Consider the following 144179-nt stretch of genomic DNA (forward strand, 5'->3'; position numbering starts at 1 on the left):
CAATCAATGTGTAGGAATAGCCACCATTCCTATAACTACAGGATGGATGCTGACTGATCACAACCACCAGCATGACTGGGGTACAGAAGTCATGTTAAGTCAGCCAATGTCCACTAGGGGTCACCAGTGCTCTACAATAGGGAAAAAAGGGATAAATATAGATGGGGATGGATGGCGTTGAAGTTTTACATTAGACTGACAGTGGACCTAGTACACGTGTTGGATTTCACCTGCAAGGGCCTATAGGGCCCACACGCAACTTAACACGCAAGAGATGTGTAGAAGCCCTATCAGTAGCCCACATACATGCATACATACTGGTACAGTACATGTACAGTATGTACAGCGCACGCACGCACGCACGCACGCACGCACGCACGCACGCACGCACGCACGCACGCACACACACACACACACACACACACACACACACACACACACACACACACACACACAACAAAAACATGACAACAAAAGCGCAGTGTGACGTATGTGATGTAAATACATGAAGGGAATCAACTATATGATTTAATCTAAATTAATGTTGACCTGTCACCTTAGTTGAATTTAGTTGACCTTCCATGAGGTCCTCTGAGTCTCTAACTAAGGGTGGTGACTGGTGAGTGTGTCCATGGTGAGTGAGGGTTCAGTTGAGCCATTGCGTGCGAGCAAAACAAGAAGATGACACTGGGCAGTATCACACGAATTGTAAAGTATATTACAATACACACATAGAGAATATTGCTGCATTGTCGGGCAGACATCTCCATCTCCATATTCTAACCTTTTGTGTTTTTTCGTAAATGAATGAATGCCTATAGGCTTACTTGATCACACTACAACATCACACAAAAGTATGAAAAGTAGCAAATGCACAAGTTCGAAATGTGGCACGAAGCGACACATTTTGAGCTAGTATATAGATCTGCTACTTTTATGCTTTTTAATTTGAATCCTGAGTAACAGTTTTGGACATATGAGGTTTCCACCCCGACAGGCTACTGGGCACATGGCATGACCAGAAGATTATGAGGACTGCAGAGCAGAATGACTAGTAGTAACAAAACAAATTAATCTGGTATGATTGTGCACACACAGTCTTCTTGATAAAGCAGTTTATGCACATGTCAAGTGTATCAGTACTGTTTTTCTTTAGACTACTGTTTCTTTTCCTCTTGCTCTCCCTGCCTGCCACCCCCTCCCACCTCTTTTATCTTTCTGAAAATGAAAAATGAAAAATATGGAACTTGCAAAAAAACACCCCTTTGTTACATTTGCAAAGCTGTTGTGACTATAAATAAATATGATTAAGATGACCATTCGACAAAAGCAAGCACAATTATGTATTAAATAAAAAGATAAGTGGTATCAAAGGTTTGTCACAGAGACTGGCTGGCTTATGGTTCCAAGTCAATTGTAGCGTGATATTGCCTGATGTGACCCCGGTAGGTCACAGTCGGTGCGTTCAGACTGCTGAACCCAGCAGAGTGGCAGGCAGCAGCCACATTACAGCCTAGTCTTCTCTCCACTGAGAGCACACAGTCCTGCCACGGTCAGCAAATACACAGCCACCACCTCTAATCCCACTGCCATGGAGCCCCTCTCCATTGTCACACTGTCTGTCACGGCTCCTGCTTCAGGCTCTCACTCAGTCACAAAGGAAAAAGACCCTAATGAGCACTTCCCAACAAAAAGTTTACTATAGAGGCTTAGGGAATATGCCATGTTTCAATTTCGTTTGACTACCTCCATGCTGCATGAGGTAAAAAGTAAACTTTTATAACTTATGTTAGGTTATAGGCCTACGCCTACCCTTTTCAGAGACTTTATTTGAAAACCACTTCATGGAACTTGGCCAATTATTGTTGCACCCATACCCATTTTGACACTTAATTTGTTATACATTATAATACATAAATCAATAAACATAGACACATACATAAACCAATAAATACCCATTCGTATGTTTGTCCTAATAAAACATGAATCAGTTAATTGACAAAAAGCTCAGGGGCGACCACGGGGGCGAGCCCCCTATATGGACGAGCCAATCCAAAGCAGACGCACCACAAAACGATGACAAAAACAACTTCCAACCAGCCAGTCAACTCTCCCTTTCCCCACACGTCCATCTGATCAGTTGTATGTACACACACGTGGGGCAGCCCTGTACAGCTCCAACCTGGCAACCTCCATTCAGACATTCATTAGTAAAAAAAAACCCAACCCCAAACAAGCACAGTTTATCCAGGAGTTACAACAGGAATTTGACGACTCGTTTGGCGGAAAGTAAACAAACAACGCCAGCTGCGCTTGTCGGGCAGCCAACCGCTGGCAAAAAATACATTATTTATCAAAGTTCAACTCCAGGACTACTATGACCAAGATTATTTCAGCTTGCAGCGTTGTCAGATCTGCGAGGCATGCATATCTCGTTGGCAGAAGACTGGGGAATGCTGCTGCCTGTTTCAGACCGTCAGCAAAACTTTTCAGCATAAAGGTAACAGTGACAGTGCAATGCACTTTGAAATGCTTTAATCTGTACTAGAGACCCAAACAAACCACACCAATGATTCCCTAATCGCTATGCAATAGTTGCAGCATGTAGTTGCATATGACATGTCCTTAAAACAGCTTTGTTGCACGGAGTTGCAAATTGTGCATTGTTGTGGTTTGGGCCTATAGCTCAATGGTTTATTAATTAAAAATAAAACTTGTCTCCTGTTGGGTACTCCAGTATACTCCAGTACTCCACACAACCGCCGCGTGTTGTTTAACACGTCAGTCGGTGGGGGGACCCGGGAGTTGTTCAAGTTAAAAGGCAGCAGCTGAGCCAACAGCGTGGTGCTTCAGAATGTGAAGTTCAGTGCAGCAGCATCATCAATTGTGCCAATGCCATATAGGCATAGACAATAAGACAAAGGAGGTTGAAGTGTACATTTTGATCTGATAATGATGCACCACCCATGTTCAAAATTATATATATATATATATATATATATATATATATATATATATATATATATATATATATATATATATATATATATATTTATTTCTTTTTCTTTTAAAAATAATATTACATTTAGGTAAAAAATTGCACTTTGAAGTGCTGCCCACTCATGTTCCTCCAAATATGGGGTGGGTTTACCAGAGACTGATAACAGCTGGTATTGAGGGAAATTATGGGTAAAAACATTCTGTATAGTCATGTATACATTGTTTTGTTATCTAAACACAGGACGAAGTTACATACTAAATCTTTAACTAATTTGGCTGGGGACCCACTGGAACTCCCTCAAGGACCCTGGACTGGACCCCACATTGAGAACCACTGCCCTAAAATGTCATTCACCCAGGGGTCTCTCAATCCATCCCTGAAAGCTATAATAATGTCATAATTCTTTTGAAATGACATCTGTTTCTGGCTGTCTCCCACCCTTTTCCCCAATCGTCCTCCCAGGCACATCGTGCCAGGTACAGAATTTGTCTCAGCAGCATTCACAAACAATAGCTTTCCCTCTGAGCATGACATCTGAGGTAGGGCTGGGCGATATGACTTAATAATTCAATTCAAAACACTTATTTGTAATTTTGTATATCACCTTTCAAATGCTTCACAGGCAAGAAAGTGTAGCTTCACAATTAAAAGTCTCGCTACTATAGTGGCTAGTCAGGGTAGTCAGTCAATCCTGGTCAATCCGATCAGATGATCTCAGGAAAGCTCTCTGAACCTTCCCTGAAACATCTGGGATCCACACGTCCCAGACTCTTCACTCTCATGGCTCCCAAACTGTGGTACAACAAACTCACCTTGTAGTTAGAACTTCAGACTCACTCTCAGTTTTCAGATCAAAGCATTTTGATCAAAGATCCTGGGAGGAGATAGGTTTTTTTTTTAATATATATATATATATATATTTTTTTGTTATCAAATGTTTTTTATTTTAGACAAAAAATCACAATAGAACATGTTAACATCATGAATGAAATAAAGAAAACAAAACGCATAAAAAAAACAAAAACACATAACAGCAAAAGAAAGGAACACGGAAACAAACAACAAACAAACAATCCCACCCACCCCTCCCCCCGGGACCAAAGATGTCACAAATTGTCAGGACTCCTACCACTGTGCAATAGGGAAAAATAAATAAATAATGACTAAATCATGTTCTTAACCATATCTGCAATATCAGACCAAATATCAATGTTTTCTTCTTTCGCTCCGTGCAATCTTGCTGTAGACAATTCCATATAGATGATATCTAGAAAGGTCAAAGCCCATTGGCGAAACGTCAATGTATGAGGTGGTTTCCAGTGCGACGCAACCATCTTCTTTGCGGCCGTTACGCCAGCAAAGAAGACACGAATACGGGTATTATTTAATGGCAATTGGGATACATAGTTTAATAAGAATAGAGATGGGAGGGTGTAATGTTAATTTGTAGAATAATTGAAAGATTAGCAGCAACCAAATTCCAAAATGTGAGGACACTCGGACACTCCCACACCATATGAAAGAATGTACCTATGGTGTTCGGAGTGCAGAAAGTGCAGTTGTGATTATTTAAAATCCGCATAGCACACAATCTACGGGGGGTCAAGTACGTCCGATGAACAAAATTTAGATGAATTTGTTGATGATCAGGATTCCTAGAAGACAGCACAACATTAGACCACACTGTATCCCAGCTCCAATCTGGATCTAGATTTGGTATGTCATTCCTCCATACAGTATCGACAAGCAAGGTCCCATAACTAGATTCTAATAAATAATCATACAATATGGAAACAAAACCTCTTGATCTAACATCACAGATAAGTCTATGCAAAGGGTGCATTGCAAGGGGGGTCTGCCATGGAACTCCATAAGTCCTCATGGCAGTTCTCAGTTGTAAATAGAAAAAGAAAGAGTTACCAGGCAAGTTAAAAATATCGCCATTGACATCAAATAAATCACCCAAAGTATGAATCCCCTTGGAACTCCATCTGGGAAAACGAATAGAACGATTATCTAAAAGCAAACCATCATTGTTGAACATTGGGGAAAGCAAATTCCATTTCAAATCAATCTTGCACACTTTTTCAGCCGCTCTCCACACTGTTACTAACTGTGAAATGATTAGCCCAAAGCGAACTTTGCATTGACTATTCGATATGTTTGAATAGATCAGATCCCTCAATTTCACAGGATGAACAAAACTCTCCTCAAGCTCTCGCCAACAGACCTTTATAGTTGAGTCGAAATACCTTAAAAGGGGGTGAAGGGTTTAAATATAATTTTTATCCCACGATTTTGTAACCCATTTTTCACCCCTGTGTCAATTATCTAATGTGATCCTGGGCTCTACACACCCTCTGCCAACCTGGGGAGAGCAACGGACTTGAACTCATGCTTCCTTCATGCCAAGTGAAGTGTCCAAGTTGCTCCTTTACACCTGACGGGGGAGTTTCCCTGGTTGGACGTAGCGTAGAGTGTGTGTTATACACTTGCTCCTCCTGACGAAGGCCAACTGTGGCTGAAACATCGTTTAAATAAACACTGAGAAGCAAAGCTGTGTGGACTTTCATCCTTTTAAATTACTTTTGGTTTAACCCAGGACTCAGGAGGCTATGCCTCGATTGAGTCGATTACGATTACAATTGTTCTAATAATGAAACTAAATCAGCTAGGTGAGTAAAATACAAGGCTCAACTACTGTAGTCAGACTAATCAATTTAGTTAATTATAGAAAAATCTATTGGAACTTCTTCATGATAATTTGTTTCTGTATAATGTCTGTTTCAATATTTCCAATAAATTGTCCAGCACTAGCCTCAGGTATTTGGCTAGTCTGACTGGGATGGTATTTGACTGTCCTGATTGGGAGGGTATTTGGCTATCCTGACTGACTTTCTCCACTCCCAGGCACAGACGGCCCACCTTGTCTTGGAGGATGGTACCCGGATGAAGGGCTTCTCCTTCGGGCATGAAGGCTCCGCAGCCGGGGAGCTTGTCTTCAACACTGGCCTGGTGGGGTAAGAAGGACAGGTGCCTACCTACGTGTAACTACTAACTCATGGCTCTCTTCACTTATATAATAAGAACTAACTAAGTGACCCGTGCTGTGAAACATTATTTCACAGGTTCTGGATTTGTTCGCATTTACGCTAGTACAGCCGGGTTCCAGATACGGTTCTTCTCAGTGCTCAGAGCTAACTTGAGAACCCAGAACTCATAACTAGTGAAAATAGCAGATTTTCTTTAGTACAATAATTGTGAGAGCGTAGATTGGCTTTTAAAATAATTAAGTTGTTTCAATCAGGTGTCCAAAACTTACTTTCAGGATTCAAATACAAAAATAGCAAAAGTAGCCGCGTTTTGAGCGTTGCAGATCTGCTACTTTTTTTTTTTTTATAAGATATTTTTTTTTGCGGCTTACGCCTTTTATTGATTTTTTTTTTAAGGGATAGAAAGTAGGCTGACAGGAAACGGGAGAGAGATGGGGGGATGACATGCGGTAAAGGCCGTGTCGGGTCCGGGAGTCGAACCCGCGGCACACCGCGACTGGATCACCAGTCCGGTGCCCAGACCGTTACGCTACGGCCTGGGCCAGATCTGCTACTTTTGATACTTTTGTGTGACCCTGTAGTATGATGAAGTAGTATGGATTAAAGAGGTTGCTGCCTGACTACAACAACCATATATATGTTCCAGGTATCCCGAGGCTGTAACTGACCCCAGCTACAGGGGTCAGATCCTGACCCTGACCTACCCCATCGTGGGGAACTACGGCGTGCCCAACACCCAGGAGGTGGATGAGCTGGGCCTGAGGAAGCATGTGGAGTCAGACCGCATCCAGGTGAGGCACGCTAGGCTGTCTGGCAGCCATACAGTAGCTAATGATTAATTGTCACAAATAATTGTTTTTTTTGCATTTATTTATTCCTGTTGGCCTTTTAGGCATCGTAAACACAAATTGCACAGGGCAGATATGACAAATAACTTAAACAACATCACTAACATATTTTATTTATTTCTTCCAAAAATGTACAAAATAGCAGAAATAGTTGATTCCCCAGCTATTTTAGCTATTTTTGAAAATATATGGTCATATTTTAACATGGAAACGATGTACAATAATGCAAAGATAATTGCGATTAGGCGGCCACGAGTGTTAGGCCCTGTGTCCACCAAGATGTTTTTTTCAGAGTGCAGCACATGTTTTGGAGTGGTGCTAAGCGCTCCAACGTGTGGCTTTGTGTGTTTATGCATTATTATTCCGCCCCCAATTCCCATACAAGTCAAATTACTATGACGTTATGTGGGCCACTACATCATCATCAGACATCATGAAATAGTTGATAGTGGGTGCAGCAGATCAACTCATCAAAGGCACTGTTCACACTTGGGTGTGACTTTAATTGCTTATTTATAATAATGGGAACGGCGCGATTTTGTAAACCACAGCATCTAGGCACCACACTGGGCATTTTGAAGCGCTTTTAGGTGAACATATTGTGAATGTGATTTATTTTCTTTTTTTTAGGTGTCTGGTCTTCTTGTGCAAGACTACAGCAAGGAGTACAGCCACTGGAACTCGGTGAAGTCCCTGGGTCAATGGCTCCAAGAGGAGAAGGTAGGGATCCAACATGGGAGAAGATGTCTGCAAAAGCATTAGATTAGATGAAAGTCTTTTGGTGCAGGGCTCAATAATGCAATAGTGAAGAAATAGCCAACATGAACATAGTACTACATACTTACTCTGATGTAGGGCAGAGCGATTAAATAATTATTCTAAAACGGTTAGTCCCAATAGTTGATTATGATTGGCTGGTTTCTGATTAGGAGAAAGAAATAGAGTCTGCAACGCTGGTAAGGGAAAACTCAGCTCCACTGGTTTATTGATTCAACGTTTCGATCACTGGGATCATTGGGATCTTCTTCAGTCTGAGAGGGTCGGAGACAGTTACAGTATGTAACTTCCCTCATCTACCCCGGATTTGAACACAATTTCCTTCGCAAGTGCTGACATTATTGCCATTGAGCTAATAGAGCCTTCCTGCTTGCACAGGGGAGGAATTTAATCTTGACCTTCATGTCGATTTGTGTCGGATCCTGTGATTATGGTGAGACATGATCTTTGGCACGATCTGAACGTCTCAATAGAAGAGCTGGGAGACCAAATACAACTACAAATTGTATAAGTTGTATTGTATACATACTCTACCACACAGATTGGACAAAATTACATTTTAAACCGATATTTAGAACCAATAATCGACTTGCTCACGCTCATGTAGGTTAATTGATTAATTGAGAATCTGGTTTTAAAAAAATAGATTATTTAAATTTCTTATATCGAATAGATATTTTTATAATCGACTCGGACTAAACCGATTAGCCTGATTAACCACTTAACCCTGTTGTTTAATTTGTTGTACAATGGTGGCGTACAAACGTAGTGAAAATAGCAGATCTACAAGCTCATGCAACGTGTCGTGTCGTGTCGTGTTCGTGATGAAATAATTCATTAAGTGGTGTGTCTGACAAAAGTTTGAAAATAATTGTGGTATTGATTTGAAGTCATATAGCCCAGACCTACTATGATGCTTGATTTCATATCAGAAATGATGCATATGACAGAGTTCATTTTTTATTGTGTAATCTTCCTTCCATTTCAAGGTTCCTGCACTTTTTGGGGTCGACACTAGAATGCTGACCAAGCTGATCAGAGACAGGGTAAATGTACATTATAATCAGTCTTTGTAATTAGTGATATCTGCTCAAATATTATGTATACAATATAAATATTAAAGTAAATCACAGATTTCGTCTCCATCGGGTGGAAGCCAAAACTGTTTGAAGGATTCAAATGAATTATTATAATTTCTTTGCAAAAGTAGCAGATCTACAACCTCATACTTTTCGAGCTTGTGGATCTGCTAAATTTGATGCTTTTGTGTGACGCTCTAGTGTGATCAAGTAGGGTGTTAATTCACCAAAGATTAACAAAGGAAAAACCACACAAAATGTTTAAATATGGAGATGAGAGGTTTCTGCTAGAGAGCAACAATATAATGCCTGAGCACTCGCTGACCAAAAGACTGATCATTGTGTTGCCTCTGCTGACTTGAACGGCTGCTTCCTGTTCTACCACCAGGGTACAATGTTGGGGAAGATAGAGTTCGACGGACAGCCTGTGGAGATGTGTGACCCCAACGATAAAAACCTAGTGGCCGAGGTGTCCACCAAGGTAAGGGCTGCTCACTATTATTAACATATGATACGGGTGAAACAGTTAATTTAATTCATAATTTAATAATCAATAATTGATCCCTATACTGGGCATTGTAGATAAAGATTTTCTCCAATGTGTGTGACACATTTTTGCAAAGGAGTATTAACTAGGGAAAAACAGCGTTTCTTGATTATTATATTAATCGAAAAGGTAATCAAGAGAATAATCGCTAAGAAAATTATCGATAGTTGCAGGCCTGATGTACAACACTAAACACTTTTTTAACTACTTAGTTCTGCCATGATTTATTTATTTTACTTTTATTTAACCAGGTGACTATGACCATGCAACATAACAACTAAAAGCCTTACTTTCTGTGGACGGATGAGGGACGATGATGAAACCCAAACAAACCACATCTTTCCCCAACACAGCTAGTTACTGAATGCTGAATTCTCTCATGGACTTAACTTTACTGTCCGTGTGGAGCTACAGTACGCAGCCTGCTGTATTTTAAGTTACCGCCATATGTGGGCCAACATTCTGTGTTGATACTCTCTATGTAACTTCTACCCCGGATTTGAACCCATTGACACATTTACCATTTATCCAATATAGCCTGCTTGCTTGCTCAGGTCAAAATTTGTGTCAGATCCTGTCTAGGTGAGACATGACCTTTGAGTTGACACAATCTAAATGTCTCAATTAGACACAAAATTCAACCACCCGAATTATATAATATATAATAATATATAATAATATTGTATACTACCACACACATTGGAAAATAAAAAAGTGTGAAGGGAGAGGTGCAACTATACATTTTTGTTAGTTACTGTGCTCTGTACTGTATTGTAGTATACTGTGCTCTAGTCTGTACTGTACTTTGATTATTTTTGAAAACATCTTTGAGAAATGACAGAGTTACCTTATCTCCATCGTCCCCATGTAGGAAACCAAAGTGTTTGGAAAAGGCAACCCTATCAAAGTTGTGGCTGTGGACTGCGGCATCAAACACAACATCATCCGGCTGCTGGTGAAGGTAAAAGAAGAGAAGTTTACAAAACAACAGTTGTGGTGGAAAGTACAATTTTGAGCTATTTGTATTTTTGAATTTTCCAATATCCAGTACTACTACTACTCTACATCGCAGAGGCAAATATTGTACTTTTACTCCACTACAATTATAAGAAAACTTTAGTTACTTATAGATTTAGATTATTATCATTACAAAACATACATTAGCCCTGTATACAGCCAGGCAGTAACAAACACGTTTTTTCCACCAGAATCACCTTTCTACCTGTCACCTGACCTCACACGGCCCACTGGGCCCACCCACCTTGAACAACAGCCAATCTCGCACATTGTTGCTGCTTTACACACAATTGCACTTTCCAGCTGCATTCTCACCAAGACACCAACAATAATCTATTCATCGCGCATTGCCAAGGTTTTATCCAGCACAACCCTTATTTTGAAGAGCCAAATATCCGTAACCGGATGTTACAATGACAAAATGCTGTGTGTGGGGTCTTGACCGGTTGTTGTTCTCTCGGTCGGTGGTGAAGAAACCTGACCACGAGTATCACAGCGCCTGCTGTCGGCCGTTGAAAAACCTTGTATTCACCAGAAACGACCATTGAAAGCAGCACATAGAGTGGATGCCACTGTCCCACTTTGATTGTTCTGGGAATGAGAGGCAGTTAACGATTCGATCTGATCAAAACATGGATTAAAGAATATAAACCCCGGAAAACGTAGGCTACGGTTCTGGCAGGCTTCTTAATAGATAATAACAAATTATTTTTATTATTATTATCTTTTTGGAGGTGCCCCAGGTCCCATATGGTAGATATGCGGACAAAAAGAAAGAAGAAAAAATAAAAACAATTGCCCTCGGCAGATTAATCTGACTCTGACCCCGCTTGGTTGTGATTTGATTTTGCTGCCCCAGAAGTCGTGGGCCACCAATCAACAGTATGCAAACAGGTTTTTGTGTCAGGGACCCCCAGCTCGATGGCCTTGTGGTTAGAGTGTCCTCCCTGAGACTGGGAGGTTGGGGTTCAATCCCCAGCCTGGTCATACCAAAGACGATTAAAAATGGGACCCAATGCCTCGCTTATTGGCACTCAGCATCAATGGTCTGATTCCTATACCGTAAATACGAAAGGACAGCGTCAGAGCGTAAATGCAGCCTATTTTGCAGCAATTTCAAATCCGCCATCTTTCTATTCTTTCTCTGTGTGTGTGTGTGTGTGTGTGTAGCGGGGTGCAGAGGTACACCTGGTGCCGTGGGATCAGGATCTGATCAATCTGGAATACGATGGACTGTTCATCTCCAACGGACCTGGAAACCCTGCTCTGGCTCAAACTCTGATCGACAACGTCCGCAAGGTACTGGAACACACCCGAACAATATAATTATAAACCCTGTACTGTATGTATACAAGGTACTGGAACTGACCTCTTTTAAATAAGAGGTCAATTTACAACGCATCTTTTGTAAGTTGAGGTCCCGGGGCTGACACCAAATGTATCTTTTGCATCTTGACCTGAAAAGTTGGAGAACCCCTGCCCCAGGGGTCTGTACTTGGTCCCCTTCTTCTTTCCCTCTAGTCTACACCAAATCCCCTCTGATCTGATCTACTAGCTTGTGTTGAAAGCTTGTAGAGCTTGTAGACCAGGGGTCCTCAACTAGTAATGCTGAAGGTCCACAATTCTTTTTTTAATAAGACCATGGTCCAGTCTAAATATAATTGCGGGTCGCGGGCCACGTGGGCCCCATGGGGTGGGGCTGCCCCCCTCGCCCCCCACCCCTAGAAACAACTATGCCTGTTTAGTACAGTCAAACCAAGCTTATACAAACCGGGTCCCATCCCAACCAATCAATACTGGGGTGGCAGAGTTGACAAATATTCATTATTAAAAAAAAAATCAAATTTTGTTCATTCAACTGAATGTGTTCTAGTGAGCCAGTCAGCGCAACATTGGCATCATGACATTACTCGGCATTGAGCGAATACAACGGATAATTCAACTCGCGGTTGCAGTGAACGTTTTTCTTCTTTATTCTTTTTTTCTTTCATATTCTTTTGTGGCTTTCGCCTTTTTATTTTATATTTTTTATGGAGGGACAGACAGTAGGCTGACAGAAAATGGGGAGAGAGATGGGGGAGTGACATGCAGTAAAAGCCATCAGGATCAGGAGTCGAACCCGCGGCACACGGCCAGACTGGATTACCAGCCAAGGTGCCTGGACCGCTGATCCACGGCCCAGGCCTCTTCTCTTTATTCTATAATTTCTCCAGGGTCCACAGAGAGGTGTGCCGCGGTCCACGGTCCGCCTGTTGAGGACCACTGTTGTAGACCTTACCCCTGTGGTTCTCAACCTTTCCAGGTGGTGACCCCCCGTAAAATGTAATATTTGAACTGGGGACCCCCCCACCCTGACTGGGGACCCCCCACCCTGACAAACACTCGCAATTGAATTGAGACATTACATTTGGTTTGACTCTTGAAAAATATTGTGAAAATAGGTGAAAAAAGAAGAAAAAAATATTTTTTCTTATATTATTTGGCCAATGTTAGACCAGTTTTTATAGTATAGTTTAGTTTGTTGTTGGACATTAAATAGGTCTTAAAAGTCCTTAAATTGTCACCTTACTGTCATTTGGAGACCCCTCAAAATCACGTGGGGACCCGCATGGGGGTCCAGACCCACGGTTGAAAACCCCTACCCTACCCAACGTGTGTGTGCGTGTGCGTGCTGGTGTGTAGGTGCTTGAGAGTGACCGTCCCCAGCCTGTGTTCGGCATCTGTATGGGAAACCAGATCACTGCTCTGGCTGCAGGAGCCAAGTCCTACAAACTGCCCATGGGCAACAGGTACGTTTTATTGCTTTAAATTCTTATCTTTTATCGTTTTTTCCTAATAAAGTTGTCCTTTTAGATGTTCTCTTCCCTGGCCCCTACACATGTAAAGCGTCTTTGAGTACTCGCACTATATAAATCATAGATATCAATGAGCATCGTGACCTGTCACAGACCTGTGCAGAAAAAGTTCAGTCAGGAAACCTCAGTGCAGTTGCTGCTATTCTTGAGTTGTCCTGACTAAATTATTATTATTCAGCCCTCCCTCCCTCCCTCAAACCAGCCTGGTAATATAAAGACTGCTTAGACACCCAAGTGTTAACAGACATCATATTGTGTCTGTTGGGTGGAAACCTCATTTGTCCAAAACTGTTACTCCGATACACACACACACACACACACACACACACACACACACACACACACACACACACACACACACACACACACACACACACTCTCCAACAGTTATTTTTACACTACATTTAATTTATAAACAAGGACAGTATATCATGACTCAAGTCATATTTCCCAAAACAATGCAGCCATAGCATTGGAGACATGTCAGTCTTTGTGAGATCAGCAATATATGCAGTGCCAGTGGTACATGGACATGCTACATATGTCCGTCGCCATCTGCTGGCTGAAAGCGGTAACTTGTTTCACATCAGAGAACACACACACACACACACACACACACACACACACACACACACACACACACACACACACACGCACTAGGGCTGCAACTAACGATTAATTTAATAATCGATTTATCGGCCGATTATTTAAACGATGAATCGATTAATCGGATTATGGCACCTTTTTGCAATTACTTAAAAAAAAAAAAATTAGCTTCAAGTTATTTTAGGCATGTTGTAACTAACAATAAAGACAATAAAAATGAATACTGAATGAATACTTAATATTTTACCCCCTTTTTTATCCAATTTGATTTCATTGCCATTCCTACTTGTAATGATACTGTAATCTGTAATGTTGACCGTGTATAGCTGACTGACTTTCTTTCCATTTCTATCTCTGGGACCCCAATTTATATTTTTTTATTTCTATTGTAAAATCAATTTTGAGAGTCCATTTGGTTCCATTTTTGCACTCTCTGTTACAGACCCTTTAGGGTCCACTTGGTTTACTTCCTAACTATCTATAATGTAGCTGGAACTCCCACTATGAGAACCACTGTCCTACACAGTCTGTGTGGACACGCACGCACGCACGCACGCTCACAGCCACACACACACACACACACACACACACACACACACACACACACACACACACACACACACACACACACACACAGTATGCACACAAGTTACAAGTAGCATGCTAGCTGATAGGGGAAACCGTTCTTATTTAGCAGCCATATTGGCATGTTCTCTAGGGTCTAGGCTCTAGTATCACATATTGCCAAAGTTAAACAGCACTGAATAAATCATTGTTAAGCAAAAACGTTCACGGAGATTCTGCTTTTGCCTTGTGCTCACTTCAATGCGCTGCTGAGATTACACACAGGTGGAACAAATTTGAGGAGCTAACGATCGTTAGCAAGCTACACTGCTAGTGCTCGTCGTAGCCAGCCTGCAAACTCACAGATTCAGACATTGGGGAGCATTTTTTGTCATAAGACAAACAAATATGGACAGTGGCCGTGCTCACAAATGCCGTGTTTTGGGACCTGTTTGGGGCATTTTGAAACCGGTTGATGAGTTTGCAGATCAGCTGTTTTGAGCGCATCGCAGCCATAGAGCCACTTGCTTGGCTGACGCTCTCCTTCTCTGTGTGTGTGTGTGTGTGTGTGTGTGTGTGTGACTGTGTGTGGGAGACTGAAGTTGGGAGAGAGAGGGGTAGATGCGGAGCGCTCTGGTCACGTTCAAGACAATCTTGTGTTGTGTTTATACCGACCCGTTGCATATTGTTCGTTCAGCCTAGTGCCGTTACTGAACGGTAAAAAGAAAGCAGCTTTACGTTACATTTTAATGTTGGAAAACACCCGCGATAAAAATCGATAAGATAATTTGTTGGCAACGAATTTAATTATCGATTTTTATCGATTTAATCGATTCGTTGTTGCAGCCTTAACACGCACACGCACACACACACACACACACACACACAGTTTTGTTCATTCTTGTCATTAAAAACAATAATTAAAGGGAAACTTAACCCTTTTTGCAAAATAATTGATGTTTGGGTGAAATGTCCCTTTTAATTGAATCGATTAAATCACATAATAAAGTGTGTGTGTAATTGTGTATTGCCCCCCAGAGGGCAGAACCAGCCGGTGCTGAACGTGATGACGGGCCAGGCTTTCATCACGGCGCAGAACCACGGCTATGGCATCGACAGCACGTCTCTGCCGCCGGGCTGGAGCCCGCTGTTCGTCAACGCCAACGACGGCACCAATGAGGTTAGTTCTCAAAGGGGGGTCCGGGGACCTTCCCTGGGGTACTTGAGGGGGTTCCATGGGGTCTCCCAGACCAAAAGTAGTTACTATGGTGTCACAATTGTTTTTTTTACCACTTTAACCCTATCTGGTATGTTCAAAACATCTTGAAAATGTTTAAATCTTTTGTAAACATTTTAACATTACTCTTGTATCGGGGTCCAAGCCACAAAATGTTTTCAGATGGTTGTCCGTGGCCAAACACATAAACACACCGTGGCCAAACGCCGTGACCCCACCAGACCCCCCCCCCCCCCCCCCCCCCCCCCCCCCCCGCGCGCGCGGTGTGGTGGGCGCTATGAGACTCATCAAGTGCCATAGCTGGGCGCTATGATTTAATGGATTAAATAACCCTGGGTGTTCAGGGTGTTAACCACTGAAGCCGTTATTTTTTATTATCATTTTTGTTTAGCTTTAAAGTTTTTATTAAGCATAGAAGAGGGGTATAGGCCCAGGCCGTGGCGTAACGGTCTGGGCACCGGACTGGTGATCCAGTCGCGGTGTGCCGCGGGTTCGACTCCCGGACCCGACACGGCCTTTACCGCATGTCATCCCCCCATCTCTCTCCCGTTTCCTGTCAGCCTACTGTCTGTCCCTTAAAAAAAAAATCAATAAAAAAGGCGTAAGCCGCAAAAAAAAAAAAAAAAAAAAGAAGAGGGGTATGGACAGGAAAAAATGCAGTACATTATGTTGCTTCTTTTTCTATTTTTTACATACAAAACAGAGAACAGACAGGAAACAGGACAGTTCTGCTACTACATGGACAGAATTGTTTTTGAGTTTATTTGGGTGGTCACAAAACTGAAACTGAAACAAAACAAAAACTAGACTAAACAGAACAAAACGAAAGACAAGACGAAAACAACCCCCCACCCTCCCACTTGGAACTTTGACACCTTCTTCTTTCACCGTATAGGTTTATTTTTAAATAGAGTAAATAGTAGTAATAGCCAGCAAGGATTTCATGAGCATAAGAGAAGAGAAGAGAGGATAGATATGAGAAGTAGAAAAGAGAGAAAGATAGACGGAAGTGAATGGTGAGATAAGGATAAGGAATGAGGTTGGTGTGCGGAGTAGGAGGGGAACATCATGGTTTATAACCATTGGTCTATGGGGTGTTCAGAAGACTCAGGAATAACATGGTATCTTTCAGCCAATGGTCTGATTTAGGGGGGAGTGAAGATTTCCAATCTAGGAGGATTCTCCTTCGAGCGAGTAATGATAGAAAGGCTATACAGTTATGAACCTTTTTGTTACACTTAATATTTTTTGGAAGTACACATATACTAAACATTTCTGATAAGGATCGAAATATAGCAGTCCCGTATTGTATTAATTGAGAGCATGACCAAAACATGTGTTAAGTTAGCTGGGGATATGTGGCATCTATCATACTTGTCGTCAACACTGGTATACATTCTAGCTAGTTTAGCTTTGCAGTAATGAGAGCGGTGCAGAACTTTAAGTTGAATTAAGTTTAGCCTGGAACATGAGGTACTACTATTTACCTGAGTGAGGGCGTTACTCCACGTCTCATCCGTTATGATTTCACCTTTTACTTGCAACGGAGCATCTAAGATGGATTCAGTTCCAGATTTGGGAGAGATGTTAGGAAAAGAAGGATTGTGTGATTGGGCTAAGTGACGGATCTGGAAATGTCTGAACAAATGGGTTAGGTAGATTGAATTTGGATGACAGTTCCCTGAAGTTAGCAAAAATACCGTTGACATAAAGATCCTCCAGTCCTGATCTAGACCACAGAGAGTAAGTTGGGTCTGAACAGGTGCGGGGGTGAACAGGTGGTTATTACGTATCGGGCTATAGGGAGAAAGTTCTCTGAGGTTGAATGAGGATCTGAATTGGGACCATATTTTCAAGGTGTTCCTAACAATAGGGTTGGAGGTATAGCGGTTCTGGCCTGGGAAATGGGAAGGTTGGATGTAATAAGAGCCAATAGAGATGTGCTCAAGCATGAACTGGCTTCATTTTGGCACCAGTCCAAATCAGGATTGTGAACCCAACTGACCAACTCAGATATATTAGCAGCCCAGTAATAGTACTTAAAGTTGAAGCCGTTATTTTTGTTGTACAACAATATTGTTGCACAAAAACAGCCGATCTACAAGGTCACAGTGCTGAGCTTTGTAGATTTACATTTTTGTTTGTATTCGATTAAATCAATTAGTCTAAATTAAATCAATTTAGATCTTGTGTAACTTGTACGTCTTTATACCATTCAATCTGGGAGCAACCTCTGTGTTTCATTAGTTGTTGCAATATATATATATATATATGTATGTATTTTATTTAAATTTTTAATAAGAATTGGAAGGTTTTCAGAAATCTTAGGTTAGGTTTTAGAAGGCTTTTCTGTTGCAAGTGCAACCCTAATGGAAATTACCGTTTATTTTCTTATTGGTTTCCTTTGTGTTGTTGCAGGGCATAATGCACAGCAGTAAGCCAATCTTCACTGCCCAGTTCCACCCCGAGGCTAAAGGAGGTCCAACAGACACAGAGGTGAAGTAGTGAACTTCTTCAGACCGCTCACACACACATCCGACTATCTGTCAGCATCAAGCCCTTCTAAGCTACGTGTTGATCTTTAAGGGCTTGATAATAGAAATTATTATCAAGCGTTTGCGTTTTTTCGTAAATGAATGCCTTACTTGATCATAAAAGTAGCAAGCTCAAAACGCTGCACGGGGTGTCGTGTTTTGAGCTTGTCAATCTGCTACTTTTGAATTTGAATCCTGAAAAGTAACAATTTTAGACGTATGCGGTTTCCACCCACCATAGACATATACTTTGTTGTGCACCGAGAGCAGAACTCAAGCACACAACGTTTTGTGAGCTTGAAGATCTTTCTAATTTAGCTTGTAGAATTCTTCCCAATGCACAAGAGAATAGTTGTACAGAATATAACCTGTTATCACGGATAACTTTCTTAAAGGCTCTCTAGGCAGTGTGAACTTTCTTTCATTGGAATACCGGTACATTTCATTGAAATAAAAAATGCTGGTAACCTTTGTAATCCCATGTCTAATGCATTAGAAACATAGCGGGAAGCGAACGCAGCTCGTAAATGGCAATAACAACAATTAGAATAAATTACATACTTTTTTAAGGTTTTCTTTTTAAAGTTCTCTTTTTTGTGTTTTTTTAAGATTTAATTTTTAAGTTAAGTTTTTTGAAGTTAAGTGTTTTTAAAGTTTTTTTAAGTTAAGTTTTTTTGTGTTTTTTTAAGATTTTATTTTTAAGTTAAGTTTTTTGAAGTTAAGTGTTTTTAAAGTTTTTTTTTTGAAGTTAAGTTTTTTTGAAGTTAAGTTTTTTTAAGTTAAGTTGTGTGTGTGTGTGTGTGTGTGTGTGTGTGAGTGAGTGCGTGCGTGTGTGTGTTTTGTGTGATACAGCTGCGCCCTCTGGTGGCGGGCGGGTGGTGTAACAGCGGGACAGACAGACAGACACACACACACACACAGACACACACACAGACATGATCTGCAGGGTCTCATAGTTAGTGCTCATTGCATTCGCAATAAGACTTGCACCCTACTCGGTGCAACTCAGGAATGCGTCATCTTCTTTTTCTTTTATATTGTCTCTGTCGGCCAGAAACCTTATCTCCATATATACGTAACTTTTAGTTTTTTACTCTTTACATAAATTAATGCCTTAGTTGATCATACTACAGTGTCGCACAAAAGCATCGAGCTAGAGCTTGTAGCTTGTAGATCCACATGCTCATACATACAAGCTTGTACATCTGCTATTTTTGAAACCTTTTTTTTGTCTCCTGCAGTTTCTCTTTGATGTCTTCCTGTCCCTGATCCGAAACAAGGATGCCAACATAGAATCAGTGATGCCCAAGAAGCCATACGTTCCTCCCAGAGCTAAGGTGGGTCACGTCGCAGCATCACAGCTCAGTAGTGTGCTCCGTTCACCCACCCATACTAGGGATGTCCCGATACATTTTATTTGGCTCCCAATCCGATTCTGATCATTTGATTTTGAGTATCTGCCGATACCGATTTTTCCAGATTTTTAATATTAATTTAAAACTTATTCCATATCACAATATAATATTTAATATTTATACTAGGGATGTCCCGGTGACGTTTGTTTTGCTCCCAATCCGATTCTGAAAATGAAAATGACGTGATCAGCCCCGATTTAACGTGATCGGATCGGGACCACCCTACTGTGTACAGCATGACCACACTCCAATGCAGGCTTAATTGTCTCCACCAGGCCGAAGGCATGGGCAGAGAGTATGTTCTAAAACGGTTAGTCTCAATACTTGATTCTGATTGGCTGTGTACCGTCACGTGACCGTTTTCATTTCATTGATAACCCACACCTTCAATCACTTTATATAATTCCTAGCCGATTCCGCATCTCTGTAGCTGTACTGGGGAAGGGGAGCGCTTGATTGCCTTACAAACCCATGCCGTGCGGGCGTCTAAGCACATATGACTGTGAATGTGTGGCTCCAGGCGGCCCCGTAAAGACATCAAGCGCTATTCTCCCGTCACATAGCCTACTTGCCGAGCAAAACAAGGAAGTGATGTGGCTCGCCCATTGTAAAATACCCGATAACCTGAGACCTCTCGTGGCTTATTGCTTCATTTTGCACTCCGTCTGTGTGTGTGTCCGTCCGCCCGTCTGTGTACAGCTGATCTCCGGCACCGTTAACCCGGTCGATGCCAAATTTTGCACACACTCCCTGGATTCCAACGATTCCAGAACGGCCTGTTATAGCGCCACCAGGAGGCCGACTTTTGAAAAACACTTTTTTTATATTACTCCTCCAGATTCTGTCCAAAAATCCTGCAAATCGTTACACACTATCTCTATAGTCAAGTGTTCAAGACGGATCTGTCCGATATTTCATATCCCATCCTAATTGGCTAATATTGGCTTTCAAAGTTTGCAGGATTGGCCCGTTTTGAACAAAAAGCCTCAAATCATGAACACAGCGTGCAATTTACGTGAACTATTTCACAGACTTTCCTACTAGGCTGAGGAATATATCCCACCCATTTCACATTGGCCTGTTATAGCGCCACCAACAGGTGGATTTTTGCAAAACACATTTTTGGAACAAAATGCCCGAAATCATCCAATTGCCATCCAAGGCGTAAGAAGAAATGATCACATTGGCCTATTATAGGGGGCACTTTATCTAGTTTCCTCTACTATTATGACAACAAATGTTGGCCGAAAACTAAATAAAACTTAAGCTATGATGATGACTTAAACTAAGGCTAAATTTCATCAACAAAGAAAAACTAGACTAAAATGTTAAAGGGATCCAGTAGAACTAAAAGACAAGTCATTTTATTTTTGGTTCTGCTCGGTTGTTGCACTCTGAAAGTGTGCGTGTGTGTGTGTGTGTGTGTGTGTGTGTGTGTGCCTGCCTGGCGTGTAGGTGTCTAAGGTGCTGGTGCTGGGGTCCGGAGGGCTGTCCATTGGCCAGGCTGGGGAGTTTGACTACTCTGGATCTCAGGCTGTCAAAGCCATGAAGGTGAGCGGGAAAAGAAGGTCTCTCTGCAATACTTTAACAGATAGGTCATTATATCCTCTAGTTTCAACGTGCAGATTATTATTTTTTTCTTTTTGGCTTTCACCTTTATTTTATATTTTCTTATGGAGGGACAGACAGTAGGCTGACAGGAAATGGGGGGGAAGACATGCAGTAAAGGCCGTCGGGATCGGGAGTCGAACCCGCGGCACACTGCCAGACTGGATTACCAGCCAAGGTGCCTGGACCATTGAGCCATGGCCCAGGCCGCAGATTATTGTTTTGATATCATATTGCATGGGTCTCCAACAGGGAGTCCAGGATCTACTACAGGGGAGCCTCCTTTCTTTTTCTTTTCATTTTTTCATTTTTTTTACGTTAACCACTTGTGCCCTAGTATACCGACTTTATTACTCGCTGCGACTCTTGTGAACTGAGCGGTGCAGGCTGCTCAGCAACACCGTTGGCTGGCTGCAGTTAGTTATAGTGCTCAGGGTGGACAGACAGACAGACAAGCAAGCAGACAGACAGACAGACATACAGACAGACACGGCAAGTCATTGGAGCGGTTAGGCACTGCTCAAAATAGTCTAAAAAGTTAGACTATGGAAATAAGATATTTCTGCCCAAACGTGTTGCAGGAGGAGAACGTGCAGACGGTCCTGATGAACCCCAACATCGCCTCGGTGCAGACCAACGAGGTGGGCACCAAGCAGGCCGACTCCGTCTACTTCCTGCCCGTCACGCCACAGTTCGTCACCGAGGTCATCAAGACGGAGCGTCCGGACGGTATCCTGCTTTCCATGGGGGGGCAGACGGCACTCAACTGTGGTGAGGAGGACGGGGTTTCACCCGTTTCTGTGTCCAGAGAATGTGGGGTTTGTCTTTTCAACTGTGGTGAGGACGACGGGGTTTCACCCTTTTCTGTGTCCAGAGAATGTGGGGTTTGTCTTTTCAACTCTGTGACCATGAGTTTGTTTTTACCAACATGCTCACCCCCCAACTCGTCACATGGGGCAGTGGATCTTTTTTCATGGCAATTAATGTATGTGGCCACGGACCTCCATCAGAAAGGATTTTAGGACCGCAACGCTGGCCTAGTGGTCCGGGCACATGGATTCAAGTTCTCATTCCACAGAAGCCAGCATGTCCTTTATGGAAGTATGTTGTACAATGTACAGCGATAATAGCCACTCTACAAGCATTGAGAGTTTGTAGTTTGGCTATTTTGGTTATTATTTTAAGATTAGAGCATTTAAAGTGGTCAAACTAGCAATATATTCAGATGCATCTTCCATAAAACCCTAATGGTTGGCAGTATGTAGAAAAGTTGGTTACAAAGTTACAAACACAGTAGCCCCAATTGAAATCTGATGTTTTGCCATGCAAACTTTTAATTAATAATACATCCAATTCGGCCCAGGCCGTAGCGTAACGGTCTGGGCACCGGACTGGTGATCCAGTCGCGGTGTGCCGCGGGTTCGACTCCCGGACCCGACACGGCCTTTACCGCATGTCATCCCCCCATCTCTCTCCCGTTTCCTGTCAGCCTACTTTCTATCCCTTAAAAAATCAATAAAGGCGTAAGCCGCAAAAAAATATCTTAAAAAAAATAAAATAATAATACATCCAATTCATATAGCGCTTCTCTTGGTACTCAAAGTCGCTTTACACAACTGAACAAATAAAATAAACTACTTTATTGAGACAATATCTAGTTAAATGGCAAAAAACTACACAAAGAAAAACATTAAAATTAAAAGACAGAAAGGGCGATTTGAATTAAGCTGGGAAAGCAGGTCTTTTGTAATGTATTCTGTGTTTGACTGGCAGCCAGCAGCTTTTCGCTGCATGTTGAAATTTCAGCAGCGGGAGGGCTACAAGAAGTTTTTGCAGCCCTATCTTCCAGTATTGTACTTTTTCAATTATTTACCCAGGGTAGTAGCTGAGCACAAGTGCTCATTTTTAGCATTTTTAGGTACTGTATGTTGGTGTCTTGTTCCTGTACCTGTCTGTCCGGCGGTTGAGCTGTTCCTCACGTGTGTGTGTGTGTGTGTGTGTGTGTGCGTGTGTGCGTGCGTGTGCGTGTGCTGTGTCCAGGGGTTGAGCTGTTTCAGAGCGGCGTCCTGCAGAAGTACGGGGTCAAGGTGCTGGGCACCCCCGTGGAATCCATCATGGCCACCGAGGACAGACAGCTGTTTGCTGACAAACTAAATGAGATTAATGAGAAGATTGCACCCAGCTTTGCTGTCAAATCGGTATGATCCAAAATCTGATATACTGGCCTCTTTTCTTTTTTTTCTTTGCTTTATTTTAGGGCTGATGATCAGTGATCAGTATCAAGATTATATAAACGTTTTGACTTTTAGATTTGACTTTTCTAGACACTGCACACACAACACTCATAAATGTTCATAAGCCTTACTTTATTTACTCACTATGTATTTATCTCTTAGCTATGAATGGTCTCTTTTAAAAGGAGACCTGTTGTCAGTTGAGACTGTTTTCCAACAACAAAACAAAATATGAATGTCTGTAATGAATGTGTTCCTTCCCTCCAGGTGTCAGATGCCCTGAAGGCAGCGGAGACCATCGGCTACCCTGTGATGCTGCGCTCAGCCTATGCCCTGGGTGGCCTGGGCTCTGGCCTGTGTGACAACAAGGACAAACTAGAGGACACCGCTCGCAAGGTTTGGGAACATGTACACCTTTAAAAATGATCACATAATCGCTTGGGTTGAGTACTGAATTTGATACGTTTAATGGTAAGGACCGAATGAGGTCAGTAGACTCCGTACTACAGAGCACTGTTTCCAAAACAGTGGGTTGGGATTCTGGACCCATTTGTAGACTATATTCGACAGAGGAGGAAGTCGGCTTTTGGTTGCACTTGTTTGAACATTATATGAGTTGTTAACTGAGTTGTTTTCTGTTGTAATGGAAATTTTGAAATGACTCAATAATTTGAGCAGGACAACATCTACAGCATCTACAGTATCTGCCTGTAATGCTGTCTAACCTACTTGTGCTTCTTTGATAATTAATTTGTATCTGCAAATTTGTATTCTGCAATAGCTGTACGATGTGCGAAACGCTTACAAGATTTTTAAGTGGGCCTTGATCCAGAAAAGGTTGAGCTTCACTACTGTTTTGGAAATATTTGTATTGAAGCTCCAATTATAGCTTGCCCAATGGGGGGAAAAAGATTTAGAATTCTGTGTTGAATTATAAAATAGAGAGAGAGGTTTGGTTTTGTCTTGCAATGTGGTTGCCCCACTTTCTGAAGCTGTCACATTGATCATGTGTGTGTGTGTGTGTGTGTGTGTGTGTGTGCGTGCATGCGTGTGTGTGTGTGTGCGCGCGTGCGTGCAGGCCCTGGCCATGAGCAGTCAGATCCTGGTAGAGAAGTCTCTCATGGGATGGAAGGAAGTGGAGTATGAGGTGGTCAGGGACATCGCTGACAACTGTGTCACTGTCTGTAACATGGAGAACTTTGACCCGCTGGGCATCCACACTGGTACCAACAACACACATTTTGTTCTGTTCTGTTCATTTTAATTTAATACATTCTCTACAGATTATCTATTCTGTTCTGTTCATTTGTTTTTAATTAATGAAATGACTCACTCAGTTTCTCTTCTGTATGAAAAGAACATCTCACAAAACCCCAGATCAGACTCTATATGGTTGCTGTCGGGCAGAAACATCTTTGGCTATATCTTGCCCCTTATCCCTAAACTAATTTATCATTTTTTACTATAAAAAAAACCTTTTGAAATAGTTCAAATAGCCGATCTACAAGCTCACAATGTCTAGAACTATTTTAAAATGTTTTTCAAAATAGTAAAAAATGGGAAATTAGTTTAGCGATAAGGGTGGTGCAATATGCAGCCTCTTATCTCCATATTATAACTTTCAGTTTTTTTGTAAATGAATGCCCTACTTGATCATGCTACAGTGTCACATAAATGTATAAATGCAGATATACAAGCTCGAAGCGCTGCGCGAAGTGATGTAATTAATTTTGGACATTATGAGGTGTCCACACGACAGAGGCGATATACTATTAAGTCCAAGCTCTTACCCGCTGATGGCTCTCGCTCCCCGCCTCCAGGCGACTCCATCGTGGTGGCGCCCAGCCAGACGCTGTCCAACGAGGAGTACCACATGTTGCGCGAGACAGCCATCAAGGTGGTACGCCACCTGGGCATAGTGGGCGAGTGCAACATCCAGTACGCCCTGCACCCGGCCTCTCTGGAGTACTGCATCATAGAGGTCAACGCACGCCTGTCCCGGAGCTCCGCCTTGGCCTCTAAAGCCACTGGGTAAACAGACCTCCACAGGTGTTTCTCTGCTCTGCTACACCAATGTGTCTCAAAGTGTCCTTGAGTGGGTTCCAAATGGCCATGTACGGGTGTGTAACTCTGAGAGTTATGGGGGTCCTTGAAATTTAAATATTTGAGAACCAAGGCACACTAAATGGAACAGAGCCTTAATTAGTATCATCTGTAACACCTGTGAAGGAAGTAGGGAAGTGGCACGGAAGTAGGAATAGTTATTATGTTTGCATATAGCCCATTCCACTGGCTGGTTAAGACTCGGGAGACCCGGGTTCGAATCCCGGGTCTGACCAGGCACTTGATGACCGTAACAATATGGAAATAGTTCTGCTGAGCTGAGGTGCAGTAGTACAGTAAGGCATTTTCTGAACAAGGACAAAGTGTGAACACTGAATGTGAATAAAAAAGTTAAAACTTAAATGAAGATATTGAGAGTAAGTGCAAGTAACTCTACAGTCTCTGGAGGTTTTGTATTTCTGCATCATTAACACATGATTATGTACTTCTAGTGCTCTGTGACCACAAAAACAGTAATAAGTTGTGTCTGTGGAGATGGAAAGTAGCATAGTGAATCTGTGTCTATATTCCACTGCACTGTATCTGACTGCCTGGTGCATTGTCCTGCTGTAGTAAACTGTTAAGAAAGGGCTGCACTCAGTAAAAGCCTGTTTACATCATTTAATAGTCTATGTAATGTCATATAAACCATTTTAGGCTGTCCAGCCATCATCTGTGTGTCACACATAGGATGAAGGCTGGACGGCCGAAAACATTTTAGTAAATAGAGATGGAAAGTATAAACCTCATCATACTCCTCCCCTCTCCTACAGATATCCACTAGCGTTCGTGGCGGCCAAGGTGGCGCTGGGCATCCCACTGCCGGAGATCAGGAACGCGGTGTCTGATAAGACCACGGCCTGCTTCGAGCCCAGTCTGGACTACATCGTAACCAAGATCCCCCGCTGGGACCTAGACCGCTTCCAGGGCATGTCCCTGGAGATAGGGAGCTCCATGAAGAGTGTTGGAGAGGTGTGTGTGTGTGTGTGTGTTTGTGTGTGTGGCTAGTCAAACTTGAGTGAAGCTTAACCAGTTGAACCCCATCATCCTTATTTTGGGGGGAACATTTAACCCTGTAACACCCAGCGTTGCAATTATACAACATATTTTAATGAATGAATGCATTTTTTTCACCTAAACGTCATCATTGATGTTCATTGCGATGCCATTGGTCATGATATTTGCATATAAATACCCCCCACAGAGGCTGAAATTCACACAAATTAAAAATGTCTGGACTCGTTTGAACAATTTTGAACCTATGACCTTTGACCCTGATAAAAGTATGTAAAATAACTTTTTTTGTGGTCATTAGAATGTCTAGAACATGATTTATTTATTATTGTGAAAGATATCCCCCAAATGTAAATGTATTAATTTATTATTAATTTATTAATAGCCACTAATAAATGTACATACTCACCGTCACAACACGTCGGCGAGTTGTGAGCTTGTACATCAGCTATTTTCGGCAAAGAGATTTGGTGTAGATCGGGGGGAAAAAGAGTGCAACTCATGTCCGTCTTTTGTCTAGTCAAGTATAGACGAATTCAGAAACGGGTCTCATGGTCGCAGCTTATGTATTTCCTGTAGGCGGAGCCGACATAATACTACTTTAAATGCTTAGTATGAGGTATAAAATACAGCAGCCTTGTGTTCATAAAACAGAAAGATTTGGTATTGGGTATGGACGTTTTTTTAATGTTGCCACTACTGTTGGAGCAGCCATAAACTACACAGGTTCATCCCGATGTTCTGGGCATCTTTGTAATGTTAGTAAAATGCAGTTAAAAGAGTAACGTTTGAGGCAGACTAACATCAGTCACTCTACAGTTCACTGTAGTAGAAGAGGTGCAGGTTTACCCCGCAGCTATGTTTGCTCCGCCTACAGGAAATGCGTAAGCTGCGACCATGAGACCTGTTTCTGAATTCGTCTATAGGGTCTTGGCTCCAAGTTGTTGATTATGTCAATATATTCTTGTCCTCTGTGTACGTGCAGGTGATGGCAGTGGGTCGTACCTTTGAGGAGAGCATGCAGAAGGCCCTGAGGATGTGTCACCCGTCCGTGGATGGCTTCATGCCCCGGCTGCCCATGAGCAAGGCCTGGTCCCCCAACCAGGACCTGCAGCAGGAGCTGGCCGTGCCGTCCAGCACACGTATCTTCTCCCTGGCCAAGGTACACACACGCGCCATGCGCAGTTGCGCACCTCAGCTACACTAATCCGAGAGGTTGGCCATGGAGTTCAAGTCAGCTTTTCTCTGGGTCTCACAGCACACACGCACACGCACACGCACACACACACACACACACACACTTTTCAAATTAATATGTATTTGACCCGTGTATTGAGACCATTGAACCACAACTGTGAGCTTGATAGTTTGAAAAGGTAAACTCAAGGACATGTGAATGCAAGGTGCTCACAAAGTCAAACTGGTAGAATAGCAAAGGCCTTGGGATTAATGAAGTTCCAAGTTAGTTCAGATGTTGTGACATTTCACCCTCTTGCCCAGGGTTGTTATTTAGTTCCACATGGAGCAGCTCAACTTCGCTCAGCATCCTCTTCTGCCTTTTTAAATTCCAACCCAACTTGTGTGATGGAAGAGAGGTGAAATAAGGAGGCCATTAGCATTATCTGCAAACAGGATGCTGAAGTTCCAGTTCGCAAGCACAAAGAGGAGCTGCACCGAGTTTATGGCGAGAGAACGACAGGGTCGTTGCTTTACCCCCCCCCCCCCCTTTGCCGGCGCCCTGAGGAGGCAATCACAGTAAGGTGAAGTCAGTGTCAGGCCTCCGTAGCGAGGCACTCTGCGTCGCGGCAAAACCCCGCGTGACAGATCTGTCTCCCCCCACCAAACGCGGGATGAGATGGTTGATGCTGGTGGCAGCATTAAGGACTAATGGTCCATGTCTTATTGCCAGGCCATCAAACTTCAGTGATGACCCCCCCTCAAGGGTGTTGGCTCAGACAGACACTCCTACAGTCACCGCAGCTAAGCTAAGCTCATCTCAGCTCGGCTCACGTGCCTTCTGCTTCCAGGAATAGGTTGACTGTAAACCATTGAACTCCGCTCAATCGCGTTGTTGAGCGGAGTCCCTCAGGGCTCCATACCAGTTACTTTTACAACATTAAAAACTTCCCAAGTTATAGTCAACATGTTGTTTTATTGGTTGCTTTGTGTGTGTGTGTGTGTGTCACGTGTCAGGCCCTCCACAGCGGTGTTGGCGTGGATGAGATTCACCAGCTGACAGCCATTGACAAATGGTTCCTCCACAAACTGCGTCGTATCACGCAACTGGGTCAGCACCTGACCCAACACGACAGGTGATGCAACACACTCACACTCGCTATAAGCTCACAACAGAGTAAAATCCTAGCAGTGTAACGATACATTTTAACAGCGATACGATACGTATCACGATACATGGTTGACGATACGATAGTGATACGATACGACTCAATGATTTGAAATCGATACAGTAACTATTTAATATACATTGACATTTTTTTTTATTAAGTAATTAAACCCCTCTTTTTAATTTTTCTTCTAAAAATACCACACAAAAATGTAGTATTGATACCATCAATTTATTGCATAGCAAAACGATTCGATAGTGATTATTTTCATTGCAAAACGATACAATACAGCAATACTTCGATTCTTGAAATTAAAATCGATTTTGATGCAGTTACTAATACTATATCGTTACACCCCTATAAAATCCACATCCAAAATAAAGTGCTGCTGCTGCATCAATAGGTGCAACCTTACAGAAAGGTCTGCAATAGTGCAAAGCACTGCTGCAATGTTTCATTAGGCCACAGGCTGTACCTCACACTGCTCAATGGTCAGTAGAACTAACGGAACTAACTAGAGACGATGTACGAGCGCTGGTGTCACGATAGTGGTTCCTTCTTCCAGTTCAATAGCTGTCAGACGACGATGTCAGGAAATGGATGTAATCTATACAGGCTACTTTCAACCTGGCATTGCTATTTTTGGGCATGTCATTATTAAAAGCAAACCAATTCCAACTGTTTAAAATCTGAATGCATCAAATTGTTAATAGTCAAAAATCCTGTGTGAAGTGAGCGGTGCAACTGTACTGTGTGGGGGTCACGGCAAGCTTTCCCGCATCGGAAACGGTCGAGACATGACAGAGTTACCGTGTGGGCGTCCCCGAGGGGGTCCCGGAACATCCAGACCCCCAGATACACGGCCAGGGGGCCGGCGAGCCTTCCTGTGTCCGAAACGGTCGAGAAATGACAGAGTTATCGTGTTCTAGCTTTTCCTGCTCATCCGTGTTGGGACGCGTAGACATACATACACAGTACATGCGTACATGTGGACACACATATAGTTGCGTAGTGGAGCGGAGGCACCACTCAAAAAGTGTTTCTCTCCTGGATAACTGTGATATTGGGATATCCATGTCTCGCCTATTCAGTTCTGTTTTACCGTTTTCATTTGAGGGTTCTGTGTGTGTGTGAGAGACATATGACTCTCTGCTGACCTCTCCTGGTTGTATTCATGACTGGTTGGAGTTTAGGAGGAGTGGAATATTGAAGATGAAAAAAGGTTGAGAATGTCAATAATATAATAACTTATACAATTGGGTTTGGGTTGGTTGTATTTGGTCTCCCTGCTCTTCTATTGAGACAATTTGATTCTGTGAGTTTGATTGGACATGATTGGTATCAGAGACTAAATGTTTTTTTTCAGTACTTACTTGCACAGGAGACCTGGGTTCAAATCCGGGGTAGGAAATTATATTTACAGAGTGTAACTTTTAACATACTGTATCCACAGATGAGATGAGGGGCTTAGATTGGCTTCTATACTGTCTGTATGCGAGTTCCTGAAACAAATGTCGCTCCAACTGGCTCTCTGTATTCGGCTGGCTCCAACCAATCTTATCTAGACACACAGTAGCAGATAGTGAGTCCAGCAGGAACCATTATGACTAAAATAGCAGCTTGCAGCCTAAAAGGCAAACAGAAATATGTTTTTTTATGCATACAATCTGCATATGATCTGACAATTGTACAATTTGTTATTGAACATTGGAACATTTTATGTTTAATGTCAAAAACACAGTTAAATTGTTAATCGCAATTATTTGTATGAATTAATCGCCAGCTTAAATGTTGTAATCGTGACAGCCCTAACCAGCCCTAACGATCAATGCCGCCACTCACAGGACGCGCGCTTCCTACCTCCTGCCTCCAGCAACCCCTACCCTGACTCAGCTGTTCAATAATTAATGAGAATTGGTCCCCGCCGCCGCGATACGGGCCCAACACATTGTAGTTATTGGGCCGGAGGACTAGTCTAGAGGACAGGTGGCTGGTGGGAGGGGGAATCGGTGGGCCGCGGGCTCCACCAGGTATACAATCCTGGATTGTTGGACCCCTAAGCTGAGCGAGAGAGATGAAGTGGGGACCCCCTCCCCACTATATTTAATATACAATTGTGTTGCATATTGAGTTGTGTTGCACTTTTTCATAGATAGCTTCATAGTCCTGTTTGACAGCACTAGCAGATATTTAAAAAAAAATATATATATATATGAAGCTTTATGCACATCATACTATAAACGAGCGAATGTCTGTCTGTCTGTCTGTCTGTCTGTCTGTCTGTCTGTCAGAAACAAACACTTATCTCCTCATTGCCTGCACCAATCGCTCCCACTTTTCACACAGGCATTGACCATAATAATATGGAGGTCTTAACGAAGCCATTTTTCCAATAAGATTAATAATGAATTTATTAGTGAATAAAAACCCGTTTATTTGTCCGTGGTCTATCTCCGACCGAGCCACACTATTAGCACACATCTCTCCATGCCAAAATAAATCTGCACGCTCCCACAATCCAGCTAGGCTACTTTTTACCGACGCAACTGTCGTATTTACTGTACAGATATTGTTTTTACATCACCCATTTATATGAAATTATAATCCAACCCAGGGCGCAGTACCCCCCGCGGCCACCAGGGGGGTACTGAACAACTCATCTCCCCATAAATGCAATTACTACACTACTAACATGACAATGACTGTTTGAGACTTTCAGTTCTATGTATGACTATGATGTACTGTTTTTCCATTTCCAGTGAAGAAGTCTATATTAAAGCAATTCTTCCTCAAAATACATATATCAATAATATGATATATTACATCACATTACCCACACTGTACATTTGGGAATACCTGTGCGACAGCCCATACTTTCTGTGCTGCATGTCAAACTGGGGTCTTTCATACTTTTCAAATGGGGGTCTGTGGGCTAATAAGTGTACATTTTACAGTCCTTGCCATGAAAACATTTCCCTACCATGCATTTATACAAATATTTTCATGTTATAGTGCTGTTTCTATTCACACAAAAAAGACACAAATATATTATACAAGTTAAAATGAAGAGCAATTAAATATATTTATGGGGGGCAATAGTCCATACAACGGGTAAGGACTATGTATATTAATACAATAAACAAGCAAAAGGGCATTGCCTGACCATGGATCACACCAAAGGACCTGCAACATGACTGAGGAACACGTTCCACTTCAAATCATATTTATCCAACTGATTATTCATCTTAAAGGATAACCTCTCCAAAGCAGCCACAATACCAAGCTATCAATGGTATACTTATGATTGTACTGCAGCATTTTCTTGCAAAAGAAACTACAGTAGCCTACTAATTAGCCTACTTTTGTGCCCAACCTAACTTCCCAAGACCATCTGTAAACAATTCCCCGTTCCCCCCTATCAGTAATGTGATCTATTACAACACATTACCCACACTGAACATCATTTGCTGTTCATATATTCAGAACGGGTAAGGACTAGTTTATAATAATTATTAAAATAATAAATTAATAATTCGGTGGATATCTTTCACAATAATACATAATACATGTTCTAGACCAGTGGTTCCCAAACTCTTTCATGTCAAGGACCCCCAAATTGACACTACTTAGCCTGTGGACCCCCATTTGAAAAGATATGCCAGGGACCCCCATAAGAGAAGATTTTTACGGCTCTAGCAGTAATTCTCAACCAGTATAATTTCAAGGACCCCCAGTTTGACATGCATTAGTCTACGGGCCACCATTTAATGGCATTCCTATCTCTGAGACCCCCAATTTATATAATTGATAATGATAATCAATGATAATTTAACTCAGAGTGTACAAATGGAACCAAATGGAACCAAATGGACCCGTCAAATAAGGGTCCATTTGGTTCCATTTGTACACTCTCAGAGTTCCAGACCCATAAGGGTCCATTTGGTTCCATTTGTACACTCTCAGAGTTCCAGACCCATAAGGGTCCATTTGGTTCCAAACTATCATTTAGCTGTGTCCCCCCTGGAACTCCCTCAGGTACCCCTGGGGGTCCCCGGACGCCACTTTGGGAACCACTGTTCTAGACATTCTAATGATCACACAAATGCATGCATTTTAGTTACTTTTATCAGGGTTAAAGCATAAAGGTCATAGGTCAATTTTGATTAAAAATGTCCAGAGATTTTGAAGTTGTGTAGATTTGTGCCTCTGTTCGGGGTATTTATATTCAAATAGCATGACCAATGCCATTGCAAGACTAAACAATGAATGATGTTTAGGTGAAAAAAGAACTGAAAAAAAAAAAGATTTAAGTAATTAATTAAAATAAAAAATTTACCGAGAAGCATCTGGGTCTTAATCATTAACTGCCAGGTGACACAGAATATTTAGTTAACAATAATAAGTAGGTAATAATTTTCAGATGCACACGTCTGCGTGCATGTGTGACCACACCAAGACAGACCGTTCACGCTGACTCTAAGGCCTGGGGGGTCCCTGAACCCCACTTTGAGAACCTATGAACTACAGTACTCGAGTACAGTTACTTACTTCCTTTCCACCACTGTGAGCCCGATGAGACCATCAAATGCCTGCAATTTGAAGCTCGCGCTGTGATTCTCCCGACTATGAAATCTTAGTCCTTATTGTTTTCGTCGTCTCGCGGAAGATTGTTATTTCTCTCAACCCCGGCCGACTGCGGCAGGATAGTTAAAACACACTTGACATTTCCAATGTGGTTACGGTACTACCGGGCCATAAATAATTCAAATGGGGGGAAAGAGGAGAGAAGAGTCAGAAGAGGGAGACTGGCGTTTCAGAAGGAAGGAAGCCAGTTAAACGGATCTCTGATTCTATTTTTCACACTCCTCTCTCTCTCTCTCTCTCTCTCTCTCTCTCTCTCTCTCTCTCTCTCTCATATAAAACTTTTATCCATTTAAAATGAGGTTTAAGTGGCTGCACTTGCCAAAGTGAGGGGGCTATGGAAAGTACCGTAAGTATATACATTTAGGTACTATTATTATTCTTTCTTCTGTGTGTCCATTTATCGATACTTTACTTTATCGATACTTTATAGTTATACTTACATCTCAGAGGCAAATATCGTCCTCTGTACTCTGTGCTCTCTACCCGCCTGGCATGCCTGGCCCTCCTTGAGGCAGTGAATTAGCTGGTCTTCGCTCCCATCAACTGCCACAGTCAGTCCACACACTTTGGGAGGATACCAAAAATCAGCAATTAGCCATGGCTACACCACTCTCTGTCTTGCACTCACGCACACGAGAAGGGGCTCTCACGTTCCCTGACTTGGTGTATGACTTGTCTATATCACCTACCATCCAGTTGTCGTAGGTGTCACAGAGGTGTGCTTTGAAGGGGCCGTTCCACACCACATCAGGGGGCTGAAGGTACTTTGTACAACCTCCAGGTATTACAGCCATTGTACATTTTGCTAACACCTCTTCAGCTCTGCCTTGGTGGCCACGCTGATATGGCAATGGTACGAGTCCTTTACATCACCCCCTTAAACACGATGAAAAGTTTCAGCTTGGTCCCATCCGCTTTGGCTGCCAGAGCCACAGTGATGCGTGCCTTCTCGTGACCGGTGGTTTTGAGAAAATATCAGACCTACAAGCTCACATGGTGCTGAGGCTTGCCGCGTTGTGAGCTTGTAGATCTGTTATTTCTTTGCTCACAGGCTTTTTGCACCTGGCCATCATATGGTAACAGACAGTTCCTGTCGAGCATCTTTCTTTAGTACTAAATTACAGGGTATGGCATATGGTAAACAATATACAATTAGGGAGCGTATCAACACACAGGTGTAACCACTACATGTTCTGATTGAGCAAGGGGAAGCACTGAGCAGTGCACAAATCCAGATTTCATTATAAACTGTAGATTGCATTTGAATAAAACCATAATTTATATGCCTACACATGGCTTACTCTAGTACTGTACCAGTCTACCGGTAAGTCCAAGTGGCTGTTACAGGCGATAGAAAATGTAATGAAAGTATTGTCGACAGATTTAGCCTGAAGACTCCTTTTCCAAGTCCTGTTTATATTTGTTGCAACAGTGTAGCACCTGGTCTGACAAGCATTCAATTGTTTGATATTTTAAACAAACAATGTTGATATCAATGTGGTCACAGCTTTTACATGTCAACTCCGTCAGGACATTATGATCTTTGTTAAGAATTCCAAAATAATGTTTAGTATTTTAGTTTAGGGTTAGGTTTAGCAAATGCCATTTCGTCAACTCCGTCAGATACTGTACATGTCAACTCCGTCAGACACAAAACCTGACGGAGTTGACGTCTGACGGAGTTGACAAAATGGCATTTGTTTTCATCTTAACCCTCTGTAATACAATGTAGCCATTTTGTTTTTTCTTCAGTTGTTAACTAAACCTAACATTGACCACATTGATATCAACATTGTTTGTTTAAAATATCAAACAATTGAATGCTTGTCAGACCAGGTGCTCCACTGTTGCAACAAATATAAACATGACTTGGAAAAGGAGTCTTCAGGCTAAATCTGTCGACAATATATTCTGATTAATTTAAGACTTTTAAAAAACTTGACGGAGATGTGGGACACACATTTGATATGAGATATTTATTGGAAAATATAAATTAAAATTAACTGTGTATATTGTTTGCTATGTTGTTGACAATCTATTTTCATTTAGTATGTATATTTATGTGATTGTGACTTTATTAGACACTTTTTTGGCAGTTTGAAATTGTGACCACTTGCTGGGGACAGGCTTAATACAGGCTTTTTTGGGTACAGAGCCTGCTTTTAACTAATTCAGATGGAATATGAAAAAATATATAATGAAATTAATGTCATAAGAATCCACAACTGTATTACATTTAACTTTACAAGTGCTTTTATTTTTATGAATTTATTTATTTTTTAACATAAATAAGGCTATGTGTGGGACAATGTGTGGGACATGTTTTTTCCACTTTTGTCCCTCATCTCAAAAATGAGTGCTATATATAGACGTCTACATTTAGCCAGGCTAATCAAGGTCTAAATGTAGACGTCTAATTGTATACAGATGTCTAAATGTAGACATTGAAACAATGTTGTTTCAACGTCTATATATAGTCTACATTTAGACCTTGATTAGCCAGGCTAATCAAGGTCTAAATGTAGACGTCTAAATGTATACAGACGTCTAAATGTAGACGTTGTCTATATATAGACATCTACATTTAGACCTTGATTAGCCAGGCTAATCAAGGTCTAAATGTAGACGTCTAAATGTATACAGACGTCTATATATAGACGTTGAAACAACTTCTATATATAGACATCTACATTTAGACCTTGATTAGCCAGGCTAATCAAAGTCACACACACACACACACACACACACACACACACACACACACACACACACACACACACACACACTGTTAAAGTAACAACCAATGTTTGTAACACACTGAGATTCATTGTCTCGTTATAGTCCTGTTGTCTCTAGGCTTTTTCCTCTGACACAATTTTATAGTACGTTTTCACTGTCTTTATTTACCGCAGTCGGACTGAATTGCACAGGCTTTAGGGAAAAGAACTGAACAAAAGAAGTGATTTAAATTTAAATAAAATGTAGACGTGCAAACTCACTATCTTCACCTCTAGTCAAGATTATTATAAACATAAAACAAAAAGTTTTGAAATTAGTTTTCAGTACTGTACTGTAGATACATTTCTGTTGTAACAATCCTTCTTGTCAATAACCTTTGTTTTAAAGCCTGTTTATTTCCCTTTTAAATGGTACCCCAGGAACATGCCATGATCTGGAACAGTTCATTTCATAGATTAAAACTATGACGAAAAAAATCCTTGTTGACTACATTTTTTCACTGACTAATACTAAATTAAAACTAAGCTAAGATGAGACTAGAATAATATTGACAATTCCATAGACTAAAAGGATGTAAAAAAACTAAAAGTAGAACTAAAAGACAAGCCATTATATGTTCGGTTGTGCTTGGGTGTTCTGTGCTCTGAAAATCTGATTTTCAGCATGCAACAAAGTGTAAAATCTGCCATTATGATGACATGAAGGCCTGCCAAAATACATTTGTGACCGAATGCAGGTGTCTCTGTCTGCCTAATAAGCACAATCCCACTAATTAATGACACTTTGGGATGACAATGGTCACTCTATTGTCCTAAAATGCTGAAATGTTCCCCCCACAACTTATCTTCGACACTTCTTCCTCCACTGTCCCTTCCATGCAGCGCCTCGGTTCCCAGGGAGCTCCTCCTCAAGGCAAAGCAGGACGGCTTCTCAGACCGCCAGGTGGGCCAGGCCCTGGGCTCCAGTGAGGGGCAGGCCAGAGAGCTGCGGCTGGCGCAGGGCATCAGACCCTGGGTCAAACAGGTCAGTGCTGTGCAGGGCATCAGACCCTGGGTCAAACAGGTTAGTACTGTGCAGGGCATCAGACCCTGGGTCAAACGGGTTAGTACTGTGCAGGGCATCAGACCCTGGGTCAAACAGGTTAGTACTGTGCAGGGCATCAGACCCTGGGTCAAACAGGTTAGTACTGTGCAGGGCATCAGACCCTGGGTCAAACAGGTTAGTACTGTGCAGGGCAGGGCATCAGACCCTGGGTCAAACAGGTTAGTACTGTGCAGGGCAGGGCATCACACCCTGGGTCAAACAGGTCAGTGCTGTGCAGGGCATCACACCCTGGGTCAAACAGGTTAGTACTGTGCAGGGCAGGGCATCACACCCTGGGTCAAACAGGTCAGTGCTGTGCAGGGCATCAGACCCTGGGTCAAACAGGTTAGTACTGTGCAGGGCAGGGCATCAGACCCTGGGTCAAACAGGTCAGTGCTGCGCAGGGCATCACACCCTGGGTCAAACAGGTTAGTACTGTGCAGGGCAGGGCATCAGACCCTGGGTCAAACAGGTCAGTGCTGGGCAGGGCATCAGACCCTGGGTCAAACAGGTTAGTACTGTGCAGGGCATCAGACCCTGGGTCAAACAGGTTAGTACTGTGCAGGGCATCAGACCCTGGGTCAAACAGGTTAGTACTGTGCAGGGCAGGGCATCAGACCCTGGGTCAAACAGGTTAGTACTGTGCAGGGCAGGGCATCACACCCTGGGTCAAACAGGTCAGTGCTGTGCAGGGCATCAGACCCTGGGTCAAACAGGTCAGTGCTGTGCAGGGCATCACACCCTGGGTCAAACAGGTTAGTACTGTGCAGGGCAGGGCATCACACCCTGGGTCAAACAGGTCAGTGCTGTGCAGGGCATCAGACCCTGGGTCAAACAGGTTAGTACTGTGCAGGGCAGGGCATCCGACCCTGGGTCAAACAGGTCAGTGCTGTGCAGGGCATCAGACCCTGGGTCAAACGGGTCAGTGCTGTGCAGGGCATCACACCCTGGGTCAAACAGGTTAGTACTGTGCAGGGCAGGGCATCAGACCCTGGGTCAAACAGGTTAGTACTGTGCAGGCCTGCAGGGCATCAGACCCTGGGTCAAACAGGTTAGTACTGTGCAGGGCACGGCATCAGACCCTGGGTCAAACAGGTTAGTACTGTGCAGGGCATCACACCCTGGGTCAAACAGGTCAGTGCTGCCTGCCTGCTCCTGGTGCTTCTCAGGGCATCAGATCAGGCCCCCAGAAAGGCTTGGAAACGGTGAAGCCGTCCCACCCTACTGGCCAGAGCTGGAACTTCAGGCGGCGAAATATACAAATGTGCAACATTAGTACACATTCATACTGTAGATCTCATAGAATGAAATTAGTCTCTGAAACAGTGTTCAAAAGGAGTTGTATGTGTTATTTAAAGATGGGGTGTATTTCTTTCCATTTTTTCCATGAGATCGTTATTGGACCCAGTGTTGTTTTTGAGGGGTGCTAGCCCCTCCTATGCCCAGCTTTTCGCGTTTGTGTGAACACAAACATTGGCTTGTAGTAGCAATGATTTGATTGGCTGAGCAAAGTACATAATGTAGATGAAAGTGAGGGCAGAAAAGTGAAGACGCCAAAAGTGTTTGGCCGAAATGACATTTGTGATGATTTGATGATTTGATTTGATTTGATTGGTTGATGTATGATAATGCATGATGATAAGAGCGCCCCTCACTTCACACAGGTGTGATTTTTTTAATTGTATTACCGGTACTATAACTTTTTGTTCTCTTTTGTATTTTCCTCATTGTGTGTGAACAGATAGACACCTTGGCCGCAGAATATCCTACCAAGACCAACTACCTGTACTGCACCTACCATGGCCAGGTGTGTACTATAGCTCTGGCTTTAGTTTTCTCAGAACACAGTGAACAGAGCGCTCAGGTGGCGCAGTGCTAAAGAGCCTGGCCACCACTTCAAAGGTTGTGGGTTTTTAATCCATCCGGCTTCACTGTGACTACAGTCTACACAAACACAATTGGCACGTGGTTGGGGAAGCCGGGCGGGTAGGGTGATAATTGTCACTGCGTGTAAGCCTTCGGGCTGGGGCGGCGACTGTCAGCAGGGAGTGTTGGGCGGGAGGAGTAGGACGAATGGTAGGTGAGCCAGTAGCATACAATAGCAGTACCAACACAGAAATGTGTGTGGGGAGGACTCAATTGGCATAGCGACTAAATTGGGGAGAAGAAGCAAAATAATAGAACGGAATGTCGTCTCTGTTGGGTGGAAACCTTGTAAAGCACTTTGCGATGCATTTCTGTCATGAAAGGTGCTATATAAATGTATTATTATTGTACGTCCAAAACCTATTTTTCAGATAAATGGGGAAAAGAAAATGAGTTTGACTTTGTAGTTATTATTTTGTCACAATCTTGTGTTAATACTTTTCATTGGTTCAACATTTATAGAATCCACAGGCACACTTTCAGTTTCAAGACGTTTACAAATATAGCCGAAATAGACGATCTATAACACATGTAGTGTGATGAAGTACGGCATCTTTACACAAAAAATAATACATTGAGATACAAGGTTTCTGCCTGACAGCAACGATACGCTATGTAAACTAAAGAAAATATTTGCATGTTGCAAAAAAATACATATAAATCACAGTTTGATCAGTAGTTTGGCCAAAATGTATGTGACGTTTGTATTTGTCAACAGGAGCATGATCTGGACTTCAAAGACCATGGAGTAATGGTTCTGGGCTGTGGACCGTACCACATAGGTAAGAGAGACTAGAAAACCCTATAGCAATGGTTCACACCCTGTGTGGATCAGGGCTCGCTTGAAAATGTGTTCTGGTCCACTCATCTTTCGGCTGCCATCAAACTTGAAATGAGATAAAGTTCGATAAACAGCTGCTGTGGAATATAGTGATGCTGAAATTGATGAACACGGCTCCATTTTGGGAGGGACGTGGTGCAAATCCAAACCGACAGAAATCGGATTGAGGGCGACTGTTGCTCATAACATTAAAGCTTTTCGGAGTCACTAAACAAACTACTGTAAAGAGATGACAGGACAAGCATGTGGTGCATTAGAAATGACTTGTGTATTTTCCGTTTCTGGAAATGTGAGTGCCGTGATGTTTGTATTTTGTGTGTGTGTCAGTTGTGTCTATGGAGTTAACATTACATAATTCTAAAGACGTCTTTAAAAAAAAGTATAATCATAGATAGTACTTGATGATCATGTTCTGGGGGTGGGGGCGATCACGGCACTCACTCTTTAAAGAAAACTAACGTGTTGGATATTATTTGTCATATCCGCCCTGTCCAACTTCAAAGTCTAAAAGCCAAACAGAAATGTAAGTTTCCATGACATTGACAAAATTCATCGCAAATTTGTATGATAAATAATTGTTGTGTAAAATGCCATAATCGGCCTGGGCCGTGGCTGAGCGGTCCAGGCACCTAGGCCGGTAATCCAGCCTGACAGCGGGTTCGAGTCCCGAGCCCGTCGGCCTTTGCTGCGTGTCTTCCCCCCCCCGTCTCTCTCCCCCTTTCCTGTCAAGCTACTGTAACCTATCAATAAAGGCAAAAAAGAATGCCATAATCGTGACAGCCCTAGTGACCGCGCCTCCCTTCCTCTCCTCCACCACCAGGGAGCAGTGTGGAGTTTGACTGGTGCGCTGTGTCCAGCATCCGGGCCCTGAGGCAGCTGGGGAAGAAGACGGTGGTGGTCAATCACAACCCCGAGACAGTCAGCACCGACTTTGACGAGTGCGACCGCCTCTACTTCGAGGAGCTAACCCTGGAACGCATTCTGGATATCACTCAGCAGGAGGTCAGACACAGTGCTGTGCATGTCGTTGCTGTCGGGGCAGAAACCTCTTATCTCCATATTGTAACCGTTTGTGGTTTTTCGTGAATTAACGTCGTACTTGATCATACTACAGCATCGCACAAGAAGCATCAGACGTTTCGAGCGTTTCTTGTAGACATACTTTCACTATTAAAAAAAAAAAAATTAAACCTGAAAAGTAACAGGTTTGGACATATGAGGTTTCCACCCGATAGACAGATTTACAATGTTATATTCTGCAGTGTGGCGCAAGTGTGAGGGTTGTGTATTGGCCCGAACTGCAATGTGTTGTGAGCATGTAGATTGGAAAGAATGTAGGCCAACTATATAACCGTCTTACACAAACATTAACTTCCCATTGACAATGAATGGAGAATTTACATCATACGGTGTGTGGACGAGCAAATCGGCTATTTTTGTCCTACACAAATTAAATTCTTATTGACAATGAATGGAGAATTTATATCATATGTGTCTGTGCCAGGAATGATTGGGTATTGTCATGGCAACATGTCAGTGTGGGAACAGCATATAGGCACCTGAGCCCCAGGTACCGTCATTTCCCCCTGTTGATTCCCAGTAAATGTTTGTGTTACCATTCACCTCTCGTGTCTGTGGCTCCTTTGGATATATATCCCTGTGCCTAAACTGGCGTGTTGGCAGCGGCGATCAGACTTACATCTCACACCGAAAAAGGATTGTATACCAAGTCTTGTGAAGAGACAGCCTCACTGTGGATATTCTACCATCGGAACGCGAGAGGATTATTATGGCGGCGTCACACAGAACGCCTAAACAATGGTGCTTAACAAAAATAGAGAACGTGAACTGGCAACAGAATCTCCTGTATACGCTGAGTGAGTTCGCCCCGTTCCTTGTTGACGGCACAGTGTGGGAGAAGAAGACTAGAGCGTCACCACACAGAGGCTTCACTGACGACGAGGATGACGTACCCCGCGCGCAGCGCCGCACAAAGGAACAAAAAGTAAGCATGTTGGAATTGATGCTGGGGCAAATAGCCAATTACTGCCCTGTAATTTCACGTCAAAGCATCGTGAAAAAATTCTACATGTATTGTATTGACAATATGTGGCGGGCTATCCACCAGCACTATGGATTTCAGTGCACAGGAGCACACTTCATTGACTTTGCTGCTATTAAATTGGAACCTAATGAGAGACCAGAACACTTATTCCAGCGCTTAATGGCATTTATGGACAATTTGTTGCACAAAGACTCTGGTATCATATGGTATCATATGGGAGAGGCTGTGAGAGAGGCTGTGAGAGAAGATGAGGAACTGTCACCATCAATTGAGAACTTTATTGTGCTCACGTGGCTCCGCCTACTGCATGAGGAGTTACCCAGACTGGTGAAGCAGCGATATGGCAAAGAGCTACGATCACACACGCTCGCATCCAGTAAGCCAGAGATTTCACAGGCCCTTGATTCCCTGTTAGATGAGCTACAGGCATCAGAGGATGCAACGGTTATGCGCACAGCTGTTAGCTGTCTAGTTCTAGATTTTCTAGCTCTAGATTTCCCAAGCCAAAACAGACATGTTGTCTGTGTATGTGCCGAGGAGGAGGGTGTGCCCTCTTTGCAAGGAGGCGTGTGTCCACTCGATGGGCCCTTTGCAGTGATTAGAACTGACCCAGCACCAGGGTTCGCTGCGTTGGAAGGAGCTATTCAAGAACTGCAAGGGGAGATCTTGCGCATGGAGCCAAATTGCAAAGTCGTTACCCCTCTGCTGCTCTCGCTGTCTCCACAGCCCGCTTGAACAGCCGTGTCAGGTCACGTGGGTTGGCTGCCCTTGAGATGTTATATCAGCGGGATCAGTTTTCCCATCAGCAGTTACCTGTCGATGACCAGGCTCTCATTAGAGAGCAGCAGTCACGACGTGTTGCCAACCACCCGTACAGCATGAGACACCGTCTGGTCGAGTATCTGCGCCAGTATCTCTCCAGCCGGGAGACCTTTTGTACCTGTATGGAGATCGGAACAAGTCTAGAGCCTGTGACAGATACCTGGTTGTCAGCATTGATGGCGCATGGTGCAACATCCAGAAGTTCACGGGAAACCAACTGTGTCGGACCTCGTACAGAGTTAGAGTGAGTGATTGCTACAATCCTGCAGTCACAGGCCCAATGGACACGGCCCTGTCATCTGATGAGGATCCAGAAGAGTCTTTTCTACAAGGCCCTGATATACCACCAGCGATATCGGAGCCTCCTTTGTCATCCCTGTATCCCCGTAATGACAGATGTCAGACGTTTCAGAGCCTTCGTCGACTGGGGGCATGGACCAGACAGATGAGACAGTGTCTCCTCCTGAGGCACCCGGGCCCAGGGTGAGGCCTGAGGAAGCAGTCAGACCGTCATGTGACCCGGCTACAGGGTCTCGCCGGTCGGGGCGTGAGTGCCGGGCACCAGAGAGGCTACAGCTGTTTTTTTTATGTGAAATGTGAACTAACTAGCATGTGAAGGAATTGGACTATGGTCAGAAGTTCTTGGGGTGTATATGCACAGTGTGTGGGATGTGGTGCCAGGAATGATTGGGTATTGTCATGGCAACATGTCAGTGTGGGAACAGCATATAGGCACCTGAGCCCCAGGTGATCTTTCTGTACCGTTGTTTCCCAGTAAATGTTTGTGTTACCGTTCACCTCTCGTGTCTGTGGCTCCTTTGGATATATATCCCTGTGCCTAAACTGGCGCTGAGCAAATAGTTTTTGTCCTACACAAAAAGACGGAGAGTGGATAATTAAGTCATATGTGTCTGATCAAATAGACATGTTGCGTCATAATGATGTACGATGATAAGAGCACCCCTCACTTCACACAGGGGTAATTTTTATATTGTGGTATTGTTATTTTTAATCACACTCAAGACGGGCATATATACATAACATATACACACATTGGTAATTAAACAATAATTAGAATTCATCTGCAGCCCGGAATGACACAATATTTCAAAGGGCGATTAGTTTTAGACGATAACATTTGAATGAACTTAATTTCTCCGTAAGAGTCTTTTTCGGTAAATAATAAATTAATTCCAGTGTTAGTTTGAAAAGGTCCTGGCTCTCTCAAATGTATCACTTACTACAAAGTTTCCCCTTCTGTTTACATTTTTGGATTTGCAGTGATGTGTGAAAATGCCACTGCTGCTGCTTGAAGAATAGCTTTATAAAAATGACTTATCCTGGAAATGAGAATGTTTTTGCCAAATGTTCTGCAACTTAAAGCAGTTTCCACAGAAACGCACCGGGCCGCGAGCCATTCGTCTCCCGAGAGTCGAGCAAAAGAATCCTCTGCTCACAACAGCATGGATGAAACATGGCCGGCAATAATATCCATATCCTCCCTGTAGACTCCGATATTTACTAAGCTGAGAAAGTAGTGGCTGGAGACGCACGCACGCACGCACGCACGCACGCACGCACGCACGCAGGGGCGGCGGTGGCTCAGGGGTAGAGTGCCTGGATGGTAACCGTAAGGTTGCCAGTTCGAACCCGGGCTCCCCCAGAGTTACTGTCGAAGTGTCCTTTAGCAAGACACTGAACCCCTAATTGCTTCCGATGTGCTAGTTGGTGCCTTGCATGGTTTCCGCTGCCATCGTTGTATGAATGTGTGTGTGAATGGGTGAATGTAATGCACAATCTCTGTAAAGCGCCTTGGATAAAGGCGCTATATAAATGCACCATTTACCACGCACGCACGCACGCCACACACACACACACACACAAAGTCATGCACACACAGCATTGGCTCAGGAGGTAAAGCGGCCACTTGGGAATCGGGAGGTTCCCAGTTCGATTCCCGGCTCCCCATGTGTTAGTGTCAAAGTGTCCTTGAGCAAGACACTGAACGTGTGTGGATGAGTGAATATAATGCACTTTGGATAGGTGCTATATATTGTAAATGTGTCACACACGCATGCACCTACAGTATATCGTTGCTGTTGGGCAGAAACCTATTATCTCCATATTTTAAGTTATTGTTTATATATTGTCTATACTAGGGCTCCTCTTTTTTCTGGGGCGAATGCTCACTCTAGAAGGGATGCTAGGGTTCATGTGGTTACTCAACCATCCTTTGAAAATACCTGATATATCTACAAGCTCACAATGTGTCTCATTGAGACACGTAAGCTTTGATGTGCTATTTTCTGCAGTGCTTTTAGACATGGCTATAGAAGCAGAGTTGGGGTCCGTTACTCATAAAAGTAACGCACTACATATTACATATTACTTTTGAAAAAAGTAATGCCTTACATTACTTTATTACTCCCTGGAGAAAGTAACTAGTTACATTACTCGTTACATTACTTTTGCGTTACTCCATAAAATCGCATGTCGCATTGTCACATAATTTACCACTTAACAAATCTTTATAATCCTAATAAGGAGGACATACACAACATCTTTCTTTATGCTCTTTACCAGGTTGTGGAGGAATAAAACAAAATGGGCCTTTCCAAAACGGTCTAGTGCAGTGGTTCTCTTGACCTTGTAAAACTTTTTCTATGCAAACTTCTAATCAATTCTTCAATCAAATCAAATATATTCAAATAAAAATAATGAGACTGAGATAAATCAGTAGCCTATATGTTCACAGTGCTTTAGGATCCCTTTCTTTATGATGTGGAGTTCCCTGCTCCATGCTCATTAAATGTAGTTTTTCATGTCGGCATATTTGGTTTATTCATCTCTGCATTAACTAACTAGTGATTGTGACTCTGAGAGCACATACATTCTACAACAAACAAGACCCTCCCAGCTGGCAGTGTTGCCAGGTTTTGGAAGAGAAACAAGCAGCCATGTCTATGAAAACAAGCCCAAAAGAAGCCGGACTAGGCTATTATAAAACAAGCCCAAAGTCGCTTATAATAAGCGGACATGGCAACACCCCAACTGCTCCGTCTCTGTGACAGTGGGAGACTGGCTCGCTGTGAGCAGTGCTGTTGCGGAGATTTTAATACCGAAACGACGTAAATTTGACATGTTCTAGTCCGCGACTCCAGCGCACCATTACTGTTCATGTTCAACTCATCTCCGTTGTGTGCATTAGTCCAAAGCAACACTGCTGAAAGCAGCCACATGACGCAATTAAGTAACGAGTAACTGCAGCACTAAAGCGACCAGTAACTGTAGTGTGATTATCAATTTTGGAGGAGTAGTGTCGTTATATTACTCGCTACCGACCAAAGTAGTGTCGTTACAGTAACGAGATTTTCCGTTACTCGTTACACCCAACTCTGTATAGAAGTGACAACAGAAGAGTGGTGTTGTACAGAGCCTTTGGAATCTGGTCAAATAGAGGCAGCCGTTCATAGCTACTTTTGCTGTATGGGGCTGAGACATGGACCCTCACAGCACAACAGGAAAGACTCTACACAAATGTGGACATCTATGGGGACCTACTACGGGTCACAGACAAAGTCAGAGAGAGAAGGATGAGGCTGGCAGGGCACTGCATCAGGCACCCAGAACTAGAGGCAAGTAAATTGACTCTATTGGAGCCAACCCAGGGCAGAGCCAGGAAGGGCAAGAAGCACACCACCTACGTAGAGTCGTAGACGCACGTGGCGCGACAGCTTAGCTAACAACACTGTAAGAACCTGATTGCAGTTTACTATGAAATCCTGCGAAACCTAGTGTCCGTCTCATAACACACTCAATATATGGTCAATACAGAATTCATTTCATATGTTGATCTGACCTCGTATGATCTCATCAAACAGTCCTCAAGCTGACCTGTTCTGGCATTCCATTATGTTTATTTGGGGGGGGTGTAAGAAGCCATCACATAACATTTCAAGTAAGATGATAATACTCGGCTGTGCAGGCACGTTTCGTTTCTGGGTGGGGGTGGCGGGGGCTTGGGCCAGGCATAAAAAAGCTCTCTTCCTACGCAAGCCATCGAAGGGATGAGCTGCGCGGGGGGAGGAAAAAAAGATACCTAGCTGCAGGGGGGGGGGGGGTAGAAGGCAGAAGGCAGAGATCGTGTCCATCGTCTGATGCATCTCCCCAAGTGCCCTGCTCAGCTCGGCTATGGCAGGCAGCATAGGGGCTCCGTTCAGCGTTGCAATTTTTCCAATTCTTCGGTACACAAGACCAATGCACAGCCCAATCAGCAGAAATCCTGTAACCATAAACCATAATGACTGTTGTGAGGCGGTTAGTGTTGCTGCCGAGCCTGCCCAAATCTCGTAACCACACAGCGCATTTGCAATGTTTCATCTGACCGGCGTTGATCATCATAATAACCGCTCGCCCAGGGACCATACAATCCGTGAGTTTGTGCGTGCATGCGTGCATGCGTGCGTCTCCAGCCACTACTTTCTCAGCTTAGTAAATATAGGAGTCTACAGGGAGGATATGGATATTTTTGCCAGCCATGTTTCATCCATGCTGTTGTGAGCAGAGGATTTCTTTGCTCGACTCTCGAGAGACAGAAATCTGACGGACAGACACTCAGTCACACTCGGGTCATATTACACACACAACCCCTCCTCAGAAACACACAGGAGAGAGCCCTCCCCTCCCTGAAACAAAGAGAGAAACAAGATGAGGTGCACCTCACTGCACCGACACGATCGGCTTGGTACTGTATGCAGCGATTCTGTTGACCTGAGTTGCATGGGAGTCTCCGAGCAGCCATTACGTGACAATACACCAACCCCCTCCTATCCTGTTTTCAGGAAGTGAGGGGGAGAGGCATTTTATTCTTTTTTTGGGGATCACGTGATCGGAGTGTTGTGCTATCATCCAGTGCTAGTTGGTAAAGTGCCCGGGTGTGTAGAAAGGTGATTGAAAGTAATCAATAAAAACATGCGGTAAATGCAGAAATCCCTTTTCCGCACCGGACTGTTGGGATTTGAACCATGTAGAAATCCCTTTCCCACACGCTGTGTGTTAAGGATTTCAGAACGTGCTCAAAGCCTTGAATATAAGCTAATATCCATAGAGGCTGGTGTTCCAGAGGAATTGTAATCCAGTTAATGTAGCGATGGGATCTGGAGTGTGATTAAGTGTTTGTTTGTTCATGCAGATATCATTACCATCATTCCTCTCTCATGGCTGCGTTTCCCCCTTGCACACACAGGGGTGTGTGTGTGTGTGTGTGTGTGTTGTTACTATACAGTACTTATGAGGGCCAAATATCCCCATAAGTATAGTAGAATGTATTTTGTAATGGATATTGTTAGGATCGTTTTCCTATATTATAAGATATATCCTATATAAGAGAGAATTGTTGTTTTTATGATTAGAAAATAAGATTAGAAGATTCTTAATATTAAGAAAAGGTTGGGGTTGGGATTAGACAATAGTTAGAATGTGTGTGTGTGTGTGTGTGTGTGTGTGTGTGTGTGTGTGTGTGTGTGTGTGTGTGTGTGTGTGTGTGTGTGTGTGTGTGTGTGTGTGTGTGTGTGTGTGTGTGTGTGTGTGTGTGTGTGTGTGTGTGTGTGAGATAATCGTTGCATTAGAGCAGGCAGATAAAGCCTGGACAGGGGCGACGGAACAGAGCCATGAATAATGAAGAGGTACGACCTGGCGTTGCTATGGAAACCGCATCCCCCTTGGATCAAGCAGACAGGGAAGGGGGCGGGGTCGTAGCAGTGTTATTAAAGACGAACGACACACACACAGTGGTGGAGATTTTGTTACTCAAGTAAAAGTATCAATACTGCAATATGGACATACTCCATTACAAATAAAGGTCAAATTTGACTTGAGTAAAAGTATAAGCATCAAAAGTAAAAGTACTCATTATGCTGAATGACCCATTTCTAGGCCATTCTTATAGAGCAGGGCTACTCAACTTAGGATGGCTCAGGGGTCACTCAGCGAAATACCAAAAGTCCAAGGGGCCGCAAGCCAAATAATCCTATATTCAATTTTTTTGTCTGTGATTTTCTAACACACTATGAGTAGTCTAAAAATTGAGGAAACACACAGAAAACGGACTACATTTCCATCTACAAAAGGCCAAACCGCATTGAACAAAATTATTGTCATGACATGGAATGATTAATAATGAAATTAAGTTACAATTACAACATGAGATGAGAACATGAACAGACTACTGTTGCAAATAAATCAAATATCATAGATAACCAAGAGGCCAATACTACTGAAATTAATAAGCCATATCACAGTCTCATAGACTGGTACAAATAATAACATACACTTTTGGAAACAAACATATATTTCCTACTTAATTGGTTCAGGCTCTCTGGATATAATGATATGGCTCTCTGGACATACTTGATTCCAAATCAAGAATCAGGCTTCATTCACCAAATGTGAATAGTAACAGTGCAACAATGTAATAAGTGCAAAAAAAAGGCAAAATACTCGGGCTATACTTGAAAACATCTGCCCACAGCTGGCTTCAGTCAGTGGCTGACAAACACAACAGTGATATTCAGTCACATGTACGGTAATAACTAATTACTGCCTACAAATTAAAACGAATAGTTTCATAAATCAGGTTTGATTTGGGAGACAAATGTTAAAGAGGAGGCAGGAGAGAGTCTCTCCCCATGACGATTAATAAAAACATGTCGTCTCTGAGAGAGACGACATGTACATCGGGGACGGTAAACAGTAAACCCCACAACTACGTGACGAGAGAGAGAGGGAGAGAGAGAAATAGAGAGAGCGAGAGAGCGCGAGATGGGGAGGGAGAGAGCGAGAGAGGGAAGGAGGAGACAAAACTATGTGACGAGAGAGAGAGAGAGAGAGATTTCTTACTATGACACTTGAGTCTGCATTTTCGCCACTCCTCCGACAGTCCGACATTGTTAAGGCAATTTCACATACATAGGTTGATCCTTTCCGAAACAAGCCAGGAGGATCTTCTTTGCACAAGCACAAAACATGCTGTTTTCTGTCCGCGCTCGTAACTTAATTGTTTGCACTTCCTCATGACAGTGTTGTTTATCGAACGCGAGCCGATATACAACTGCTCAGCACGTCGTGGATGCATACTGCAGCTGTGCGTGTGGACTTGTATATCCACAACAACACACCCACTTTTTGTCAGCAGGAAGAACAAACAGCTCATTAGCGCATGATCGCATCGTGTGGTTAGAAACGCTAGAAAAGACTTTTCCTCACTGAAAGCAGAACAAAAATATTTGTATTGGTATGACCATGAAGGGAGGACCGGCCGCACAGACATGTTGAACGGGCCACATGCGGCCCGAGGGCCGCGGGTTGAGTAGCGCTGTTATAGAGGGCCTCCATGTCATCAGTCCCGTTCAGAGGGGGGTGGGGAGGCGGGCACATAGGTTGGTGAACCAATAGGAAGTCCAGTTGGGAGATGGTTCCACCCTCTATATGTGCAGAAATGCATAGGTCTCCTTAACACTAGCACCTCGAAGCGGTCTTTCTGACCGATTTTGACATTTTGTGGTGGATTTTCTTTGCCCATGAAGTCCTGAGAAAGTTCCCCTTGCATGACTTTTTCCAAATGTTTCCAAATCATCTCTGTTTTTTTTTCATCTGAAACGTTTTGTAAATATGATTTTAGGCATACTTATACCTAGTAGGTCTGGTCTTTTTCACCAAATTGACCGCCGTCACCCTTTCTCCCCCACAAGCAGTCAAGTTCACACCTCCCTCCCGGCTGGAGACGGCCTTTGTTCAAGCTAATGGGTCATTTGCATTCCAAATACTATATGGTGTGTTGGTGTGACTGACTGTAGGCTTTAATGTAGGCTACTCACATCATGTAGACTAAATGTTGTTTTAGGTTATATTTGTCGGTTTATTTCTCCCAAAACGGAAAGAATATATGGTGAAATATGGTGTGTTGACTGACTGGCGTATTGTTTCCACCAAGCGCATAGCTCAATAGATATAAATAAATGTTGACTATACACGCCATCTTTATAGCATAAATATGTAAGGTGGCGATCATAAAAATAAATAAATTCAGAGGGCACAGCCAGAATCTACAGTATGTATCGAGGAGGGACATTATTGAATGGTCGGTTTGACCCGAATGACTGATTTCCTTTCTTTGGAGCGAGAATGTGTGCCGATGCGATTCCAAAAATAAAATGACAGTTTGAAATCATTCCAACCAGATAGACCAACCGAATCTCTAAATGTTTTGTCACTCAAAAGATAGTCCTCCTTTGTCTGTAAACTTTTCTGCAAGCACCCACTTGATGTATCTACGGCTCCTCTCCTTTTCTCTCATGCGCACCTCTCCGCTGCCACAATCAATCTATATATTAATTTGAAACCCGTTACATCGATGCGCCCTTACCTATACACGTGTAGCCAATAATGTTTCCCCCTCTAGGCCTATATAAAAATTACAACATGACAAAATGTCAATATATAACTCTAATGTCGTATTTCGTCGGACTGATCAATGCGCCTGGCTCTGGCGTGGTATTTTATTGGCTCAAAACAAAGTCGGACAGTGTTGTAAATTAGGCTACTTCAACCCAGACCCAGTGCCCACCTCTAAATGTTGTCTGTTGTTGTGTCAGTGAATGGGATCTCAGGAAAAAGACGCTTTGGTAAACTGAAAAGAAAAAGTTGAGTTGTCCTGTTGAGTTGAAATGGTGCCCGCTGCCTTGAATTAGTTGGTAATTGTAACATTTAGAAGACAATGGCAAGTCGTCGGCGGGTGGGAGAGGTGTGAAAATCATTAGAATAGATGGGGGAGAGAGTGGCCAATGAAATGGCACGAAAAACACGGTCATCCTGACCGTTCAGCCGTCAGAGTAGTACAGGTAGGTGAATTGAGTTAGTGTTAAGGCTATATGGTGATGTTAGTTGTTGTCACTCCACTGACCTGCTGCTACGGCTGACAACGACGGCGATAGCCTGAAGCAGAACGTACGAGATGTTCAATTGAATGAGTAGTATTTATCCAATTGAACTCTAGCTAGCATTCATATTCTGTGGGCGAACAGCTGGCAGAATGAAGACATCTGGTGTAAAGGGGAAAGATGGAGGGATTAAGTAAGTAACCAAATTCAAATCTCAAATTGACAAATCGAACAAATCTCACTGCGGTAATGTGTGACAAATCTCACAAATCTCAAATCGAACAAAATCTCAAATCGAACAAATCTTAAATCGAATCGAACAAATCTCAAATCGAACAAATCTCAAATCGAACGTCGAACGTGTGTGACAATTCGAACAAATCTCACAAATTCAAATCGAACAAATCTCAAATCGAACAAAATCTCAAATCGAACAAAATCTCAAATCGAACAAATCTCAAATCGAACAAAATCTGAAATCGAACAAAATCTCAAATCGAACAAATCTCAAATCGAACAAATCCAATCGAACAAATCTCAAATCTAACAACTCTCAAATCTAACAAATCTCAAATCGACAAATCGAACAAATCTCACTGTGGTAACGTGTGTGACAAATCGAACAAATCTCACAAATTAAAATCTAACAAATCTCAAATCGAACAAAATCTCAAATCGAACAAATCTCAAATCGAACAAATCTCAAATCGAACAAATCTCCCTGCGGTAACGTGTGTGACAAATCGAACAAATCGAACAAATTCAAATCGAACAAATCTCAAATCGAACAAAATCTCAAATCGAACAAATCTCAAATCGAACAAATCGAATCGAACAAATCTCAAATCAAACAAATCTCAAATCTCCTCGAAAGTACAGAGCTGACATGATCGCTAAATTAGTTCACTATGTAGACAGGGTTTAAGCTGTTAATAAAGATTCTCCTCTCCTCCCAGGGTAAGGTGGACTCTCGCAGATCAGACAGAGAATATGCTAAAAGTACTGAGTATCAAGGCTGTTTGACGCTAACTCCACTTCCATCTCATCCCCTCTCTCCCACCCTCTCTTCCTCCAGGGTGTGTCTGGCAGCATAGTGTCCGTGGGGGGCCAGATTCCTAACAACCTGGCAATGCCTCTGCACCAGAACGGCGTGAAGATCCTGGGTACCAGTCCGCTCCAGATCCACCGGGCCGAGGAGCGCTCAGTCTTCTCCAGCATCCTGGATGATCTCGGTGTGGCGCAGGCCCCCTGGAGGGCGCTCAGCTCTCTGGTAACACTATGCAGAGTCCATGATGGAAAGCATTGTATGTTGAGACAAATGTGGGGGGAAAGTAAGAATCATGAAATGCAGGAATAATATAAAAGTATACTGTACTCTATGCTACAAAACACAACAACCGTAGCAGTATACTGTATAATCATCTAGGGCTGGAACTGTCGATTATCTGTTCATTACTGGTTCTATTGATCGAATGATCTTCTAATATTTGTAATTGTTTTATTATTATATTATAATTAATGCTGTCAAAGTTAACGCGTTATTAATGCATTAACGCAACACCTTATTAACGGCACTAATTTTTTTATCGCATTAACGCAACAAAAAAAAGCACAGCGATTGGCAGGCGGGATGTTGAGGAATACTGGTTCCTGCAATGCACTGCGCACTCCCTTCCCAGACCCCTTGTTAGGATGTTTAAAGTGGAGTAACAGCCTTCCATTTACATTTCACAAAGGTTTTGCTCGTGTACGTTCCAGTCCAAAAAAGCTTGAGAAACCTGTGCAATTGAATTCATCCATCCAGACCCAAAGCAAAACCCCCGCTGTTAATTTAGCATCGCATTGTAAACAGCTGTGCCTCGTTATAGCCACACACGTTTCTAACTTGCGATCACAGCAGAGGCGCAAGACGGACCGAACGCTAGGGGGGGACAAAATCCGTCCCCCCCGTCCCCCCCACCACCCTAGGGGAGGGGGGGATGGGGGGGTCTAACCACAAAAACGTGGGGTTATGGTTAGGGTTTGGGGTCGGACTACATAGAGGTTGTTCCAGTGACTCAATGTACATACAAAACTGCGTTTTGGCACAGTTATTATTATTATTATGAAATACCTGGCTGTGATTCCTCCTCCTCCCCATTTGTCTCAAAACGTAAAAGTTTAACCACATTATCAGCAGCGCCTCGAACAGGTCAAAACTCACTGACCATCTGATCTGTAAGTTAGCCTATCCTATATAAAATGTACAACACCTGGGAAGTTTTCAGGAGAGGATGTTTTAACATCAACATATATAGTTAGTGTTAAACCCATGCAACTCGAGAGGAAAGAAAAACCTGCAGCGCCTTACCTGCATGTTGACAGTTGTGCTTATTTGCTTAATAGCTGCGTGACCGGCGTCGATTTCCCCAAATCCCCCAAAATAATAATATAATTCCCAAAGTGGGGTCCGGGGACCCCCAGAGGTACAACTACATGATAGTTTGTGGCATGTCATGTGGACGCTCTCAGTTTTTTAAATTAACATTGATTATCAATTATCACCGCTAGACATGGCATTACAATAGGGTCCGTCCGAGCTGTATAAATCTTCTCTTATGGGGGTCCTTCTCTTCTCTTCAAATGGGGGGGGTCCGCAGGCTAATACGTGTCCATTTGGGGGTCCTTGACATGAAAAGGATAAAGTAAATAAATCCATTCATCTACTGATCGTCTGACGGTGCCAAAGTGGTGCGTGACACCAAAAGTGGTGTCCTATTGAATTCTGTTCCTGTATTATTAGAATCATTACAGAGTGCAAAGCACATTGGGTCACTGATTGCGGTGTAACAACTCCCAACTTCCGAAAGTTGAGAGAACGGGCCAAACCATTTTGGGATTTAAACAGGGGTGGATCAAATATATGCTTCAAAATATATCGCGTTTATGAACGCAGGATTTCAAAAGTATTACTCCTAAGATAACTTTGGAGCCAGGGGGGATACAGGGGGGGACCCCCCCAGCCAGGGGGGACCCCCTAACTCATCTGGGGGGGACCAATGTGACGCTGGCAGGGGACGAAACCCCTCCGTCCCCTACCTTATTGCGCCCCTGGATCACAGTCTCGATACTTTTCAGTTGTAACTTGTGTGGTACTTTTTTATGGATTTAATTGTAACAGAAAGTTCTATTCCAGACTGTCCACAGTCCCAACTCCCAGTCACGGAGCAGGGACTGACAGTACACACAGAGAGACGAGTGGTCTTGCCGCTACCGCACCACCAGCTAACTAGAAGCCAGCCCAGAGGTGTTGCCAGTATAACTCTATGGCAGAAACAAGCCACCTAGGTCTATACAAAATAAGACAAAAAGAAGCAACACTGGTCGTTTCTGGCCAGTATTGCCAAATAAGCGATTAGTAAGTAATTTAATTTAATTTATAAGCGATTTTGGGATTATCTTTGTAGATTGAAAAAATATTGGGTGTCCTTTGCTCTTGGCATGAAAATGTTTGAGAACCACTGCTCTAAAACAATATTAGACAAAGTTTGAGCCACAAACACATTGCTCTCTCTCTCTTCTCCTTTTGTATAAATTAAATAGGCCTATTCATGATTCTGCTTATAGAGAAGTAGCCTATGTTAGTTTGTTTTATGGAAACAGTTGTTTGTGTTGAATGTGCTAATTGCACAGAATTATTCAAAAGAGAGAAAATGGGCAAGCCATAAAATAATGCACATTGCACTTGTCTTTTCATACGTGGAAAAAAGGTAAATAAAAAAAGTAACATTCAATGTTGTCAAACCTGATCGGAGCATCTCTACAATACAGCGTTTTCTTTCAGTTCATCATTGAATTTAGAGCAAAAAAGGTTGTGCGATTAATTGCGATTAATCGCGCGATTAACTACACAAATCATGCGATTAATCGCGATTAAAAAATTTAATCGCCTGACAGCACTAATTATAATTATAGTATAATTATTATTTGAAAATTGTTGTCACAATATCCATATCGAGGTAATTGGTCAGATATATGGTGATATTTGATTGTGCCCATATCGCCCAGCCCTACTCCACTATTTCTCCGTTTACTATTTCTCGCTCTCCCATAACCAACTGCCCTAGTCACAACCTGCCATCCTGGCACGCACAATCGCACACAAACGTGCACACACACCCCCGGGCGAGGGAGCCTCATCTCGGAGTGCTGAAACATGTTGATGGCGTCCCCGACGCCAAAGCGTGTCTCTTCCATTAGCGTTTCCCTGTTAGGCTTCCAGGGAACAGGCAGAGCAGTGGAGGGAATTAAACTGCCGTTGGAAAAGCCACAATGCGGACGGAAGAGGAGAGCGAAGGAAAAGACACTCCGGAGCCTGTCTTTTAATGTGTGCTGAGGCCCGACCCCCGCTCCCCTCCGTGATCAGAAAAGGCACAGTTTGCTTTTTAATGGGCTGGGGTCCCGCCAGCCCAGCCCGCCGCGCCTGCGGGACACTGCGTTCTGTTAATGGCCATCCGCCTCACCAGTGAACACCCGGTAATGATGGAGTGAACAGAAAGCTGAAAGGGGGAGCAGAAAGGGGGAGAGAGGAAGGGAAAAGGAGGGGACGAAGTAGAGACCCCTGGGGGATCCAAGTCAGTGGACCCGTACATGTCTGTAATTCCAAGAGTGTCGAAATGGAACCAAATGGACCTGTAAGGAGTTGAATTAACACTGAGGAGTTGGTCCCCCAGAGATTACAATATATGTTTGTGGCCTGAAGCCCGATTCATACTTTGTCACACGTTGAAAATGAGGCTTAATGCATATCGTTGCTGTCTGTCGGAAACCTTGTATGTCCAAAATTGTAGTTTTGTGTTATATCAAATTGGGTTTCCTTGACGTGGTTAATCATCACCACCAGGGACATTATCTGCTAAGTTGAAGCTTTACACCAAATGGAACGGTTTAGCAGAAAATCACCTTTAAGTGGTTATCCACCTCATGTTTTATGCATGCGTAGAGTAACCCATTATTAGCCTGTCCTCGATCAGGGGTTCTCAACCCGTGGGCCGTGGGCGACCAAATTATTTTGGGGGGGGTTCCCCAATTATTATTATTTTTTTTAATTAAGAGTTTACATAGTACAACTTTCACTCTCATGGCCGAAGCAGAGAAAATCGTGAAGCTGAGAAAATCGTGATTGAATACAAAACAAATACCCAAGAAACCTTCCCAACTCCTGTTCGTCTTGTTTTCCCATTCCAGGAAGACGCCTTCTCCTTTGCCAACCAGGTGGGCTACCCCTGTCTGCTGAGACCCTCCTACGTTCTGAGGTAAACCCTCTCCTCTCCTCTCCTCTCCTCTCCTCTCCTCTCCTAGTAATCTAACTCAGACCTTTGCATTCCTCTCACACACCCATAGCTTTTCGCTTTTCACCCTGACATATAGTTAGTAGGTAATCGCTTTGAAGTGTACTGCACACACACACACACACACACACACACACACACACACACACACACACACACACACACCCTCCCTTTACCCGTGGTGGAAAGTAACTTTGATGAAACTATGCTTTAACTGCAGTTGCCTATAACATAATATTCTAAGCTTTCTAACTAAGCACATGCATCAAAGGAAAACAAAGCTATTCTATTGATATTTACAATTGCAGGTAACTATCTAATCAAATGCTTAATATCAATGTTATAGGAATTTTGAAGTTGATCATGTATTTAATCAGGTTGGATAAATGTAAAAAAAAAGGAAAGGAAGAATCATAGCTTCTGTCTGTCTGTCTGTCTGTCTGTCTAGAAGATCAACTGACAGCACGTCACATGAGGTTGCAGATTGACTATTTCCCACCGTTTCTTTTCCTTCTCGTTTTGTTTTTTAATGGCATTTCACTGTGTGGGTGTATAGCCCCAGCTTGAAGTATGCCTTTGGGGGTCCTTGGAATGTATGAAAATTCGCTGTCTTTAATGACTAAGCTTTGAACTGATTCTGAAGACCTGTTCTATAACCTAAACCCTAGAGGTGGGACGATATGGGTACCTCACGATACGATATATGTGGCGATATTAGGCCCTCGAAAATGATAATATCACGATATTCGATATATTGCGATATTTGCGATATATCGATATATTGCAAGAGATTTCATCAACGATATATCACGATATCTGCAACTGAAAAGGAACCCCCCCCCCAAAAAAAATATAATATCAGGAATTACTACCGTAAATCCTCAATTATTAATCCGGGCTTTTATTTATCTCAACCGATTCTGATACCAGTCTTTTATTGGAAGGAGGCCGCTATAAGAAGGAGGCCTATATTTCAACTTTTCAAACTGATCATAATGAATAAATCATATTTTGTTTCAGTTAGAAACCAGTCAAATGTGCTGGGCTCATGTATTGAAACCAAGTCCTCATGAAATATTAAACAGTGCAGTTTCAGGTGCTCACTGGTCATTTTAACTTTTTATTTTACAACAATATTGCTTAAATGGTAATAACATCAACACATCAATTTAACTTGGAACAACCAATGTCAATTTGAAGCTATGATTCCCTGCTTTTATATGACATGAAAATAAATCCAATGGCAGTTCCTCAGTAAAATCTGGTCACAAATATATATAGGCTAACTTCAACTGAGATATACTACAACAGTACTGTGGTCCAGCCTATTGATTGCACATTCAAATATCTGTATCTATATCTAGGCCTACAGTTTGGCTAATTAAGATGCAATTAAGATGCAAATAATACAAATTTAATAAATTATATGGTCGGCTATTTCCTATACTATCAAAGCAGCTTATATGAACAGTGCAACACTGCAGTGATCTAACTCTTGAAAACTTTAATGGGGTACATTCACAATGAGAGAGAGAGAAGAGACGTTCGTTGCATAAAAGGTAGTTCTGCTAGCAACATGGGGCTGCTGCAGACAGCAGCCCCATGTTGCTAGCAGATTGCATTTTATGCATAAAAGGCTACTAGTCTGCTAGTAATAAGTAAATAAGTAACTTTGTCATGTTACGGATGATACGCGACCAGTTTTTTTCCTCTCGGAAATGTTTCCTGTTATAGACGCTCCACGACCCGTTTTTCTTTTTTCCATTATCCATTTTATGGATATTTCAGCACACACCTACTAACCCCCCCCCCCCTCTCGCTGTTGGATGTGATGCAACAGGTAGATAATAGGTGGTTTGTGCAAGTAACTAAATAACAGATTGTTTCTCATATCCTTCCTTCCTTCCTTCCCTTTCTCCATGCGTCTGCAGTGGATCAGCGATGAACGTGGCGTACGGAGAGGAGGAGATGAAGCGCTTTCTGGAGGAGGCCACTCAAGTTTCCCAGGTGAGATTCAACCTTTCTCCAACAGAAGCTACGTGTGTGGGTGGAGGCGCTCGGGTTACCAACCTTTTTTTTTTTTTTTTCTTTATCAGGGAGGGCCCACTTGAACATCTCAGCTTATCTGATAACTTTAGTGGTCAGATGGGTGGGCCTCATGGATTTTCAGATCAATGGAACTAACTTACAGTAGTATACTTTAATACAATGGAGTGAACACAGTACTGTGTAAGTAGTACCTACCCTCGTGGTCACGTGAATAAGCCGCTTGAAGGTGGGAGAAGTGCATCATTGCATCATTGCAGCTTCAGATCAAAACAGAAGGACCGAGGTTTGTAGAAAGGAGGATTAACATACTCTACTATACAGAATAGACACACACAATTATATTTAAATCACTAAAAAGAACGTTGTATACTGTAGTTACCCACAGGTTGGGAATGGCTGAATGCAGGTAAATAAAGAGGAAGGGAGGGGAATGTGTTGCTGCTCTGATAAGCCATCACCTTCTCACATTAAACTCCCAACTGTAACTGTTACTTTATTTCAGGCCAAGTGTCTTTTACATACACACACAAACGCACGCGCACGCACGCGCGCACGGCAGTCAGATAATACTCTCCCTCTCCCTTTCCCTTCTCTCGTGTTCTCCCTCTGCTCTCAATTAGCCATCACTAGCAGCTGGCATGGCTGCTGGCTATAGTGTTGTATGTCTCTGCTTCACTGCCCCTCTGGGTGGCACTAGAGCACCTGGCATACACTGACACGCATGCACGCACGCACGCTCGCTCGCACGTACACACGCAGCCCAAGAAATGTATCCAAAAGCTCAATAAAAGACAGTGGCAAACAGAAAAGTCTTCAGCTTTGATTTAGAAGAGAAGAGTTCATTGAGACACTTCCGCTCAGATTGACCATAAACCATTTATTGCAAAGCTATGCATTTTAGTATGGCGGCGTGGCTCTGCTCATGTGATATCAGATAATCTGTGTACCGAGACACAGCTCTGATATCAACGACCCCCCCAGAACAGAGCCAAGGATACAATAATTCCATGAGCAAAATACACCGTAATAACACAACACAACAACACAACAATTGCAAATAATCCGATAATATCCCATAACCCCTGGACTAAGAACTACAGGGAGGAGGCCAGGGAGGTGGGGGAAATTTTCACACAGATGCTGAACGAGCTGCTTTGATAGCTCAGCATGAAGAATGAGTATAGTGAGCTGAAGCTGCTTAAGAAGGCCGCCTGAATTGCACTGTGGGAATGAGGACGTGGATGAGATAGCTCGTAGCGAATGAGTGAGAAGAGAGATGACCTGGAGAGGCAGCTGATTTAAAGAAGCAGAATTAATTACTAAGGGGAATGAATGAGGGGAATCTATAGAATAACGTTCTGCCTTCCGTGCCTCAATGAACTATCGCTTACGCTGGATTTAACAGACCTACAGTACCGTTTTCTGGGAGTTCTCTTACAGATACGTGCATAACGCTGCTGATGAGAAATGTATTTTGGCCCTGAACCATTCAATCCTTTATAAACCAACAGTAGTGTGTTGGTCTCTCCTGGGCTTTTTATTACATTTTTTGATTTTTGTGGCTTTCGCCTTTATTTTATTTTATATAGGGATAGGTATACAATAGGCTGACAGGAAATGGGGGGGTGACACGCAGTAAAGGCTGTCGGGATCGGGAGTCGAACCCACTTCACTCTGCCAGACTGGACCACCAGCCAAGGTGCCCAGACGGCTACGCCAACCGCCCGGGCCTCCTGGGCTTTTGTTGACTATCCGTGTCTTGCTGCCTCTCTGTCCTATAGGAGCATCCAGTGGTAATTACCAAGTTCATCCGTGGTGCCAGAGAGGTGGAGGTGGATGCTGTCGCCAAAGCTGGCAAGGTGAGACATTACGTTATACTGATTCTTCTTTTTATGCCCATTCATTGACATTGTATAGCCCACTGGTTCCCAAACAGTGTTTCGGGACCCAATTATGCGTCACAAATCAATTTCTATGGTTCATGAGTAGAGTAAAAATCGAAACCAAATGTCCAAAACCGTTTTCAGGATTCAAATTCAAAAGCATCAAATGTAGCTGATCTGCAAGCTCAAAAGAAAACGTGTTGCTTCGCTCTGTGTTTAGAGCTTGCAAATCTTCTACTTTTGATGCTTTTCTGCTCACCACGATCATATGTAAACCGTATCCGAATCTGCTGTTCAGCACTTGTTTGGCCTGCCCAGCGGTTTGTATGAATCTTGTTCTATAATGGCGCCACATTTTCCACAATAATTCAGAATCCCAGTAACGGGGGTTATCTCTGCCTTGTTTTATTCAAATCTCCACGTTTCACATTTAACTCTGTGTCCCTATCAATCATACTGTGATGTAACCACGGCATTATTCACTCTTTCCACCATTCCATTGTGAAAACGGAGAGGGGTAGGACAGATAATACAGCAAACCGCAGACAGAGTGGAAAAAAGAAAGTACAAGTAATCTCCTTCATCTTTTAGTGAAAAGACATTACAGGCCTGATAGATTTGATGGGGAGAAAGGAATGCATTAAACCACAGAGCTGAGTGGAGAATCGGAGGAGGTGCTGCTCTGACAAAATTGGTATTTCTTTCTGATAACATACAATTCACATGTTCTTTAAACCTTTTCTCTAGGACAGCCATAGTCCTGTAGTCAATTATTGGCTGGGGCCCAACATTTTGGCCCACAATTTGGCCCACTGGCAGTGGTGGCCCCATGTTGGCCCACTGGGACCCACATTTTGGGGAAAATAATATTTTAACCACTTAAACCCTATACTTGGCTGTCCCTCAGGGCTCTATACTGGCGACTTTTCTGTTTTCGCTCTTCGCTGAAAATAGCCAATCTACAAGCTGTTAATCTGCTATTTTCTGTCACTTAATGTTTTTGATTAACCTACAGCAAGATTAAGTGGGTTATTGGTTATTTGCCCCCAACCCTATCATCTGTACCAGGCTGTGGCTTGATTCCCACTTTCTAGTAATGAGTGCTCAGTGTGTAGTTATGCATACATACAAGTGTTCTTCACTTCACCTCTGCAGCGAGTGCGTTTTCATGTTTTTAGCACACAGGCACTTTTGTTATGCAGCACGTGTAGTAGTACATATGTCCATGCACACAGGCACTTTGCGGCAGCGGTGTTCATGCATGTCTTCATATGACTTTTTCATGTTTAACCCATAAAGACGAGAGCAACCAAACACAGGGGTTTGGTGTTATCAATGTATGTTCAACAACTTGAGATCAGTTTCATGCTGCTACCATCGTTCTGGTTACCAAATGGGTTCCAGTTATAGACCCGTAAAGCAGTTATTCTCAATGTGGGGTGTCCAGGGGTCCAGGGTCTAAATTCCTAAATTCCAAATTTGGTGCTACGGTAGTGGTTAAATTAGTTTGAGAACCACTACCGTAAAGCACCATTTCGGCAGTGGTCCCTGGACCCGACATTGAGAACCAGTAGGCGTCCTCTAACTTTTCCCCCGGACCACCTTCCTTCCCTTCCTTTCTCACATTTACAAAACCACAGTGTGAATGCCAAATAGCTCTCATTATTCCTGACCACAGTCTGTGTGAATGCGCATTTGTACGAGAGCCCAAGAGAGTGAGAGTATTAATTACTATCTCCATCCAAAGTGCACTAATGAATGCTGCGATTAGCAGAAGTTTAAATGAGGTAATGACACGGCAGCGCCGTGAAACGCAAATGCTTTCCCACGGGTGAATAGGAGGGTGTTTTATCTGTTGACGCTGACATTATCCATAGTCTGGGCAGAGGGATTCTGCTGCAAAACAGCTTTCAATATTCTTTTAAACGATTCTGTCTGGGGTTATTGCTACAGTCCTTGTGTGCTCCTAAAGCAAACCCGTTTGTCTGGGTATAAAATACGTAGAAGAAAAGTTTCATATATCCTTCTTTTATTATAAAGATGGTTGACAGTCGGGTTGCGAGTCCCTCGTTGCAGTGTCACGGTTCTCATTCACCACGGCTGATTCCAGTGATTTTCAATTCCATAGAGATGAGGTCTTTGCCTTTCTCTAAAGGATGATTTATACTTGGTTGCGCCAAAAATAGCAGATCTTTAAGTACGTCATAAGAGAAGAGGAGGCAGAGGACCGTGTAAGATGATTCACGGGAGACATATGATTCACTGTGGTGACCCCTGAAGGGAACAGCCGAAGGGAAAAGAAGGAAGAAGTGGTTCTCTATATTCATCAGCTATTTGAAAATAGCTGGCTATTTTAACAAAATCTTGAAAATTGTATATATATTTTTTTAATATTGTAACTACACACCGTACACAATATTTTCAGATGGGGCAGTCCATGGCCAAATTCACATTCATTTGGGGGTCCTTGATTTGAAAAGTTTTCTGAAGCCCTGTCATAATGGAGTGGTTTTGTCACAGGTGCTTTGCCACGCCATAACGGAGCACGTGGAGGACGCTGGAGTGCACTCGGGAGACGCCACCCTCATGCTGCCTACTCAGAGCATCAGCCAGGGGGCGCTAGAGAAGGTCTGCACTGCACTGTGCTGCACCGCACACAACCACACTTCATCCAACAATCTTCACACTTTTTATGACCCCGGAATTTTTCAAAATAAAGGCAGCAGGCGCTAGGGTACCCAGCAGATGGTTTACTCTGAAAAGCCCCGCCTTCCATTATCATCCAAAACCGGGAGGTATAATGTTGCATTACTACCTCACGCTAATAAGTCTGATCACTCTTTGGAAGCGTTAATATTCCAAACGAGATGCTTGGTTAAGTCAGAAATTAGGACAGAACAGTCGTTCTGTTCAAAACCATGGAGAGCGCCGTAGATTCAGAGATAATGGCAAGTTTTGTCGGCCTGTAAACAAGGAAGTGAATGGCTGCGCACATGCGCAAAACACATCGGTGCTGAGCAAGGCATTGCCTGGCAACGGCAGCTGTCAAAAAAATAATTTTAGTGATCCGGTTTTATTCCATTAAAAAGGACCAGACATCTCCAGACGCCTTGGGCCTTCTACGGTACTGTAAATATAAAGACGTGTGTGTGTGTGGGGGGGATGTCTTGGGCAAAATAAGTATTAACTGGACTCTCTCTTTATTCTGTGCCACCTGGGTGAAACAGAGGGACTCCTAGTCTCACACGACACAAAGCCCTAATTTATAGTTCGACTTCCACCAAACTGTTTTAGTGGCACTGTGCAGTGGTGGGGAAAAAGTACTCACATGCTTTATTTAAAGGTAGTGTAAGTGATTTTCTAAGTATTCAAATTCTCTAAATTGTGATAGTACTCATTACTATAGATAGTGTTTGTTCAGTAACAGGAGTCTCCATGTCTCTCCAGCTTTATATTTAACAGAAAAAGCATTTTCAGAAACTGGAATACCAATTTAATTCAATCAGGATAGGGAACGCAGTCAGGATACAGATTAAACAAGTGGAATTGTAAGTGACGACACAAAGAAGCAGCAAATAAGCAGACAAAATTGGTACTGGAACATTATAAAAATGAAGCTCATAAATGGCTACTCTCTCCTGATTGGCGGAAATGTTGTCACCTACCTGAAAATGTTTATTTCTCTTTATTAAAGAGCTGGAGAGACGGGGAGATCTCTGTTGCTGAACAAACAACCTTTAAGGTTAAAACTTTTTGTTTTAACCAAAAGAATAGCACTTACTCTACCTTAAGTAGACTAAAAGTAGCAATACTGCAATAAAATAGAAATAAAAAATCTTTTATAAATAGAATTACAAATGTACTTAAAGGTACAAAAGTATTGCTATCTAAATGTACTTAAAGTACCAAAAGTAGAAAGTAATCTTTATCACAAGTTTTCAAATGTATAAAATGTTAAATATATAGAAAATAGTAGTGGAGTAAAATATTCATATTTTACACTGTAGTGTAGTAGTTAGTAAAAGTACAGAAGATATACCAAAAATATTCCAGTAAAGTCAAAATACCTCAAAATTGTACTTAAGTGCAGTACTTGAGTAAATGTGCTTTAATACTTACTTTACACCACTGGCACTGTGTGCAAGATTTAAAACCTGTCTTTGCCTCAGTTGATATTCTGTGGGACGGGAGCACGCCTGTGATGGACTGTGTGTGTTCCAACCATGACGTGCTCTATCAATTTTGCCCTTCATTCTACGCATAATATGGAGAATAGTCACTGTCGTACTGAAACCGTAAAATGTAAAATGGTAAAAAAATGACTTATGTTACAACTGATCCGATGTACTGTTGTTATCCATTTAATCACAAACTCTTGTTAATACTTTAAGTTGTTTAAATATTCATACAACCCACAGACATACTTACTTGGGTTATACACTAATTTTAACTTTCAATAATACTGGACACAAGGTCTGAAATTGTTACCATTGAGCTATTAGAGCCTGCCTGCTTGCTCAGGGGATAAATATCGACCTTTTACAGTAAGTCAAAATTCGTGTCAGATGCTGTGTCTACTGGAGGGGAGACGTTTCACACAATCTAATTGTCTCAATAGAAGATCAGGGAGACAAAATACAGCCACCCCAATTGTATGAGTTCTATCGTATTACTCTACCTAACTATACATAATGGACAAAATTATATATATATATAGGGGAGAGACAAGCAGAAAAGGTTGTCATGAACGGGACTCGAACACGCAACGCGCTGTCAGGCCAGAGCCTATATGTGGCATGCGCCTGGACCACTAGGCCACCAGGTGCCCCAATTATATTTTATTTATATATAAAAATACATAATTCTCTTAACAAAACAAAGACGCACGTATTGTCTGTCTGTCTGTCTGTCTGTCTGTCTGTCTGTCTGTCTGTCTGTCTGTCTGTCTGTCTGTCTGTCTGTCTGTCTGTCTGTCTGTCTGTCTGTCTGTCTGTCTGTCTGTCTGTCTGTCTGTCTGTCTGTCTGTCTGTCTGTCTGTCTGTCTGTCTGTCTGTCTGTCTGTGTGTGTGTGTGTGTGTGTGTGTGTGTGTGTGTCTATCTCTCCCTCTCCTCTCGTCATTTCACACTCAGGTGAAGACTGCCACTCGGAGAATTGCGGAGGCATTTGAGATTTCCGGGCCCTTTAACACTCAATTTCTGGTTAAAGGCAACGATGTCATGGTAAGTAATGTGCTCCCGGTCCTGTGACTAAATGACGGATGGACATTTTCACAGCGAAAGTCAAGGCAAAGGCAATCCACTGTTGAGCAGAAATTACCGTGTGCCCTGCAATGAATTACATAAAGCTGGGATGGATTTCATGATCAATATTGCCTTCAATGGTGATTTCCCAAATACATCAGCCAGTGGCGTGCGTGCACTACTGCATATCGTCTCTGTTGGGTGGAAACCTCATATATCCAAAACTGTTACTTTTCAGGATTCAAAACGCGCCACCTCGTGCCATGTTTCGAGCTTGTCGTTCTGCTACTTTTGATGCTTTTGTGAGTCATTAATAGTAGGGCATCAATTTACGTTAAAGTCAGAATATGGACATAAGAGGTTTCTGCCCGACCGCAACTAAATGTAAGCGAGAACATGTGTGTCTTGTTTACAGATATAAACTGGCAAGTCCTGCAATTATCTAACGTTTAAACTACTTCTCCCTGTGATTAATGAGAACTGATTTAATTTGTTTTGCGAAAGCACAGCGTTGTTTTGAAGTCCGACCGGTGCCAGGTGTTTGTTCCGTTACGGATTCTGGAGCACTGATTACTGATAGTTTGAGTTAAATTTAGAAAATTGCTAAACGTTCGAATCAATTTGAAAATCTTTGATTTGATGACATTTTATATTACAGAAAAAAAAGAAAAAAAAATCACCCAAAGTGATTTTTTAATGTATTTTACCACTTAAAGCTCTATTCAAAATCACACCTGTGTGAACTGAGTGGTGCAACTCCGTGCGGGGGTCCCCAGTGGGTTCCCGGAACTTCCAGACCCACAGGGTGCCAGCCCGGTTCCGGGGAGCCACCCGCATCTGAAACGGTCGAGAAATGACAGAGTTACTTTTTGGGGGAATTAGCAGACACCTCTCCCTCTCTCTCCCCCTCCCCCTCTCCCTCTCTGTAATTAGCAGGCAACAGTGCAACACTATCTCTCTCTCTCTGTTTCTAGCAGCGCCACTTTTTCCCCTACTGGTACTCTAAACATAGGGACATGTACTGTACGTGGACATAGGTACATTGCTGTTCCTTGGAGTGGTTGCACCACTCATGCCATAGCCAAGCTTGTAGATCGGCTATTTTCGAAAGTGGTAAAACAAAATCAGGACAGAATTGCCGATACCGTAAAAAAACAAATCAAGTAATGGCAGATATAGCGGCCACACCGTTATCCTGTTTCTGTCTGAAATTTTCCCTTGCCTCTCTCAGGTGATAGAATGTAACCTGCGGGCGTCGCGCTCCTTCCCCTTCGTATCCAAGACCATCGGGGTGGACTTCATCAACGTGGCCACCAAGGTGATGGTGGGAGAGCCTCTGGACGAGGCCAGCCTGCCCTCCCTAGAGAACCCCATCATCCCTGTGGACTATGTGGGCATCAAGGTGAGAACCCCGTCATCCCTGTGGACTATGTGGGCATCAAATAACAGCTCAGTGGCCTGGCTTGTGGTTAGAGTGTTCGCCCTGTGACTGGGACCCAGTGCCTCCCTGCTTGGCACTCGGCAACAAGGGTTGGATTGGGGGTAAGTCCCTGTGACATACTAGACATACTTCCCGTCCTTCCTCTTCGACGTCTCCCTTTTGACTGACACCTGTCTATTCAAAGTTATTAGCGCAGCCGTGCCCGACAGCCGGCGAAAACTAGAGTTCTTAACAGATCCGAAAATTAAGGCGCGGCCCTAACTGGGCTGGCCTGAGGCCCTGCCTGGTAATCAAAACCTGTCTTCTCCACTAGTCCATCCCTAACATTTTAGTCTTTTTTTTTATATAAAATTGTCAATATATTTAGTCTTAGTTTTAGTTATCATTAGTTTTTTCTTTTGTTTTCGTCAGTGGAAAAAGGTAGTAGCCCACCGGGGGTCACATGCACACCTTTGCTCTGATCTGTCCACACGCAAACGTGGCAGAAACACTGGTCAGGGTCGGCACTGACACTAGCCACTCTAGGGTCTACAGGCTCCGAACCACACCAAACCATTTTTGTAACCATGAAAATGCCTACATGGCCACTTTAACAGGTTGAATGCCGACATTTTACGGCTAGACTGCCTATGTTTAAAGTTACCTTTGAACAGCCAGTGCACCGACCGCTGAGTTGCTTGTCATGAAAATCCACTTTAAAACGGTGTAATCGCTTGTTGCAGGGCTCCAGACTAATTTTTTCACAGGTAGCACTGGTGCCACCTACCTTTTCATTAGGTAGCACCACCAGAAATTAGGTAGCACCATATTTTTCTTTGTATAGCGTGGTATTATTAATACATGACCTTATCATGATGATAGTTGTTAATTTCCATACCATAGTTTTTGAAGCATAAACGCCTTAAATTAAGCACATAACATGGAATATTAATATTTTCTCTCCCTCACTCACACACACACACACACACACACACACACACACACACACACACACACACACACACACACACACACACACACACACTCACACACTCACACACTCACACACACACACACACACACACACAACATATAGAGCTCAACTCAGTGAATGAAACCTGCATGATGCCCTGCTCGCACATTGATCTCATGCATAATGCACCTACTTCAAGTGTTTTTATAAGATACCTGGGCTGGGCATGTTGGCATTAAATAAACATTAGATTCTATATGAAATTATAATTAATAACCTATAGTGCTATTTTACATACCATTATTATCATTTGGCTATATCTATGAAACAGAGACACACAACTTACCTTCTGCATGGGCATGTTCAACCTCAACATGGCCAACAAGGATATTACATGGTTTTCCATCATCAATGACAATGATACGGGCATAGATTATCTGATTTATCTCACACTCTTTGGTGGTGTTATCAGTGGAACCGTCTAACATGAACGAGAGGTAGGGGGTGATTTTGTCAGCGGGTTTCCCCCTTAGTGTGTCTGCTATCACGCCCAAACTGTGCACATCATGCAGTGTCGTTGGAATATGTAGGGTTCACGTTCAGTCCGTTCTTCTTCATCAGGACCATCTGTGTTTTGTATTTGGTGAACGGGAGTTCCTCTTTCGCGATGTTGTACGCAGTGTTAAACTTGATCATCATTTCAGCATTCTCAGATGAGCGATTGCTCTCCTCTACACGACTAAATGAGGAGGGTAGAGGCTGGGCGCTTCTGGTGATACAGCGATCCCTGCACGTCTTGTGCTTTAGGCTATCGTTGTGCAATTTTAATGACTGAACCTTAAACTGTTTCGAACCATTAACAAGTTGTGTTCTGCTGCCTGCAACGGATGGGCCACATTGCTTGCAATAAACACACACCTCGTATCGCAACCACGGGAACTGTGCCAGCCATTGTTGCTGAAAGGAGTACTTTTTTTCTTGCCCCCCCCCCCCCCCACCAGTCTCTTTGGCCAACCTGTCGCTGTCCTCTTCACTCTCAGAATATGAGTTTATCGCCGGTTCCACAACAACTTCCTCTCCACCTCTCCAATTATTGAGCGTTTCATGTCTGCATCTGTGTATGTTTTCTTTTTCGGCCGCTTGTGGTTGTAACTGACGCACATGCGCAGGCACGTGACGTCACTCACATGCATGCATGCGAGCTACTATATCTAGGCACTCAGCAGGCAGGCAGAGAGAGAGAGAGAGAGAGGGAGGGAGGGAGAGAGAGAGAGAGAGAGAGAGAGAGAGAGAGAAAGAGAGGGGATTCGATTGAGCCAAAATAAAGTAATACTTTATTATCGCACTACTAACATAGCCGCCCGGCGCCCGTGCCTCAGTGTTGAGACGGAGTAACAAATAAAAAATAAACGGATCGTTTTTTTTTTTTTTTTTCGCACATTTCCAAGTATCACCGGTGCGACCTAATTAAATTTGAAGTATCACCATAATAAAATTAGGTCGCATATGCGACCTAATAGGTCGCACGCTGGTCCGGTGGATTGCCTGTATGACTTAAAACTAATAAAAAACGTGGATTAAACAATGAAAACATAACTCGGACAACTCGCGAATCGCAGAGAAAGTGTTCTACAATTAATTAACTCGAGCAACTCGTGAAAAGTGTTAAGTGGTCAGACGGTTGATCTGAGAACGTTTTCGAGATTTTCCTTTGGGCCGATTCATACGACTTTAGGACGGTACCCGCCCCCCCGAACCTCAAATTACGTCACATGCTCTACAGCACCGAACCGACTTTTATTCGGCTCTAAAATAGGAGTATGAATCGGCCCTTTCTTTCTTTCTTTCTTTCTTTTTTTCTTTCTTTCTTTCTTTGTCTGCCCAGCAACAAGGTAAAGTAAAAGCACGGGGAACAGCCAGTTTAAGCTAGCTCTTTATCTACCACCTCTCCTGGTAACAGCGCTAAAATGGGAAACATCAAAAATACAATGTAATAGCCACCTGTTGTGGCTTATCACCCAAGTCCTAATAACTACTTAATCACCGTAACTCCTTTCAGCTATTCCTGTTTGGTATGACAGGTAAATTAAGAGTTTCTTTGAAGAGATCTGTGCAACATTATTACATCCATTGCTGCTACTCCAAATCAACGTTGTTCTGTTAGATGGAAACCTTGTATGTCCAAAACATGTTTTTTCAATTGGTACATTGGATACAAATGTGCTAAAATTTTAGGTGAAAATGATCAACATAATTTCAACATAAAAAAGCATAACTACAAACTCGCAATGTGTCACCATGCGACACATTGTTGTATGAAAAAAGGAGATACAAGTTTTCTGCCCCCACAGCGACAAAGTGAGAGTTCCATTTGGTTTGAGTACGGTAACAAAGGCAGTAATTATGTCTCCATCCCTCCCATGTGAGAGAGGGTGGTGTGGGTTTGCTGTTGCGATGACATCCTCTGTCTCGCAGTCTTACCTCAGATTGGCTTAGTGGGAGAGAGAGTGTACGTGTGGCCAGCTGTTCCTCAAAGCTGTTTTCAACCCAAAGTCATTTCTCCCTCCTTAATTATCATGGCCGAGCTGCCTTTAACAGTGGATTCAATAGCGCAGGATTAATCCCCCCTACTCCTGCCCAGCTACCCGAAGTTTTCAATTTCCCAGTCTGCATGCTGGTGAGGAATATTAAACAGAGAACCATGGATATCCCTAATGGAATGGAATGGACGCCTAATGGAAAAGCCCAGAGTTCGATTTGTAAACAAAAACAACTTGCCCAACGTCTAAATCAGTAGTTCAACTCAAGAGACTTTACCACTCGGATGAATGTAATGATGTTTATTACAATAATGAGTACAAGTAATTAATAATGTAGCAATATGAAAACATAAAATGATGTCTCTTTGGTGCGGGCCCCATCAGAGGATTCTGACCTTCTGGAACCTCAGAGCAGATCCTGCCTGATGGAAGGTGGGGGGCTCCGGAGCCAGCCCTCGTAAGGCCTCTCCTGGTGGTGCCTGCTTCTGGCCGGTGTCGGGGAGGTGGAGGGTGACCTGAACGGATAGCACAAGTGAGACAAGGAAGGAGGAACAGTCCTTTTAGGGAAGGCTGACAATAGCTTGACCAATCCCATTGGAACAGGCCAAATTGGAGGAGACTGATTTGGAATGACAGTTTGTTCCGTCCCTCAGTTGAACTCTTGTGTTATAACTTAAATTTCTTTGTGCCAAGGACCCCCAAATGGATTAACAACAAATCTACTCTGCTGGGAGGGCACAAAACATTTTCAGATGGGGCTCCGCGCCTAAACATTTTGGGGGTCCTTGGCACAAAAAAGGTTTGAGAACTACTAATTTAGAAGGCATTTGTAGAAAGGGCCTCAGATTTTAAGCTTGCATGCTGTGTACTTTCACTTCATGCACGAGATTAGGTCTCTGCCACTCTGCAGCCTAGTTCTAAAAGTGATGGCACGCAAGACTCACACTCATTCATTAATGTAACACATAAAACACACCCATGACTAATTCACTGCCCTGACACATTTTACACGTCCTCTAGGTCCCTGGAACCATTTTGGGGTTCCTTGACATTAAAACGTTTGAGCACCTGACTGATATAGCAATGTAGGTTTTTCAGAAAACACTCAGGATTTAGGAGACTAAAAAAGAAAAGAGTGCTCAGTCAAAAAAGTTAAAAGGGAAAAAAGAGAAAAAAAAGGTCTACAACGTCTGGATTTGATCTGTTTAAAGACATCAGAGATATTATGGTCTCCAGTTTCCGGGTGAGAGTTCCTCAACCAACCATTGATTGAAGTGTCTCAGGCCATTGAAACAGCAGCACATAGATGCTGTTTCAGCATTGTCAGACAATCTAAATCCACGTGTGCCACGGGACCCTGCCTCTCGTTCTTCTGCATTAAGCTTCCAATGACATTCTCTTTCTCTCACCCAATCTCTCTCTCTCGCTCTCTCTCAGCTTCTTCCAATAAGCAGTCAAAGCTAAACGATGTGCATGCTTAGCATTATGTCCACACCTCGGTGGCGGGGCCACAGCTGTAAACACATTGAGATGTATGAATCCATTAGGCCAGTCCCAGTTGTAGCCCCCTTCCAAATACATGGATGGACGCCTCCTCACTCACAGCCAGCTGTGTTTTCTGGAGCGCCACACCATACAGCCCGGGAACCCCCTGCCCCCACCCCTTCATCAAGGCGGACATGCTTTCGTCTTCACAGTGATGCCTGACGGAAGTGTGACAGACATACAGAAACAATGTCATTGTCAGCGGGCAGACACCTTGTATGTTCCAGAAACTGTTCCTTTTTTTCAGGCAAGGGAAATAAAATAACCTGTGTTCCAATGGATCCGGTGTAGGTATTATTTAGTGACACGCTCTTGTTAATGCTTTTCTTTGGTTCAATTCATATTCATAAGACCCACAGATTGAACCACTTTTTGTTTCAAAATGGTGAAAAATGCAGGTGAGCTTGTAGATCTGCTATTTTTGCATTCCACTGTTATTATAGTTGTCATACGTACCTGACGAAGGACACAGAGGCCGAAAAGCGTGTTTTTCCCACTTCGGTAATTCAAGTTTAACGTAGGACATTCATTTCGGGAAAACAAGGTTGAGGGTTTGAATCCGGCTTTGTGACGTGTCTGCACCAACACAATTGGCCCATGTTCGGGGGAGTGTAGCCGTAATTGTAATATGGGTCTCTGCACGTAATCCTACCTGCTGGGGTAGCAGGAGTAGAACGAAGGTTCATACATCCTCCCGGTGGGGGCTCCTCACTGCCAGGTGAGTCAGTAGGATACAACAGCAATGACAACACACACACACACACACACACACACACACACACACACACACACACACACACACACACACACAAAAGTGTGTGGGGAGGAATCAATTGGCATAACGACTGATATTGGGGAGAAAAAGGGGTAAAATAAGATGAAATATGGTCACACAGGCAGCAACATGCTGTGGGCTGGAGGAAAACACTCCATTCACTGCTGCTGGTGGGGAGGGGGGGGGGGAAGCACAAGGTGGAAGACCCCTTCTGATTTAGGTCCCATTTTCCACATGGGGCTCAGCTGGTACGCCAAGATAACACTGTTGATGTTGTTGGAGCTCCTCAACTCTGCTGGGAACTACCTGCTGTCTCTCGTGTGTGTGTGTGTGTGTGTGTGTGTGTGTGTGTGTGTGTGTGTGTGTGTGTGTGTGTGTGTGTGTGTGTGTGTGTGTGTGTGTGTGTGTGTGTGTGTGTGTGTGTGTGTGTGTGTGTGTGTGTGTGTGTGTGTGTGTGTGTGTGTGTGTGTGTGTGTGTGTGTGCGCAAGTGCGCAAGTGCGCGGGTGTGTGTGCATGCGAGTATTGAAATAGCAGGATAGTGTCTCTCCCAAAACCACAAGACTTCTGGGTGACAAATTATCCCAAGTTGAGGAAGTGTGAGGTTTGGATGTGAGGACTTAGCCTGGAAACCAGGCTGAAATAAATCTGCCGAACGCAGTGACTCTCAGTCTGGATTCCAGGCTAGTGAGGACCAATCTAGTATGATGCATCCACTTCACATGTGGATGCACATCGACCAACAACTACCGCAGTGGTAGCAACAACATAGCAACAATCTATGAGAAGCTTTTTTTTTTAAATCTCCACTGTTGTTCTTTTGATTATTTATTTTCTTCCATGCATATTAACCTTTTGCTCAATCTCTCTGTCCCCATGTCTCTCTCTCTCTCTCTCTCTCTCTCTCTACTTCTCTCTCTTTCTCAATTACTTTTCCATTTTATCTCTTGTTCACAGTTGTGCGTCTGCGCGGACTCCCCAGGAGCTCTGGCTCTCTCTCTCTGTCTCTTTGAACAAAGCCTGTGATAAGACTTTTCCCTCTCCTCTTCCCCCGTCGTAACATTGGCAGCTAACATTAGCGCCACGTACATTCACAGCTGATTAGATAGCCATGCAGCTTCAAGGATGAACCCCACCCCAAGTGTCCCTTGGCAGACTGTGTGTGTGTGTGTGTGTGTGCGCGTGCGTGTGACAAGAAAAATGGCTTATGTCGGGTTAGGAAAAAATTAATGTGATTTGGAGGTTAGGTTCATACTGTAGGTGTTATAGGGGTTAGACACGAGTTATTTTCGATGCGGTCACAACATTGTTATGTCCTCACAAGTGTAGTAATGCGTGTGTGCCCGTGTGTGTCCAGCACTCTCTGATACATAACTGCCACCTCCTTCCTCAAGGTAATGGGAGCTGTCTGCTTCTAATTGAAGAGATAAGAATGGCTTCCCACACTGGGGCAGTCAGCGAGGCCAACACGCTCTAATATGTGTCACGCAATAAAGGAGAAGCTCCTCTCTTCTCGTTTGCGCTCTCTCCTCTGTCTCCCCTCTGTCTCTCTCCTCTCCTCCTGTTGCATCGGTGACCACTGATGGCTGTGTGTGTGTGTGTGTGTGTGTGTGTGTGTGTGTGAGACAGAAACAGCCAATCGGAACAGGCTGATAACAGGCCTCAGTGGGCTTACGGCGCAGAACCGCCCGCCCTTCCTTTCTTCCCTCCTCTATCTCATTTTCTTTTATTTTGGGACCAGGTCGTTGCACCTCACATCTCTCTCTCTCTCTCTCTCTCTCTCTCTCTATCTCTCTCTCTCTCTTCCCCCCCCCCGTCCGTCCGTCCGTCCTTCCTCTCGCCCCACCTACGTTCTCCACGCAGCTGTTGTCGCAGTCGTACATAGTTGTTATGCGAGGAGCAACGCTGGATTAACAAATCCTATCGATGCACTGACTAGGGAGAAAAAAACATTGTAGTTCTGGGTCTGTGTGACCCTTCATGCATCATTACTGTAATCATAGGCATAATAATTAGCTTTAGACCAAGGGGATTCATACTTTGGGTGATTTATTTGATGTTAATGGTTTGCGTTTCCAGAATTTATGTGATATTTTTAATTTGCCTGGTAACTCTTTTTTTTCTATTTACAATTGAGAACTGCCATGAGGACATATGGGGTTCCATGGCAGACCCCCCTTGCAATGCACCCTTTGCATAGACTTATCTGTGATGTTAGGTCAAGAGGTTTTGTTTCCATATTGTATGATTATTTATTAGAATCTAGTTATGGGACCTTGCCTGTCCATACTGTATGGAGGAATGACATACCAAATCTAGATCCAGATTGGAGCTGGGATACAGTGTGGTCTAATGTTGTACTGTCTTCTAGGAATCCTGATCATCAACAAATTCATCTAAATTTTGTTCATAGGACATACTTAACCCCCCGTAGATTGTGTGCTATGCGGATTTTAAATAATCACAACTGCACTTTCTGCACTTCGAACACCATAGGTACATTCTTTCATATGGTGTGGGAGTGTCCGAGTGTCCTCACATTTTGGAATTTGGTTGCTACTAACCTTTCGACTATTCTACAAATTAACATCACACCCTCCCCATCTCTATTCTTAATAAATGATGTATCCCAGTTGCCTTTAAATAACACCCGTATTCGTGTCTTCTTTGCTGGCGTAACGGCCGCAAAGAAGATGGTTGCTTCGCACTGGAAACCGCCTCATACATTGTCATTTCGCCAATGGGCTTTGACCTTTCTAGATATCATTTATCTAGAAATGTCTACAGCAAGATTGCATGGTGCAAAAGAGGAAAACATTGAGATTTGGTCTGGTATTGCAGATTTGGTTAAGGGCATGGTTTAATCATTATTATTATTATTATCATTATTTATTTATTTTTTGTTTCCATTGCACAGTAGTAGGAGTAATGACATTTTGTGGCATCTTTGGTCTCGGGGGAGGGGTGGGATTGTTTGTTTTTTGTTTCTGTGTTATTTGCTTTTGCTGTTATGTGTTTTATATGTGTTTTCTTTTCTTTAAGTCATTCATGATGTTAACGTGTCTTATTGTGATTTCTGTCTTAAAATAAAAAAACATTTGATAATAAAAACTTTTTTTTTTATAGCTTTAGTGGTTTTACAGTCACGTGTACTTGATCATACTACAGCATCACACACAAGTAGCAGATCTACAAGCTGAAAACGTGGCGCGAAGTGACGCGTTTCGACCTTGCAGATCTGCTACTTTTGTGACTATTGAATTTGAATCCTGAAAAGTAACATTTTTAAACAGTTATTGTTCTTTATTTCGGGGGTAGAACATATGACCCACTGGGCCCCCTAGGTGGCAGCCTTGTCATGAAATTAAATGAAATGGGTACATACAGTATCATAATATCATATGGCTGATGTCTGCCAGAAAACTTGTATCTCCATATTTCAACTGTTTGTTTCTCTCGTCATTATTAATGCCCTAATTTGTCATTCAAGAGGGTCACACAAAAGTAGTGAAAACAGCATACAAGCTCGCAGAAGATCTGCTATTTTCACACTAAGTTTTTTTTTTTTCACTCCTTCCTATGTCGTCCAGGCTCCCATGTTCTCCTGGCCCCGACTGAGGGATGCAGACCCTGTGCTGCGATGCGAGATGGCCTCCACTGGAGAAGTAAAAACCCTCTTTCTCTATAATTGTCCTGCCCTACAGTCCTCTTGTTGTTGTCTCCACCAGGCCGAAGGCATGTGAGGAGAGTATGTTTTGCACTCCGTCCGTCCGTCCGTCCGTGTGTCCGTCCGTGTGTGTGTGTGTCCGTCCGTGAGCAGCTAATCTCGGCCACCGTTAACCCGGTCGATGCCAAATTTTGCACACACACTCCCTGGATGCCAACGATGAACCTCTGCCCCAAACTTTCCAGAACGGCCTGTTATAGCGCCACCAGGAGGCCGCTTTGTGCAAAACAAGTTTTTGCACAGTACACCTACAGATTTTGTCCAAACGTCACGCAAATTGGTACACAGTCTCTCTAGAGCCATTCAACGAAACCGGTCTTTCAGATTTCTCAGACTCCATCCTGATTGGTTAAGATTGGCTTCCAAATTTCACAGGAGTGCTCAGTTTCAAACAAAATGCTGCAAATCATGAACACATCGCGTGATTTCCGTGAAATTGTGCACCCACATTCCCACTAGGCCGAGGACGAAATGCCACATGAACAATTTCAACTCAGCCTCAAGGTGGCGCTATAACTGGCCGGAAAGTGTTTTTACCTCTAACTGCACGGATCTGTGGATAACTTTGTATGCCAACTCCCTAGAGGCCAAGGAAAAACCTTTGCCTGGAATTTTTCACATCTGCTCTTTATAGCGCCACCAGGAGGCCGACATATGTAAAACACATTTTCTATTATTACTCCTTCAGATTTTATCCAAATTTCACGCAAATCGGTATACACTATCTCCATAGTCATGTGATCAACACGGAGTGGCACCATTTCCCATCTTCCATCCTGATTGGCTAAGATTGGCTTCCAAAGCTCACACGATTCGTCCATTTCGAAAAAAGCCCACAAATCACAAACACAGTGTGCAATTTCCGTTAAATTAGACACGCACATTTTCACTAGGCCGAGGACGACATGCCACAATTTATTCCTCAAAATCAGCCTCACGGTGGCGCTATAACAGGCCAATTCCTGTTTTTAGCTATAACTGCATCGATCTGTATACAACTTATGTATGCACACATGGAAAAACATTGTACCTGCATCCCTCCAACACGAACCTCCGGCCCAAATCTTCCTCAACAGCCTGTTATAGCGCCACCATGAGGCCACAACCTGACCTGCCCTGGTGGAGACCTGTGCCGATTGGCACTTTGTCTAGTTCTGTCTCTTTTCCTCCCAATGCAACATACAACGCAAAAGTGTGTGTGTGTGTGTCTTGATGCAGGTAGCCTGTTTTGGACCGAACATCTATTCAGCCTTCCTGAAGGCCATGCTCTCCACGGGGTTCAAGCTGCCACAGAAAGGCATCCTGATTGGCATTCAGGTGAGGCAGCCAGCTACAGGGTCCCCAAGGCTGTGTGTGTGAGAGTGGGGACGTGTGTGATGGTGAAGCTTGCATCTCAGCATGTGTTTGTGTGTGTGCGCGCATAACAAAAGAGATGAAACGCAGATATGGCTCACATCTTTTTTCTTTGATTAGATTTTTATAAATATTCTTCGACATAGAAGATTCACAGGTTCACTAAAAAATATTATTACTGTTGACGTGGAAAGGTTTTTGTTTCTGAAGGATTTAATGCGATAAAAAGCGATGGAAACACTTTTGTTGAATGAATAATAACACAGCCGCTTCTTTACTGCTGTCGCCTTGATCAATGGAAACCATTTTTGCTGCCGATGAATGTGTTTGTTGTTGGGGGTTCTACGTTCCACAGGCCCATTCATCTGCAAGTCCATTAAGTGGAGGTGTCATATTTATTTTTGTGGCGTTGCAAAAAGTGTGCATGGAAATGACTTTTGGGTATAAACGGTCTAAATACAATAGAAATTGAATGAACCCCCCTGTTCCCTTCAAACACAAAATCACATATATATAATTATAAAAATCACACATTTGTGAAGCGAGTTGCGTTCTTATTAGTTCCAATAATCAATGCCAAACATGTACGCGACCCATAAAACGGGTCCCGATCCAATGTTTAGGAAACATACCATCCCTTTTTCTCTTTCTCTCTCTCTCTCTTCCCCTCACTTTGATTATGTCTGTCTGTCTGTCTGTCATGCTCCATGGCTCTGCATGTTAAATCTGTGTGGTTGCAGATGGGATCTGACAGCTTTTATTTCCCATCATGTCGTGACTCGTGAGCCATCTACATTTCAGATCCACTCAGCCACACACGCACGCACTCGCGCACATGCAACGGGAGAGGCTACAGATCATGTTGCAAGTATGACAAAGAAATTTAGGCCTACACGTAATAACTTTAATACGGCACATACCGTATCTGTTGGGCAGACGCCTCTTAATATTTCCATATTTTAACTTTTTGTGTTTTGTTTGTAAATTAATCCCCTACGTGATCTTGCTAGAGCATCACACAAAAGCATGAAAAGAGACAATATCTCAGAGACAGACAGTGTGTGTGTGTGTGTGTGTGTGTGTGTGTGTGTGTGTGTGTGTGTGTGTGTGTGTGTGTGTGTGTGTGTGTGTGTGTGTGTGTGTGTGTGTGTGTGTGTGTGTGTGTGTGTGTGTGTGTGTGTGTGTGTGTGTGTGTGTGTGTGTGTGTGTGTGTGTGTGTGTGTGTGTGTGTGTGTTGCTGTTGCTGTTGTCTCCTACTGACTCACCTGGCAGTGAGGAGCCCCCACCGGGAGGATGTCTGTCTGTCTGTCTGTCTGTCAAATGCTGCTTCTGACTAATCTCCTTATATGACTCATCCCCTACTTCCTGTCAACGGGCCAAATGGAACCAATTTATTTTAATAAATTATCCCTAAAAATGGTTCTTTAGTACATTGGTTCTCAAACCCCAGGAAGAGACCCCAGTTTCCATGGAGTCCCCAGCAAAATGATTTAATATTGCTATATCTTGATTTTTTTGTAAATGTGTTAAATATTTGCCAAATGTTTTAATAACACAAGTCTTGTACAGGGGTCTGTGGCCAAATTCACATTCATTTTGGCGTCCTAGACATGAAAACGTTTGAGAACCTGCTCTGCTTTTAGCTGAACCAATATTTTTCCAGTGTGTACAGTAAAGTTGGCTACCTCGTCTTCTCTCGCTCCCCTGCCTCCATTGCTCAGCATTCACGCAGAAAGATGTACTCAGCAGGACGACAAGTCATCCCAGGAAAACAAATTGTTTGCTGAGCTGAAGGGTGCACAGTTTGAGTCTAATCAGTTGCAAATCAGCAGCAAACACTCACAGAGGAGTGTTCAGCACTTTTCAATATGCTAGATGGAATCCATTAAGTGGGTCATTTGATACCGAAGTGCATTAAAACCCAGCCATTTTTGGATGCTAGCTTAGCTGGAAGACACTCAATTATAAAAACTTTTTAGTTAATGCTGTTTTTCTGTCATGGAGAGGAGTCTGTGTGAGAACAGCCCATCACAAATCTTGAAACACAAGCCAACACAAGCTTTGAGCTAGTAGATCTGCTACTTCTGATGCTTGTGTGTGATGCTGTAGTTTGAAAAAGTAGGGCGTTAATTAAAACTCAAAACGTCAGAATATAGAGATAGGTTTCTGCCCGACAGCAACGATATAACTATTGCTTTTACTGAAGTACAGAAATATCTGAGTTCTCCTTCCACCGCTGCTGCTGACTGCACATCAGGGCACTTGATGGAGCCAGTGGACATAATTGAGAGACAGAGGAAGGGAAGCCTTGCTGTGAGCTGGAAGAGGATCTTGTGGCGGTGGTCAGTGGTTGATGGACCGTGTCCTAACTCCCCCCGCTCTTACTGTGAGCAGGGAAAGCTGCACATAAATGCTTTCTCTGTATTGAATGTGTCTCTCGCTGCCATGCCTTGCTTGTTTTGTGTAGAACTGACTGAATGATGGCAGATTTTTGGGCATCAGACCCAGAGTTTTGGGTCCGATAGGGAGGAAGTAATCGGCATTATGACTGTCATCCAAAAAGTCTAATAATGGCCAATACATCGATATACAATAGTCATGCCGCTCTTGTTCCATCCTCTACTCATCTTCCTTTCTTCCTTGCTTCCTTCCAGCAATCGTTCCGGCCTAACTTCCTCGCCACGGCCCACCAGTTGAAGGAGGAGGGCTTCAAGGTGAGTAGTACTGCCCCCCTGTGATGGCCTCCCAAAATCTGCACTGTCACAGTCGAGCTCTTATCTCTATAATTATATTAACTTTGTGTTTTTGTTTCGAAATGATGCATTTTGAGCTTGTAAATATAGAGCTCTATAGAGCGTCGCAGTCCCGCCCCCTCGAGAGACCCGGAAAAGAAATCCCCGTTAATTTTCCCCATAGACTTTTCAGAAAGTATTTATTTAAAGACGTTTACGCCGCGGACAAAGCCAACTCTTGTGACAAATCAAAAACAGCAGTTTACAACACTTTTTTTGTGGTTTTTCTCCTTTGTAATTATTTGTTTGGTCCAAAATATTGTGTTTGTTGTCATGATTTGTCACAACTCGAGTTGGCTTCGTACGACGCTTGAAAGGTCTTTAAATACATACTTTTTGAAATGTCTATGGGAGAAATGCATTGGGATTCATTTCCTGGGCCTGGCGTCGTCATGAAAGGGGGCGGGAATGCGACGCTCTATAGAGCTGCTGTAGTGCTCTGTGCTAAATGAGTAAAAAAGAGTACATTTATCACAATTTTCACCCAGGGTTACTTGGCCCCTATTTTGCTTGACACTGAAGCTATTCACCGGACCCCGCCCACTCCACTGAGTGAAAACTAAATAGCGACTGTATAGGAGAAATAATTATATATTTAGTTACATCATAACCTATTTATCGATGAATAAATAATATAATCTTGGTAAACTTGTTTGTAAATAACCGAACGGAGCGGATCTCAATCTTTTTTAAATTACATTTTTATCCCACGATTTTGTAACCCAGTTTTTCTTTTTCACCCAGTGCCAATTATCTAATGTAATACTGGGCGCTACACTTCCTCTGCCAACCTGGGGGGGGGGCAGCGGACTGACCTCATGCCTCCTTCTATGCATGAGGAGTCCAAGCTGCTTCTTTTCACCTGACAGAGGGGAATTTCCCCGGCCAGACGTAGCGCGTGGAAGGGACACGTTATTCCGACCAGTTCCTTTCCCCTCCATCAGGCTGGCCAGGGGGAGGTAGTTTTAGAGACCAGGATTACGGCATGTTTTTGTGAGGGTATCTACCCTAGGGGACACGGGGAGAACATGCAAACTCCACACAGAAAGGCCCTTTCGCCAACCCCCGCCTCGGGTATGGGCACTGATGACGCGGAGGAGGGAACACGCCGCCAGTGCCCACAGCGTCCCCAGCGGGAATCGTTCACCTCGGTGGGAACTGGCTCGCAAGTGATCCCCGTGACGGCTCCTCCACGGTGCTCAATATCTCACACACACACACACACACACACACACACACACACACACACACACACACACACACACGCACACACAGGGATTGTGTTCTATCTATCTATATCTACTGTCTACTGTCTTTCAACTTTTGCTATGAGGTTCATCGATAGGCCTACATGAACGCAATAAACCAATTGAAATGATTCCCTCAAATAAATCTTATCTATATGCGATTGGTTTATCGATTCAGAACGCAGCAAACCAATCACAAAACACGGGCAACATATTGCATAAATAGAGGGGGTACATACAACTGATATAAAGTCTATTAATTATTTTTTAAAGGTATGATTCACGGTGCCCAAGTTTCAACAATCCACATATAATGCAGCTACCGACACACACACACACGACGACCACAGAGCGGGCTGCCTCCCCTCTTCTCGGGGAAAGTTTTGGGGAAAAAGTCAGCGGGTCCGACACGAAAAAACAACCGGTTGGAACTATATTGCTTAGTTGTTTGTCTATCTATCTATATCTGCTAATTTATCAACCGTGTGTGTGTGCACTGTTTAGTCCACAATCAGCGTCAGCGACGGATAGCGTTCTGGACTGGTCAGTAGTCCATCCATAGCTTCGATGGGAACCACGCGGGGGGGGGGGGGGGAATGCAGGATCACTTCTCCCCACAAACCGTGCCAATACACTGGGAACACGGAACACAACCTGTTTTCACCGCTTCGACAACTTGTTTCTCATATAAACTTTCATTTCTATCGATAAATATGCTATGGTCTTGCCAAATATCCATTCATATTTCATATACAGCCCATATTTAAAAAGTTTATTTTTTAATTCGGAGAATCGGTCTGGACAGCTTTCACAGAGGCAAATGGTTTTGTGAAATCAGCTCAACTCCGCCTCCTCAAACCACGCTGTGCTCTGATTGGCTAGAAGCAGCTTCTAGAAGCTGAAGCCAGAATCCAGCTTTTACAAGCTGCTTCAAAGTTAAGTTTTGAGGAGAAAAAAAAGAAAACGCAAAAAAAAAAAAAGCTGTTCATTCCAAGCTTCAAAACGCAAAAGCTTCTCTGCATAGAGATAACATGGGACCACGAAGCTAAAGCAGAAGCTAGCTTCTGCAGTGTGAATGGGGCATTAGATTGTAGTGTTTTGAATTGGATGTTTAGCGTATCATAACATGGCCAGAATAGGGCTTAAAACTCACGTGGCGATGTCATTGACCACTGTCTCCCATCGGGGCTACGCACATTCTAACACCTTCTCCCCCATGCAGTGGGGATGCTCATTGTCTTTTAAACATTGTTTCAAGATAATTTACTTCAAAATGGACTGGGCTGTCCGCTCTGACACGCGTGTGTTAAGTGTAAACCTAGGCCTACCTTAATTGACAAAATGGTTGTTCTTGGGCGTGAACCTTCCGACCTTTGCTCCCCGTCTCCAGCTCTATGCCACAGAGGCCACCTCAGCCTGGCTGTGTGCCAACGATGTGCCGGCCTTGCCAGTGGCCTGGCCCAGCCACAAGGGAGAGACCAGCCTACCCACCATCATCAGGTGGGTCCGTGTTACATTGAAAGTTCCTTACAAAAGATTCCTAGAGGTAAGTGATATGTGGGAAATACGATGTGCTCTCTCACAAAGAGGAGGTAGTTTCACTTAAACTAAAAATAAGTAATACTTTTAGACACAATTTCTGTTTACTAAATAGAGACAGGGGAAGTCAACAATTATGTTTTTGCCTTTATTTACATGTTTTACTCTGCGGTTGAATGCTGTCCCCCCCTCCCCTAGGCTGTTCCTGTCATCAACTTGTAGTCTTGTTCATGTGACAAAATGTACTGCTTTATTCGCAAGTTGTAGCAAAACATCATGACAACATGCCGTCATAAACAAGGCATCATCATGGCAAAGTGAAACCATCTGCACCAAATGTTGGACATGTGTGACAGGGACAGACAGTAGGCTGACAGGAAATGGGGAGAGAGATCGGGGAGTGACATGCAGTAAAGGCCGGATCGGGAGTTGAACCCGCGGCACACTGCCAGACTTCGACTACCGGCCAAGGTGCCTGGACCGCTGAGCCATGGCCCAGGCCGAAGTCGGCATTTCTATTTAAAAAAACGACCGACCCAGGGATCATTGGACGACCTGCTCTACCTCCTGAGCCACAGCCGCCCTGCACATTTTTCAAATAGTACTAGAGACAATGATTCTTCTCTGGAAAAAGTCAAGGGTAGGGTGATACTATGGTACCGAAAAATAAATAATTTAATGTAAACCAAAAAGACATAAAAATATTGCTAGAGTCAGCTTAAAGCCTGCAAATAGTTGCCATAAAAACATGAGTAAAAAAAAAATCTTGAAAATTACAATGTCATGATATGTCACTCCTCCATTTAGTTGGGTTATTTGCTTATTTGCTTATTTGCCCAAGTTAGACCCCAACTACATTCAGGCAAGTTAATACAACAACGGTAAAACACACACGTTTTAATGAACTCAGTCGGGATCGTGTTGTATTATTGAGAATTCCCCTCATTAAAAGCGACCGGTTCTCTTGTCTGTCAGCTCTCCTCTGCTCTGTTAACATAATGGGTAACCCATTCAAGTGGTAAATTAAATGTGAAACAAGTCCTCTATTGAGAAAACAAGAAGATATGTTGACAAAGACCCTCCATACATTTGGAAACATATTTTTATTCAAATCAATATTGTCTTCAGTTAATTTCAAAATATTTTAAAAGTAGGCTAACTACAGTTGAATTTCAATAGGCTTCTATGGCTGACAGTAGACCATTCTAACGGACCAGAAGTGGGACTGCTGTCTCATTTGGGGGGGCGTGGATTTGTAGACGCCATCTGTCTCTATTCTTTTTTCATCTCTGTGTGCAAACAAGGGGTGTCTGTGCGTGTGTGTGCGACCGTGCGTGCACATGTGCGCGTGTGTGATTGCTTTTGATATTTGGCAGCTTAGGGCATGTCCATATTAATATGTGTGTGAGAGGACTACAAATTGTCGGACTGGCTACAAGAAGGGCAAAACAATTAGTCAAATATTGTTGTCTGCCATTATTGACAGTCAATAGATATGGAAAAGATGCATATATCCATAACTGGTCTATAGCCTGCTTATGTCAATGGGTCAAAATGAGTCAAATGTTGACTCTGATATATTTGGATTTAGACATTGATTTGTGTCTTTAATTGAAAAAAAGTGTGTGTTATTATTATTATTACATGTGAACAGTCTAATCAACGAGGGCCATATTGATCTGGTGGTCAACCTGCCCAATAACAACAGCAAGCACCTCCGGGACAACTTCCTGATTCGTAGGATGGCCGTGGACCACGGTGTCCCCCTCATCACCAACTACCAGGTAGGACAATCGCACGACTATATAGTGTTTGAACTGCATTGGTATTTGCATCTGTGCTTGTTGCTTATTTAGATAGATGCTAGTTACAGTACGTTGTTCACGGTGCATATGCTAATTACTGTACATTTATATGTACCCTGTTTATGATGTTGTTTTAAACAGATGCTGGGATTTCTATTCCTGGAATAGTTAGCATGCTATAATGGAAGCCATATTCTCACATTAATACAAATCTAAATAAAAAAAATTGCGCGTGTGCGTGTGTGTGTGTGCGCGCGTCACGCATGTCTCAGGTGGTGAAGCTGTTTGCAGAGGCCATCCTCTATGCCGGCGAGCTGGACACCACCAGCCTCTTCCACTACCGCCAGAGAGAGAGCCAAAAGAGAGAGGCTGGCCTGCAGAAGGTGTAGAGCCCTACCCCTATACCACCACCCAACCACCGTACCCACCCTCATGCCTCCCTCCTCCGACCTCGTGCCACAAGCAGCATGCAGGAGGACCTTGTCACAACCTCAACGGATAAATGCTTTCTGCCACCAAAGCACTGATAGAATAATCCTGATGATGCGAAAGAGTATTCCGCATCTGCTGGAGAACTTTCTGCATGAGGTTGGAAACCACAAAAACCGCTGTGTTTGCTCCTCCAGTGGTTTTTTGGGTTCCGATGCCGAATCATGTTTTTGGAGACTCCTAGAGAGTGATGGGAATGATCATTTGTTGCATTTGACTCGAGTCGTTTCATTCGTGTTCACTAAAATAAGATTTGTTCCAATAATTTATTCACCATTCCGTACTTGTCATACAGAGGAAAATTAACAACTTGTTAACGATGGACGTTTGAGGAAGTGACCGAATTTGGTTCACGTTCCGCACAAAAGACCGAATCACCTCAAACTAATCGCTCGTAAACGATGACCTATAACTACTCCTAGATTCCAGAGTATCAATGTTTTGACGGATATTTTCTTTAAATCAGTTTGAAAAATAGGTTAAATAACGACGACGCATATATTGGCTGGTCTCTGCTTCGCCACTTAAACCCCACCGTCCTTATTCTGGGAATACAATTTTTTATGTCGGGCAAAAACAGAAACGACACTAGTATAGATGGGAGGGACTCCGCTCAACAACGTATAGGGTTTAAGTGCATGGTAGTACAACATGCAGGTGGCCGAGCTTCTTTTTGTTTTTGCGAGACAACTTCTCCTATCTCTCCTCGATAATATTATGTTGCCTGTCTTGTCTCCAAGCCTGTGATGTTATAGGGGGAGACATGGCACCATTGGAGCAGCAGGAGTGACAGCCCAGTCTAGTTACCAGAGCCAGAACACCAGGTACTTTCAGAGGATTGTGCTTCCTGCTATGTTACATGGGATTTTACGCCACGGTTAGAAACGCCGCTGTTGCGTCGCCGTATCCTTAAAAGTACAACCACCTATGTACTCTCTTTTTTTGTTTTGTTTAAAGGAATACTATGTAACTTGCCCCTTGTTTACATAACAAAACAACAGTGCTGGGGGAAAAAAGTACTTAAATGCTTTACTTAAGTAAAAGTATCAATATTGCAATATTGGAATAAGTAAAAGTCAAGAATTCAAAATGTACTTGAGTAAAAGTACAAAAGTATTGGCATGAAAATGTACTTAAAGATGTAGTGAAATGGCTTTTTGGGGCATTTTATTTTGACGTTTCAGTCTGAAACGGCAGGCTGTGTTTCTGAACCAATCAGAGCGTTGCATCCCTCCAGGTTATGGGACGATAGTATCCACGTGAGTCTGTCTGTTTATAAGTGAGAGACTGAGGCAGTCGGCAATAGCTCAGCATGTGTGCTACTCTACTAGTATGTGGCTTATTTCTAACCTATAATGTTTTCAGATACATATTTCAGTGTGCTGATTAAGTTTAAAATTAGTAATACACTGTCTGGATGTCATCTTGAATGAGATTAAAAACAGAGTAGTTCTGTAATCAAAAGCAGCTGTGTTTGAAGGAACAGCAGCAATGGGAATAAAACAGGTGAAAATTAATTTATATGCATGCAGGCCTCTCACGTCATCACGCAGCACATTTCCGTTCAAAGGAAGTACCGGTAATTAAAATCTGCTTTTATTTCCCATTATTTTGGCCCATATGATGACCACGGATATGCTCTAAAAGTGTGAAACACATATTTTTCATTTCACTACATCTTTTAAGTACCAAAAGTAATATAAATATAAATACAATATAAATACAAATTATACAGAAGGTCCCATTTCATGTTTTCAAATATATAAAAATATCTTAAGTACAGTACTTGAGTACATGTACTTAGTTACTTCCCACCACTGCTAAACAATATGTAATGTACCCATCGTTTCCCTCTAAACACTGCAAAACAATATGTAATGTACCCATCGTTTCCCTCTAACCACTGCAAAACAATATGTAATGTACCCATCGTTTCCCTCTAACCACTGCAAAACAATATGTAATGTACCCATCGTTTCCCTCTAACCACTGCAAAACAATATGTAATGTACGCATCGTTTCCCTCTATAACAGCAGTTATCAGCCACGTCAGTAGTGTTTACCAGCAGAAACACACTGCCCTCTCGCTGTGTCTTACTGTAGCTGCCAAGACGTGCTGGGGCATCACCTCACTGCTTGTGTTGGTAGATGGACACGTATTTGGGTATTACCTTTTGAAGGCTAGTGAGTGAGTGCCCGCCGCCAAGTTTGAATCCTTGTTTACATACAGATAGCTAGAGAAGCTACATAGTATACCTTTAACTTTGACTACTGCAAGGCATTGTTCCAGTGCTACCAATGTCCGGTGGCCATAACCAGATCTTTGTCATACCCATGTCTTAACATAAATATCTGTTATCAGTTATCACAATGTCTCGATAACAACCATTTAAACGTAATTTCTGAAGTTAGTTTGGCTTCACAAACCTCTGACTGTTCACGCAATGCATTGTGGGTAAAACCCCACTGGTACAGGTCCAGACTAGCATTGTTATATCATGCGAGGACAGCTAGTTTCCAAAAGAGCTCAAAGTCTTACACGTAACTTCAATGTTTACAGTTTTTTTAATCTTTTATCTTTTTGTGTGTATACTTGTGAGAAACAGAAACGGAGCCTGCATTTCTTCATTTGAAGACATCTTGCATCCTCTTCTCTTCTCTGCATCGAAATCAAATTAAAGTATTGACATGGGATCATGCAGTTTTGTAATTCTGTGTGTGTGTGTGTGTGTGTGTGTGTGTGTGTGTGTGTGTGTGTGTGTGTGTGTGTGTGTGTGTGTGTGTGTGTGTGTGTGTGTGTGTGTGTGTGTGTGTGTGTGTGTGTGTGTGTGTGTGTGTGTGCGTGCATTAGAAACAAGCAGGTGTTCTTACTCCCATGCCAAAAGCCATGAGCTTTAAATGAGCTACAGACTAAAATTCACAGTGTTAATTTAACTCTGAAAGTGTATAAAATGAAAGAAATAATTTACACACTCTGGGAGTTCAAGGAACACTCAGGATTTTCCAGTGCAGTCAGGCCAGACATCTCGCCCCTCCCGTTTGTAATGCGAGAGCTGGTGAAAACTTCTGGGAACTCGGATTCGGCCAGACAGCACTGCAGTGTGATTGTGAGCTGCTGTGTTGTCATGCCACAGTCACAATGTGGTACTACTACAACAGCACAGTGTTACTGTGATTTGCGGACATGGAAACAGCGTTAACTACATGAACCCTAGCCGAAATGTGCTTGTAGATCGTCTATTCTCGGCACAGATATTGGTGTAAAGGAAAAAGGAGTCGTAGTATAAGACCTAGTATAAGACCAATGGGGGATTCCAGTCAACTAAGTATACTGCATGGTCTAAGTCAGTGGTTCTCAACCTTTTCTGTTTCAGAGTCCACTTGAAAATCTGAAAAGTGTTTGCGGAGCACCCATCTGACCACACATCTCACCATCCGGCTGCCGTGTTAAGTGTACTTTATACATCTCAGAGGTTTAGTGGTTTGATGGGGTGAGCACTGGGTAGTGTATTTTCAGAGCATGCTATTTTAATAATCGACTGTGTTCCGGCTTGGATCAATACGCTGTAAAAAGTGCTGGGTTATTTCTGTAAACACACTGTTGGGTTGTTTTTACCAAGTCATAATTCTGTGTTTGGGGTACTGTACACACACTGGTGGCGGGTTGATCATGCTGGGTCAAAGCGGTTAAAAGGGCTTCAATTGCAGGAGAACAGCTGGCTGGGTTATTTGTCTTTATTGTTCCATGTTGAACTTTCTGGAAAATGCTGAAGCCATCTTGACAGAGGATATTATGGTAATTTGATATGAATACCTTTTTAACTATTTTAGTTTAAGTTGTAGTGCATGTAGTGCAAGTTGCATGATATTAAGCTCAACATTTAACTATCGTGGAAGAGTTGTCTGACTTGAGAGCTATAGTGGCGAGATGAGTATTGCATTCCTAGATGCACTAAAGTTATTATTTGAGAACAACACTTGTTTATCAAAGGCTATATCTTTATCCTCAGGGTGATGTTTCAATATTGTTTGGTTGCCAGTGAGCCTTGTTAAGTGTGTGCATTGTGTCTCAGAGCGAGGTAGAGCCAGGCGGCCTTGCGTTGGGCAGGCAGATGTAAGATGTTCTATCCCCCCAAAAGACAGACAATCCACAGATCTCTGCTTCCTTGGGGGTTTACTTTTGGTTTTGGTGATGCTGACTTGGGAGTGAGAATGCCCTGTCTTTGTAATGCCAGTATAGTTATTTCTTATTTCTTATTTTCTTGTTCTTTTTAATTATAAATCAGGCACTGGGACTCGAAAGTGTCTAGAAAACTGTCCTTTTCCTTCAACACAGCCCAGTTTGTCTCAGCAGCTGTCTGCTCTATTTTGTTGCTGCTGTTCAGCAGAAACCTTGTATCTCCATATTTCATGTTTTTATGTTGTTGGTTTTTTAAATTAATGCCCTACAGTAGTTTGTCATGCAAAAGTTGCGTGACATGAAAAGGGTAATGGTGTTTGCACCGAATATTCTCCAAATGATTAACAGTAAGCCTATTACCGGTAATTTGTTTTAATATCTTGAAAATGTATTTCTTTATTTTGCAACAATTCAACTGTATTGCCATACATACGTAATGGCATGGTATGGCAGTCATGCTAATGTGCGTGGGTGGGGGGGTGCGTCAACTAGAACCACTGTGCTAGAGGTTTGGGCCACTATGCGGCACTCAACGCCTACGTCGATCCGATCAATATGCAGATCCCTGAGAACATTTCCTATTTTGGAGATAGGAGGTTATTCTACAGTGACGGAAACCCTTACTGTTCCTTTCTTATTAGAAAAAAATAAATGTTAAATAGTGATCTACATCATAAATAGCAAGCCTGCAGATTTTCACTACTTTTTATGCAACACACATGAAATACAGGGCATTAATTTATGGAACATAAACAAAAAGTTATAATATAGAGATGTGGCGACGATTGTTTTACCAAAGACTGTTTTACTGCAGGCACAGTAACTAAGCAACAGGGTCGGTACTGCTGCTCCGAGCTCCAATGAGAGGCTCCCCGCGGAAGGCTCATGCACAGCGTACCGTACCTTACCTGGCAAATCCCACTTTGATTAAAGTGTGGGATCGTTAAGTTTCACCTTGGACTGATATGTTGAAAGATTGCTTTTCAAATTAACGGTGCATTTTGCATTCTACTATACGAGTAAAGTGTTCCAAGCTTTGAAAGTGTGCTCTCTCCCATGGGGCTTGGAACAAATTAAAGCCATAACTGCAACCTGATTACCAATCAAAACTGCTTCAGGAAAGTGTCATTAGGGCAGTGTTGTTTTTGGCAGCAAATTTAGATTTTAGTTTTAGTCTTATAGCTCTTGAATAGTTTTCATTTAGTTTCAGTCACATTTTAGTCACCTGGAATGTTTTAGTGTTGTCTAGTTTTAGTCGACTAAATATCATAAGATCCGACACAGGGGTAAGGGGTTGATAACCTGACGCTGCCAGATCCAAGAAGCTTGCTACACAAATTTGTTTCACAGCTTATCGGGATCTGGGATCTCGGAAGCAAATTCGATGACGGGGCTGTTTCTTTTTTTCAAGATACTTGGTAGATGATTGGATGGGACCGTCTGTCTATCACCGTCAGGCCCGGCGCCAGGATGAAATGACAGAGGGGGCAATCGGGGGCAAGTATTGGACATGAAGACAATGCGCTACATTTGCATATCTATAGAGGGCTTTCAAGCAATGGAATTTAAATGAATGCCTGGAAATGTACCATTGTTTTGTCTGTAACTATTTGATCTAAGGGGGCAAAGAGGTTGATTTAGGGGGGCAAACACCCCCTTTGCCCCCTCATGGCGCCGGGCCTGATCACCGTGTGGGCGTGCAAACACAACCAATCATATTGACGTGTCTATATAGCTTCACATCTGGTTTCGCACTTATCCCGCCCTTAGCTCACGCTGATTGGTTCGGTGCGGAACAGATCGGTGTTAGCTGAACTCCCTGAGAGATCCCAGATGGTTGCTGTGTTGGGGAACATGGTTACCCAATACCGCCCCCATCTGGCAAAGTCAGGTTAAGGGGTTGACACTATGGCAGGTAAATAAAATGTTGGGACATGTGGAGTTTGCTTTGGAGTTGCCCAAACTGCACGTGCACATTTGAGTGAGGAGTCTGCTATAAACACAACACGAGATATATATATATATAGCTAGATGGCTATAAACACAACATGAGATCACGACGCTGGTATCGCCTAACGGTATCGGCTAACACAGAAATGTAGGTATCGGGATTGGATCGGAAGCGATCATCCCTAGTTTAAAGTTACCTTTGAACAGCCACTGCACCGACCACTGAGTTGCTTGTCATGAAAATCCACTTCAAAACGGTGTAATCGCTTGTTGTAGTGTTGAAAAGTATTCCAAAGTGCCGATCACAAGAACAGAACGGAGCAGGAAGCGCTCTGCACCGTTCCACCCGCTCCATTGTACTCAATTTCCTATAACCCTTTGCATGCCGGAGCGACAGACTTTTTTGCGATGTCATCAAAACGCGTCTCATATCCCATTCTGTCCGGTGGATTGCCCGTATGACTTAAAACAATGAAAACATAACTCGGGCAACTCGTGAATCGCAGAGAAAGTGTTCTACAATGAATTAACTCGAGCAACTCAGGTTTAGTAGTCAAAGTGTTTTAACCTCAGAAAAACAAGGTTAACAAGATGATATGATGTAATTTCTGAAAGCCAGACGTTGGAGGGACTATAGCGACTAAAATTAGGTGCCCACTCTTCCGGATTACTGACTATTTTCAGCATGCGCGTACAGCGTCGGCGACCCAGTGGTACGACGGGTGTATAAAGCAGGCTGTATGCCACAGCAGCTGCCCGCAGGAATGTTAAATTATGCACTGTTTCAGTGTGCTCCGCTGTCATCAGGGCCTGCTGCTTCTCATGAGGGGAGAAAATCAACCTGGCTAATTGACATGCGTTTGTCACACTGGGCCTCAAATGAATTATCTATGGAGGTGGAAGAGGGGGTGGTTGGGGGTTGGCTGAAGTCAACACAATTGACTCAGTCTGGCTTTTTAAATTATGTCTTACAGTATGGCAGCCAAGTCTATGGACGTTTGTTTGGCGGTGGCTCAGGGGTAGAGTGCCTGGATGGTAACCGTAAGGTTGCCAGTTCGAACCCGGGCTCCCCCAGAGTTACTGTCGAAGTGTCCTTGAGCAAGACACTGAACCCCTAATTGCTCCCGATGTGCTAGTTGGTGCCTTGCATGGTTTCCGCTGCCATCGGTGTATGAATGTGTGTGTGAATGGGTGAATGTAATGCACAATCTCTGTAAAGCGCCTTGGATAAAGGCGCTATATAAATGCACCATTTACCATTTAGACTCTAAGCAAACATTGTGTGTGTGTGTGTGTGTGTGTGTGTGTGTGTGTGTGTGTGTGTGTGTGTGTGTGTGTGTGTGTGTGTGTGTGTGTGTGTGTGTGTGTGTGTGTGTGTGTGTGTGTGTGTGTGTGTGTGTGTGTGTGTGTGTGTGTGTGTGTGTGTGTGTGTGTGCGCGTGCGAGAGATTTTTATGTCTGTACTACATTGCAAAAATCCCCACATTTTTTTCTGTAATTTTTCAGAGAGAGAGTAGCCCGTGCGTGCATGCTGTTTGACATGGTGTCTTTGCTACATTGCAAATATCTACATTATTTTTCTGCTATTTTTCAGAGAGAACAGGTGTGTGTGTGTAGGAGTGCTACGGTGGGATGCTGGTTCGTGACTACACATTAAAATGTAATTAGGGAGCTGCTTATGCATACATTATGAGTATGGATGAGACACACTCGCACTACTCAGAGGAGCCACCCTGACCTGCCAGACTACAGGTTATAGCATCTCCTGGCTGCGCAGTGCGCACGTACACACATTAACACACCCACACTGAACGCCCTACTAGACTGAACACAATGCCAGCATTCGTCACAGTCACTGTATGCCAATACTATTACTTTTCAGGAAATTGAATATTTTTTGTCAAAAGCTCTTGTTAATGCTATTAACAAGTATTTATAAAATCCATGCAGACAGACATATCCACTACGTTTCTTTCTTTTCTTTTAAAAAATAGTAAAAATAGACAATAGTCTCTTATATCTGCTGTAGCCTACTGACATGGTTCTCTTCAAATTTCTCTTAGTCTTCACTTATCCTGAATTTCCCCTGTAAAGTATTATTTTCCCCCTCCATTGTCGTGCCGGATTTGCCTTTCGAGAAAAGAGGTCAATTCAAACCTGGCACTATTTCACACTTTGACAAAGCTTGGACAATCCTCCAACCCACTGTTGTTTCACTGAAGTGCCACAATGGCAGGCTCTCTGAAACATGGTGGAAAAAGCACTTAAGTAAAAGTATCAATGCTGCAGAAACACTCTGTTACAAGACAAAGAGTAAGGTAAAACAAAATATTTGATTAAAAAACTCAATCTTTCTAAATGCGCAGACTTGGAGACGTTGAAAAGATTTCTGTTCCGTTTGCTTTCGCGAAAGGACATCCACAAAATTTTGTGTCATGTTTGTGACATGCTTGTGAGCTTGTAGATCGGCTATATTTTCGGTGTGTGTGACCTAAGGCTGCACAATATATCGTATCGTTATCGAGGTATGAACATGCACAATATCAGTATCGCAAAAAGGCAACGGTATCGCGATATAGATATATCGTCGACATATCGATATATCGTCCACTTCTAAAGCCAGCCCTCTGTTTTTGCCTGTGCCCCTCGGAAAATAAACCATCACTCCGTTTGTCCCTCTGTCCTGCACACATGAACACGCACACACACACACACACTAGGGCTGCATGATATATTGTATCGATATCGAGATATCTGCCATATATATCGTGATATGAATTATATCGTATCGATATATCTTCCATATATATCGTGATATGAACTTTTGTCCACAGAGGGTCTAACAACTGAAGAAAAAACAAAATGGCTACATTGTACTACAGAGGGTATGTAGCCATTTTGTTTTTTCTTCAGTTGTTAGCTAAACCTAACCCTAAACTAAAATACTAAACATTATTTTGGAATTCTTAACAAAGAGCATAATAATGTCCTGATGGAGTTGACATGTAAAAGCTGTGACCACATTGATATCAACATTGTTTGTTTAAAATATCAAACAATTGAATGCTTGTCAGACCAGGTGCTCCACTGTTGCAACAAATATAAACATGACTTGGAAAAGGAGTCTTCAGGCTAAATCTGTCAACAATATATTCTGATTAATTTAAGACTTTGAAAAAACCTGACGGAGTTGACGGAGATGTGGGACACACATTTGATATGAGATATTTATTGGAAAATATTAATTAAAATTAACTGTGTATATTGTTTGCTATGTTGTTGACAATCTACTTTCATTTAGTATGTATATTTATGTGATTGTGACAGTATTAGACACTTTTTTGGCAGTTTGAAATTGTGACCACTTGCTGGGGACAGGCTTAATACAGGCTTTTTTGGGTACAGAGCCTGCTTTTAACTAATTCAGATGGAATATGAAAAAAATTATAATTAAATTAATGTCATAAGAATACACAACTGTATTACATTTAACTTTACAAGTGCTTTTATTTTGAATTTATTTATTTTTTAACATAAATAAGGCTCTTATGTGTGGGACATGTTTTTTCCACTTTTGTCCATCTCAAGAATGAGTGATTAAAGTTGCAAATCTGTACGTTTATAAAGTCGGAAATGTCCTACCTTAAACAGGGATTTCTGAGTAAAATGTCAGAATATTGCCACGCCCTCCTCTGACCTTTTTTAAATTATTATTTTCATTATTAGTACACAATTGTACTTAAAAGAGAATTCCATGCTAGAATGCTTTCTTATCTTTCTTACCTTTCTTTGTAGTTGTTACGTCCCCACCAAAGAGGTCCAGGTGTTTTTTTGTGCAAAAACTCCTATTGGCTATTTTCCCTACCATAAGCCCTCAATGAATTGCATTGCATTGAATGGGAATTGAATGGGGCTATGGGGTGTTATGCTAGTTCGCTTATTTCCATCGAAAGAAGTAGTAAAGTGTGCCGCTTGGGATATTATTTACATTATGAAGAGAGGATATATACAAAGAAATTAAAAATTTGAGTGATGGAAATAAGCGAATTAGCACAACACCCCATAGCCCCATTCAATTCCCATTCAATGCAATTCATTTAGGGCTTATGGTAGGGGAAATAGCCAATAAGGAGCTTTTGCACAAAATAACACCTGGACCTCTTTGTTGGGGAAGTAACAACTACAAAGAAAGGTAAGAAAGCCTTTTAGTATGGAATTCTCCTTTAAGTACACTTTCCACCCTTTGGAAGACTTTGGAATGTCACGTGTATCTGTAAATTTGTCGATCTAGTATTCCTGATACTTTTGCTCAGCATTACCCATTACCAAAAAAAAACTAAAAAAAAACATTTGAAACAATGGACAATGAATGAATTAATTTTATTCATATAGCTATAGCACCTTTCCAAACACATTACTGTACAGTTACTGTACAAAGACAGGTTATAAAACAGTATTAAAGACACAAGCTTTCGGGCCAACAGCTACACTGTTAACCCGTTATTCTCTGCAGCACGGTCCTTACTCTATCTGCGCAACACTGCTTATTTAGCCTTTGGTAAATATCCATTCTACACTGCCTCCCCATTAGTTAATGGTCTTTCTGATGATGTTCAGCTTAATTTGTTTAACAAGCCGTCAAAAGATCGTCCTATTTGTCATTTGTACAAAGAGGTGTTTGTACACCACACTGCTGTTGCTGTTGCAGTCCAACCACCTGGTTAGGTTTCACTCACTTCTTAAGTCCACCAGAAGTGTCATGATGTGCCAGTGTGTGCATGGAATATCGTCTCATGTCAGGTCGAAATTAACCAAAACTGTTACATTTCAGCAGTGGTGTCGGACTGGGTGGAAAAGTGGGACAGAGAGCTTGGATTATTCACACACAAAAAAAAGTGAGATTGCTTGTCCCAGGGCCCATAATTTGGTCCTACGTCTGCAATTCAGGATTCAAATAAAAAAATAGCAAAAGTTGCAGATCTGCTACTTTTGATGCTTTTATGTGATGCTGAATTATGTTGAACTAGGGCGTAAACCCCCACAAAAAGTTAAATGCTTCCTGTATCCGTGATCTGTATCCTGTGTGTGTGTGTGTGTGTGTGTGTGTGTGTGTGTGTGTGTGTGTGTGTGTGTGTGTGTGTGTGTGTGTGTGTGTGTGTGTGTGTGTGTGTGTGTGTGTGTGTGTGTGTGTGTGTGTGTGTGTGTGTGTGTGTGTGTGTGTGTGTGTGTGTGTGTGTGTGTGTGTGTGCGCGCACACACATGCATGCACTAGGCTACAGACATGTGTTTGCTGCGCGTGTGTGTGTGTGTGTCCATGTTTGCCAGCGTACCAGCAGCAGAGGGAGCGGGTGTGAATGGTTGAGTATCATCTGTATTTTAACGAGGGTATTAATGGATGAGAGGCTCTCGTCTCCTTATGGTTTTCAACCCCGTATGCGAACAGAGAGCACACTTTATTCCTGTGTGTGTGCTGCTGCCAGAGCACACTGCCTCGCCTCTCTAGTGTCAGTGGTGACAAGTGCGTAGGCTACATTTACTCAAGTACTGTGCTTAAACAAGTACAGTTTTAAGGTACTTTTACTTTACTAGAGGTTCTGGTGCCTGAAGCCAATGCCACCACCGCTGCCTGCCACCACGAGAGCCAGAGTGAGACATATTATATTGTTGCTGTCAGGCAGAAACCTCTTATCTCCATATTTTACATAATTTCGCTCATACTGCAGCAAAAGTAGCAGATCCACAAGCTTGTTGAACATTTTAAAAACATAATTCTCAACTATCGATTTGTCGGAAAAGTAATGGATATATGATAATCGCTAAGTTAATATTAGATAGTTACAGCCCTAGAACGAAAAAAGAAAAAACGCGAAAAAGAAAACAAAGACTGCACGAACTGAAGTCAAATTGAATAATGGCTCCCATTGTGCAATTTGGACCCAGCACCTTCCCAAGGCAAGGGATGGATGGGGTGGGGAGAGATCAAGCTTAATATACCAACAGTAGCCTATGGTGAAATATTTACTTGGCCCAGATTCATGCTTAATGAGTTCAAAGGAACCAGTTACATAATCGGGGCAGCGTTGAATGTTTAATGCAATCTGGAGTTGTTCCGAACGCACTGCTGAGACCCTGCTCATCTTTCAAATGAGAGCTCATCTCCCATGGCCCCCACCCCCTTCCTTTAGTTTAACCATTTAAGACTGATTTAGTCTGTCGAGCAGAAACCTCCTATCTCCATTTTCTAACTTTTGGCAACTTATTTCCCCCATAAATTAAGGCCCTACTTGATCATAACACATAAAAGCATCGAAAGCAGCGGATCCACATGTAGATTGTACATGCTACATTTGATGCCTTTTTTATTTGAATCCTGAAAAGTAAATGAGTTTTCCATTCGACAGCGATGTTAATTGCAACTGTAGGTTGCAGATTACTATGAAAACCTGTAAAACATGTCGCTCCGTCAGTCAGTCACGCCACCATATATGGCTGTCAGTCCATCACGCCTTGTGACACATCACACCTCGTGACATCACGCCTCGTGACATGTCACGCCACCATATATGGCTGTCTCCATATATGAAGATCACGACACTGACCTCATCTAACCCTGGTTAGCACGCCCAGCAGTCTGACATCTGCCGTCACCCAGGCGGATGCGTGCACGTGACCTGCTTTTTTCCGTTTACAACAAATGTTTTTGCCAAAAATAGACGACCTACAAGCTCACAAAGTGTCGCAATGATCTGCTAGTTTTGCCTAATTGTTCCCCCCAGAATATGGATGATGGGTTCAAGTGGTAAAGAAAATATATTTATAATATATATTAGAAGACTTCTGAGACTATGGATTCAGGTTGAAAGTGAAAATCGTCTAAAGGTTCTCTGCCAATAGTAAATCTTCAAACTACAGTTTAATCTTTTACACACCTGACTGTAGGCAGGTGTGACGAACACCAGGGGTCAACAACAAAGAAACAAAGATTTGGCCTTCTCCACTTGAGATTAGAACATTCTATTATCAGAGCGAACAACATTCAAGCGCAAGGACCCTCATCATGTTATGTCACAGAACCTGATTAGAATTATCTTTCATTTGCGAGTGAATAAAAGACGTTGCGCACAGGAGTTCCTTTGATAATGAACTGCCATGTGTGTCTTCAAGAGCCTAATTACATAGAAGTTTGCCTGGTAAATGTCTCTGTTAATTGGCGATGCGGATGCCGGTACAGTGCTCCCCCCTTGTAGTCTGCCTGTTCAGTCTCGGACCAAAGCAGTGCTCAGATCCCCCGAGGCCCTATAAGAGTGTACTGTAGGATCTCAGTTTGGACAAGAAGGGGCTTTTGATGAGGCTGGTAAATCAACAAAATGATCCGTTTTCATGAAAGACTTGCGATTCTGTTTTTCCCCCGCTGCTGCTGCTTCCGCCACTTCTTGTGCGCGTCTCCATCGCTGGGGGGCGGAGCGGCAAATGGAGCATCTCGGGGAAGGATAACATCACAGTCTGTCTCTTCAGAGCGTTGTATTTGTCATGACACAATGGTTTGCCTGTGTGTCAACAGTCTGTGCAACCTTTCCAAAGCACCCAAATGGTTGCCCTTTATTTTAATTAATACCGAGTCACCTCCTGTAGGTTATTGTTCTTGTATATATAAAAGTAAGTAGGTCAGAGAGGCTTTGTGTTTGCATCAGCAGCCACACCTTCCATCAGCTGAAGGTCCCGGGTTCGATTCCCGCCCACTGTGAATGTGTTCTCTCCTCCGCATCGTCAGTGCCCATACCCTAGGTGGGGTTGGCGAAAGGGCCTTTCTGTGTGGAGAGCGTCCCTCTTTCATGACGACGCCAGGCCCAGGAAATGAATCCCAATGCATTTTTCCCATAGACATTTCAAAAAGGATGTTTTTAAGCGTCGTACGAAGCCAACTCGAGTCGTGACAAATCATGACAAACACAATATTTTGGACCAAACAAATAATTACAAAGAAGAAAAACAACAAAAAATGTGTTGCCGTTTTTTTCTACTTTCTAATTCTTTGTTTGACCCAAAACATTGTGTTTATTGTCTTGATTTGTCACGACAAGAGTTGGCTTTGTCCGCGGCGTAAACGTCTTTAAATAAATACTTTCTGAAAAGTCTGAGGAAAATGAACGGGATTTCTCTTCCGGGTCTCTCGAGGGGGAGGGACTGCGACGCTCTATAGGTGGGGTGGGTCTAGTCTAGTTAGTAGTCATGGTTGTCAGTTCCCACCTGAGGTTGTGTGGGAGTTCTGACTGCTCCAGGCTGTACTGAATAACTGCTAGTTTTCATAATGTCTTGAAGCTAGGACTGAAGTCTAACACATACAGGTCATCAGGTGTTTTGTCTCCTCCAAAGAAGATGATACGATCTCTCAATTATTTTAAGCCTAGAATCAAGCCATCCAGGATCCTGGTGAACCATGACCATATAAAACCTCGGATCCTCGGAAAACCGGGATCCTGGATGGCTTGATTCTAAAATATCTTTTGTAAAATATGAATCGGAGGTGTGTGTCTGTCTGTCTGCGTTTGTGCATGCATATGTGTGCCTTTATTTGACCAGTAAAAACAGTTTTGAGTGCAGTCTATAGCGCTGTCGCCCAGCTCCCAGTACTTACTGCACGACTTCCCGCACTCCAGCTGCGCAACATTCGTATGTTGAGTTGGCGGTGCCCGGGCTCGAACCCATGATCTTGTGGTCTAAAGGCAAGAGCTCTCTCAACTGAGCTACTCGGACACTATGAATATGGTGGCGGATATGGTGACACTTTGTTGTGCATTACAAAAATAGCAGATCTACAAGCTCAAACTGTGAGACATGCACAAGGCAGACTGCCGTAGGTTCCACCCCTTCGCCGCTCGCTCTCAATGTACAGTAAGTGAATGCCAGACATTCACATGTGCCTGTACCCTACATCATCCTATACTGCCTATAAACCGATTCACAGAGGGTTTCCTGGGTGCGGCCATTACTGAGGTGTACCATTAAGTGCAGCAGCACTGATTAGCTACACCTGGTCTACAGAGCACCTGCTCCATGTATTACACCTCAGTAATGGCCGCGCCCAGGGCACCCCTCTGTGAATCGGTCTATACGCTACATCATCACAACATATGCCTGTACCCTACATCAATGGTGTGTGTGAGTTGTCCAATATATGTGTGAACACAAGCCACAGCAGAAGGGGGTTTAGTGTCTTCAACAGTCCATATAAACGAAAGAAACTGCAGGTAGAGGTATATCCCTAGTGCTGTTATAGGGCTTTGCAATGGCTTACTGCAGTTTTAGTAGGCTAGACAGGTGCATGTGCATGCGTGCGTGTCTGCGCACGCGTGCACTCTCTTTCCCAGCTAGCACACGGCACACCTCATCTTTGACATTCCAGACGAAGCTTGAGCTAAAGCCTTGGTTGGCCCGTACAGGGAAATCTGCACGACGCCACCGGAATATTAAAGCCACCTCTCCATCATGTGTAATTGCAGCCCCTTCAAGCTAAACAATGGATGTGATGGAAGCTCGACGCAGTTTTGTTATGCTGATTGCAAAACGCACCCTTTGGAGCCTTCAATCTCTCCCAGCCCACCCTCAGGGCCTGGATGCCAAGACATTACAAAAGGGAAAGCTTTGCCATTACTCGTGATTCTCTCACAAAGCATTCCAAGTTGTGCCTTCCTTAACAAGCGATGTTTGCCATTTAAACGGCGTAATTTAAGTCAGCTTGTGAAGTTGTAGCTGAAGTAGCCTTATTAGGTGATGCAGTGGTGTGTGTGTGTGTGTGTGTCGTCCAAGTTGTTGTGTCATAATCATTTGTGTTATGTGCTGCTTGTCGGTGATGCCACAGCTGTCCTGTCGTTTTGAGGGTCCAGCCTTCTCTATAATCAGCCGGGGAGTCAAGAGAGACTCATTGGGAGCAGATTGTGCTCATGTTAAAATGAGCTCTGCTGTCCTTTGTAGCACACATGTAGTCATTCTGGCTCAAAGAGTTATTGGCTGCAGCTGGTGCACCTCTCCCTTCTCTCCAGTCTCCACACATGAGAGCTCATCGTTATCTATTCATCCAGCCCTCAGTCTTCATGTGCTTTAAGTTAAACAGAATTGGATATATATTTAGTTGTTTGTTTGTTTTCTTCCGCACACTTGAAGCAATTCAAGTCCCTGCGACATACTCCTTGGTATACTTGCACATCAAACTGCCTCATGCTAAAATGGAACAGCACCTATGGGCCACATGGCTCGGGAACTGTTGCTTACCAACGCTAATTACCGGTACTTTCTTTTAGCAATTTCTTCAGATATAAAAACTGTCTTGTTTTTTGTTTAGTTTTTTCAATATGTCTGCTAAGATGAACATGCCCAGCTGTCGTTACAGCATCTTTAAGCAGTAATAACTTGAATATTAACCACTTGAGCCATATTTTTCATGTGGCAAGTAGTGAATATGTGGCCAGCCTTGGTCTTCTCGCACATGCATGTTTTTCAGCAGAGCATAAGAACATTAGTTTTCTTTATAAAATAGCAGAATTTCTAGCTGGCAGAAATGGACACGACCTGTATGGGCCGGGTAGGCGGGTACCTGTATAGACCTGTAGTCATGTCATGATCCAAGGAATCCAGGGGGAAATAATTGGTGGATTGTACGACCTACGGTTCAAGAGGCCAAAACGTGAAGAGGCATATGTTGTAGTGCCACCACTTGTGTGTGTGTGTGTGTGTGTGTGTGTGTGTGTGTGTGTGTGTGTGTGCACGCGTGCAGTGAAGGGCTTCCTGTACAGAAGTCCTTGTCTGGAGTGTGTTGTTACACAAGCTATTGATTAGGTGTTCTATGGTCAATTAACTGATGCACTCTCCTGCGCTTATACAGTAGCGTAGCAGACAGGGAGAAAATAGGAGACGGACGGTTCAACCCTACTGTGGTGAGCACAGTTGGCCAGAAGTCTAAGAACAGGCCCGTTCCAAGAAATAGAAAAATAGTTCAGAAATAGTGTCTGTTGAGAAGGCTGTCATTGACTCCAATGTATTCCACTCAACTCTCTGCTGCAGTTTGCCTTCCAGTGCGACGGATCTGCCGATCTGCTGGAATGGCTGGATAGCGAAAATGATGTAGGTGAACGTTACCTTCTTCATAATTACCTTGGCCAGTTCTAGGAAATTAACCGCTTTCTCTCAGATTTTCTGTTCATTTTCTGACATTTCCACCACTTAACCAGTGGTGGAAAAAGTACACAAATGTTTTACTTAAGTAAAAGTATCAAATAAAATACTGCAATATATAAAGTAGTAGTACAAATACCTAAACATTTTTACTTAAGTAGGCCTATACAGTATGAGTAAGTAAACATAGGCCTACTTAGTTACTTTCCACCACTGCACTTAACACAGTGCTATGTTCAATGAATACCCCCCCCCCCAGAATAGGGACACTAGGGTTCACGTAAGTATGTAAAAAAAAGAAGTAGGCCCCATTTGTAACGCAAATAAAATGTAGTTAAAATACCATTACTCATCCTAACATAATATGACCATGTCGTTTTGATATCTTATTTGTTCCATGTTTGAATATTCTTTCCTAACAGCTAGGTCAGGTTTATACAGAAGATTCATCAGCCCAGCAGCCATGGTTCCATGTGAACACTCAGAGGGATCCCCTTGACTCTGAGAGTGTTCACATGGAACCAAATGGCAAAATAAAAAAAGGACAACATTGTCCAGTACAAGCCAGCATGGCGTTGGCTGCTGGGCTGATGAATCTTCTGTATAAACCTGACCTAGCTGTTAGGAAAGAATATTCAAACATGGAACAAATAAGATATCAAAACGACATGGTCATACAGTATTATGTTAGGATGAGGAATGGTATTTTAACTACATTTTATTTGCGTTCCAAATGGCGCCTAATTCTCCTAAATACTATTTAAAAAACAATATATATATATATATATATATATATATTAAGGCTGTCAAAAATACCGCGTTAACGGCGTTAATTAATTTAGTTAATTAATTGCGTTAAAATATTTAACGCAATTAACGCATGTTAGTGTTCCCCCTAACATGCGCCCGTGCGCGCGGCTCAGGAACATTCAGAGCATAACAAATCTGTCACTGTGTAGCACACAGTCATGATTGAACAACACCAGAGAATAGCTTGTGCAATGTAGCTTCCCATGCACGCTTGGCCGTTTTGGTAGCTTTTTGTCGCTGCCAGAGTGAACGCAGAATGACGATAAACACAAATGCTGCAATATCTGTTGGCATTTAGCAGCTGTCTGGGATTTGCACACAGATATGCATACTGAGCATTGTGAAGCCTCATCCCTTAGCCACCGATTTGGACTGACGTCTTTTTAATTCGCTCTGCACTTTTATGGTGGAAGTGTTGACTAATAGGCCTAATTTGTGAATCTGTCTTAATTGCTGCGTGAAAGTCGGCATGGCTGATTTTCCCCTCTGCAGATCTGGATGTGAACAAAGTGATGACAATGCTGCTCTGCACAATGGTTATCCTCATATACTGTAGTGTATGCCATCGCTGTCAGGCAGAAACCTCTTATCTCCATGTTTGGACTTTTAGTTTTTCGTAAATTAACGCCCTACTTGATCATTCTGCAGTGTCACACCAAAGCATCAAAAGTTGCAGATCCATAAGCTCGTAAAAGCTGGCGCAAAGTGACACATTTTGAAAAGCAACAGTTTTGGACATAAGAGGTTTCCACCCGACAGAGACGATGCACTAATTAAGGGTTTGATGGTCAACGGTAATATATCGCTATCTTACCTGATTTCACGACTCGTGACATATTTGTTAGAGATCAAGTCATTGTATCATGAACAGAGAGATAGAACAGCATGTTGTAGCCTTTTGAAAATGGATCGAGGCCTGATTTGGATTGCCTTGAGTTTATTCAGTAACACGCCTCCCCACCTTTTACACACAGAAAAGTGTTAAAAAAAATCAAATCATTTAGTTACTTATTATTTTAAAGCCGACAAAATAAAGATAGGTTTTTAGCAGCCTGAAAGCAAAGGGGCTTTTGGTGTCCAGTGAACTTGTGAAGCAATACCATTTGGTCTAGATGTAAATGAACAGGAGAGAACTCGGAAGCATCCTGCTCGGAGAGGAGAAGTCTACACTGTGGAAGCTCTCCACAGCTCTCTCATAGACCTGGTTTATTTCTGCTCCTTGGCCTATGCTGCATTCTTCAACCACCAGAGACATTCCTTTTAGATGGCTGCCTCCCTGGGATCTCAGCGTCTCATCTGAGACAAAACAGGATTTGGCCTGTAGAAACCAAACCTGAAGACTATTTTCTAATTTCTACTGGTCTCAGGAGAAACCAGGAGAGGGAGAGAGAGACACACCAAAGATCCGACATGCGGAAATCACCCGTCGCTCCCAAACATGCGAACATATGAAATCTATGCAAAAGTTGCATCTGCAAAACAATGTTATAATATTATATTATACAATATGTAGTGGTGACCATGGGACCATGCTTCATCTCTCAGCTAAGGGGTCCTTGGCCTGGAAAAACATGGAAGACCCCTGGTGTGCAGAGACACTTAGGCCCACAGATTATTCCTCTTTTACACACCCACCCACCCTCCAAAGGCCGAACAATGGACTGTGTGACCATCAACTGTTTATGCGTGCAGACATCAAAGACATTGGCAGCAGGGGGGCAGCCCTGGGAATACATCTCAACATCTCCAGCATTACCCTCTACCTTGTGGCACTTCGAAAACTCATTAATTGGACACTACATGTCAGCACGATCCTCCAAATTGTAGTGGGAGTCTGCATGGGTATACTGACTTATAATTTATAGCCAACTGACCAGCTGAAATGGCAAGTCAGTTGCCTCAATCCTTTTCAAGTACCCCCAAGTGAATGTGTATTTGGCCACAGCCCTCCAGAAATTCAAATTTAAAACAATAATATATATTTCTACAAGCTCACAACCGGGCTGCACAATATGGAAAATATTTCATATCTCAGTATTTATGCCAAATATTGCGATTTCCATACGATATGATACGTAGCTTGCGGAGTTAGTTCAGTCAGATATACTCGAGCGGCTTCATGCTATACTCAAGGGCGCAAACATATACTCGAGGAGTTAATTTGCAGAATGAGTAATAATTGGTGTATACAGTGTTTGCAAGACCCACATGTCAGACGCTGATGTGGCAGCCAGCTGACCAATTGGGTGGGGTATTTAAGCTCACCTAGACTGCATGCTTTCTTCCTGCCTTCCTTCTGCATATGGTTCCTGGTTGTTATGTGACTAGACCTGTACGTGCCCGCCGCAGTCGGCCACCGGCCTACTTGGGAAAGATTCAACTTGGGAACCTAATGATATACGTTGTCATAGCACCCGTTTTAACTGTCAGCCGGTGTCCCACATGGAGATCTGTGTATGTTGTTATGTGATGTTTGCTCCCACCGCCATCCCAGCACCACCAGTGGGCTCTGCTATTTCTGTTCCCCATGGGGGGTTGTTATTGTATATCTATCTTCCTGTTCTTAATGTTTAATGATGGTGTTAAATTGTGCCGAGCACTCGAGCAGGGAGAAAGAAATTGCAGAGCCGAACACCAAGATAAAATATTATATGCACACTTGCATTCTCATTCTATAATACATATTGGTTAAATCTATCCGTGAGTTATCTGACTGAAACGATATTACTGTTAAAATGTTATATTCTACATTTTAAGTGTTGCAACATTGAAAACTAAACTATTGAAAAACTGCATAATAAGTCAATATCACTCAACGATATATCTATACGCTATATTGACAATATATCATATACCATAGCGATACCGTTGCCTTTTTGCGATACTGATGTTGCGCATCTTCATACCTCGATACTATATCAATATATTGTGCAGCCTTACAATCAGCACTCGGCTATTATCAATTATCTGATGTAGTAGACCCTAGATAGAAATTGTAATTCACTGATAATTTACCATTCACTTTTGTTTTTTAGACTGAAGAACGGCTGAACGTTACGTACCAGGGAGAGCGAAAAGAGCGCTGGGTCCGCTCCACACACTTCCAATATGCTACATTCATTTCATATTAGAAGGAAACAAAGGTTTTAAACTAATTGGTAGTTACTAGTTAGTGTTAGCTGAAACATCTGAATGAGACCACCATTTCTGTCTCTTTCTAGCAACCCCTGTGTATTGCAGACGAGAACTGTAAGGTCTGTAAAGTGCCTTTGCCTCAACCCCCAAAAATGTCTGCAATCTCCAGGCCATGGCATTAGTGTATGCCAGTAAGTCTGGCTTCTAATGACTTCCACTCAATTAAAGAAACATTATAATTAAGGCTCTGTTTCTGATTATTGTCTTTTCTATTTGCCTCATTTGAGGTCATATTTCAACACAAGCCTTATCCCTGGTGTGTGTGTGTGTGTGTGTGTGTGTGTGTGTGTGTGTATATATATATATATATATATATATATATATATATATATATATAATAGAATAGACTCCGTCTTAATATTAGTGAGGCCCTTCCAATTATTGCTTAATGTAGCATGGCTTCGTAGAGGAACACCGGTCCATCAGACGAAATCAGGCACTTTCTTTTTCACTGCATATGAGATGGCTTTCCCTCTCACAGTGTTCTGCACAGTGTGCTCCCCCTCCCAGCCTAGTTAGGCCTGTTATTGCCCCGTTATTGGCCCTCCGACTGCAGCAAAGAGAGGAGTTTGGAGGCGGAGGTGTGTGGATCTCAACTCCTGATCAATACTCCTGATTCACTGGTCCATGTGTCATGTATGTACAGTCAGGAACATGCAAAGCCAAGGAAAAGGCCTATATGTGGCATTGATTTATTTAACTTTAACTAGCAATACCACCATGTAGATAAGATATACTCTGTTAAAAGTAAAAGTATATTTTGACTCAGTCCAGGTCCCACATTGTAGCCATGCTGTTTCTGTGTGGATACCGAGATCCACATCACTTTTTAGTTTCTGCTGCTACTGCTATACTTTTGTGTGATGCTGTAGTATGATCAAGTTGGGCGTTTTGGTTGAAATATGGAGAAGATACATTTCTGCCTGCATATGTCTCCAAACGGGGCAGGACTAACTCAGTTTAGAAGAAGAGGAACTCAATTCTCTCTTTTGCTATGTCCATTTTTAGCTTTCCTCCAGTTCTTTTGTTTTCTTGCTCTAATGATACGTAGCTTGCAGTTGCAGAGTTAGTTCAGTCAGATATCCTCGAGGGGTTTCATGCCGTGCTCAAGGGCACATTCATATACTCAAGGGGTTAATATGCTGCATTACTAAGTGGGTGTATTCAGTGTGTGCAAGACCCACATTATTCGCTGATGTGGCAATCAGCTGACCAATTGGGCGGGCTACTTAAGCTCACTAGACTGCATGCTCTTCCTGCCTTCCTTCTGTTTATGGTTCCTGGTTGCTGTCAAGGACTGTATAAAGAGGAAGGGAAGCGAAGACCGTAAGGGCGCCGCCATGTTGCTCACATGGTGCTCCATGGAAGGAAAGAAACATGCGCAATGGGCTTTATGCAGCCAACACTTCCGCGTTCAGCTTCCTTGGTCTGCAACTGCGCATGTTTCTTTCCTTTCATGGAGCACCATGTGAGCAACATGGCGTCGCCCGTACGGTATTCGCTTCTTGTCCTCTTTAGACAGTCCTTGGTTGCTGTCAAGGAAGCTCTGAGAAGGAAGTGAAGTGGTCACGTGACTGGGCTGCGCCATGACACTTCATGGACACTTTCATGGGAGCCAAACTCACACAGGAAGTGCAATGAATACATGGCAGTGAATGGAGCAGCTCATAACAAACATTATTCATGAACAATTGTGACCTTTTGAAAAGTAATCACTTCTGGAAAATAACAGAAGACATATCACAGGTTGTTTTCTAATCACTTACTTTTTGATGTGCACAGAGTGCACAGTATATAATTTTATCTGAGGATCTAAACGGCAGCAGGTATCGTTTCTGGCTCCGAAGTATCGCTATATTTGGCTGCCAGACAGGAAATGGTGGGAAGTCTCAAGATACTTGGTGCGTTCAGAAATGTACTTTGTACTTTATGGTATCTCTATTTTTTATAGAGATACCATACCTCTATAAAAATTACACAGTGTACACATCGAATAACAACACAGCAGACAATAATGTGTTACATGTCTTCTGTTATTTTCCAGAAGTGATTACTTTACAAAAGGTCTCAATTGTTCATAAATAATGTTTGTTCATGAGCTGGTCACTGAGCTCTCATTGACTCCAATGCATTCTGCCAAACTTCCGGGTAGTTTGGCTCCCATGAAAGTGTCCATGAAAGTGTCATGGCGCAGCCCAGTCACATGACCACTTCACTTCCTTCTCAGAGCTTCCTTGGTTGCTGTTATGTGATGTTTGCTTCCACCACCACCCCAGTACCACCGGTGGGCTCTGTTATGTATGTTCCCCATGGGGGGTTTTATTGTATATCTATACCTGCTCTTAATGTTTAATGATGGTGTTTGATAGTGCCGAGCAGGGAGAAAAATGTAGCAGAGCCGAACGCCAAGATAAAATATTATATGCACACTTGTATTCTCATTCTATAATAAATATTGGTTAAATCTATTCGTGAGTTGTCTGACTGAACTTGTATTTCTTTTCTCAGTCCCCAGTTCCTTCCTCTGTGTGACTCCAGTGCTCCTAGAAGCTGAAGCAGAGGTATCAGCCAGTGCATCCATGCAAGCATCCATTAGGCAAAACCAATTTCACACCAAGCCAATTTCATAAATATGGAGTACGGCCCTGTGGCATCAGGAGCGGGGAAGCTTACGGCCCTTAAAGGTATAACGAATAGGATTTGTTGGTCGCGGTTTGGAAACACAACATTCACAATGTTGGCTCCTCCTCTCCACCAGCTCAAAGAGACCCTCGAGATCCAGACAGTTGCAGGTCAGGTGGCGCCACCGGTCACACAGTCCAGATAGCAAAATATGAGTGAATTGGTGATGAAATAGGCAGAAATATTGAATCCATGTTGTAACCAAACATTGGAATTATACAGAAAGCGGCAAAGCGCTAATTGTGTTAAATGTTGAATAAAAGTTAGATTTTCATTTCAACCATTGTCTAAATTGGAATCTACATGCACATTTATTTTTAATAGTTTTTTTTGTGGCTTTCACCTTTTATTTTTTATAGAGGGACAGACAGTAGGCTGACAGGAAATGTGGATAGAGATGGGGCGGGTGACATGCGGTAAGGGCCGTCGGGATCGGGAGTCGAACCCATGGCACACTGCCAGACTGGGCTGCCAGCCTAGGTGCCTGGACCACTGAGCCACGGCCCAGGCCAACATGCACATTGTAGCCTAGTTTATTTAATCTTTAATCAATTTTATGGAATCTATATTGATTCAACCATCTATTCTAAATGAATGGTAACCATCCGGTCGATCACGATCATCGACACTTCAATCTTCAAATCCGTCAGTCTATCCCAACAATGCAAACTTAGATTTGTTTGTAACCTTAACCCAACCTTAGCCAATCAGATCTCTCAGAGTAAAAATGTGGATTAGTCCAAAGAGGGACGTATAACTCTCATAACTCCTCAAACTATTGAAAGTGGACTGGTCCAGTCTGAGAGGATAGTAGGCTACCTTGATTTGCTGTGCAGTGCTCTGTCTGTGACTGACTACTCTGTCTGTGGCTGACTACTCTGTCTGTGACTGACTGTCCTCTGTCTGTGACTAACTGCACTCTGTCTGTGACTGACTCTACTCTGTCTGTGACTGACTACTCTGTCTGTGACTGACTGTCCTCTGTCTGTGACTAACTGCACTCTGTCTGTGACTGACTCTACTCTGTCTGTGACTGACTACTCTGTCTGTGACTGACTACTCTGTCTGTGACTGACTACTCTGTCTGTGACTGACTCTACTCTGTCTGTGACTGACTACTCTGTCTGTGACTGACTACTCTGTCTGTGACTGAATACTCTGTCTGTGACTGACTACTATGTCTGTGAGTGACTACTCTGTCTGTGGATGACTACTCTGTCTGTGACTGACTCTACTCTGTCTGTGACTGACTACTCTGTCTGTGACTGACTACTCTGTCTGTGACTGACTCTACTCTGTCTGTGACTGACTACTGTCTGTGACTGACTACTCTGTCTGTGACTAACTGCACTCTGTCTGTGACTGACTCTACTCTGTCTGTGACTGACTCTACTCTGTCTGTGGGGGGGGGGGGTTCGTGGGCCCTGATCAAACACATCCCCGCAACTGCGGATTTGCTGCTCTCAACTTGATCAAAGTGATAGACAAGCTAAGAGGGTAAAACACATCCCTGTAAACTGCGGATATGCTGCTCTCAACTTGATCAAAGTGTCAGACAAGCTAAGACACAACAAATCGTAGTTCTTTGTAGTATGCTTGCTGCATGTGTGAAAGCAGCAGATTCCCATGGGGATTGCGGGTAAAAAGAAAAGAAGTGGCCCCGCACTATTGAGCGCTTGACGGCGCCACTGGTAGCCTGCAGTGCACGCCTGCACGGAGGACCCACTTCTGAACTAAAAAGTTTATAAGACATTTGTAGGCCTATTGATTTTTACATTTTATGAGTTAAGTTCAGCTCAGACACGTTGCGGAACAAAGGGCACAGATCACATACCTACATCGAACCATAAAATAAAATACAAAAACAATATACATATGGACACATTGTTTGGTGCTTGATAGTCTAGATGGGTTAACAACTACCCAGAGAAAATGAAAAAAATAAAATGATATATATACACACACACACACATATGAGTCCGTGCCATATTTTATAGAAGGCATCTATTGTGGAGCATAGCAGGCAGGCACTGCGAATTTTGTGCCAATCTTTCTTTGTTGGTGGTTTTTCATTAATACAATCGTAATCGTAATCTTACGTCATGACCATATACAGTGAATATAATTTCCCTCTTCAATTTTACACTTAAGACGGTGTAGAGTAGGAGGTAGAGTATTTCCATTTCATGGCGAAGGCTAGGTGAGATCTGTAATCGGTGTATGGTTCTTAGCTGAATCGACCAAGCTCTATTACAATACACACAGAAAGTTATTTGGCATTTTCAAATATTTCACACCTGACCAAACCTTGTCTGTAATTTCCTCTTGCACACAAGAGTGTGTCAACAGTTGTATTGGATCTTAACAGGCCATACAGAATACTTATAACGCCTCTTGTAAAATGCATTGTCAGTACTATCTCTCAATTGGAGAGGTAGTACTCTGCAGTCTGCACTGTACTGTACTCGCTGTACTGTACTGTGCTATTGTAATAGTTATAGTGCACAGAGTGAAGCTACACAGCGCCACTTGAAGGTAATTGTCACAGCACAAGCAGTATTGCATGACTGTTCCTACTCCAAACAGACATACACAGGGACATAGGACACACACGGGCCGCAGCCAGTCATTGGAGTGGTGTGCACCGCTCAAAAACTAGAGACTTACTGTGTAGTTAACTGTAGATCTATCCTTTGTGTACATTCTTTCTCTTACAATAATGGTATGCATGGTTGATAATTTATCAACCATGCATACCATATTGTAAGAGAAAGAAGGAATATAAAGATCACCTCCAATTGATCTTGGGGGCCAGCTGGCGTGTTAAGGGGCATTAGAAAAAACAGGACTTCACTGGATGCCAGCGACTCCACAATTGTCATGTTTTCCACATCCCGGCCCAGCCTTCCACCCAGGAGCAGGACACACTTCTCAGATTTTGAGTCAGAGGCCGTGATGCCGCCGTTTTTAATTCTATTCATAGCCGGCGCCGCAGAGACAAAGACCTCTTTGTACATGCACACAGGAAGAGGGCCAACGTTAGCTTTTTGTTTTGGGGGGGGGGGGAGAAGGCAGAAGAAGTGTGCAAGGATGAGGGGGAGGCTGGTGCTGTCAGTCTCATCTCTCTGCTGTCTCTGCATCCTACCTCGCCAGGGCTGACAGCAGTCGTCCGAGCAGAACGCCCGCCAGGTAATTCATATTCTCCACCTGCGTGGCCCACAGCATGCACCGCCACGCCAAACACAAAGAGACTGACGCACAGTAGGAGAGGAAGAGGAGGAATAGAAATGGGCAAAAGAGGGAGGGACACAGAGCTATGGCGAAGATGTGACTTCTTACTGCCATATTTTACTTTTTTATATAAAATGTAATGTAATGCTTTGATTTGATCATGCTATAGAGTCACAGAAAAGTATCATGAAACCGCCGGGAGGATTTTGTTTATTTTTCAAACACAGTTCTTGAGGTGATCTAAGATCCTGCTATGAGGATTATAATACAACTGAAAAAAATCACACTTGTGTAATGTGAGGGCGCTCTCTGTCATCATATACATCTCATTCCGTTCTCAGCCAATACATACAAACACAAAGCTGCGCACACGCGCACACACGCACGCGCACACACACACAGACACACACAAAGCTGTGCATAGGAGGGGCTAGCACCCAGCCCCCTCAAAAATACACAAACCTGTGAAATAGCGCCCTCTACCGATATTGATGTGAGACTTCTCTCAGCCCCCCCCCCCCCCCCCTTCCTCCCACCCCTCCCTCCCCATGCCATGTCCTTTGTGATTCAGGAGGTAAACGCAGCCACGGGATGAGGACAGATTGCGGGGGGCTCTCTGTGGTGTAGTGTAACTGATAGGCGGTTGGATTGAGAATAATTCCCTCTAATGACGCGGCCGGGCTCAATGCTGTTAGTGCTAATGAGAACACACGCTACGTGAGCAGAGCTCAGATAATGCCGCCACCACTCTCCGGCTCTGTCTGTCTGTCTGTGGGTATGTGTGTCAGGGGTCTTCAGGGGGCCCTCAGAGTTACTACAGGGACGGCAGCCGGTCACAGAATCTTTGTGGTAGGAACCTTTTTTACCAGCTGCTATGCAATAGTTGCTGGTCTATGCATGACTATGAAACTTGCACGACCAGACCGACACCGGTAGTCTGCGAGCAGTAGTGGGTTGCCAAGGCCACTTATTTCCAGCCAAACTTGGCTTGTTTTGGGCCAAAAACCACCCCAGCAACTGTGAGGGCTCACAGTTGCTGGGGTGGTTTTTGGAGGTTGGTTACCTTATTTCTGTCACGACAGTTTCCAACACTGGCAACCATACTGACGAGTACTTCTGATTGCTGATTGGCAAGCCTACGTATTTAGATACATAACGTCAGTCTTACCCAATACCCAATCTTTCTGTTTTAGGAACACAAGGCTGATGTACTTTATACCTCATTCAAACTAAGCATTAAAGTGATGAGTATATCCAGTCTAAAAGAGATGAGGACCGGTGGTCCACTCTAGTGGGTTCCTTGATTAATTGGGTGAGATTTACTTTATTTTGTGTGTTAATAGTAGGCCTACTCACCTATACAATAAAGTTGGAAAAAGGCTAAGTAGTCCTAGGCTACAATTATGCAGCAGCCCTGGGCTGTGCTGAAATATCAAGATTGCGATATATATCGATACTTCCTCCCGCGATAAATAATTGATACGCCACCGGCAAATATCGATAAAATCTGGGAGGAAAAACGGGTCGCGGAGCATCTGTAACGGGATAATTCCGGAAGGAAAAAACGGGTCGCGTATCGTCCATAAAACATGATAAAGTTACTTATTACTAGTAGCCTTTTATGCATAAAAGGCAGATCTGCTAGCAGCCCCAGATCTACCTTTTATGCAACGACGACCGTCTCTCTGTGTCTCTCTCTCATTGTGAATGTACCCCGTTGAAGTTACAAGAGTTAGATCACTGCAGTATTGCACTGTTCATATAAGCTGCTTTGATATTACAGGAATATAGGAAATAGCCTATACCATATAATTTATTTAAATTTTATTATTTGTCATTAGCCTAACTGTAGGCCTAGATACAGATATTTGAATGTGCAATAAATAGGCAGGACCACAGTACTGTTGTAGTATATCTCAGTTGAATTTGGCCTATACCGGTATATATTTGTTGCCAGATTTGACTGAGGGGCTGCCATTTATTTTCATTGTCATATGAAAGCAGGGAATCATAGCAAATTGACATTGGTTGTTCAAGTTAAATTGATGTGTTGATGTTATTACCATAAGCAATATTGTTGTAAAATAAAAAGTTAAAATGACCAGTGCAGCACCTGCAACTGCACTGAGGACTCATGAGGACTTGGTTTCAATACATGAGCCCAGTACATTGGACTGGGTTCTAACTGACACAAAATGTGATTATTCATTATGAACAGTTTGCAAAGTAGAAATATCTTATAGCGGCCTCCTTCCAATAAAAGACCGGTATCAGAATCGGTTGAGACAAATAATATAATTATATTTTAAATGTATTTTCAGTTGCAGATATCGTGATATATCGTTGATGAAATCTCTTGCAATATATCGATATATCGCAAATATAGCATATCAATATCGTATCGTGAGGTACCCATATCGCCCCACGCCTAAGCAGCAGTGCACGGCCGACAAACAAATGAATTAATACAATTATGTTGAGCATTATAATGTCTTCTGCATATATTACCTTGCATCTCTAAACATATTAGAGCATATTCAAATACTGGTAGGGTACTACTGGCCAATCTGGACTGGAAGGGCACAAAGTCCAATCTGGGGGGGCATTGCCCCCCCTAGCCGCCACTGTAATGCATGTCTATAACAAAACAGCACGTGTGCTTCTTCTGCTTCAGTCAATTCCACCAACAGTGCAGTCATTGCAGTGGCTTATTGGTGTGCCATGTACCCCTGGGTGAGCCCCGTCCCCCGTGGAGCTGGCAGGCAGTGCAGTGGAAAGTTATTTAAGTACAATTTTGAGGTACAGTATTTGTACTTTACTTGAGTATTTCCAATATTTTTACTTCAACTCCATCTCAGATCCAAATATTTGTAGCCTACTTTTACTCCTCTAGATTTTTTTGCTTTAGCTAGCTACTGGTTACGTCGCAATGCGACGCATTGTGACGTAACATTTGTGAACTTGTAGATCTGCTATTAAAATAAATTTTAGACATTTGAAAACCTGACGTTCTGCATTGGTGCATGTTTGAGTACATGATGATGCCAATACTTTTGAACTTTTTACTGAAATAAATTTCTAATTCTAACAGATTATTTCTATATTGCAGTGTTGATACTTTTACTCAATAGGCCTATACTTATGCATACTTTTCAGACCACTGCTGGCAGGAGCATTGGCACAGCTCTGCCTCGGTGCCCGCCGGAGGAGCCTGTAATAATTGGCGCGCAGACAAACGCACGTGTGTCCACAGCCACCTACGAGGCACACATGTTACATGTATGTTGCCAACCATGCCATTTCCGCACCTCCTGTGGCACATTGTGGGTGTGAACGCCACAGTGGGTCTCTGCGCATAACTATGCCCCCCATATCGCCTCCTCCCCACGCACACAAGAAATGTAAATTCCCATAGAAAGGAGGTGTCATTCACTGCTGCCGTTTTTCCCTTTTCTCCTTTGTACGTATAGTGTTTTGTATTTGTTGATGACATGTATTATTATGTTTATTGTATGCTATGTTGATGATTATAGCCAGATTTTTGTACCACCCCTTTTTGGGGATATATATATATATATATATATATAATCTGCTGTCGGGAGGAAATCTCTTAACTCCAAAATCTTCATTTTTCAGGAAATGAAAAAACAAATTAAAAATTTTAAGAAAACCTTATATTTTTTAAACAAAGCAATACTGCCTCATCAAAGTTGGTATTGTGACTTTATATATTATCAGATACTTGCATGTGTCATTATATTATCACCACTTTACCCGAATACAGCTCAAATGGAGTTAGGTGGTTTTCTCTGTCAAGAAGACACGGACACACACACATGCAAGTTTGATTATCACACATGCACGTACACACACACACACACACACACACGTACACGTACACGTACACAAACACACACACACACACACACACACACACACACACACACACACACACACACACACACACACACACATTGGGCAGAATGGTCCTTTTGAATTAATTACTTGCATCGCCACCATCACTCTAAAACCAAACTGCACAGCACTACACAAGGGAATAGTGGCCAATTAGGCCAGCAGGGGGAGATATTGCAACTCATCTTGACCAACAGAGACTACAGATAGACTTGTGGGTGGTAAACTGAGACCACCCACCTGCTTACACCTCAGTGGAAAGAAGAGAGGCAAAGAACAGATGGGTGTGCTCGGACATGTCGGATGACTCATCAAATGTAACCTGGGACCCAGCTTCAGCATCAAAGATAAAACCGCCTGGTGCTACTTTTGCTTAGAGATGTCCCGATACTGTATCGGTATCGGGAAAAGTATCGGATGGGCCATTATTTGTCATATCGGGTCATATCGGTATCTGTGAATATGCCAGTCTAACCACAGATCCGACACAGGGGTAAGGGGTTGACACTATGGCAGGTAAATATAATGTTGGGACATGTGGAGTTTGCTTTGGAGTTGCCCAAACTGCAAGTGCACATGTGTGGAGTGGAGTGTAATAGGATTTTGAAGATGAAGAATACTACACTGCCTTGGAAACATAGGAAGCAAGGCTTCCACCTTTTGGTTGTCTGTCAGATGACCTATTCTTACATAAGACCCATGTTTGACCATGTCCACTGACCACTGACCACACCTCCAATGTATTCTCTGCTCTGTCAGTGTGTATAAGAGAGAGAAATGTAAAGGGCTCAGGAGGCTGGCATACGTGCTTCCTCCCTGGGCGGGTACAGACCAGTCTTTGTAATAAAGTGACATTGTTTCAATCCACTCTCTATCTTGATTATTTCTTAAAGACTGATGTGGGTTCTGAATAATCCACCACATAGTCTGCTATAAACACAACACGAGATATAGGCTATAGCTAGATAGCTATAAACACAACATGAGATCACGACACTGGTAAAAATGGGGGTCCCCCTCCCTGCAGGCAAACACGTGTCAGTTTGGGAGGTCCTTGACATGAAAATGTTTAACAGATGAGAAACTAGTGAAATAGGGGAACAGAAGAACCATGCTTAGAACAGGAATAAAAAAGCGAGTGTTCAAGGCTGTGGATCAACGTATTGAGGATGCTGAGGCATTTGGAGACGCTCAGCCTTACATCTTGGTCTCAACTTGTCACCCTGTTATTAGTCAGATCTCTACTCTTTGAGCGTCGTTCGCACATAAAAAAAAAAGAAACGCTCATATCCCCCTCGCCCGCCTTGCTTCCAGCGTTGAAGACCGGCTTTGAAATGCACGCCTTGTCAATTTTCATTCCGAGCAGTGCGACCATTACTACCTATATCATTATTTAATCATCTGAGCCAATGTATGGGGGTTCTCCCTGCATGCTCATTAGCCCGGAGTGTCTATTTTTAAGAGTAAGAGCGTGTGTGTGTGTGTGTGTGTGTGTGTGTGTGTGTGTGTGTGTGTGTGTGTGTGTGTGTGTGTGTGTGTGTGTGTGTGCGCGCATGTGTGCGAGCGTAGGTAGTTATAGGTGTGATATCGATGACCTTTCATGGACTTAGAGGAGCGGAGGGATTTGAAAGACGACACCTCTCACACTTACATCCAACTAATATGTCTAACGGCCAAGCTACACCAGGCTTTTCAGTGCACGTTTACACGAATACGCACACACGCGTAAATTCAGGTCCAGTCCATTTTAATTGCGCATACGCGGGGTTCGTGTTTTAGGGTAAACGCGCACAAATGTGCGCGAAAAGCCTGGTGTAGCCCGGCCGTGAGTCATAGTTTCGGGGTTTTGACAGAGTAGCCTACTTGTCTGTCTCTGTCCCTTTTGTGCCAAAATGCCCTGTAATGCTCATATATGGACATATTGGTTGCATGGCGGTTCTGGTTTTCACGTCAAGGACCCCGCCCCAAATTAATGTAGGCGTAGGCCCTATATGTACATGTGAAGAGAGGAGAGTCCGCACACAGATTAGCTCCAAGGTGTTTGCTTTTTATTCAAAACACCATAATTAATACACAGTGTATTAATTATGGTGTTTTGAATAAAAAGCAAACACCTTTTTCATTAAAAAAGCTAAAGGTATTAGATGTTTTGGTCATAATTACATTTACATGTAAATCTATGTTGCTTTGTTATAGCTAGCATGTTGTTAGCATGCTAATGTGTAGCTAGTAGCCTCAAGGTTATGTTAAGTGCAGAAAAGATAATATGGTGTGACTGTGACACTTGGGTTAAGTTTAGGGTTATCATAATGGTGTGACTGTCTGCCTGTCACGCCATATGAGTTTTTTGTCACACCATATCATACAAACTGTATTTTCCTACAGATATAACAATAAATAACAAAGTCACATGTTTCTTTTGTCCATTTAAACATTTGTTTTAAACATTTTCACCTAAAATCTGCAACTATCCACAATAAATTGTGTTTAATTTTGTTTTATTCAGTCATTGCCATGTTATTCAATGTTAAAGCAATTTTCCTGTTGCTGTTCTTCCTGAGTAATTGTTTAATCAATCTGTAAAGTTCAGTACTCACTAATAGGTAGATTAAAACACAGTTTGCTTTGAAAAATGAAGATATGATCATACGGTGTGACACTAAATCATTTCGTGTGACGTTCCAAATAGTGAAAAAATCATACCTTTATTAATGATGAAACCATTAATGTTTATGGATTACATAGCAAATAGTATCAGGAAGAGTCACTAATATTTGTGTAATTTTAGAGAAAGTTTTGTCACAATAAATACAAAATATATTGAAAGACCGACAACATGGGCCTCACATCGAGTGTTGATTACGAAAAGAATATACAGATTTAATACATTTTCACGAAACTATAGTGGATCACAGGTTAGTTATGATAAAGGACTTTGATAAAGTGAGCAACTTAAGAAAGGTGTACTACTAAACAATTATTGTCATGTCACACCATATGACGATTTTAGGCACAAGTACAACAAAATGCTGAATAAATTCTGATTCCAATAAAATATCTAAAAACTAAATATGTTTCCATGAAGATGAGAGTGAGTAGAACAAAAGTAAATCATTTTTATTCTTAAAAAACACTTTTTGGGGGGTGTCACGTCACTGACCCATTTTCACCTTTTTTTCAAATTCTCCAAAATCGTGAAAAATGGCAACCTATAGCATGCGCTCCGAGACGATGGACTATAGCCTGTCGCTTTTCCGCGATTTTTACCTTTTTTCAGATCCTCCGAAATAGTGAAAAATGGCACCCTATAGCATGCGCTCCGAGACGATGGACTATAGCCTGTCACTTTTTACGATATTTTCACCTTTTCTTCAGATCCTCCGAAATCGTGAAAAATGGCACCCTATAGCATGCGCTCCGAGACGATGGACTATAGCCTGTCGCTTTTCCCATGATTTTCACCTTTTTTTCAAATTCTCCGAAATCGAGAAAATGGCACCCTATAGCATGCACTCCGAGACGATGGACTATATAGCCTGTTGCTTTTCCATGATTTTCAGCTTTTTTTCAAATCCTCCAAAATCGTGAAAAATGATCTTGTCCTGGGAGGTCAGCAAGAGTACGTTTAAAAATATTTAGCAAATTTGACAATGTTATTCATTTATATAGGGGAGAGCCGCCACGATTGTAAAGCTTCACAGTTGTAACGCTTCACGGTTGTAACATGGACGTTATCTCTTGATTGGTCAACGCCACCATGACGCCATCGCGTCAGTATGTGTACAGCAACGTACTCTACGTGCCCAGGAAGTTTGAAGTGTTTACCTATATCCTACGGGGAGTTATTGGCGAAAAACTGACTTTTTTCAAAAGGCGTATAATTTTACACCTGGAGTATATGTGTGCTACAATTTTTTTCTTGGGTGTTGGTGAATAAAAATCCACATGGATGTCTTCATGCTTATGTTCTTCATTAGTTTGCATCGTGTTTAGACGGAATTCACGTTCATTCTGGTCTGTAAGCAACGGCAAAGAAAACTTGCAAAAGTGGGCCATTTGTAACATGTTACAAATGGTCCGCTTTCCATTCAATACCATTATATGTAATATTTACATATTTGACATATTGGCCAATATTATATGTTCTAAAATTGTATTGTATTGTGTAGCGTATTCTAAAATTAGTTTAGGGTTGTATAACATTGTACAACTCAATCAATCAAATGTTTGTTTAATCAATGTATTTCCCCATTGAACTGACCAAAAAAAAAAAAAAGCTCAAACTGGTACACCCGATACTATTTAATATTTCCCTTATGTTTGATACATTTTCTTATCACATCCATGGTATGAAAACAATGCTAAGGAGTTGCTTCAATGAAATATAATTGCTTTAAGCTGAAAACGATATGTTTAATGGTGTTTTTTAGCGTTGTTACATTTATCATGCATGCCGTTACAATTAATCCGATATGCGCAGCAAATGTAACACTGAAACAGCGTCCACGTTCGGTTTAATAACTCCCGACCTGTTTTATCAAAAAGATAACTTGAAGTGGTTTATGGTAGCAGACATGTGTAGGTCCGTTGCCTGAAAATATTACATGTGTAGATAAACGGATCTCTGAGTAAAAAAATGAAACGTACAAAATGTTACATCCTTGGCGGCTCTCCCCTACTGTTATTATTGCATACAGTGTAAATTGTGAAATGACTTTACTGTTGAAATGTAATGAATGTGATTACTTTTGGACCTGTAAATTATGACAAAACAAACTAAGGCACTGGTGTGGTACTTCCTGGTTTACCAGAACGGGGTTCAACTCCCTGCGGTGCCCTCAATTTGTTGTATGTACATGAATTATCACCCTATAGCATGCGCTCCGAGACGATATATTATTATTATATTAATGGGGTTGCTAGGTGTAAGTATGTAGGACTAGTAGCATGCCAAAGTTTGTGCCATAGAGAATGCATTGGGCGTTTAAGTTAAATAACTCAGAAACTACAAAACATTTCAAAGTAAAACGTTCCAGCATGTGTCTCCACAGTAAGCTGAATAATAAAAAGTGTGAATGGAGTTTCTAGGTGAAAGTGATTTTTTGACGTGCCAACATCTGCCATTGAGCCCCATGTTAAAAGTCTCAAATTTGAAAGCACTATATTTCTAAAACTATGACACCTTTCAAAGATTCCTTTTCAGCCAAACATGTCCACCGTAAGATGAACCTAAGTAGGCTGGAATGGGGTTGGTAGGTTTAAGTATGTAGGACTATGTATGCCTTCACCTAGATACTCCATTAAAAAAACGATGGGCTATAACCATGTTTTTTGAATTTTGATTTTTTTTTTTAATCCTCAAAAACGATGAAAAACGGCGTGCCCATACTCAAAAATGATGAAAAACGAGGATAAAAAAAAAAACTAAATTTCAAAAAAACAATGGGCTATAACCCATCGTTTTTTTCATTTTTTCATTTTTTTCAAATCCTCAAAAATGATGAAAAACGGCGTGCTATAGTATGCCGTACGATATGGGCTATAGCCCATGGTCCAAAATGATGAAAAACGAGGATTAAAAAAAAAAAAAAAAGGAAAAAAAAAACAATGGGCTATAACCCATCGTTTTTTTCATTTTTTCATTTTTTTCAAATCCTCAAAAATGATGAAAAACGGCGTGCTATAGTATGCCGTACGATATGGGCTATAGCCCATGGTCCAAAATGATGAAAAACGAGGATTAAAAAAAAAATCTAAAATTCAAAAAAACAATGGGCTATAACCCATCGTTTTTTTAATTTTTTCATTTTTTTCAAATCCTCAAAAATTATGAAAAACGGCGTGCTATAGTATGCCGTACGATATGGGCTATGGCCCATGGTCCAAAATGATGAAAAACGAGGATAAAAAAAAAAAAAAATTCAAAAAAACAATGGGCTATAACCCATCGTTTTTTTATTTTTTCATTTTTTTCAAATCCTCAAAAATGATGAAAAATGGCGTGCTATAGTATGCCGTACGATATGGGCTATAGCCCATGGTCCAAAATGATGAAAAACGAGGATAAAAAAAAATAAATAAAAAAAACAAAAAAACAATGGGCTATAACCCATCGTTTTTTCCATTTTTTTCAAATCCTCAAAAATTATGAAAAACGGCATGCTATAGTATGCCGAACGGTAGGGGCTATAGCCCATGTTCAAAAATGATGAAAAACGAGGCAAAAAAAAAAATCAAAATTTCAAAAAACGATGGGCTATAACCCATGTTTTTTGAAATTTTGAATGTTTTTCAAATCCTCAAAAATGATGATCAAAAAATCAAAATTTCAAAAAAACAATGGGCTATAACCCATCGTTTTTTTATTTTTTCATTTTTTTCAAATCCTCAAAAATGATGAAAAATGGCGTGCTATAGTATGCCGTACGATATGGGCTATAGCCCATGGTCCAAAATGATGAAAAACGAGGATAAAAAAGAAAAAAAAACAATGGGCTATAACCCATCGTTTTTTTCATTTTTTTCAAATCCTCAAAAATGATGAAAAACGGCGTGCTATAGTATGCCGTACGATATGGGCTATAGCCCATGGTCCAAAATGATGAAAAACGAGGATAAAAAAAGAAAAAAAACAAACAAAAAAAACAATGGGCTATAACCCATCGTTTTTTCCATTTTTTTCAAATCCTCAAAAATTATGAAAAACGGCATGCTATAGTATGCCGAACGGTAGGGGCTATAGCCCATGTTCAAAAATGATGAAAAACGAGGCCAAAAAAAAATCAAAATTTCAAAAAACGATGGGCTATAACCCATGTTTTTTGAAATTTTGAATGTTTTTCAAATCCTCAAAAATGATGAAAAACGGCGTGCTATAGTATGCCGAACGGTAGGGGCTATAGCCCATGTTAAAAAATGATGAAAAACGAGGTAAAAAAAAAAATCAAAAATTCAAAAAAACAATGGGCTATAACCCATGTTTTTTGAAATTTAGATTTTTTTTCAAATCCTCAAAAATGATGAAAAACGGCGTGCTATAGTATGCCGAACGGTAGGGGCTATAGCCCATGTTCAAAAATGATGAAAAACGAGGTTAAAAAAAATCAAAAATTCAAAAAAACAATGGGCTATAACCCATGTTTTTTTAAATTTTGAATTTTTTTCAAATCCTCAAAAATGATGAAAAACGGCGTGCTATAGTATGCCGAACGGTAGGGGCTATAGCCCATGTTAAAAAATGATGAAAAACGAGGTTAAAAAAAAAAAAAAAAAAAAAACAATGGGCTATAACCCATGTTTTTGAAATTTTGATTTTTTTTCAAATCCTCAAAAATGATGAAAAACGGCGTGCTATAGTATGCCGAACGGTAGGGGCTATAGCCCATGTTAAAAAATGATGAAAAACGAGGTTAAAAAAAAATTCAAAAATTCAAAAAAACAATGGGCTATAACCCATGTTTTTTGAAATTTTGAATTTTTTTCAAATCCTCAAAAATGATGAAAAACGGCGTGCTATAGTATGCCGAACGGTAGGGGCTATAGCCCATGTTCAAAAATGATGAAAAACGAGGTTAAAAAAAATCAAAAATTCAAAAAAACAATGGGCTATAACCCATGTTTTTTTAAATTTTGAATTTTTTTCAAATCCTCAAAAATGATGAAAAACGGCGTGCTATAGTATGCCGAACGGTAGGGGCTATAGCCCATGTTAAAAAATGATGAAAAACGAGGTTAAAAAAAAAAAAAAAAAAAAAACAATGGGCTATAACCCATGTTTTTTGAAATTTTGATTTTTTTTCAAATCCTCAAAAATGATGAAAAACGGCGTGCTATAGTGTGCCGAACGGTAGGGGCTATAGCCCATGTTAAAAAATGATGAAAAACGAGGTTAAAAAAAAAATCAAAAATTCAAAAAAACAATGGGCTATAACCCATGTTTTTTTAAATTTTGATTTTTTTTCAAATCCTCAAAAATGATGAAAAACGGCGTGCTATAGTATGCCGAACGGTAGGGGCTATAGCCCATGTTCAAAAATGATGAAAAACGAGGTTAAAAAAAAAATCAAAAATTCAAAAAAACAATGGGCTATAACCCAAGTTTTTTGAAATTTTGAATTTTTTTCAAATCCTCAAAAATGATGAAAAACTGCGTGCTATAGTATGCCGAACGGTAGGGGCTATAGCCCATGTTCAAAAATGATGAAAAACGAGGTTAAAAAAAAAATCAAAAATTCAAAAAACGATGGGCTATAACCCATGTTTTTTGAAATTTAGAATTTTTTTCAAATCCTCAAAAATGATGAAAAACGGCGTGCTATAGTATGCCGAACGGTAGGGGCTATAGCCCATGTTAAAAAATGATGAAAAACGAGGTTAATTTTTTTTTCAAAAATTCAAAAAAACAATGGGCTATAACCCATGTTTTTTGAAATTTTGAATTTTTTTCAAATCCTCAAAAATGATGAAAAACGGCGTGCTATAGTATGCCGAACGGTAGGGGCTATAGCCCATGTTCAAAAATGATGAAAAACGAGGTTAAAAAAAAAATCAAAAATTCAAAAAAACAATGGGCTATAACCCATGTTTTTTGAAATTTTGAATTTTTTTCAAATCCTCAAAAATGATGAAAAACGGCGTGCTATAGTATGCCGAACGGTAGGGGCTATAGCCCATGTTAAAAAATGATGAAAAACGAGGTTAAAAAAGAAATTCAAATTTTCAAAAAACGATGGGCTATAACCCATGTTTTTTGAAATTTTGAATTTTTTTTAAATCCTCAAAAATGATGAAAAACGGCGTGCTATAGTATAGCGTACGATATGGGCTATAGCCCATGGTCCAAAATGATGAAAAACGAGGATAAAAAAAAAATCAAAATTTTAAAAAAACAATGGGCTATAACCCATCATTTTTTTTTCATTTTTTCATTTTTTTCAAATCCTCAAAAATGATGAAAAACGGCGTGCTATAGTATGCCGAACGGTAGGGGCTATAGCCCATGTTAAAAAATGATGAAAAACGAGGTTAAAAAAGAAATTCAAAATTTCAAAAAACGATGGGCTATAACCCATGTTTTTTGAAATTTTGAAATTTTTTTAAATCCTCAAAAATGATGAAAAACGGCGTGCTATAGTATAGCGTACGATATGGGCTATAGCCCATGGTCCAAAATGATGAAAAACGAGGATAAAAAAAAATCAAAATTTAAAAAAAACAATGGGCTATAACCCATCATTTTTTTTCATTTTTTCATTTTTTTCAAATCCTCAAAAATGATGAAAAACGGCGTGCTATAGTATGCCGTACGATATGGGCTATAGCCCATGGTCCAAAATGATGAAAAACGAGGATTAAAAAAAAATCAAAAATTCAAAGAAACAATGGGCTATAACCCATGTTTTTGAAATTTTGAATTTTTTTCAAATCCTCAAAAATGATGAAAAACGGCGTGCTATAGTATGCCGAACGGTAGGGGCTATAGCCCATGTTCAAAAATGATGAAAAACGAGGTAAAAAAAAAAATCAAAAATTCAAAAAACAATGGGCTATAACCCATGTTTTTTGAAAATTTGAATTTTTTTCAAATCCTCAAAAATGATGAAAAACGGCGTGCTATAGTATGCCGAACGGTAGGGGCTATAGCCCATGTACAAAAATGATGAAAAACGAGGTTAAAAAAAAAATCTAAATTTCAAAAAACGATGGGCTATAACCCATGTTTTTTGAAATTTTGAATTTTTTTCAAATCCTCAAAAATGATGAAAAACGGCGTGCTATAGTATGCCGAACGGTAGGGGCTATAGCCCATGTTAAAAAATGATGAAAAACGAGGTTAAAAAAAAAATCAAAAATTCAAAAAAACAATGGGCTATAACCCATGTTTTTTGAAATTTTGAATTTTTTTCAAATCCTCAAAAATGATGAAAAACGGCGTGCTATAGTATGCCGAACGGTAGGGGCTATAGCCCATGTTCAAAAATGATGAAAAACGAGGTTAAAAAAAAAATCTAAAATTAAAAAAAACAATGGGCTATAACCCATGTTTTTTGAAATTTTGATTTTTTTTCAAATCCTCAAAAATGATGAAAAACGGCGTGCTATAGTATGCCGAACGGTAGGGGCTATAGCCCATGTTCAAAAATGATGAAAAACGAGGTTAAAAAAAAAATCAAAAATTCAAAAAAACAATGGGCTATAACCCAAGTTTTTTGAAATTTTGAATTTTTTTCAAATCCTCAAAAATGATGAAAAACTGCGTGCTATAGTATGCCGAACGGTAGGGGCTATAGCCCATGTTCAAAAATGATGAAAAACGAGGTTAAAAAAAAAATCAAAAATTCAAAAAAACAATGGGCTATAACCCATGTTTTTTTAAATTTTGAATTTTTTTCAAATCCTCAAAAATGATGAAAAACGGCGTGCTATAGTATGCCGAACGGTAGGGGCTATAGCCCATGTTAAAAAATGATGAAAAACGAGGTTAAAAAAAAAATCAAAAATTCAAAAAAACAATGGGCTATAACCCATGTTTTTTGAAAATTTGAATTTTTTTCAAATCCTCAAAAATGATGAAAAACGGCGTGCTATAGTATGCCGAACGGTAGGGGCTATAGCCCATGTTAAAAAATGATGAAAAACGAGGTTAAAAAAAAATTCAAAAATTCAAAAAAACAATGGGCTTTAACCCATGTTTTTTGAAATTTTGAATTTTTTTCAAATCCTCAAAAATGATGAAAAACGGCGTGCTATAGTATGCCGAACGGTAGGGGCTATAGCCCATGTTCAAAAATGATGAAAAACGAGGTTAAAAAAAAAATCAAAAATTCAAAAAAACAATGGGCTATAACCCATGTTTTTTGAAAATTTAAATTTTTTTCAAATCCTCAAAAATGATGAAAAACGGCGTGCTATAGTATGCCGAACGGTAGGGGCTATAGCCCATGTTCAAAAATGATGAAAAACGAGGTTAAAAAAAATATCAAAATTTCAAAAAACGATGGGCTATAACCCATGTTTTTTGAAATTTTGCATTTTTTTCAAATCCTCAAAAATGATGAAAAACGGCGTGCTATAGTATGCCGAACGGTAGGGGCTATAGCCCATGTTAAAAAATTATGAAAAACGAGGTTAAAAAAAATTATCAAAAATTAAAAAAAACAATGGGCTATAACCCATGTTTTTTAAATTTTGAATTTTTTTCAAATCCTCAAAAATGATGAAAAACGGCGTGCTATAGTATGCCGAACGGTAGGGGCTATAGCCCATGTTAAAAAATGATGAAAAACGAGGTTAAAAAAAAAAAAAAAAAATCAAAAAAAACAATGGGCTATAACCCATGTTTTTTGAAATTTTGAATTTTTTTCAAATCCTCAAAAATGATGAAAAACGGCGTGCTATAGTATGCCGAACGGTAGGGGCTATAGCCCATGTTCAAAAATGATGAAAAACGAGGTTAAAAAAAAAATCAAAAATTCAAAAAACGATGGGCTATAACCCATGTTTTTTGAAATTTTGATTTTTTTTCAAATCCTCAAAAATGATGAAAAACGGCGTGCTATAGTATGCCGAACGGTAGGGGCTATAGCCCATGTTCAAAAATGATGAAAAACGAGGTTAAAAAAAAAAAAAAAAAATCAAAAAAACAATGGGCTATAACCCATGTTTTTTGAAATTTTGAATTTTTTTCAAATCCTCAAAAATGATGAAAAACGGCGTGCTATAGTATGCCGAACGGTAGGGGCTATAGCCCATGTTAAAAAATGATGAAAAACGAGGTTAAAAAAAAAATCAAAAATTCAAAAAAACAATGGGCTATAACCCATGTTTTTTAAAATTTTGAATTTTTTTCAAATCCTCAAAAATGATGAAAAACGGCGTGCTATAGTATGCCGAACGGTAGGGGCTATAGCCCATGTTAAAAAATGATGAAAAACGAGGTTAATTTTTTTTTCAAAAATTCAAAAAAACAATGGGCTATAACCCATGTTTTTTTTAATTTTGAATTTTTTTCAAATCCTCAAAAATGATGAAAAACGGCGTGCTATAGTATGCCGAACGGTAGGGGCTATAGCCCATGTTCAAAAATGATGAAAAACGAGGTTAAAAAAAATCAAAAATTCAAAAAAACAATGGGCTATAACCCATGTTTTTTTAAATTTAGAATTTTTTTCAAATCCTCAAAAATGATGAAAAACGGCGTGCTATAGTATGCCGAACGGTAGGGGCTATAGCCCATGTTAAAAAATGATGAAAAACGAGGTTAAAAAAAAAAAAAAAAAAAAAAAAAAAACAATGGGCTATAACCCATGTTTTTTGAAATTTTGATTTTTTTTCAAATCCTCAAAAATGATGAAAAACGGCGTGCTATAGTATGCCGAACGGTAGGGGCTATAGCCCATGTTAAAAAATGATGAAAAACGAGGTTAATTTTTTTTTCAAAAATTCAAAAAAACAATGGGCTATAACCCATGTTTTTTGAAATTTTGAATTTTTTTCAAATCCTCAAAAATGATGAAAAACGGCGTGCTATAGTATGCCGAACGGTAGGGGCTATAGCCCATGTTCAAAAATGATGAAAAACGAGGTTAAAAAAAAAATCAAAAATTCAAAAAAACAATGGGCTATAACCCATGTTTTTTTAAATTTTGAATTTTTTTCAAATCCTCAAAAATGATGAAAAACGGCGTGCTATAGTATGCCGAACGGTAGGGGCTATAGCCCATGTTAAAAAATGATGAAAAACGAGGTTAAAAAAAAAATCAAAAATTCAAAAAAACAATGGGCTATAACCCATGTTTTTTGAAAATTTGAATTTTTTTCAAATCCTCAAAAATGATGAAAAACGGCGTGCTATAGTATGCCGAACGGTAGGGGCTATAGCCCATGTTAAAAAATGATGAAAAACGAGGTTAAAAAAAAATTCAAAAATTCAAAAAAACAATGGGCTTTAACCCATGTTTTTTGAAATTTTGAATTTTTTTCAAATCCTCAAAAATGATGAAAAACGGCGTGCTATAGTATGCCGAACGGTAGGGGCTATAGCCCATGTTCAAAAATGATGAAAAACGAGGTTAAAAAAAAAATCAAAAATTCAAAAAAACAATGGGCTATAACCCATGTTTTTTGAAAATTTAAAAATTTTTCAAATCCTCAAAAATGATGAAAAACGGCGTGCTATAGTATGCCGAACGGTAGGGGCTATAGCCCATGTTCAAAAATGATGAAAAACGAGGTTAAAAAAAATATCAAAATTTCAAAAAACGATGGGCTATAACCCATGTTTTTTGAAATTTTGCATTTTTTTCAAATCCTCAAAAATGATGAAAAACGGCGTGCTATAGTATGCCGAACGGTAGGGGCTATAGCCCATGTTCAAAAATGATGAAAAACGAGGTTAAATTTTTTTATCAAAAATTAAAAAAAACAATGGGCTATAACCCATGTTTTTTAAATTTTGAATTTTTTTCAAATCCTCAAAAATGATGAAAAACGGCGTGCTATAGTATGCCGAACGGTAGGGGCTATAGCCCATGTTAAAAAATGATGAAAAACGAGGTTAAAAAAAAAAAAAAAAAATCAAAAAAAACAATGGGCTATAACCCATGTTTTTTGAAATTTTGAATTTTTTTCAAATCCTCAAAAATGATGAAAAACGGCGTGCTATAGTATGCCGAACGGTAGGGGCTATAGCCCATGTTCAAAAATGATGAAAAACGAGGTTAAAAAAAAAATCAAAAATTCAAAAAACGATGGGCTATAACCCATGTTTTTTGAAATTTTGATTTTTTTTCAAATCCTCAAAAATGATGAAAAACGGCGTGCTATAGTATGCCGAACGGTAGGGGCTATAGCCCATGTTCAAAAATGATGAAAAACGAGGTTAAAAAAAAAAAAAAAAAATCAAAAAAACAATGGGCTATAACCCATGTTTTTTGAAATTTTGAATTTTTTTCAAATCCTCAAAAATGATGAAAAACGGCGTGCTATAGTATGCCGAACGGTAGGGGCTATAGCCCATGTTAAAAAATGATGAAAAACGAGGTTAAAAAAAAAATCAAAAATTCAAAAAAACAATGGGCTATAACCCATGTTTTTTAAAATTTTGAATTTTTTTCAAATCCTCAAAAATGATGAAAAACGGCGTGCTATAGTATGCCGAACGGTAGGGGCTATAGCCCATGTTAAAAAATGATGAAAAACGAGGTTAATTTTTTTTTCAAAAATTCAAAAAAACAATGGGCTATAACCCATGTTTTTTTTAATTTTGAATTTTTTTCAAATCCTCAAAAATGATGAAAAACGGCGTGCTATAGTATGCCGAACGGTAGGGGCTATAGCCCATGTTCAAAAATGATGAAAAACGAGGTTAAAAAAAATCAAAAATTCAAAAAAACAATGGGCTATAACCCATGTTTTTTTAAATTTAGAATTTTTTTCAAATCCTCAAAAATGATGAAAAACGGCGTGCTATAGTATGCCGAACGGTAGGGGCTATAGCCCATGTTAAAAAATGATGAAAAACGAGGTTAAAAAAAAAAAAAAAAAAAAAAAAAAAACAATGGGCTATAACCCATGTTTTTTGAAATTTTGATTTTTTTTCAAATCCTCAAAAATGATGAAAAACGGCGTGCTATAGTATGCCGAACGGTAGGGGCTATAGCCCATGTTAAAAAATGATGAAAAACGAGGTTAATTTTTTTTTCAAAAATTCAAAAAAACAATGGGCTATAACCCATGTTTTTTGAAATTTTGAATTTTTTTCAAATCCTCAAAAATGATGAAAAACGGCGTGCTATAGTATGCCGAACGGTAGGGGCTATAGCCCATGTTCAAAAATGATGAAAAACGAGGTTAAAAAAAAAATCAAAAATTCAAAAAAACAATGGGCTATAACCCATGTTTTTTTAAATTTTGAATTTTTTTCAAATCCTCAAAAATGATGAAAAACGGCGTGCTATAGTATGCCGAACGGTAGGGGCTATAGCCCATGTTAAAAAATGATGAAAAACGAGGTTAAAAAAAAAATCAAAAATTCAAAAAAACAATGGGCTATAACCCATGTTTTTTGAAAATTTGAATTTTTTTCAAATCCTCAAAAATGATGAAAAACGGCGTGCTATAGTATGCCGAACGGTAGGGGCTATAGCCCATGTTCAAAAATGATGAAAAACGAGGTTAAAAAAAAAATCAAAAATTCAAAAAAACAATGGGTTATAACCCATGTTTTTTGAAAATTTTAATTTTTTTCAAATCCTCAAAAATGATGAAAAACTGCGTGCTATAGTATGCCGAACGGTAGGGGCTATAGCCCATGTTCAAAAATGATGAAAAACGAGGTTAAAAAAAAATCAAAAATTCAAAAAAACAATGGGCTATAACCCATGTTTTTTGAAATTTTGATTTTTTTTCAAATCCTCAAAAATGATGAAAAACGGCGTGCTATAGTATGCCGAACGGTAGGGGCTATAGCCCATGTTAAAAAATGATGAAAAACGAGGTTAAAAAAAAAATCTAAAATTCAAAAAAACAATGGGCTATAACCCATGTTTTTTGAAATTTTGAATTTTTTTCAAATCCTCAAAAATGATGAAAAACGGCGTGCTATAGTATGCCGAACGGTAGGGGCTATAGCCCATGTTCAAAAATGATGAAAAACGAGGTTAAAAAAAAAATCAAAAATTCAAAAAAAACAATGGGCTATAACCCATGTTTTTTTTAATTTTGAATTTTTTTCAAATCCTCAAAAATGATGAAAAACGGCGTGCTATAGTATGCCGAACGGTAGGGGCTATAGCCCATGTTAAAAAATGATGAAAAACGAGGTTAAAAAAAAAATCAAAAATTCAAAAAAACAATGGGCTATAACCCATGTTTTTTGAAATTTTGAATTTTTTTCAAATCCTCAAAAATGATGAAAAACGGCGTGCTATAGTATGCCGAACGGTAGGGGCTATAGCCCATGTTCAAAAATGATGAAAAACGAGGTTAAAAAAAAAATCAAAAATTCAAAAAAACAATGGGCTATAACCCATGTTTTTTGAAAATTTGAATTTTTTTCAAATCCTCAAAAATGATGAAAAACGGCATGCTATAGTATGCCGAACGGTAGGGGCTATAGCCCATGTTAAAAAATGATGAAAAACGAGGTTAAAAAAAAAATCAAAAATTCAAAAAAACAATGGGCTATAACCCATGTTTTTGAAATTTTGATTTTTTTTCAAATCCTCAAAAATGATGAAAAACGGCGTGCTATAGTATGCCGAACGGTAGGGGCTAAAGCCCATGTTAAAAAATGATAAAAAACGAGGTTAAAAAAAAAAAAAAAAAATCAAAAAAACAATGGGCTATAACCCATGTTTTTTGAAATTTTGAATTTTTTTCAAATCCTCAAAAATGATGAAAAACGGCGTGCTATAGTATGCCGAACGGTAGGGGCTATAGCCCATGTTCAAAAATGATGAAAAACGAGGTTAAAAAAAAAATCAAAAATTAAAAAAAACAATGGGCTATAACCCATGTTTTTTGAAAATTTGAATTTTTTTCAAATCCTCAAAAATGATGAAAAACGGCGTGCTATAGTATGCCGAACGGTAGGGGCTATAGCCCATGTTCAAAAATGATGAAAAACGAGGTTAAAAAAAAAATCAAAATTTCAAAAAACGATGGGCTATAACCCATGTTTTTTGAAATTTTGAATTTTTTTCAAATCCTCAAAAATGATGAAAAACGGCGTGCTATAGTATGCCGAACGGTAGGGGCTATAGCCCATGTTCAAAAATGATGAAAAACGAGGTTAAAAAAAATATCAAAATTTCAAAAAACGATGGGCTATAACCCATGTTTTTTGAAATTTTGATTTTTTTTCAAATCCTCAAAAATGATGAAAAACGGCGTGCTATAGTATGCCGAACGGTAGGGGCTATAGCCCATGTTCAAAAATGATGAAAAACAAGGTTAAAAAAAAAATCAAAAATTCAAAAAAACAATGGGCTATAACCCATGTTTTTTGAAATTTAGATTTTTTTTCAAATACTCAAAAATGATGAAAAACGGCATGCTATAGTATGCCGAACGGTAGGGGCTATAGCCCATGTTAAAAAATGATGAAAAACGAGGTTAAAAAAAAAATCAAAAATTAAAAAAAACAATGGGCTATAACCCATGTTTTTTGAAATTTTGATTTTTTTTCAAATCCTCAAAAATGATGAAAAACGGCGTGCTATAGTATGCCGAACGGTAGGGGCTATAGCCCATGTTCAAAAATGATGAAAAACGAGGTTAAAAAAAAAATCAAAAATTCAAAAAAACAATGGGCTATAACCCATGTTTTTGAAATTTTGAATTTTTTTCAAATCCTCAAAAATGATGAAAAACGGCGTGCTATAGTATGCCGAACGGTAGGGGCTATAGCCCATGTAAAAAAATGATGAAAAACGAGGTTAATTTTTTTTTCAAAAATTCAAAAAAACAATGGGCTATAACCCATGTTTTTTGAAATTTTGAATTTTTTTCAAATCCTCAAAAATGATGAAAAACGGCGTGCTATAGTATGCCGAACGGTAGGGGCTATAGCCCATGTTCAAAAATGATGAAAAACGAGGTTAAAAAAAAAATCAAAAATTCAAAAAAACAATGGGCTATAACCCATGTTTTTTTAAATTTTGAATTTTTTTCAAATCCTCAAAAATGATGAAAAACGGCGTGCTATAGTATGCCGAACGGTAGGGGCTATAGCCCATGTTAAAAAATGATGAAAAACGAGGTTAAAAAAAAAATCAAAAATTCAAAAAAACAATGGGCTATAACCCATGTTTTTTGAAAATTTGAATTTTTTTCAAATCCTCAAAAATGATGAAAAACGGCGTGCTATAGTATGCCGAACGGTAGGGGCTATAGCCCATGTTCAAAAATGATGAAAAACGAGGTTAAAAAAAAAATCAAAAATTCAAAAAAACAATGGGTTATAACCCATGTTTTTTGAAAATTTTAATTTTTTTCAAATCCTCAAAAATGATGAAAAACTGCGTGCTATAGTATGCCGAACGGTAGGGGCTATAGCCCATGTTCAAAAATGATGAAAAACGAGGTTAAAAAAAAAATCAAAAATTCAAAAAAACAATGGGCTATAACCCATGTTTTTTGAAATTTTGATTTTTTTTCAAATCCTCAAAAATGATGAAAAACGGCGTGCTATAGTATGCCGAACGGTAGGGGCTATAGCCCATGTTAAAAAATGATGAAAAACGAGGTTAAAAAAAAAATCTAAAATTCAAAAAAACAATGGGCTATAACCCATGTTTTTTGAAATTTTGAATTTTTTTCAAATCCTCAAAAATGATGAAAAACGGCGTGCTATAGTATGCCGAACGGTAGGGGCTATAGCCCATGTTCAAAAATGATGAAAAACGAGGTTAAAAAAAAAATCAAAAATTCAAAAAAAACAATGGGCTATAACCCATGTTTTTTTTAATTTTGAATTTTTTTCAAATCCTCAAAAATGATGAAAAACGGCGTGCTATAGTATGCCGAACGGTAGGGGCTATAGCCCATGTTAAAAAATGATGAAAAACGAGGTTAAAAAAAAAATCTAAAATTCAAAAAAACAATGGGCTATAACCCATGTTTTTTGAAATTTTGAATTTTTTTCAAATCCTCAAAAATGATGAAAAACGGCGTGCTATAGTATGCCGAACGGTAGGGGCTATAGCCCATGTTCAAAAATGATGAAAAACGAGGTAAAAAAAAAAATCAAAAATTCAAAAAAACAATGGGCTATAACCCATGTTTTTTGAAAATTTGAATTTTTTTCAAATCCTCAAAAATGATGAAAAACGGCATGCTATAGTATGCCGAACGGTAGGGGCTATAGCCCATGTTAAAAAATGATGAAAAACGAGGTTAAAAAAAAAATCAAAAATTCAAAAAAACAATGGGCTATAACCCATGTTTTTGAAATTTTGATTTTTTTTCAAATCCTCAAAAATGATGAAAAACGGCGTGCTATAGTATGCCGAACGGTAGGGGCTAAAGCCCATGTTAAAAAATGATAAAAAACGAGGTTAAAAAAAAAAAAAAAAATTCAAAAAAACAATGGGCTATAACCCATGTTTTTTGAAATTTTGAATTTTTTTCAAATCCTCAAAAATGATGAAAAACGGCGTGCTATAGTATGCCGAACGGTAGGGGCTATAGCCCATGTTCAAAAATGATGAAAAACGAGGTTAAAAAAAAAATCAAAAATTAAAAAAAACAATGGGCTATAACCCATGTTTTTTGAAAATTTGAATTTTTTTCAAATCCTCAAAAATGATGAAAAACGGCGTGCTATAGTATGCCGAACGGTAGGGGCTATAGCCCATGTTCAAAAATGATGAAAAACGAGGTTAAAAAAAATATCAAAATTTCAAAAAACGATGGGCTATAACCCATGTTTTTTGAAATTTTGAATTTTTTTCAAATCCTCAAAAATGATGAAAAACGGCGTGCTATAGTATGCCGAACGGTAGGGGCTATAGCCCATGTTCAAAAATGATGAAAAACGAGGTTAAAAAAAATATCAAAATTTCAAAAAACGATGGGCTATAACCCATGTTTTTTGAAATTTTGATTTTTTTTCAAATCCTCAAAAATGATGAAAAACGGCGTGCTATAGTATGCCGAACGGTAGGGGCTATAGCCCATGTTCAAAAATGATGAAAAACAAGGTTAAAAAAAAAATCAAAAATTCAAAAAAACAATGGGCTATAACCCATGTTTTTTGAAATTTAGATTTTTTTTCAAATACTCAAAAATGATGAAAAACGGCATGCTATAGTATGCCGAACGGTAGGGGCTATAGCCCATGTTAAAAAATGATGAAAAACGAGGTTAAAAAAAAAATCAAAAATTAAAAAAAACAATGGGCTATAACCCATGTTTTTTGAAATTTTGATTTTTTTTCAAATCCTCAAAAATGATGAAAAACGGCGTGCTATAGTATGCCGAACGGTAGGGGCTATAGCCCATGTTCAAAAATGATGAAAAACGAGGTTAAAAAAAAAATCAAAAATTCAAAAAAACAATGGGCTATAACCCATGTTTTTGAAATTTTGAATTTTTTTCAAATCCTCAAAAATGATGAAAAACGGCGTGCTATAGTATGCCGAACGGTAGGGGCTATAGCCCATGTAAAAAAATTATGAAAAACGAGGTTAAATTTTTTTTCAAAAATTCAAAAAAACAATGGGCTATAACCCATGTTTTTTGAAATTTTGAATTTTTTTCAAATCCTCAAAAATGATGAAAAACGGCGTGCTATAGTATGCCGAACGGTAGGGGCTATAGCCCATGTTCAAAAATGATGAAAAACGAGGTTAAAAAAAAATCAAAAATTAAAAAAAACAATGGGCTATAACCCATGTTTTTTTTAATTTTGAATTTTTTTCAAATCCTCAAAAATGATGAAAAACGGCGTGCTATAGTATGCCGAACGGTAGGGGCTATAGCCCATGTTCAAAAATGATGAAAAACGAGGTTAAAAAAAAAATCAAAAATTCAAAAAAACAATGGGCTATAACCCATGTTTTTTTAAATTTTGAATTTTTTTCAAATCCTCAAAAATGATGAAAAACGGCGTGCTATAGTATGCCGAACGGTAGGGGCTATAGCCCATGTTCAAAAATGATGAAAAACGAGGTTAAAAAAAAAATCAAAAATTCAAAAAAACAATGGGCTATAACCCATGTTTTTTGAAATTTAGATTTTTTTTCAAATCCTCAAAAATGATGAAAAACGGCATGCTATAGTATGCCGAATGGTAGGGGCTATAGCCCATGTTAAAAAATGATGAAAAACGATGTTAAAAAAAAAATCAAAAATTCAAAAAAACAATGGGCTATAACCCATGTTTTTGAAATTTTTAATTTTTTTCAAATCCTCAAAAATGATGAAAAACGGCGTGCTATAGTATGCCGAACGGTAGGGGCTATAGCCCATGTTAAAAAATGATGAAAAACGAGGTTAAAAAAAAATTCAAAAATTCAAAAAAACAATGGGCTATAACCCATGTTTTTTGAAATTTTGAATTTTTTTCAAATCCTCAAAAATGATGAAAAACGGCGTGCTATAGTATGCCGAACGGTAGGGGCTATAGCCCATGTTCAAAAATGATGAAAAACGAGGTTAAAAAAAAATCAAAAATTAAAAAAAACAATGGGCTATAACCCATGTTTTTTTTAATTTTGAATTTTTTTCAAATCCTCAAAAATGATGAAAAACGGCGTGCTATAGTATGCCGAACGGTAGGGGCTATAGCCCATGTTCAAAAATGATGAAAAACGAGGTTAAAAAAAAAATCAAAAATTCAAAAAAACAATGGGCTATAACCCATGTTTTTTTAAATTTTGAATTTTTTTCAAATCCTCAAAAATGATGAAAAACGGCGTGCTATAGTATGCCGAACGGTAGGGGCTATAGCCCATGTTAAAAAATGATGAAAAACGAGGTTAAAAAAAAAATCAAAAATTCAAAAAAACAATGGGCTATAACCCATGTTTTTTGAAATTTAGAATTTTTTTCAAATCCTCAAAAATGATGAAAAACGGCATGCTATAGTATGCCGAACGGTAGGGGCTATAGCCCATGTTAAAAAATGATGAAAAACGAGGTTAAAAAAAAAATCAAAAATTCAAAAAAACAATGGGCTATAACCCATGTTTTTGAAATTTTGAATTTTTTTCAAATCCTCAAAAATGATGAAAAACGGCGTGCTATAGTATGCCGAACGGTAGGGGCTATAGCCCATGTTAAAAAATGATAAAAAACGAGGTTAAAAAAAAATTCAAAAATTCAAAAAAACAATGGGCTATAACCCATGTTTTTTGAAATTTTGAATTTTTTTCAAATCCTCAAAAATGATGAAAAACGGCGTGCTATAGTATGCCGAACGGTAGGGGCTATAGCCCATGTTCAAAAATGATGAAAAACGAGGTTAAAAAAAAAATCAAAAATAAAAAAAAACAATGGGCTATAACCCATGTTTTTTGAAATTTAGATTTTTTTTCAAATCCTCAAAAATGATGAAAAACGGCATGCTATAGTATGCCGAACGGTAGGGGCTATAGCCCATGTTAAAAAATGATGAAAAACGAGGTTAAAAAAAAAATCAAAAATTCAAAAAAACAATGGGCTATAACCCATGTTTTTTGAAATTTTGAATTTTTTTCAAATCCTCAAAAATGATGAAAAACGGCGTGCTATAGTATGCCGAACGGTAGGGGCTATAGCCCATGTTAAAAAATGATGAAAAACGAGGTTAAAAAAAAATTCAAAAATTCAAAAAAACAATGGGCTATAACCCATGTTTTTTTTAATTTTGAATTTTTTTCAAATCCTCAAAAATGATGAAAAACGGCGTGCTATAGTATGCCGAACGGTAGGGGCTATAGCCCATGTTAAAAAATGATAAAAAACGAGGTTAAAAAAAAAATCAAAAATTCAAAAAAACAATGGGCTATAACCCATGTTTTTTGAAATTTTGAATTTTTTTCAAATCCTCAAAAATGATGAAAAACGGCGTGCTATAGTATGCCGAACGGTAGGGGCTATAGCCCATGTTCAAAAATGATGAAAAACGAGGTTAAAAAAAAAATCTAAAATTCAAAAAAACAATGGGCTATAACCCATGTTTTTTGAAAATTTGAATTTTTTTCAAATCCTCAAAAATGATGAAAAACGGCGTGCTATAGTATGCCGAACGGTAGGGGCTATAGCCCATGTTCAAAAATGATGAAAAACGAGGTTAAAAAAAAAATCAAAAATTCAAAAAAACAATGGGCTATAACCCATGTTTTTTGAAATTTAGATTTTTTTTCAAATCCTCAAAAATGATGAAAAACGGCATGCTATAGTATGCCGAATGGTAGGGGCTATAGCCCATGTTAAAAAATGATGAAAAACGATGTTAAAAAAAAAATCAAAAATTCAAAAAAACAATGGGCTATAACCCATGTTTTTGAAATTTTTAATTTTTTTCAAATCCTCAAAAATGATGAAAAACGGCGTGCTATAGTATGCCGAACGGTAGGGGCTATAGCCCATGTTAAAAAATGATGAAAAACGAGGTTAAAAAAAAATTCAAAAATTCAAAAAAACAATGGGCTATAACCCATGTTTTTTGAAATTTTGAATTTTTTTCAAATCCTCAAAAATGATGAAAAACGGCGTGCTATAGTATGCCGAACGGTAGGGGCTATAGCCCATGTTCAAAAATGATGAAAAACGAGGTTAAAAAAAAATCAAAAATTAAAAAAAACAATGGGCTATAACCCATGTTTTTTTTAATTTTGAATTTTTTTCAAATCCTCAAAAATGATGAAAAACGGCGTGCTATAGTATGCCGAACGGTAGGGGCTATAGCCCATGTTCAAAAATGATGAAAAACGAGGTTAAAAAAAAAATCAAAAATTCAAAAAAACAATGGGCTATAACCCATGTTTTTTTAAATTTTGAATTTTTTTCAAATCCTCAAAAATGATGAAAAACGGCGTGCTATAGTATGCCGAACGGTAGGGGCTATAGCCCATGTTAAAAAATGATGAAAAACGAGGTTAAAAAAAAAATCAAAAATTCAAAAAAACAATGGGCTATAACCCATGTTTTTTGAAATTTAGAATTTTTTTCAAATCCTCAAAAATGATGAAAAACGGCATGCTATAGTATGCCGAACGGTAGGGGCTATAGCCCATGTTAAAAAATGATGAAAAACGAGGTTAAAAAAAAAATCAAAAATTCAAAAAAACAATGGGCTATAACCCATGTTTTTGAAATTTTGAATTTTTTTCAAATCCTCAAAAATGATGAAAAACGGCGTGCTATAGTATGCCGAACGGTAGGGGCTATAGCCCATGTTAAAAAATGATAAAAAACGAGGTTAAAAAAAAATTCAAAAATTCAAAAAAACAATGGGCTATAACCCATGTTTTTTGAAATTTTGAATTTTTTTCAAATCCTCAAAAATGATGAAAAACGGCGTGCTATAGTATGCCGAACGGTAGGGGCTATAGCCCATGTTCAAAAATGATGAAAAACGAGGTTAAAAAAAAAATCAAAAATAAAAAAAAACAATGGGCTATAACCCATGTTTTTTGAAATTTAGATTTTTTTTCAAATCCTCAAAAATGATGAAAAACGGCATGCTATAGTATGCCGAACGGTAGGGGCTATAGCCCATGTTAAAAAATGATGAAAAACGAGGTTAAAAAAAAAATCAAAAATTCAAAAAAACAATGGGCTATAACCCATGTTTTTTGAAATTTTGAATTTTTTTCAAATCCTCAAAAATGATGAAAAACGGCGTGCTATAGTATGCCGAACGGTAGGGGCTATAGCCCATGTTAAAAAATGATGAAAAACGAGGTTAAAAAAAAATTCAAAAATTCAAAAAAACAATGGGCTATAACCCATGTTTTTTTTAATTTTGAATTTTTTTCAAATCCTCAAAAATGATGAAAAACGGCGTGCTATAGTATGCCGAACGGTAGGGGCTATAGCCCATGTTAAAAAATGATAAAAAACGAGGTTAAAAAAAAAATCAAAAATTCAAAAAAACAATGGGCTATAACCCATGTTTTTTGAAATTTTGAATTTTTTTCAAATCCTCAAAAATGATGAAAAACGGCGTGCTATAGTATGCCGAACGGTAGGGGCTATAGCCCATGTTCAAAAATGATGAAAAACGAGGTTAAAAAAAAAATCTAAAATTCAAAAAAACAATGGGCTATAACCCATGTTTTTTGAAAATTTGAATTTTTTTCAAATCCTCAAAAATGATGAAAAACGGCGTGCTATAGTATGCCGAACGGTAGGGGCTATAGCCCATGTTCAAAAATGATGAAAAACGAGGTTAAAAAAAATATCAAAATTTCAAAAAACGATGTGCTATAACCCATGTTTTTTGAAATTTTGAATTTTTTTCAAATCCTCAAAAATGATGAAAAACGGCGTGCTATAGTATGCCGAACGGTAGGGGCTATAGCCCATGTTCAAAAATGATGAAAAACGAGGTTAAAAAAAAAATCAAAAATTCAAAAAAACAATGGGCTATAACCCATGTTTTTTGAAATTTAGATTTTTTTTCAAATCCTCAAAAATGATGAAAAACGGCGTGCTATAGTATGCCGAACGGTAGGGGCTATAGCCCATGTTAAAAAATGATGAAAAACGAGGTTAAAAAAAAAATCAAAAATTCAAAAAAACAATGGGCTATAACCCATGTTTTTTGAAATTTTGAATTTTTTTCAAATCCTCAAAAATGATGAAAAACGGCGTGCTATAGTATGCCGAACGGTAGGGGCTATAGCCCATGTTAAAAAATGATGAAAAACGAGGTTAAAAAAAAAATCAAAAATTCAAAAAAACAATGGGCTATAACCCATGTTTTTTGAAATTTTGAATTTTTTTCAAATCCTCAAAAATGATGAAAAACGGCGTGCTATAGTATGCCGAACGGTAGGGGCTATAGCCCATGTTCAAAAATGATGAAAAACGAGGTTAAAAAAAAAATCAAAAATTCAAAAAAACAATGGGCTATAACCCATGTTTTTTGAAAATTTGAATTTTTTTCAAATCCTCAAAAATGATGAAAAACGGCGTGCTATAGTATGCCGAACGGTAGGGGCTATAGCCCATGTTCAAAAATGATGAAAAACGAGGTTAAAAAAAAATCTAAAATTCAAAAAAACAATGGGCTATAACCCATGTTTTTTGAAAATTTGAATTTTTTTCAAATCCTCAAAAATGATGAAAAACGGCGTGCTATAGTATGCCGAACGGTAGGGGCTATAGCCCATGTTCAAAAATGATGAAAAACGAGGTTAAAAAAAATATCAAAAATTCAAAAAAACAATGGGCTATAACCCATGTTTTTTGAAATTTTGAATTTTTTTCAAATCCTCAAAAATGATGAAAAACGGCGTGCTATAGTATGCCGAACGGTAGGGGCTATAGCCCATGTTCAAAAATGATGAAAAACGAGGTTAAAAAATAATCAAAAATTCAAAAAAACAATGGGCTATAACCCATGTTTTTTGAAATTTTGATTTTTTTTCAAATCCTCAAAAATGATGAAAAACGGCGTGCTATAGTATGCCGAACGGTAGGGGCTATAGCCCATGTTAAAAAATGATGAAAAACGAGGTTAAAAAAAAAATCAAAAATTCAAAAAAACAATGGGCTATTACCCATGTTTTTTGAAATTTTTAAATTTTTTCAAATCCTCAAAAATGATGAAAAACGGCGTGCTATAGTATGCCGAACGGTAGGGGCTATAGCCCATGTTCAAAAATGATGAAAAACGAGGTTAAAAAAAAAATCAAAAATTCAAAAAAACAATGGGCTATAACCCATGTTTTTGAAATTTTGATTTTTTTTTCAAATCCTCAAAAATGATGAAAAACGGCGTGCTATAGTATGC

General features: G+C 41.1%; 1 protein-coding gene across 1 annotated transcript; it reads left to right on the forward strand.

Annotated features, from left to right (window-relative positions):
* Positions 1–2377: 2377 nt before the first annotated feature.
* cps1 (carbamoyl-phosphate synthase 1, mitochondrial) lies at positions 2378–110729 on the forward strand (the record flags this gene model as incomplete). Its single annotated transcript, XM_083776007.1, has 45 exons — positions 2378–2500; positions 5912–6021; positions 6701–6845; positions 7533–7622; positions 8669–8725; positions 9147–9239; positions 10177–10266; positions 11493–11621; positions 13005–13111; positions 15386–15527; positions 18003–18080; positions 19360–19455; positions 20989–21084; positions 21723–21912; positions 23182–23339; positions 23643–23771; positions 24454–24598; positions 25196–25406; positions 26252–26450; positions 27478–27654; positions 28686–28804; positions 37102–37247; positions 39049–39110; positions 39948–40011; positions 40891–41072; positions 52969–53163; positions 57120–57187; positions 59155–59230; positions 61054–61131; positions 63676–63783; positions 66286–66375; positions 67628–67798; positions 77238–77312; positions 78593–78691; positions 81382–81441; positions 84157–84266; positions 85960–86089; positions 86383–86495; positions 87355–87476; positions 88634–88783; positions 106400–106549; positions 107929–107956; positions 108413–108483; positions 110411–110463; positions 110661–110729. 45 exons carry the CDS (start codon positions 2378–2380, stop codon positions 110727–110729), a joined length of 5154 nt encoding a protein of 1717 aa, XP_083632133.1.
* Positions 110730–144179: the final 33450 nt, after the last annotated feature.

Source organism: Protomyctophum parallelum (assembly GCF_964188405.1).
Source record: "Protomyctophum parallelum genome assembly, chromosome: 11".
Lineage (NCBI taxonomy): Eukaryota > Metazoa > Chordata > Actinopteri > Myctophiformes > Myctophidae > Protomyctophum > Protomyctophum parallelum.